Consider the following 144,179-nt stretch of genomic DNA (forward strand, 5'->3'; position numbering starts at 1 on the left):
AACAGTTCTAACGACTCCAGTTACAAACGAGTACAGAAAACAGTTCTAGTGACTCCAGTTACAAACGAGTACAGAAAACAGTTCTAGTGACTCCAGTTACAAACGAGTACAGAAAACAGTTCTAACGACTCCAGTAACAAACGAGTACAGAAAACAGTTCTAGTGACTCCAGTTACAAACGAGTACAGAAAACAGTTCTAACGACTCCAGTAACAAACGAGTACAGAAAACAGTTCTAGTGACTCCAGTTACAAACGAGTACAGAAAACAATTTTAGTGAACCCAGTTGCAAACGAGTACAGAAAACAGTTCTTATGACTCCAATTACAAACTATTACAGAAAATAGTTCAGTGACTCCAGTTACAAACGAGTACAGAAAACAGTTCTAGTGACTCTAGTTACAAACCAGTACAGAAAACAGTTCTAGTGAACCCAGTTACAAACGAGTACAGAAAACAGTTCTAGTGAAGCCAGTTACAAACGAGTACAGAAAACAGTTCTAGTGACTCCAGTTACAAACGAGTACAGAAAACAGTTTTAGTGAACCCAGTTACAAACGAGTACAGAAAACAGTTCTAATGACTCCAGTTACAAACGAGTACAGAAAACAGTTCTAATGACTCCAGTTACAAACGAGTACAGAAAACAGTTCTAGTGACTCCAGTTACAAACGAGTACAGAAAACAGTTCTAATGACTCCAGTTACAAACGAGTACAGAAAACAGTTCTAGTGACTCTAGTTACAAACGAGTACAGAAAACAGTTCTAATGACTCCAGTTACAAACGAGTACAGAAAACAGTTCTAGTGAACCCAGTTACAAACGAGTACAGAAAACAGTTCTAGTGAACCCAGTTACAAACGAGTACAGAAAATAGTTCTAATGACTCCAGTTACAAACGAGTACAGAAAACAGTTTTAGTGAACCCAGTTACAAACGATTACAGAAAACAGTTCTAGTGAACCCAGTTACAAACGAGTACAGAAAACAGTTCTAGTGACTCCAGTTACAAACGAGTACAGAAAACAGTTTTAGTGAACCCAGTTACAAACGAGTACAGAAAACAGTTTTAGTGAACCCAGTTACAAACGAGTACAGAAAACAGTTCTAGTGACTCCAGTTACAAACGAGTACAGAAAACAGTTCTAGTGAACCCAGTTACAAACGAGTACAGAAAACAGTTTTAGTGAACCCAGTTACAAACGAGTACAGAAAACAGTGCTACTCGTTTTAAAAATTCCTTTGACTATGCGGTAGAAGTTTTTTTTACAGATCACAAGGGAAATTATCATCAAATTTTCAGAATACAGGATAGGTACCTAACCATGTGTTGTGTATTGTCCAAATGATGACACTCCAGATGTCTTTAATGATTAACGTAACACAATAAAACTGGTTGGTAAGAATATGACCTGAGCAGACTGGAAAGTCCCCAAAGACTGTGACCTTGAAACCATGAACAATTAATATGATAATAATACAAAATACAATAATGAAATTCACAACATTATACAAAATTTATTATATCTGGTGGACGTTTGACTGGAAGTAAATGAAAACTCACATAAAATATACATGGTTTGGTTCGCATGGGAAATAACATAACTCGTGTTATATCTTTGTTCTCTTAAAACTTACAAACTTCAATTTGAAAAGGCTAATGTGGACTTTTATATGTAAGTCAGACCATTCATCGGCTGATTTAATTAAAAAGTAACGAGAGTGAATTCAATAATAATGAATATATTAACAAAACTACAAGAAACAATTACTTCAGCGCTATAGGGTAGACAATAGCAATGATTTAAAGAAAGTAGAACACAGGTACAGAAATTGACGAGGGTGAACTCCAAAATTAATGATAAGATGGAATAAAATCAGTTGGCCAACATTAAAAAAATGAGACAAAGCAGAGAAAGAGTTGATAGATAATTTTGACAGATTGAACAAAATGTATTACAATGATGTAAAGAAGAGATAGACAATAGGGAGAGGTCTAATAGATAAAAAGGCACGGGGCGTTATAACAAGAGCTTAAGGTTGAAAACTTGTCTAACATAGAAAATGATAAATGATGGAAAGGATGTAATTGACATCTAAGACATTAAACGAACATTTATGTCTTGATTTTAATTTGTAGAGTGCAATAAGACATTCGTATTGATGAATTACACTTACCAACTTTCTTCAGTCACAGTAATCTATTTATGAATAAACTTACCAATGATCCAAGCACCTCTATCTATGGGTTGTACAAAGGCGAAGAATGTCTATAATCTTTGGAAACGAACACGGGTAAAAGAAAATATCCAGGTCTCAATGTTTTTACGACAAAGTTATATTTTTTATTGCCTGCCTTAATTCATTTCTTATCAAATCTATTAACGGAATAATTCAGGACAAAAAAATGGAAAAAAATCGAACCATTTGTGATAATGAGATGACTAGCGATATATGTGGTGAACAAGGATGATGTGTGATGCTTCAGTGGTCAGGGTGTGATGCTTCAGTGGTCAGGGTGTGATGCTTCAGTGGTCAGGGTGAAGGGAAATTGACCAATTAAGTACGGGAGATATGGCAATGGCAAATTTAGTGGTATATAAAACATCAAAATACCACATTGTCAACATAATCATAATTTAAACTCAAAGTCCATAAACCTAAGGCAGAATATGAATAAAAGCAAGATTTATACGGAGACTCCTGAAAAAAGTACTAGAAGAATCAGATCAAGTGTTTCGGAAGAGTAAGCGTCTCCTCTTCATAGACGACACCTGCCATATAAACCTTGGTCAATCCAAGAAAGTAATGTCACGTTCTCAAATGAGAGCAATGTCTACAACACCCGAACTAACAGGCTAACTAATGAGCATCAAATACATCCAGCTTCATGTCACACAAAGAAATAGAATATTTCTCAATGAGATCACTATGGCGACCATAAAACTTCCCGATAATCTTCATCAACCTGCATCTTTGAACCCTTGTGTTACGAATTTGTCAGTCAGTTGACGACTGCTTGCACGAAAATCGTGATAATTAAAACAGGCCCTTGAATATCGAATCAACTGTGACATGTAAATACCATAGGTTGGAGATGCAGTGAAATTGCTATACAGAAATGGAAAATTCACAATAGGTTGATGGAAAGCTGTCTATGTAGGTTTCGTTGTAAGAAAATATCGAGATTAACAGCTGATTTAGAAGAGTTTGTCGTATCTTTGATTTCCAGTTCTGCTGGAGATATACAATGGTCGTAACCTATACCTACGTCCTAAAGATTTGGTAAAAAGTCCGAATGTTAAAAATATTTGGCGCAAGTTTGAAAGCGATGCAATGCAATCAAACCAAATAATATTTAAAAAGATATTTTTGTTAAACATACCCCGCCCCCACTGTATTTTCTCTATGACACCATAAATCCACACTTATCATACGTCATTTTACATTATTCCTGTATTTCATGCCATTGAATTACGTTTTAATACATCGCACGCTTTTGCGTGACTTTGGTGGCTGCTCTTTTCATAACGTTCCGTCTGTTCGCAAAGCGCAAAAACCACCTGCAACACAAAAAACATCAAACAGCGGCAAAAAGACGCCATTTAAATTGAAACTTTGGCTCTTTTTCTAGATTTCGCTGTGGCAGGACACGTAGTCTTGTGTTTAGCGTTTTGACTGTTTTCCTCTTTTCATGTTTGAGTTTTATCACTTATACGGATTTTTGTCGTTTCGCTTTGTCGAATGTCTCTTTTCAACAAATGAAGCATTGGTAATGTCACACATCATCCACCGTATATATCCAGCAATTGATTCGCAAAAATTTCGATCTTGTCATTATTATTCTAAAGATGCTATTAGATAGATAGATATCTTTTAACATGCTACGGAAATTTGGTATTATTTTCATACCCAATGTGATCAACATATTTTGTCGCTTTTGCTTGTGTTTTTGTTTATGTGTCATATACAAAAGCATCAAGAACATACCAACATGTCAACGTAATCATAAGCCAAACTAAATTCAATAAAACCAGGGCAATATAGGGAAAAGAGGACAAATTTTCACGGACATTCTACATAGAATTTGAAGACCTGCCCATTAAGTTAATATGCGTTATAATTACTATTATCAAAACATGGAAACTGATTACAATTTGTTGGGGGTATTCATTGTTCATACTTCGGCAATATTTCTACTTACAGAATTCCAGGTAGACATCTCAATGAAGACTGAGTTTTCATTGTCCATAAAAGTCACAGTTTTCGGTCCTGCATGCAGATAACAAAGTTTCTGTGGCGCAAAGTAGGTTACAAAGTTACATTCCGACCGGTAAAAACACTCCAGTTCACAAACGCTTTGATCAGTGTTGCGCAGTTGTGTATAACGCCCATAGTATGTAAACTTCTTAGGGTGTATGATTTTTCTCTCCTCGAAACAATAAGATCGCTGTGGAATGTTTTCGGTGATTCCATGCTCACAAGATAACACCATGAACATTAGCAATATGATGGCTGATTTCATTGTTACCAAGTTGACACTGCTACCAGCTGTGAAAATTTCATTCTGCTTTTCAAGTTTGTTATCTCAGCTTATTTTTCCTGAAAGTTTAATAATTCTGTTTTGTTTTTTTTACTGTCTACACAATTTCATTGGATCATAGAAATGTTTTGTTTTTCAGAATATCAACAAAGTTATCCATGCTGACGCCTATACTGTTTTATCAAGTCATCTGTGATTGCTAGATGTAGACGTGGTAAGTCGCCTCTACCCAATGACCATAAAGACTTCACGTAACACTTTGACAGTGTGACACAAAATCAATACATCTATGTATATATAACGATACATAACGTCACTCTACTATCTTCAGTCTTTTTTTTAATATAAGATAACGTACCCTACCAGTATTTCGTTATTTCCATTGTGTGCTTGTCAAACACTGTTACTTGTACAATGGTGTGAAGAATCTGCAAACAATACGTCATTGAATGAATAAGTGTGTAGAATTTGGTATTTTTCATATCAACGTTGATTCATGGCTTGTTGGTCTGATTTATAAAAAAACATATTATGGTCATGTTTCTGACGTGTTAACAGCTATGTTATATTTACAACTCGTTTCTCCCACCGTACAAATGAATTTACACATACGTCATTGACAATTGAGATCCTTGATAGTTGGTACAGTGAATGCACGTTCTCGATGTCACATAGTATTATCACATGTTCTTGCCTACACACCTAACCCGCGCAGTTTGCTCTACAATAGTTTGTCGTTTGCTATCCAATACTAACGCGCTGTTTGTAGTACAATATTTTATCGTCGTTTGCTCATCAGTGCTAACGCGCCGTTTGACCTACAATATTTTGTGGTCGTTTGCACACAATTACTAACGCGCTGTTTGTAGTACAATATTTTGTGGTCGTTGGCACACAATTACTAACGCGCTGTTTGTAGTACAATATTTTGTGGTAGTTGGCACACAATTACTAACGCGCAGTTTGTACTACAATATTTTGTGGTCGTTTGCTCAATAGTACTAACTCGCTTTTTAACCTACAATATTTTGTGGTCGTTGGCACACAATTACTAACGCGCTGTTTGTAGTACAATATTTTACCGTCGTTTGCTCACCAGTACTAACTCGCTGTTTCACCTACAATATTTTGTGGTCGTTTGCACACAATTACTAACGCTCTGTTTGTAATACAATGTTTTGTAGTCGTTTGCACACAATAACTAACGCGCTGTTTGTAGTACAATATTTTGTGGTCGTTGACATACAATTACTAACGCGCTGTTTGTAGTACAATATTTTGTGGTCGTTGACATACAATTACTAACGCGCTGTTTGTAGTACAATATTTTACCGTCGTTTGCTCACCAGTATTAACTCGCTGTTTCACCTACAATATTTTGTGGTCGTTTGCACACAATTACTAACGCTCTGTTTGTAATACAATGTTTTGTAGTCGTTTGCACACAATAACTAACGCGCTGTTTGTAGTACAATGTTTTGTGGTCGTTTGCGCAATAGTACTAACGCGCTGTTTGTAGTACAATATTTTGTCGTCGTTTGCTCAATAGTACTAACTCGTTGTTTGACCTACAATATTTTGTGGTCGTTCACACACAATTACTAACGCGCTGTTTGTAGTACACTATTTTGTCGTCGTTTGCTCATCAGTAATAACGCGCTGTTTGTAGTACAATATTTTGTCGTCGTTTGCACACCAGTACTAACGCGCTGTTTGTAGTACAATATTTTGTCGTCGTTTTCACACCAGTCCTAACACGCTGTTTGGCCTACAATATTTTGTCGTCGTTTGCTCACCAGTACTAACGCGCTGTTTGTAGTACAATGTTTTGTGGTCGTTTGCTCAATAGTACTAACGCGCTGTTTTACCTACAATATTTTGTCGTCGTTTGCTCACCAGTACTAACGCGCTGATTGGCCTACAATATCTTGTCGTCGTTTGCTCACCAGTACCAGCCCTTAATTAATATATATGTCTCACATGTCTTTAATAACATTTAGACGTTGTCACAGCCTTAATGAGACTTCAAATCATCATACAACATGCGTTTCATGTTATCAGCCTTACAGATCATGACGTTTACTCACTTTTCTTCCGTAAATGGTTGGTGTCATAATATTGAGTAAAAGTCTACTGGTATTACAGTATCGCTTAGGATATTACCATAATATTCGGAGTTCTTAAAACTGTAGGTTATATGTTGAATTATAAAGTAACACCTTTTAAGACAAAATAACGAAATCGATATTTGGTAATTTTATGAGACTGCGCCCTTTCTTCATGATAGCCGATATCAGTTTCTAAATAATAAATGTATACTTTATTTCATAATGATTCTGTTATTAATTATTAAATCTTCGACAAAAGCAGTTTTTCATCGCCGAACATTGACTGAAAACAAAGAGTAGGTCTTAATAAAGAGCAAGAACATGGTTGTAAAATACCGGGAAATGGAGGGGGAGCCGATTTATGGTAGCAGTTAAAACATAAGTACAAACAACGTTCAAGGGGCATTAACTCCAGCGTCGACGATGTACAAATGATACGTGGCACAGATGCATGATCTACATAGATACAAAATATTTTCAATAACCAAAATATATGTTCCACACCCCTCTCTGTCTCTGTCTCTGTCCCTCTCTCTCTCTTTGTCTCTCTCTCTGTCTCTCTATCTCTCTGTCTCCCTCTCTGTCTCTCTCCCTGTCTCTATGTATCTCTCTCTCTCTCCCTCCCCCACCCTCTCTCTGTCTCTCTGTCTCCCTCTCCCTCTCTCTCTCTCTCTCTCTCTCTCTCTCTCTCTCTGTTTCTCTCCCTGTCTCTATGTATCTCTCTCTCTCTCCCTCCCTCCTCCACCCTCTCTCTCTCTCTCTCTCTCTCTCTCTCTCTCTCTCTCTCTCTCTCTCTCTCTCTCTCTCTCTCTCTCTCTCTCTCTCTCTCTCAACTTGTTTATAATTGTTATCATAACATACTGCCACCCTATAAATATAATTGTGTGTATTACTATGTTTGAAAAGGGCTTTATATACATTATTAAACTTGTGCCCAATTCTATTGCCACTTATGTTCAATGAAATATGTTGAAATAAAATACGTAAGCTGTGAATTATGGACAATATAAGACGCGTAAAATGTAGATCGCTATTGTTTAGTAAATAAAAGGTTGAACTGTATCTGGATTTCTTTTTAAAATTATTGCTTTGGAGATCATGAACCCGTTTATAACTTATCATAATTTGTAACAAATTATGGTATTTCCGCATGTTTCCGAAATTGTTCATTTCTCATATTCATCAATGGCATTTTACTTCAGATCATGTCATAACGCCCAAATTGATAAAAAAAAGCACGTGGGTGCAGCACAGGTCAATTAATCGAGTGAATACTTCCCTTATATGGTTAAAATAGGTCACATAAACAAGTAGTTGTTATATTTAGTCTTTCCCTCTCGTGAGTTATTTTTCAAAAGTTACAACAAGCACGAGCTTCAATTTGTCGTATTTGTAGTAGACAGTATCTGAAATATTGCATCCACTTGTTAACTAAAATAACAAGGGCTCTTTCGTCGCACTTTACTTTCTGTTTACATCAAGATCATGAAGAATGTTATTTCTTTGTGTTGGTGTAAAATTAGGATGTTCCTCCCAGTAGCTTTTTGTCTAAATCCGTCAGTTATTACACTACCTCTACAAAAAAAATAACCACTGAACATATCCTTTTCCTTTCACAAAAGTCCAAAATGATTAAGGATTAAATTTGAATGTCCTTTATTGGTGACATTGGTATTGTTAACAGCACATTACACCAACTGTCTATCAATGTAAGATTTTGAATGCACATTTCTTCCTCTTGGAATACCATTATTTATTCATAAACCAATGAAGGAAATGTGCTTACTAATGTTCGAAAACTTGAGAGACCGCGATAATTCGGGTGCTGGTAAATAAAATGTTGTGGTTTGAGTGCTGAAATTTTTCTACTTGAATAAGAAATAGTTAAATGTATTTTTGTAGGGCCTAATCAATCGTTATATCAATGTGAATAGATTTTCATCAAATTATAATTTCGGAGACCTTTCTTGGTTTTTTATTTATAATCATTATAGCGGCATCGACAGTTAACAACTCTTCTTCGTGGTTGAGACTACTAAATAATTCTGTAATACTTTTTCTTTCACTACAGCTCGCGTTTTCTTGTCTGGAATCCCGTCAAATACTGGAGCCTGTCTTTACCTAGGTGTCCGTGGTTCGACCACCTGAATTTCCCCCATGTATTCCATCCAGACAAACACGAGAGACTGATATAAGCTTAAAGCCTGTTTAAAACAGATCAAGTTTATATGTAGTTTTAATTACTCGTATGAAAGTGTAAAGTAATTTTTTACAATGAAGAACATAACATAAAATAAAAAAATATGTATTTGTTGACATCGACAATAGATTTGAAAGTAGAGGTATATTGCGTGTAAATAACTACATCGCATTAAAGATAGACAAACAAATCCTTCTGTTTCTTGATGATGGAACTGTATCGTAAGAACCAGTTCTAATTCGGAATCATTTAAGAGCCAGACACTTATTTTGTACCGTTAAAATGTTATTTTACATTTACGTAAATCTTTATATCCTCTTCGGAGTTATTTACTGCAGGTGGGATGTAAGAGTATCTGCCACCGTTGGTCCTACTTTTGGGATTTAATCTTTTCTCTTCTATTTTTACGACTGTTTTTTTTCCTCTCCATTTTCACAATGTCAATGTTGTTTCATGCTTGACCGTTTGCCCTTGCGAGGAACGTTTAGGGATCTGACACTCGGCCGAGACATACCAAAGTCTTGGCAATAATTTAAAACCAAACACTTCTTAAAAATCAGTCTTTCAGCTATTTCGTTTAGCTTACACAACATCAAAGGAATATTGTTATCCTGACTTTGGAAGATTCTGACATGATGCTCTTGTAAATTTATCAGCTGTATGAAATTCACGAACTTTACTGAATTATGGGACAAGTGTTCCTCCCCAGGTGGATATTAACGTTTGATATCTGGACTTCCCCAGTCACTTCTTAGGCTTCAAAATTTAAGCCATTAGCATCACTGACGAGTTCTAGATGGACCAAAATGCAGTTTAATTCATTTTTGACCCTACTGTAACTAACTCTAAAGTTGTGTTTAAAAATGCTATTCACTTCTGTATCGGTTGTAGACACTGCTGGTAGAATTCTAGTCCTCGAGGTTTGCCTTAGCTGCTTACCACATTTTAATCCAATCGAATAGTGGCACGGCTCAGAGTATTTTCATGTTCTTGAATCTTGAATTATCAGAAATATGAATATTATGAAATTTATGGATAATGTGGTTAGTGCATATCGTCTTTATTGATATGGATTTTTCTTTCGATCAATTTGAACATGTCTCAAGTTACTTCAAAATTTCGACCTCTTACATCACTGATGAATCCTAGAAGGGCGAAACCTATATAGGATCGAATTTAATTCATCTTTATTGCTAAGGTATCTAACTATAAAGTTGTAATAGACGGTGTTAATTCACTTGTGTGTCTATTGTACAATTTTAGTATTCTATCAGATTAAAGATATATGAATTCATCATTAAAGATGATGCATTTGCAGAGTAATCACCGGACCTAATGGACCTTAATGTCAGAAATCCCACTTACGGCTATCCGAGAACCCCCTTGGTGATAAAAATCAAATGGCATTATTCGGTCAACGGTTTCTGAATGCTTAGTTTACTGGAAATGCTTATCGACAGAAAACCATATTTTTTCTAGCTGCATTGGGATGAGATTTATCGAATCTCTTGGTAAAAATGCAGTGTTGACATCAGAAAAAAAATTAATATATCATCCGAAATTAGATTCCAGTGAGTTTTTCATGTTTCGTTATACTGCAATGTGTCCACTTTTGTTATCCTAAACTTCCACACATCTGCGGTATGAGTCCGTACGTAGGCATTAGGCATAAGTCTGCAAATATCTGTATGATATGGTGCATACATAGACTGATATTTACGAACTTTCATATGTATGTGTGTCATTCTGTATGATGTGCGTTTAGAGGTTTCCATAATGAGTTACATTTGCGTTAAATTTTCCTAAAAAAATTCTGGAAGATCTCTTATTGTTTACTCTTCTTTAACGGAGAAAATTCGTTCCAACCGAATATGTAATTTTGTCAAATAAATATTGATATGTAAATGAAAAAAATACTAGTGTACGATCGCTAAGGAAATGAATGATGTCGTTTTCTATCATGGATACATTTGTTACATTTCTACAGAAAAAGAGAAATCATAAGATTGCGCTGGAAAGAACATCAATATCGATCAAGGGGTCCGTTATGAAGAAAGATTTATGTGAATATGCATATGAATAAAGTAATGACGCAAAGTGCATAGTCATCACAAACATCTTCTCTTTATAGTGTTAATTGTTACATATCATCAAAAGAAACACATTTTCGCTCTCTAGAACGAGATGAATATCAATAGGTTCCAACAGGAAACAGATTTTATTGGAATACTTTCCCACTGCCGGCGAGGAACTCTTTTCTTACTTAACAATTTTAACCAAAGTCACTACCAACGTTCCTCTTTGGTATAACAGACTTTCATGAGTATTTGAAGAAAAACAGAATTGATGTCAAAAAAAGAAAACTTATCAATATCCCCCAGTAGATATGAATGAAAACTCAATGCAGATTATAACGCATGATAAAATTTATTAAAATATAATTTGCACATACAGTAATATGCTATAAAGAATAACCGCAAACAAGTCTAGATACGTTTGTCTATGAAGATTAGAAGTCACTTGAGTGTACATGTTTGATTGATGCAGGAAGACAAATTGTCGTTACCTTTACAATAATATCGCTCTATAAGAATGTCTGATAGGCAACTACCGCAGTTTTCACCACAGCAACTGAATAACAACATTAAATAAGCAAATAAATGTTTTAACTCAACCACGTTATAAAAACACAGAGATGTTTATATATTCCAATATTTAATTTGACAAGGCTGATTCCTTCAAAATCAAACGAAATAACTGATCGCATCTTTTTAAAATCACAACCTTTCTAAAACAAAAATGCTTACATAATATCTTCATTTCTATAGTACTTTTTGATGTATGCTTTCGTTGCTTTCTATGATAGGAATGTCAGAATTGTATCATTGTCCGAACTGGATAATGGCACAACACAGGTTCGGCATATATTTTATACTAAATCACAACCGTCAATAAGAGCTCATAAAATATTCATATCAACGTATTTACAATGCATATATTTTTTTACCAAAAAAAATAATATATAAAAGGAATTCTTTACCTAATCTACGTCTATGTAATATGAATTTATCTAAAAAAACAAACTTGCTCACTTATGAAGGTGAAATGTAAAATACGATATATCAACACATAACAATGTATATATCTTATTATGAAAACACATAAAGTCATTTCCATTAATTCTGCCTTTCAGCGCTGGGCTGATCTCGTATCCTTGATGGAGGTGTTTGCTCCACCCAGACTCTTCACACTAGTGACCAATTGATTACAAAACCTGGCATGGTGCCATTTCAAAGCATTAAAAGCATTATATAAAACCCGTGTACACTATGGCGCAAATGGTGACGTGGGTTAAGCAAAGAGGTGGCCAACGCCACTAGGGTGAGTCGCTTCATTAAAGACAAGTCACGACTTCTACATGTCACGGACGCCTACATATCACTTGTGTTCTTCGTTTGCATGCCGTTTCCGCTTGTTTAGCTGAATTCGATGATAAGGGAGCTTTTGTCAGCCTGAAATACAATGATCATAGTACCCATTACAAACGGTACATTTAATAAGGCATTGTAACTATACACAATGTTCTCAAGAAACTTGTCCTATATCAGTCAGGAGAGTGATAATATGTACAACTGAATCAGAACACTTATCACGTAAAATAAATCAAATAATTCTGTGTAAAGTTGGGGAAACAAGACAAACGCAAATCAAGTCATTTTCTCATGATATTTAGCTCAGTGTCAAATGTAGGTTTTGAAAATTCAACTATTTATTCAAACGTTAGTAGATATAGGGTACGACTACTTCTAAATTACCTTATTTGCATCAATCAAACTAAAAGTTCCGCCTCCACTTTTCCATGATCCGAAGTTGGCAACCAGATCACCTTTCCCTTTGTTTGCATCTTTGGCGTAATTTGAACCAAAAATCTACAAAGAAAGAAAAACTCTACATCTGTATTCTAAAACAGCATTTCACACGGAAATTCCCTCACCGTCTACCAGTGATATATTGTTGTAGTTTTCGCACGCGATGAAATTTTGTATTTTGCGAGCCTTAATTAAACATTTGCACTAAAATGCGTAACTTTTACAAATATAAATCCAAAAAATAATATATTTCTTAACACTAGTAAGTCAACACAATTTTTTTTATAAATACTGCATAAAAGACTATTTCATTCATTGGCTGCATTAAAATTGAATATGTGTGTGTAGAATTCATTAAAACAAGCTCTGGTATATTACTATTTTTCAATATTTAGACTCCAAGAAACGTATGCCTTATTTGGAATACAGTATCACCTTAATTTTTCCACCTGGATGCATGACACAATCACTTGTGAATTCATAGGTGCAGCAAGGGTTCTTATCTTCTTGCATGGTTCGGCAGACTTTCCATCCGATCAAGTTTATGGGCTGAAAAAAGGTCAGAACAGCTTGATGACGATGGAGTAAACGATTCATGGCAACGCTACATAGTACACAGATTAATAAGTTGATCAAGAATCTTATTCAGGCATCAAGTGACTACAGAAACCACTCCTTAATATCATGATGAATACATCCCTCTAAAGTAATCATACTTGGCATGAATGTTTGATTAATGAATTTGCATAAACGACCGCTGTAAGGACAAAACACTTCAAGAAACTACCAACATGTGAACATAGTCACAATCCAAACAAAAATTTCAACAACCTTCGGCATACTATGAAAAAAAAAATTTACACGGAGATTCCTGAAAAAGTGCAATCGGAATAAGACCAAGTGTTCCAGAAACGAAAGCATGTTCTGCTTCAAAAACGACACCCGCCATGCAAATCTTGGCCAATCCAAGTGAGAAATATCACGTTCTCAAATGACCCAAAAGGCAAACCAATGAGCATCAAACACATCCAGTTTCATATCACATTAAGAAATGGAATATTAGCAAGTTGATGAAGGCTTGAAAATTGTTGACATATGAGGAGGCTATCACCATGATCAACTACGAACATTGAAAGGAACATTCAAAATGAAATGATGAGATATGCAAAATATATCTCCATATACCAATAATCTTACACGTTTCTTTTGACAAACTATAATAACAGGTGCATACATAATCAACTCATTGATATATATTTTGTATCGATTTTTATTTTAATGAAGGTATGATCGAATGGAGTAGATACTTATGTGTTCTGCCTGTTGACCGATTCCCGTTGATTTGAATGTGTTAACGATAAAATATTCTGTAATGAAAACAGTGTAAACAAATATTGGTTATTTAGCAATACCTAGAATAGCTTGTTCTCATCCTTACTGTTTGATCATTATATTTCTTGTATTTGTACTTTTTGAGGGATTACTACTACAAAATAATGTTAACCAAATGTTTTTTTTTTCTCTATGATGACCAAGACTTGAAAGGAATAATGTCTTCTGGCAGAGTCTCAAAATCAAAGGGTAATTTTAGAGTATTTGAATATCTAACAGTATGCCTTGTCGAAACGATTGCAATTTTATATACACACATGTGTAATTATCCCAGCAACTTAACGATGCCATGACTTTAAGGACTGACACACAAGAAAAATGCGTTCAAGTTATCATTATATAACCGGATAATGAAGTTAAGCTTTGCTAGGGCACCACATGTGTTAAATACCAAATGTAAAGAAAGGTACCAATAGTCTGACACAAAAAGTAGGAGAGTAGGGTTAATATGTTGACCCCAGATCCCCAGTAACACCTGCATGATTTAGTTTACCAACGACCCGAAAAGACACATTCCATCTGGGAATGCACTTTAGTAAAAATTAGTGATAATATTAATTGGTAACAACTGAGTTAGTACATGCATAATCTTTACTTGAATATGTTTATATGCCAATTTCGCAATCTGTTATATTTACACAAATATGTATTAATATTAATTATTAGAGAATGAAAATGTTTAGGAGTGATTTCTAAATAAATTTAACACCTTCATCAGATGAAACATAAGTTAAGAACCACAGATTTTATCAAAATAAGCTTATAAGGTTTAGTTATTATTAATTTGATATTATTTCTACTATTGGAAACACGGTTTTTCATCATTTCGTCATATTATTTGTCTGCCATCATGATATTGGCCTTTGTCATCACGACACGAGTAGGTGCTATTAAGATCTGTAAGATTGTCATCATGACACGAGTGAGTGTCATTCCGACCTGTGAGGTCATCACGACACGAGTAGGTGTCATTGAGATCTGTGAGATTGTCATCAGGATAAATTAAATTGTTTTTACAGTATATGTACCTACGATTTATATTAACAGTTTTCATGAAGGTACTAGGGAAAGCGTCTGGTTGTCATAGCGATAAGAACAATTGTGTATTCTTACCATAGCGACAAGTGCAATTGTGTGTGGTTGTCATCGCGAAAGATAAATCGTTGTGGTTGTCATTACGATAGGCATATCGCAATAGAAGCGATGTTGTCATTACTATCACAAGGTTTATAATGAAGTTACTTCTAAAGAGTTACTACGGTACAGATGGTGAAGTGTTAAAAAAAAGTCATGTTTTGAAATCGGGGATATCTTACCTTCAAAAGCTGAGCTGCATTTTTCTATAAGCAAATTATTAAGGTTTTAGTGCTTTATAATGACACATTAAGCTTTTGTAAGACCGCTTAGAGACATCGATGTAGTCATTGACGTCCATGTTGGATTGTTAATATAAAATTTCTCTATTCCCAGATTGCTTCAATGTGATTTTTTTATGGATATATGTTAAACTCATTTATAAAATTCACGGGTGGTTGTGGGAAAATGTTTTTGATTTGATATGTGCTTTCGGCCAAGTCATCCCACCACCAAATCCACTTGTTCTAGACCTATTTTGATAAACGCATGCGATATTATTGTGTTAGAGATATTCTGTGTATCTGTTGAGCATAGTGATTCCGTGTCCACTTACCGTTGTTTTCTTATCCTTTGTGGTATAGGCAAGTGTAACAAATGCGCCACCACCCTGTGCTTCGTCGATACATAGAGGTCCTGATGACTTCTTCCTGATTAAGACTTTTGCGTCGCCCATTTTGGTTTGACTTTGGCCTAATCAACAATACATACGAATATAGAAATACGATATTTTGTATTTAGATATTTTAATTCGCAACTCTATGTATTTACGACTTCAAAACATTTTGTTCATACTCGAGATGAGGGGGTTTCAATACGGTCTGCAGTCTGACAGAGTGTGACTTGACCAACTGATTACTCATCTATTATTTCAAAGGCGTGACCTTTCTATTTACTAAGAGCTGTTAACTTATTACAACACATTATAGGAAATATACAATAACTGTTTTCATTGTCCAAATTATTTAATACTCTAATAATGTTTCATGGCGTCAATCTCACATGCTTTTTATGGTCTTCCTGCACTTCTTTTTTTAACATTGAAATCGTTCCTTTGTTTCAGGTTCCGTATATTTCAACAACATGTATAAAATATTGCAATTAAATCAGATTGATTGAATATTGCAAAATAGAATTAATAAAAAGAAATGATAATTGCTTTCAGATTCTGAAACTGAGGTTAAAACCAGTTATATCTCTAGCATGTCTACCTAGGGAAATCCTTCCAATAGCCGTTATGTCTCCTGATGATATTAGTTACGGGGTTATTAGTTTTGTGTAACACAAAGTGTCAAACAGTTCCATGCACAACACCACAAACACAATGAACAGACTTTTTTCCTGATTATTTAGAGTAAGTTACACTTATATATCACTTACAAAAAGTACGATTTTCAAATTCATATATCACATAGATTGTGAAAATAATTAATATAAACTAAGTGATATTTTATTCACACTCTTCAAAGTTAGAACACTTTCATTTCCAGCTCACACTCTACATAGTTCTTACAGAAACTCGTTTAAGCCCTTCACAACATTTTCCCACATATATTGAACCTCAATATAACTAATCTGTCTCTCAGTTGCAGCCCTTGTTCCTCATTCTCTTCTTGATGTTTCTGTTTTATACCAGATATTAGTTTTATAACGATTGATATACAAGATATGATTAGTAATATGTTGTTATTATCATTTCAAATAGTTGAACCTTTAATTACTTTGCGACTGTCGGACTGCCTTTGTATTTGAAGGGTCTCTATGTAAAACTCTCGTGTTCATATTTTGTCAACGTTTTCATCAATTTAGAGTTTAAACTCTAATTTTTAACATATCCATATCTTCCTTTGCTTTTGAATTTCGTTTTGAAGTTTTTTTTAATGGAATTTGGATTTGTATAAACGTCTCTTTGTCACTTAGCCAGACTTAAATCCAAAATTTAAACTTGACAACTATATATATAGTCATTAATATATTCATATTCAAATAGCTTAAATGAAATTATAAACACAACAATGAAAACAAATCTGCAAGTACAGCAGCTGATATATACTCAGTTGTATAATTAGCTTCTATGGATATACTAACTGATTCAGAAGCTAATTTATGGGATAGTGGGCTAGTGTAAGACACCATTCAGGTCATAAAATCACACAGGGTAGGTTCCTTACTCTCAGTTTGGCTTCAGTTTAGACAGCAAAAATCCTTCCATTTCTAATATACATTTCCCATTTGACATAGTAGTTTAACCTGAAATCAAACATGTTTGTCTACCCGTTTTAGTCCCATCCTATATTCCCACGCCATCTATATGTTACAGAAATTCCGGTTTTATTGCCGTTTTATCTTGGTCAGATCTAGAGTAGGTCTCCCAGTTCCGCTGCGAACCTACCCAATGACATCTATATGTCCTCGGAGATTATTACTCTGGATATAAGTCCTCCCTGATCTATGGTACAAATCCTCGTATCTGTTACACATTTCCCTGATAGCTATCTACCCCTCCCCTTTTGAAATATCAATTCAATCGTTCCTGATTTATCATACTTTTGTAAAAAAAAAAAAAATGTAAAATTCATACATCAGTTCTTTCGGTTCCTCCTACAATATGTCCTCTCACTCCTCTCATGAAATCTGATAGTTTACAAAGCCTTACCCCGTTTTTTTTTCATTTCCCAGTTTATGGGTCCTTTATTCTCCACCTTCATCAGGATTTCCCGCGTCTAATTATTTTGCTAATGTTGGAATTAACTTTCATTTAACAATAAAATGTCTAGACTATATCATCATTATCATTGTTGTCATAAATAGATGTTCTCTATTGTTTACAATGATGTTTTGTTGTGTTGTATTGTCACAATGTTTCAGCTCTACGGCTATCACACATAATAATAACAACCACATCTATTAGTAGAAAATGTGCCTGTACCTAATACATTGTCGAAGTCGTTTGGTTAGTATCTCAATAAACTACGATGTCGACACATCTTACAGCGATGTGTCAGTGCAAGTGGTACTTCACCTGACATAGCCGTTGAATCATCTCCCACAACCATGCCGTCGCTATATCCTTCACTTCTAAATCCATCTCCACTTCTAAATCCTTCTCCACTTCTAAATCCACCTCCACCTCCACTTCTAAATCCACCGCTTGACGAACTTTGACTGTAGAAGCTTCCGCCTTTTTTTAGAACAGATTTTTTTTCATTTTTGTTCTCCATATTCTCTTTCTATAGTTTTAACATATCTTTTCATTACAAATACATCCACTTGAAAATGGCATGCGTTCTATTTTTCAGTCCCAGCTAGTAGTCATGCCTCAGCCGTAAGCAAAGGTTGCAATAGCCATACATTGCAAAGCATGTACCATGTACTTACCGTGATATGTTCAATGGTGACCTCCCTTTGCGTGTATAAAAGCTACGATTTCTCTCCAACTAGATCCATATTCGATTTGAATGAAATTTTCTTCGAATTATATTACCGGTAAAATCTAGACCGATCAATTAATTAAGATATCATTCTTGAATTATTTGATCTTGATATTCAAGCTTACGCGTGATGCCAAAACATCCCCGTGGCGACAACGTAGCAATCTTATTTATTTTTATTTTCAATATCAACGTATATACGCGAAGATTCAAACACTAAAGTGTCTGTGACGAAATCATTTCGATATCTTCTTATTCAACTTTGAAGTTGATAGACGTTGTAAGCAATGTCAAACTTCCACATTTCAATAGTTTATCAGCAGTGATCCAGTGTAGAACCGCTGAATTATCCACATGCCCGCTAAGGTCTTCTCTTTCGTCTATGGTATCCCACACCACATCATCCGTTAAGCATGGCTACCGCAAAGCTTTCAAGCCGCCAAACGTTTTGATAGGGTAAGTAAAGGCAACACTATTCCAAAGCACGATATCCAAGGCATTCTATAAAAGGTTATGTAGGTCTATTGTCTTCATCCACACATGCTTTAGAACTTAGTCTAAAGGACAGCATATTATCAACTAAATGTATGACTATCCATTTACACTGTAAAACTGATGTCTTCAGTTATTTAGATTGTGTGTGTTCCTTCTATAACATTGTTTAGGGTTGAGTGTAAAGCAATGTGTTGATGTGAAAATTACTATCTTAAACTAATTAATATGAAAATTCTAAATTAAGCATGTATTTTCCGTTATCATTAAGAGCCTAACTATAAGATTGAAAAGCTGAAGCCTACTTCATTCTACGTTTATAGCAGTTGAAAGTAGTCTCCGCAACGCGAATGAAGGCATTGCTCAAATAAGGGAAAGGTTTTGTATTTATATCCAGTCATAAAAATTATTTTTTAATTGCAAGGGAAATAAATGTACAAATTTATAAATCTTTGAAATTTCTGATAGTCATATTAAGATAAATATGTTGCTATTTCACATAGAAATTTTGAACGTGAGACGTGTGAAACGTAGACGGAACAATATAGAACAGATATTTATATGACAGATATGTGAACAGTATAACCTCGTTATTCCGATACAAAGCTCGCCACCTAGAGGTTGACATATTCTGGAAGTGATTCTATGTGACAGAATGGAGAGTATGCGGATTAACGAGGGTAAACTGTAATAAATGCATGCCCTATTCCCGTTCAATATGTTTTGGTTAGTATAGAGAGCATCTTGATCTCTGACAATGTTAGTGTTAATTAAATAGCTAAACTATCATAACACACGTGAACATATAAAGAGGTTTCCCAGATAGAAATAAATAAAGCCAAACGAAGTCATTAATAACTTTTTAGAAAAAATATGAAAAACGAAAACAAACGAAAATATGGAAATAGAAAATAGAAAATTAGAATTAAAGGAAACAATTCTTTTAAATACTGAAAGATATTTTGATATAGCTTCAACTCAATTCCGACTTAAGAATAAGAAAACAAAACTCAGCTGAGCAAAGAAGTGTGCATTAAAATTTTGAGTTTGGGCTGAGAAACCTTCAACAACACACACAAAACGATACACATACATACAGAAAATAGTAGGCGCACACGGCAAATTTGCCTTCACCTTGAACCTTGTACAATTTGAATTGTTTCTACTTATGCCTGTATTTCTTGAATTATTCAGGGCGCTTCTTTGTCAAAAATTTCAAAAGGAAACGTGAAATGAAAATTAATGATAACTAACGAGTTCTTTAACAGTCAATCGAATTTAAGTCGAAATATTAGTCAAACAAAAGTTTAATAGTTTAACAACCAAAATAATTCAAGAAATGAAGCCAATTATTTTCAACAAAATATGAATACTTCCAAAATGTTCGTACCATTTCAAACCGTCAACCTCTAAAACATGCACATTTTGGGAACATCGTATTTTGTTTACGGAAACAAATTGCAGCTGCTTGTTACCATCCGTTAGCGGAACAAATATACCATATATAATAATGCGCCTTGCGTGTTTCCACGATTTTATTTTCAAGGTATACTAATAAATGTATAAGCAACAAACAATGCCAAAAATGCAGTATATCAAGTATGCATAAATGTGTATTGCTCCTCTCTTCCCATTACTGATGGCCATTACAATTTTCATCAGTCCTTGTCAATAGTGTTGAGTATCCTAAAGGGTACACTAGCATGCTTGTGTAAATAATGGCACCAATGTTCCCACTATAGATGCAACTGTAAGCAATGTCTCTGGACGTATCATCAACAGTAAGTGAATAAAAGTCTACTAGTATCACATAGAAATGTGTGTCATAGGCAAGGAAAAAAGGCACAATAATGTAACACAGGCGAAATATGGAAATAGATCACTAGAGAAGATAATCGGACTACAATTTTCTGTATGCATTCACATGTAATATATATATATATGCTTATGTATACATGTTACTCTTGATGACGCCACAGGGAACTACGTTATAGTATATATGATTACTAACTGCTGCTATTTTGGACAAGATCGTTCAGTTTGTCAGCTCCTTTGCTCCGTGCGCCGGATACGTTGGTCATTAAGCTGTTCATGCTGCAAACAAACACATTCTACCGTCAATTTGTTAGCACAAACTTGGTACCACAATGAACAAAGCCTCGAACCAAGCTGTTTAAAGTTGTTTTGATCATGACACATTAAATTAATTTTAAATGATATCTTGTTAGAGGTCATTTCTCTTTAATACAATTGAAGATGAAAAAGCCGAAAACAGAAAAACAATTCTTAAGGTGCATGTTGACGAATTCCAAGTGAAAATGGAATGCCAATAATACACTGTAGCCAAGATAAAATACAACTTCACAACATCTAGGTCAGGCTATTAAAAATTCACAGGTGTGCATGTCCTGTTTTTCAAGCACATAATTCAAAGTTTGAAAAATACTTCTAAAATGGACAAAATCGCAAACGCAAACTCCAGGACATACAAACATGTATCAAATGTAGTTAAGGATGTCACAGCAAACCTAAAAAGTCTGTATAGCAGTTGGTTATTGCCTGATCACAAACTTAGTTGATTTCACAACATCTCACCCAGTACTAAACCCGATTCGGGGTTACTACTACGCTGACCGACACTGATTTCATTCGCCATGAACTGATTGGTGATACTTTGGGCGTAGATTTGACTGTCATTGCAAGTAGATACATTCATAGACATGTCATTTTTTGATAAATTGATAGAAATATTTCATGACAGGCTATACTATAAATGATGGAAAAGTATGCACATTGATTTTATTGCATTTGTTCGCCTAAAGTGTATCCCACTTTCTGTATATTCTATATTTTAAGAAAATCACATAGATATGTTGTCGCAGAATAAACAACCAAGCCTTACAATAGAATTCGCTGTAACATGTATCTGTATATAAGACGACTCACCAATGTCAGGTTGCAATTAGCATTACAAAATGGTGTTTTCAACCCAGCTGGCGAAATTGGCAAATGGGGAAGTACTTGTCCGTAATATGGATGCATGCATGGATAGCAATAACGCTATCTTACCGAGTGTAACTGACTTACTAATTCGCTAGCGTCAACGTGAGCTTCATCATGTTTTAAGTATCTAACATGTACATAGAGAGAATCTTTAAAACTTTCACTTAGAATAGTACACTTTCGAATCCTGCTTATAATATCACGTATTAGGACGAACACAATTTACCTGTCTTCCTCGCCTTCCAGCAGCCTCCTGTAAGTGCTGATTTCAGTCTCAAGGGTCAACTTGGCATCCTGTAAGTCTCTGAATTTCTCCATAAGAATGTGCAGTTCATCCTGAAGGCCGTGTACGTCCTTCATATGCTCAGCCTTTTCCATTTCCAGCCTATCCATTATTTCATCGAGTTCCTCACGCAGTTTATCTTTTTCAGCAAGTGCATTGTTCAACTTAAACGTAAAAAGATTATGTGTACACGTTAAAATGCGATAGTGAACTTCTGTATCAGTGTCCTCACGTCTTAAAACTCCCTTTGTTACAATAAAGAAAATAGATGACATTAATGATTGAAAACGCAGCATGTGCTCCACATCAAGTCGACGTGATCCAATCGCCCATACAGAACATGATATTTGATTGTTTCTGTTCGAAATTGCTGTTAAACTCTCCTTCGCACATAGTGCGAAACGAACTGAAAGGATGAAATTGCTTACCTTAGCAGTCAGTTCTGCGATCATAGGTCCTTGGTCGCTATGCTTGTTCTTCAGTCTCGTGATCTCCGATTCAAGCTTGGCCATGGATGCATTATCTCTCATGTTATTAGAGGCCAGTTGTTGAGCCTGAATATCAAGCAATGGGAATGGTTCTCAACGGATATCGATTTTTATATTTAATTAATCATATTATACTTTATCATATGTAATTTTGCCTTAACCTTATTTCACAAATAGTCTGTTTTACTAGGTGTGTTTGACAGTACTTTTGTTTCTCATCTAGACTGTTTTTTGTGTTTGACAGTAATTATGTTTCACATCTAGACTGTTTCTACTAGTAGTGTTTGACAGCGACTTTGTTTCACATCTAGGCTGTTTTTATCAATTAAATCATGCAGCAGTACAATTAGTTCTCTCGTGTTGCTTTTTCTATCTTAATAGCTTACAAACTGTATAATAAATCCGTACCTGCAGTTCATATCTAGCTTGGTAATCGGCCTTGATCTTGGCTAGCTCTCTTTCGTTGTCTTCTTGCAGTGACTTGATGCATGAGGTTATCTCCCCCTTCCACATGTTTTTGATGTCAAGCTGTCCGACATCGTTATTCATCAGTTTTTTCAACTCTTCGATCTCCTGCGAATGGATACCGCTTTTATTATATTGTGTTTAATTCTCCGCTTTTAGCAAAATTCCAATAATTATACTATCATAGTCGAAACGTTTGTAAAAACAGACTTTCTTTCATTGATCATTTAAAACACAATTAGTTTAATATCATATAGTTCAAGACGTTGTATGCTAAAGTGAACTTTATAATAAATCGTATCCATCTTAAGAAAAACTCACCTTTTCTAACAGTGAGATCATGAATTCATGCTCATCGATAGATAAGTTTCTGGCGCACTCTGCCTCAATGCGCAGCTTGCATTCATCCTCTAAGTTCTGCGTTAAAAAGAATGAAATATGATTAAGGTAATATTATGTGACGACAAAGATAGCTTCATCTGTTGTTCACCATCTCTCATCCAACTTATTAGACGATAGGAATACAATGTTTTATGAATAACAGTATTATTGGTGTATATACAGGAAGTCAGTCCTGATTACATACATTTCGTGCGTCTTCCAATTTCATCTTGTGATCATCAATATCCATCCTGAGTCGTTTAATTTCATCCTCAGCCGATTCAATCGCACGTCTCTGTCCCCCGTTCTCTCCTTCCAGTTCCCCAACCTGGTTATTCAAACGATCGATCTGCTTTCTCAGATTTTGAAGCTCAGATTCCAATGTCATGTTTCTGCAAGAAATAAATACGTGTGGAAATAATTTGTCATACAGTAAACATAAACACATTGTTGACGTATGTAATCTTTGATACTTTGGTTTCGCAAGGTCAGGACTGATAAACAGAAAGCATGACTTGACTTTGTAAAAATGTCTCCTTGTCCTGGCTAAAGACCGCTTCGAATATGTCAATACTGCGTACACATTCTTGACAATCGGTATAACATATTCATCAGAAATCCAACGCTAAAACGTCAAAGACGTCGATACATTGTTTGTTATTGTCTATAAATTGAAAGTATTTTCTTTCAAGAAACTCAATAACGTCATTTTTTGCCCAGGCCTACAATATCATCGCTTATGCCATTTTTAGACGTTGTCACGATGTCGTACAGCACGCGAACAGGAAACACAGAATGTTTGTTTGATCTGATGACAGTTTGAGGTTCGTATGTCGTAATTTTGACTTGTGACAGTTTACTGCTGTCTGGACCAGATTCCAGATAAATTCCCCAATCAAATAGGTAATCACAATCATTATAACCAATAGACAAAGTACCTTCGCCAGACCAAAATTCTAGATATTATTATATATATTATTTTAGATATAACAACACCTCATTGCTCAAACGTGATTGCGTCAGGTGAGGTGATGCACTCTCTACCCTTTCGAATCAATGTAGTTGGCATTTTCTTTTAAATCTCTTTAGCGCCTTTTTCTCATACGTACTGTCTGTAAAACGCATTTCTCTTAAGAGTCTTTTTGATAACCTTTTTATGTGCCTTTTCCGTAGTAGCTATTTTCCGAAAGGCCCTGTCTCAGTAGCCCTTGGTACCCCTTTCCTGATAGGTCCTGTGTTTGGTACCCCTTTCCTGATTGGTCCTGTATTTGGTACCCCTTTCCTGATAGGTCCTGTATTTGGTACCCCTTTCCTGATAGGTCCTGTATTTGGTACCTCTTTCCTGATTGGTCCTGTATTTGGTACCCCTTTCCTGATTGGTCCTGTATTTGTTATCTCTTTTCTGAAAACTCCTGTCTTTGGTATCTCTTTTCTGAAAACTCCTGTCTTTGATACCCTTTTCTGAAAACTCCTGTCTTTGGTATCTCTTTTCAGAAAGCTCGTGTCTGTGGTACCCTTTTTCTGGTAAGTAGGTGTCTGCAAGCGTGACCCAACAAGTCCAGCACATTAGTGGGGATCTCCGGTGCCCATTCGGTTTTGTGCCTATTGTTGATATCGGTATTACAAAAATCGGTCGTTCAATGCCGGTATGTGCACTGATCTGTTAGATAAATAGTTCATACACCAGCGTTGTTTACACTTTGTATATACCTATTATATATCATTTACTTTTCAATGCAAAGTGATTAAAATTTTAATAATCTCTATTTAAATAACGAACGGTCTTGTTTGAGTTAGCTTGACAATGAATGACATTGATACTACTGAACCACAGGTCCTTTTGAACAGCAATGGTATATATGTAACCCTGGTAAAATACTAGCCGCAATATACCACTTGGCTAGAGAGAAATTCTCTTTAGCTCGATTGGTTGAGCGGCAGGCTAGTAAGCTAGGAGTCCCTTGTTCGATTCCTAGTGGAGGCATTGAAATAAATAATGACCTCTGTTACATATATATATATATATATATATTGGAAAAAAACTTATTGCAAACACAACAGTTAAGCATAAGCACATTCGTTTCTAAATCTTCAGATGCTTAACAAACAGCAATGTTGACGTCATATATACTATGACGTCACTGTGTATTTTTCTCATAAGTAAATAATTATAGAGCGACATAAGATTTCGTATATGCAGCGTTTGTGTATTCAACAGTATAGAAAAAACATGTTATCTATTAAATCATTTTTCTTCAGTATACAGATCATTGAACCGTGTATATTGGTGAAATTTTGCAATTAATGTGTAATTCTCGTCTTAATATGCACGCTACACTATTCTCATCCCACAATAGAAAATGTCTCCTAGAAACTACTGGCGTCAACCCCAAGATTATGCAAGAATATCGAAGAATAGTGTACCAAACAGTAACAACAACTCCTCGCACAAGACAAAAGCATAACACAATTTAACACAATCTACAACTGTAATTACTGATAACTCCCTGACACCACCATAGAAAAAACACAATGTCCGACTGTAATTACTGATAACTCCCTGACACCACCATAGGAAAAACACAATGTCCTATTGTAATTACTGATAACTCTCTGACACCACCATAGAAAAACACAATGTCCTACTGTAATTACTGATAACTCCCTGACACCACCATAGAAAATCACAATGTCCTACTGTAATTACTGATTACTCCCTGACACCACCATAGAAAATCACAATGTCCTACTGTAATTACTGATTACTCCCTGACACCACCATAGAAAATCACAATGTCCTACTGTAATTACTGATAATTCTCTGACACCACCATAGAAAAACACAATGTCCGACTGTAATTACTGATAACTCTCTGACACCACCATAGAAAAAACACAATGTCCGACTGTAATTACTGATAACTCTCTGACACCACCATAGAAACACTCAATGTCCGACTGTAATTACTGATAACTCTCTGACACCACCATAGAAAATCACAATGTCCTACTGTAATTACTGATAACTCTCTGACACCACCATAAAAACACAATGTCCTACTGTTATTACTGACAACTTCTGACACCACCATAGAAAAACACAATGTCCTATTGTAATTACTGATTACTCCCTGACACCACCATAGAAACACTCAATGTCCGACTGTAATTACTGATTACTCCCTGACACCACCATAGAAAATCACAATGTCCTATTGTAATTACTGATTACTCCCTGACACCACCATAGAAACACTCAATGTCCGACTGTAATTACTGATTACTCCCTGACACCACCATAGAAAATCACAATGTCCTACTGTAATTACTGATTACTCCCTGACACCACCATAGAAAATCACAATGTCCTACTGTAATTACTGATAACTCTCTGACACCACCATAGAAAAACACAATGTCCGACTGTAATTACTGATAACTCTCTGACACCACCATAGAAAAAACACAATGTCCGACTGTAATTACTGATAACTCTCTGACACCACCATAGGAAAAACACAATGTCCGACTGTAATTACTGATAACTCTCTGACACCACCATAGAAAAAACACAATGTCCGACTGTAATTACTGATAACTCTCTGACACCACCATAGGAAAAACTCAATGTCCGACTGTAATTACTGATTACTCCCTGACACCACCATAGAAAAACACAATGTCCGACTGTAATTACTGATACCTCTCTGACACCACTATAGAAAAACACAATGTCCTATTGTAATTACTAATAACTCCCTGACACCACCATAGAAAAAGACAATGTCCTATTGTAATTACTGATACCTCTCTGACACCACCATAGAAAAACACAATGTCCGACTGTAATTACTGATAACTCTCTGACACCACTATAGAAAAACACAATGTCCTATTGTAATTACTAATAACTCCCTGACACCACCATAGAAAAAGACAATGTCCTATTGTAATCACTGATAACTCTCTGACACCACCATAGAAAAACACAATATCCTATTGTAATTACTGATAACTCCCTGACACCACCATAGAAAAACACAATGTCCGACTGTAATTACTGATAACTCTCTGACACCACCATAGAAAAAACACAATGTCCGACTGTAATTACTGATAACTCCCTGACTCCCTCATAGAAAAACACAATGTCCTATTGTAATTACTGATAACTCTCTGACACCACCATAGAAAAACACAATGTCCGACTGTAATTACTGATAACTCCCTGACACCACCATAGAAAATCACAATGTCCTACTGTAATTACTGATAGCTCTCTGACACCACCATAGAAAAAACACAATGTCCTATTGTAATTACTGATAACTCTCTGACACCACCATAGAAAAAACACAATGTCCGACTGTAATTACTGATAACTCTCTGACACCACCATAGAAAAAACACAATGTCCTATTGTAATTACTGATAACTCTCTGACACCACCATAGAAAAAACACAATGTCCGACTGTAATTACTGATAACTCCCTGACACCACCATAGAAAAACACACTGTCCTATTGTAATTACTGATAACTCTCTGACACCACCATAGAAAAACACAATGTCCGACTGTAATTACTGATACCTCTCTGACACCACCATAGAAAAAACACAATGTCCGACTGTAATTACTGATAACTCTCTGACACCACCATAAAAAAACAATGTCCTACTGTAATTACTGACAACTTCTGACACCACCATAGAAAAAACACAATGTCCTATTGTAATTACTGATAACTCTCTGACACCACCATAGAAAAAACACAATGTCCTACTGTAATTACTGATAACTCCCTGACTCCACCATAGAAAAAACACAATGTCCTATTGTAATTACTGATAACTCTCTGACACCACCATAGAAAATCACAATGTCCTACTGTAATTACTGATAACTCTCTGACACCACCATAGAAAAACACAATGTCCGACTGTAATTATTGATAAGTCCCTGACACCACCATAGAAAATCACAATGTCCGACTGTAATTACTGATACCTCTCTGACACCACCATAGAAAATCACAATGTCCGACTGTTATTACTGATAACTCTCTGACACCACCATAGAAAAACACAATGTCCGACTGTAATTACTGACAACTTCTGACACCACCATAGAAAAACACAATGTCCTACTGTAATTACTGACAACTTCTGACACCACCATAGAAAAACACAATGTCCTACTGTAATTACTGATAACTCTCTGACACCACCATAGAAAAACACAATGTCCTACTGTAATTACTGAAAACGCTTATTTCAGATAACATGTCTCGAAGATTAAAGTTATAATTTTTGTTATAACCTTTCTATATCATATAACATAGAGACAAAAACACGTATAAGCCTATTTCCTGTACTTTATATGATACTAATACTGTTGTAAGCAGACCGAACATAAGAACTGCTCACTTTCATAAATATGATGATTTCAACCTGTGTTTCTGAACTTTAATGCTTATCATTCAGGAGAAGTCATTCTAGAGGAGTTGAAAATATGTTCTAGGATATATGATAAATGATAAATTTTAGTCAGAACCATCCTAATGATCGAAGGTTTTTTATATAATTTAAATTATCAAAAATATTACAAAATAACCTAATTATCTAAATATCATGATGCATGACGGATAAGCGATATTCTGAACGCGATGTAAAGAACATTGGTCCTACATAAAACTACTTTTCTCAGTTCTATCAGTTTTATGACGTCTGTCCGAGGATCGATACTCAATGCTAGCGTGATGGCGCAGTGGAGCACAAGACTACATAATAGATGGCTGTGTCTGGGCGATGCGGCAAACGTATTACCGTAATAGTTATGACAAATCATTATCAAAAATACTACAAAATACAGTACTAATTGGAAATGACAGTTTCAAGGAACCGTATCAAGGTAGAAACTCATTTGTTTGACCCTTAAGGTGCTTTATGTTGTAAATCTCATAACTTTGTGAATATGGAAATGATTTTTATTAACTGGTCATGTGATGTATCTAATTCAACTTCGAATTTTCTTTTAAAAAAACATATAAGAAAATATTATAGCATCAATAAGAAAACTTGATCCAAATGTCTTTTGACAATATTTTGATAAAAGTGACCAGATTATTAAGACAAGAAGCAGAAGGCCGTGTCACAATTAATTCCAGTGCAAATGGTGAACCCATAATGATATGTGCATCTTTGTGGTTTAGTTGACAGGATGTTTAAATTATGATCATTGCTGCAGTCTGCAACTAATCATGCACCATGTATTATCTTTGCCATGGCAACCAGCTTCCCTCGAAACTGGGGGCGTGATGCTGCAGTTGCGTTCAGTCAATACTGAAACTATATGTACCAGTTATGACATTTAACAAAAATACCAGACTTCAACGAAAAAAGTTAATCGTTTCTTCATAAAGACTACTTTAACATACAACTGTATTATATGCTTATGTTGAGTCATACCAAACGGTTGGTGCCAGACTGTTTATGTTAATTAGTAACTATTGATCTGATCAAAGAAGACAATCGAGATGATTCTAACTTTTTTGTGTTTTTATCAGTGAAAGTAAAGGCAATATGCAAATTTTCGACCAGTTCGAAAATTGAATAATTGAGCGGGATTCTGAAAAAAGACTTACCTCTCCTTTTCCGTTTCCACTACATCCTCAAGAGTGGCTATTTTGGGGGCTAAAACGGCCTTTTCATTTTCTAAGTCGCCAATGACCTTTCTACACTCGTCTAACTCTTGTTGGTACAATTCCTTAATGGACGATCCGTCATAGATCTTCTTCTTACGTTCTTCCTCTAACTCGAATGCCAGTGCCTTATTCTGTGCCTCTAGGAACTTACTGTTTTCAATATGCTTTCCAAGCCTCTTGTTTAGTTCTTGTATTGCGGTTTTTTCCTTAGCCCTAGCGTCCATTACAATGTTAACGCCAGTAGTTGACATCTGTTTAGCGGCTCCAATATGGTAGCTTGCTGGTGGTACTCCCATCATACCCATGGATGATCGGAATCCTCCTCCCATGGAGGCACGGCCCGCGCCCAAACCTCCCCCAGAGATTCGGTTGATGACAGTGGTGTGGGTGCTCATGTTCGTTGGTCTCTTTTTCCTAATTTCGACCTTTTCGTCAGACATGTTGAATTCGACTGCTTATGGAACTAGTAAGAATATAAAACTTTCCAAAAGCAGCAATGTTTTCAGTCTCAGGAATCAGACGCAAATGAAGCAGTCCGTTTGGTCCTGTCTTAAGTCTTAGATGCCACTGTTCCTCCAACAAACTGGAAACAACCCTTGTCCCCAACACAGCTCGTTCCAACAGAACAGTTCCGCAATCCGACGCCTACTGTCGTTGCTGGCACGGTTCTCTGAACTATATAACAGCAGCAAAGCCAACCAGGTGAAGTATCGTCTGCTAGTACCAACAATATTGGTTTTCTTGTGAATAATTATATGTGTTCTGACTGACCTAACGGGACCCTTGTATTGGCAGATGCAATGAGAAAAAGCAGACAGGTGGAAAGCTGCAAACAGTGTATAACACTGATGTTACGAGTATACAGTATCAGACATTGTTTTCTGGCAGACGAATGGCCTTCTATGGCACCTTAGTTTACAGAATAATGACCTACTGTTTATTCAATATGACACTTTCTTATATGCAGTATGATAATTTGCTGTAGATTTGATATTACATATTTCAATGTTACGAGCACACATATACATAATAACATGTATATTGAAAACTTGGTATAACACCGCATGATTCACTAAACAGCATGTAAGTCTATTTAGTTACTGTAAAGTTGATATCACACATCAGTGTTACTAGTATACAGCACGGTGGCCTACTGTAAAGATGATGTCACACCTCAGTGTAACTAGTATACAGCACTGTGGCCTACTGTAGACCTGATGTCACACCTTAGTGTTACTAGAATACAGCACGGTGGCCTACTGTAAAAATGATGTCACACCTCAGTGTAACTAGTATACAGCACGGTGGCCTACTGTAAAGTTGATATCCCACCTCAGTGTTACTAGTTTAAAGCACGGTGACCTGCTGTAGACCTGATGTCACACCTCAGTGTTACTAGTATACAGCACGGTGGCCTACTGTAAACCTGATGTCACACCTCAGTGTTACTAGTATACAGCACGATGTCCTACTGTAGACCTGATGTCACACCTCTGCGTTACTAGTATACAGCACGATGTCCTACTCTAGACCTGATATCACACCTCAGTGTTACTAGTATACAGCACGGTTGCCTGCTGTAGACCTGATGTTACACATCAGTGTTACTAGTATACAGCACCGTGGCCTACTGTAGACCTGATGTCATACCTCTGTGTTACTAGTTTACAGCACGGTGGCCTACTGTAGACCTGATGTCACACCTCTGTGTTAGTAGTATACAGAACGATGGCATATGTTAACTTGATGTCACATATCCGAGTTACTAGTATACAGAACTGGCCTATTGTAGGCCCGGTGTCATACTTCAGTGTTACTAGAGTACAGCACGATGGCCTACTGTAGACCTGGTGTCACACCTCAGTGTTACTTGTATACAGCACGGTGGCCTGCTGTAAAGTTGATGTCACACCTCAATGTTACTAGTATACAGCAAGGTGGCCTATGTAGACTTGATATCACACCTCAGTGTTAGTAGTAAACAGCACGGTGGCCTATGTAAAGTTGATGTCTTGCGAAAAAAATAAACCGCCACGGGTAGGCGGGTATCGATCCACACCCGTCATATTTTCATAATTTAGGCAACTGAGTTTTTGCGACTCCTATCAAAGCTCAGTGCGTCAGGTGGTTCTCATATATGGATCGGATGGAATTGGCAATGTAAACTTTTTGGTGTCGTGGCTGTCATTATATATATATATATATATATATATATATATATATATGTTGTAAGGCATCGTAGCTTTCCTTCTCGATAAAAAAAAAAGATATTTATAATTTTCATTTTTCTGTCTAGAACCTATTCATGGGCGTACTTCTTGTACTTTCTACAAAATGCATTAGAACATATCTGTTTTGCAATGTTGCAACAAAAAACTACAAAAAACGCCAAGTTGTAAGACGTCACCAATTCGCTACCTGACCATTCAGTGATATATATTACGCGATGAAGTATCATTCGTTAGAGCACAATCAGGAAATATTAGAAAATAATTTTCTTTCAAGAAATAATTTGTTAAAATACACATATAATAATTGACATATCGTATTTGAAACTCCACTCCATCCCAACACCCTTGTGAAACTGTTAGATAAGTTACCGTCATTTTTTGATAAGTTTTTTCGTTTTTAGATCTTTCCACTCAAATGAATACACTTCCTCGTCATTTATCATCATCTAGTTAACTTCTACAGCCTGATAACTTGGATATGAAAGTTATGATGATAGAAACCACACAATGTCATTAATGTGAGACCGCCCAGGTCATGAGTGTAAACATAACCTAAAGGTTGAAATTCACTATACAAATTATATTATCTCTGCAAACCTGAAAACCAAGATTTCATTTGGACAAAATTACATATTCCGTGACATTTGAAACTTTTAAGCACACAGCTTGTTATTGTCGACTTTCCTTCGTGTTTGTCACAAGTTCATTCATGCATGTTAAGGTATATGTGATCGTATTTGTCGAGCAATCGTCTTTGAAGTAGTATTATATTACCTCAGTACGTATATCTCTCACACGAGTTCATTGTAATCTCTAGGTACTAGTAGCAGATCTAGTGGTGTCTGAAGGTCAGACGCCATGCCATGAAGGACACCTTGTTTGTCACCAAGTTTCGCTTCGTTGCACCCCGGAGGTAACTGCATCTACGCCATTGCAGTTGTCTTCTGGTAACAGACAGCCTTATTAACTTGAATATGTTTTTACAGGTTGTAAAAGTGTAGAGTATGTTTTCGGTGACAATGTCCGCTTGACTGCGCGTCACCAGTGGTAAACACAAAAGTATTTCCCCGGTCATGCATTTAGATAATTAATTTGTGACATCTGTTAATCAACAATTCTAAACCATTATAATCAACATTTGTACATGGAATAAAGAAAAGAATGATGTCATCTGTTTTAAAGGTTATATATAGTTGTATACTACCAGGTAGAACGAGAACTAATTCACCAGCTAGTACACCTGTGATCACCTTAATATTAACACTAATATTAACACTAATATTACCAGCCAATGCGATCCCATTCCCTTTACCATCGGCAGGTGGTATCAAGTCGTGACAATTTAAATTATCTATGAACAGCGAGTCCAAACAGATGCATGGACTGTTGAGAAAAGGAATGAATTCACCGTGGTTTCAAATTGAAGTCCTATTCATCTAATAAAACCATCTGTATTTTCTAATAATCAAACATTGAGTTTACAACATGATCTGGTCTAGTTCTGTTCCTCGTAATACATATCGTGTTATCTACCTATCTACCGATTATACATATCAGTGGTATTATTGACTGAAATTGGTATTCTTTGAAGTAATAGGCATTATGGAACAAACAGATATATTTATTTACCTTATTTGGTTGGTAACATTACATAAAGTCATCTTTAGCTGTATGTGTATGAATCTGAATAGATAACGATATTGTTATGTGTTTCTGGCAATCCATCGTCCTAAACTACATAGAAAAGTCTACTTTCACAATCCGATTATTTAGTGCGTTATTGTGTAGATAATACCTAGATATATCGTATCCCAGGTCTATATTAATGTAAGGCTCTGTCTATACATGGACTATATATAGTCCCGATCATTGATGTGCAGTGTACCGTGAAATCCTACTGTACCTACAATTTTAAAATCCTTTTGGGTGATAGTACGTCTCAAATCAAAGTCCTCTGGCTGAAATTCTATCCTCCACCCCTGGCTGTCAGATTTTAGAATTAAAAGCAATTATGTTTTTAGTACGTGCAATGCTGTCTGTGTATTTAATGCATTACTCTAGTTACACAGGTACGCGTGTATGAAAATCACTCATTCATTCATTCAGTATACCAATGAATGAAATTAATCTACTCAATATGTGTATGTGTTTAGGCGCCCATCGACAAAATGGGCGTGGTTTACACTTGTTATAATTCACTGAATAGATTCACGTGTTTTACGGTTGCTGGCTAGCTGTAGAGATCGTACAGTGACAAAGTATCTTACATTTCTATTACACATGTTCATACTAAAATTGTATCTTCGTCAATAAATAATTTCCACGTTGCATAATAAAGTAGATATTTTACACGAAGATTTTATGCAGAAGCTACGACATTAACGTGCGGTGGAAGCATCACCAAGACATTTGCATAAACGTAACTCAAACACTCCGTAAACACCTAACAGGCGGGGCTCCGTCATAAATACCGTTTATCGAGACATATCAAGCAAGGTTATGTGTAGTGTCGTATATTTTAAACACAAACTTTCCGAAGTCACAAATTATCCGTCAATTGGTCAATATCATATCGTCGTTTCAGTTTCTAGCTGCTCTGATATATGGAATCCAAAATAAATCAACAGATTTAATAATTGTTTTAAGTAATAGATACGCTAGCCTTGTTTCTCAAGGAAAAAAGGCTGTCCAAATGGCATTGTATAGCTCATAGTAAACATGTTATCTTTGTCAGAATAGCAACAGAGTACTTAACCTCTCCGACACTGTCGCGGAGCGTCAGAGCGTGACATCGTCAATCGGTTATAAATTAGTAATGTCAGCAGAAAAAAGCACAAACCTATCGTCAAAGTGCTTAAAATCAATCCACTGACAAGGAAATAGGGGTTCTGTGACAGTTGTTGAAATGCAAGTAACTACACGCATTTTCAAAGATAAATATCAGGGAAGGTAATAATAATAAATAACATATTAAAAAATCGAATTACAGATATTGAAGCATAAATGCTGTGTAAGAAATGAGAAAATGGTTCACATTACTTACGAGCTCTTGAGGTCTTGAACTTGATCGTCCAGGTTGGCATTTTTTGAGCAGTACTCGGCTTTCTCCTTATTTAGCTCTGCCAATTGTTCCTTGTACTGTTCTATCTCATCCAGACACTCTTTTTCAAGATCAGTGCGGTCCAAATTCTTTTTTCCTCTAAGCATTTCCAGTTCTTGGGCAAGAATCTTGTTCTGGGCAACGAGAAACTTCTCCTTCTCCACTTTTTTCGCTAGCTTCATGTTGCATTCTTGGAAAGCTTTCTTTTCCAAATCGTTTCTATCTTTGACTACCTGAATGTGTTCGCTTGTTTGTGAAGTTGCTGATCCTGGATTCACTCGTCCACCCATGGACATCCGGGCGTTCATCATCATACCTGGCATGCCCATGTTCATACTTCTACCACCCATGGACTTCCTTGAGACCCTATTGATGACGATCGGACCACTGCTACTCATCCTTAATTTTGCCTTTTCCGACATTTTGATGCAATATGCTGCTATCTAAACAGAAAAAGTATAAGTGATAAAGTTGTAAAAATCCGAGTAGCAAAGTTTAGAAAAACTGTCACAAGAAAATACTAAAGTTTTCCAATCCTGTCCTGCCGGTGACAGATACGAAATAGCGATCCACACCGTTCAGTAATCCCACCACACTGACGCATGTTTGTAGGAGTTCTCGGTATATAAATTCATTGGAGCGGTTCACGTAGGTAGAACGCCTGTTCGCCGCCACCCCATTGGCTGACGTAAAGTTTCACACACAAACTTGATTTGCAAACTGCCCGGACAAGAAAAGTTTGTGTTACGTACCCACGCTGGCTTTACCTAGTGTGTATGATAAAACGTTGCTATTTTTGTGCATTGCATTTTTGTGCTATAAATGTATTACACAGGTAAGCTGTTTTCTGCTATGGTCTTACTACAGCTCGTTTGTCCTTACATACTGTTAAAGGGACTAATATTATCAAAGATCTGTACACACATGTAGGTAGGACGAATGTTTAAATTCGATGCAACTACAGGCTGAACTGAAGATTTAACAATGGATATTTCGAGATGTGATTGCTGACTAATTTCATCTTTATCAAATCCATTAAAACATGGTTTATTTGTATTAAATAGTTATGTGTGCGATACTCCCTGATAGTTTATGTTCAAACTTTATAAGTTGTATCAGCTTTTCGTTTTCAAAACCTCGTATCGAGAGTGTATTAACGAATGAAAACGCCAATTCCTTTTCAAATCCAAAGAGCTCCCGGCTTCAACTTTCCTGGAATTGGTCGATACCTACATCCAACACGTAGAATAAGTGCCCATACTCAGCAGCATCACTCACTATTGCTAGAGCATATAAACCTCATCGATCTCTATATAACACCGTGGTAGTAGTCGTGTATAAAACAATTCTTCAGTATGGTTCTAACGGTACACTTCAGTATGATCCTCATATCACTTCAATATGGTCCTAACATCACTTCAATATGGTCCTAACAGTACAATTCAGTATGGTCCTAACATTACTTCAGTATGGTCCTAACAGTACAATTCAGTATGGTCCTAACATTAATTCAGTATGGTCCTAACATCACTTCAGTATGGTCCTAACATTACTTCAGTATGGTCCTAACACCACTTCAGTATGGTCCTAACATCACTTCAGTATGGTCCTAACACCACTTCAGTATGGTCCTAACATTAATTCACTATGGTCCTAACATCACTTTAGAATGGTCCTAACATTATTTCAGTATGGTCCTAACATTACTTCAGTATGGTCCTAACATTAATTCACTATGGTCCTAACATCACTTCAGTATGGTCCTAACATTACTTCAGTATGGTCCTCACATCACTTCAGTATGGTCCTAACACTACTTCAGTATGGTCCTATTATTAATTCAGTATGGTCCTATGTTGTTTACCTGTATATATGTGTACCTGTCTGCCTGTAGACATTTCACTATGCTGTTTACCTGTACATATGTGTACGTGTCTGTCTGTAGACATTTTACTGTGCTGTTTACCTGTATATATGTGTACCTGTCTGTAGACATATATGATTACCTGTCTGTCTGTAGACATTTTACTATGCTGTTTACCTGTTTATATGTGTACCTGTCTGTAGACATTTTACTATGCTGTTTACCTGTATATATGTGTACGTGTCTGTCTGTAGACATTTTACTATGTTGTTTACCTGTATCTATGTGTACCTGTCTGTAGACATATTTGATTACCTGTCTGTCTGTAGATATTTACTATGCTGTTTACCTGTATATATGTGTACGTGTCTGTCTGTAGACATTTCAATATGCTGTTTACCTGTATATATGTGTACGTGTCTTTCTGTAGACATTTCACTATGCTGTTTACCTGTACCTGTCTGTAGACATTTTACTATGTTGTTTACCTGTATATATGTGTACGTGTCTGTCTGTAGACATTTTACTATGCTGTTTACCTGTATCTATGTGTACCTGTCTGTCTGTAGATATTTTACTATGCTGTTTACCTGTATATATGTGTACGTGTCTGTTTACCTGTATATATGTGTACGTGTCTGTCTGTAGACATTTTACTATGCTGTTTACCTGTATATATGTGTACCTGTCTGTAGACATTTTACTATGTTGTTTACCTGTATATATGTGTACGTGTCTGTCTGTAGACATTTTACTATGTTGTTTACCTGTATATATGTGTACCTGTCTGTAGACATATTTGATTACCTGTCTGTCTGTAGATATTTACTATGCTGTTTACCTGTATATATGTGTACGTGTCTGTCTGTAGACATTTCACTATGCTGTTTACCTGTACATATGTGTACGTGTCTGTCTGTAGACATTTTACTATGCTGTTTACCTGTATATATGTGTACCTGTCTGTAGACATATTTGATTACCTGTCTGTCTGTAGATATTTACTATGCTGTTTACCTGTATATATGTGTACGTGTCTGTCTAGACATTTTACTATGTTGTTTACCTGTATATATGTGTACCTGTCTGTAGACATATTTGATTACCTGTCTGTCTGTAGATATTTACTATGCTGTTTACCTGTATATATGTGTACGTGTCTGTCTGTAGACATTTCACTATGCTGTTTACCTGTACCTGTCTGTAGACATTTTACTATGTTGTTTACCTGTATATATGTGTACGTGTCTGACTGTAGACATTTTACTATGCTGTTTACCTGTATATATGTGTACGTGTCGGACTGTAGACATTTTACTATGCTGTTTACCTGTATATATGTGTACCTGTCTGTAGACATTTTACTATGCTGTTTACCTGTTTATATGTGTACGTGTCTGTCTGAAGACATTTTACTATGTTGTTTACCTGTATATATGTGTACCTGTCTGTAGACATATTTGATTACCTGTCTGTCTGTAGATATTTACTATGCTGTTTACCTGTATATATGTGTACGTGTCTGTCCGTAGACATTTCACTATGCTGTTTACCTGTACATATGTGTACGTGTCTGTCTGTAGACATTTTACTATGCTGTTTACCTGTATATATGTGTACCTGTCTGTAGACATATTTGATTACCTGTCTGTCTGTAGATATTTACTATGCTGTTTACCTGTATATATGTGTACGTGTCTGTCTGTAGACATTTTACAATGTTGTTTACCTGTACATATGATTACCTGTCTGTCTGTAGACATTTTGCTATGCTCTTTACCTGTATATATGTGTACCTGTCTGTAGACATTTTACTATGCTGTTTACCTGTATATATGTGTACCTGTCTGTAGACATTTACTATGCTGTTTACCTGTATACATGTGTACCTGTTTGTCTGTAGACATTTCAATATGCTGTTTACCTGTATATATGTGTACGTGTCTGTCTGTAGACATTTTACTATGCTGTTTACCTGTATCTATGTGTACCTGTCTGTCTGTAGATATTTTACTATGCTGTTTACCTGTATATATGTGTACGTGTCTGTAGACATTTTACTATGCTGTTTACCTGTATATATGTGTACCTGTCTGTAGACATTTTACTATGTTGTTTACCTGTATATATGTGTACGTGTCTGACTGTAGACATTTTACTATGCTGTTTACCTGTATATATGTGTACGTGTCTGACTGTAGACATTTTACTATGCTGTTTACCTGTATATATGTGTACGTGTCTGTCTGCAGACATTTTACAATGTTGTTTACCTGTATATATGTGTACGTGTCTGTCTGTAGACATTTTACTATGCTGTTTACCTGTATCTATGTGTACCTGTCTGTCTGTAGACATTTTACAATGTTGTTTACCTGTATATATGTGTACGTGTCTGTCTGTAGACATTTTAGTTACTGTTAATGTAGTTGCCCTTTTTGCCTCTTTGTTGTTGTTATCATATATCCCTTTTCCTAGGCGTGAATTCCCAGGTGCATAAAATTAAAAAAGATACATTTAACTTGTAAATTGACGTACCGAAAAACAGACTACTTCTTAATAATGGCCTACCTTGATAACAATAGCCTAACTGGTTTTAACATCAAAAGACCACTGTAGTGAATACACATGCTGAACTTTTCTATCAAATATACTGAGACGTCGGATTGCGTATTGTTACCTGTCAATAGAGCGATCAGGGTCGTCACCAGATCTGTCTATACCCGGTAATTAAATCAAAGTGTATACCTGTCAAGGATCAAGTTGACCGTTAAATGTAAACAGTTGAAGCTTTGTCAGTACATCTGGTGTAGATAAGTCTTCTTCAAAGAAATTTTGACTGGACAGACGTTAAGACGACGCATGCTTCTCACACTCTCTTATATGGAGCATACCTTCATCCTAGTTCAATGAATACCCGCTTTGGTCCTCGATTAGAAAGCGTAACCAACATTTAATGTTAATTAAATCGATATATTTCCATCGTGATAATAAATGCCTACTACTACAATTGCTTACGACATGATATGCGACCTTTTGAACCCTTTTCACCAAACATTGTCCTATTAAGCAGTGTAAGCTATATTTAGAGTTTAACCGCTTAGTTCACTAGTCACGTGACTACACGACACGCTCATACTTAATTTTGGTACGGACCACAAGGCTACTGGCCAATAAGTGATGGTCTTTCTCGCTGTTTTCGATAAAGTTTCGTTCACCATGTTGAAAAAAGCTCCTTTACTTTATAACTTACATTAAACGAACATCACATCTCTGCAAATCTTTGTTTTTTTTTTCATTTCTGACAAATTTCTTGTGTAGTAATTAAAATTTTGCCACATGAAATTTATTCTTTTTAAAGAACATTTAGCTATGGATATTGTTACGCCACAAAATCTTCCTCTGAACCTAAAATGCAATGAAACTAGGGAAACGTGCGAAGGACAGTATAACACGAAGACCGCAAAAAAGTACCAGAACAAGACCAGGGGTTCCGGAAGGGAGATATCTTGGTCAAATCAATTAAACGCTGTCGCATTTCCAAAGGGATCAAGGATTACAACAGGCGATGCGTAAGACAATCTATCGAGAACCAAACATGTCTAATATTTCCCCACGAGATCATTAGTTTTCATTTGAGAACATGGCATTATTTTCTTGGGGTGACCAGGGTCTACATGGTGGGTGTCGATGAAGCAGAAGACGCTTACTCTTCCGGACAACCTTGACTTATTTTCCTTTAATAAACTGTTTCATGAGTCCTCGGGTAAATCTTTCTCTTGTTCAGGCTGTGTCCGAGTGTTGCTTATTCTAATCATATCATAAGACATATACAACATAGGCAAACGCCAGATCACACAGTTGACGAGATTTGGACCCACACAGATATGACCAGTGATTTTAGTGTCATTTCAAGGAAACGACAAATTAATAACGCATACGTTTTATGTTGTGTCTTTGTCCAATTGGAGTGGCCTTCACCTTTACAAATATCCTACAATCGTTCCATTGTTTGTGTTACTTCAGTCCTCTAAATATTGACGCTGACCATACCTAGCAATTGTTTGTTTGACATTCTTGTTATTTTTGGAAAGTCTGTCTTTGTAAACGAATGCATTGACTTGGCGATTTAGTAGTAGTGGTCGGCAAATAATATTTGAACAAGTTTATAATTCAGACCTTTAATTTGTCAAGTGTTTACTGATCAAATACAATGCAAAATCATAAAAGACTTACAACATTAAGGTGTCGGGTGGAAGTGATTGTTGTCAAACACACTGGTCATTCTACCATGCCCGAGTAGTATTCTGAAAAGGATTAATTATCACATTCATAAAAATTGACATTCATTGAAGATATTTTCATTTCATGAACACTTCGTAAAAGGCAATTAAAATGCAATATCATTGCTGGGACAGAAGGTCAAAATGATAAAGAAATGTTTTCCTTGTGTCGAGAACGTGCTATGGAACACTGAGAGCCTCTAAAACGTCGGGAATCTGAAGTCTTCATCGGGATTAAACTACGTGAATCTTTATAACCAAACAGTTTACTACTACGGAAGCGTATTCAAGCAACTTTAAAACTTTTTGATTTTATATTTTATGCACAAAATCTGTACATTTTTACACTTTAATCTGTAAATTTTACAAATCTATCAGTAAAATCTGCACATATATCTGTAAAATTTGCACATATATCTGTAAATTTTACACCTTAGTCTAAAAGAAATAAGCTTTTAACTGTAAAATGTATATATTGATTCTTGTCTAATTTTCCGGGCGGTATATATATAATAAACTTTATTTATTTTACAACAATTCCGAAGCAAGTTTTTTTCAACTTATATAAACCACTCTTGTTGGCTCAGATGGGAGCGCGCGAGGAGTCTTAGTGTGGTTAGTTGACAGGCAATAGACCGGGATTACTCAATAGGATAGTGTAAAATTTACAGATTAAAATGTTAATTTTATAGATTAAAGTTTACATTTTACAGATAAAAGTGTAATATTTACATATTAAAGTCCATTGTACTTGTGATCTATCAGGTTCGACATAAAATATGCATCCCAAACCGTGAGGTATAGACATATATTATAGTTGCTCAAACACGAACATGTTCCACGCGTCATCATTTATTTGTCCATATGTCAACACGTTGATTCTCTGTTATGACCATGTAAATCACATTAGTCTTCCTTTCTGTAAAGTAAAGATAGCGTGATGACTTAAACCCTGTCACGGTTCAATGGTTATTGTGTCGCATGTTAAATACTTAATTCAATGAAACGTAAATTGTATTTAAATCGAAGAGTATATCTTGTCGTAAATATGATTCGTTCATTTAATCCATTCAATTAACCAATCACTGTAAAATATTTAATTTTCACCAGGGGAATTGTTTTCATTGGCTGTGTGTGACCTGTTGAAATAAATAGGAGCCGATTTATGGAGCTACAGGTTTTTATGAAAATAAAAGCGACTAAATCGGGGTTTTTGTTTTTTGGAGTTTTTTTTTTTTTCGTTTTTTAACCCACGAAAAGGTCTGAGTTTACTTTAACAATTTCCTTTCATAAAAGAACAACAAACAGTAGATAAGTCGTAAATATTTTAAGATTTATTAATCACGCATTGATGACATAATACAATGAAGGTAAATGCTTAACAATTCACTTCCCATTATACTTAAATCTAACTCTATCAGTGAAATATACTCTTCATCATATAAAAAAATACTATGGGGAACTGGTAGAAAATTCCTCAACATATTCATAAACAACATTTTGAAACCTAATACGATAAGCATAGGGAAATGAAGCTATGGCACCAAACCCGTTTCATGAAAAATATACAATGTAATACGTTACATTAAAAAGATACAATGTAATACGTTACATAACAATATACAATGTAATACGTTACATAACAATATACAATGTAATACGTTACATTAAAAAGATACAATGTAATACGTTACATAACAATATACAATGTAATACGTTACATTAAAAAGATACAATGTGATACGTTACATTAAAAAGATACAATGTGATACGTTACATTAAAAAGATACAATGTAATACGTTACATAACAATATACAATGTAATACGTTACATTAAAAAGATACAATGTGATACGTTACATTAAAAAGATACAATGTGATACGTTACATTAAAAAGATACAATGTAATACGTTACATAACAATATACAATGTAATACGTTACATTAAAAAGATACAATGTAATACGTTACATAACAATATACAATGTAATACGTTACATTAAAAAGATACAATGTAATACGTTACATAACAATATACAATGTAATACGTTACATTAAAAAGATACAATGTGATACGTTACATTTAAAAAATACAATGTAATACGTTACATTAAAAAGATACAATGTAATACGTTACATTAAAAAGATACAATGTAACACGTTACATTAAAAAGATACAATGTAACACGTTACATTAAAAAGATACAATGTAATATGTTAAATTAAAAAGATACACTGTAACATGTTTTCGGTTAACTCGGATTAATACAACAAAAACTTTAAATGACTAAATAGCCTATATTATGACAAGCTAAACTATATATTAGGTTTTGACGATGCCGTTGAAATGCACCAGGCTGTATCCATTGTTTCAATCTATATTAATCATGTCCACATCGATTTCATTGAGGATATCAATATTGTGTGGTCGATGTTCGATCATGTTCGGCATTTCAATCAATCATTCCAGTCTCTTGTGACATTCTGCTGAAAAACTTCAAGATGATTCACTCACCATACAAATACTATAATTCAATTGCCACATTTCCGTTACATTGTACCTGTCAATCATTGCTAATACCCTTTTTATAGACAATCGTTAATGTTGATCCGTATATCACATGTGATTTCTCTGAATGAATACAGACATTGTTATTTTAGTGAAAGACGCCTTGTATTTCAAGTTACATGCTGCACATACCAGAAGTGTATCTACTTGTAGGTTTACTTCCGGTTCAGTGGTGTTATGATATTCGTGTAAAATGCATAAACATAATGTATGTTTATATCACATATATGGCTTGTGGTGCCATGCCATATTGTCATGTCAAATATATCGGAAGATACAAGTCAAGAACACTTTTGTGACGTCATAAATAAGTCATATCTTTTTGACGTCACGCGATTTTCTTGGTAGTGAAAAAGATACCAAGACGAATTAAGCCTGTTTTAGAAGGAAATTCATTTGAAAGCTTTCTCTGAATTTTTAACAAATATGATTATCATATGATGAATATAATTTTACACTCTTGTCCATGTACTTTGGAATTGCTTAATTGACAATTCCGATCAATGAACCCAAATTAATAAATTTCAAATTCGATACCCCCGCCCCTTGTAGCCAATTTGATTCCTAGATACTACGGGTTTTCTTACAGACGCTTAACTCGATGCAAACATAAAAAAAAATGACCCACATCAAAAGCTTACCACTAAGTCATATATTGCTACTTCCGTTTTTGTTTTGGGTTTCCTTTTCGGTTTTATCACTTAGGTGGTTTCAACATCTGAATTGCTCTTAATTTAAATAACACATTAATATATTAAAGGCGAATGATAATCGATGACGCATTACAATCAAAATAAATTAATTAGGTTCCGTTTCTTTATTAGCAAACCCGCTTCCTCATTTTATAGCATCAAATGTCAAGGTTGATTCCGGATGAAACAGCATATGAAACCAACAAGCGGTATCCATGACGGATGTCAACTTTTAACGAACAAAACTGCAAAGGAATGTTGATAAAGACTTGTTTATGGTCAGATCAATAATACATGAGAAATATTTTCTTTTTCTTTTTTTTTGTGACATGAAGTTCGTCTCGTTGGACGCTTGTTTAAATACTAATTGCGTTGCCACTAACCCTGTTTTGTATCGGACACCGTGACATTGCTCGGATTTAACCTAGATTGACATGGCCGATTCTGTAACATAAGACACAACCTTTTGTCGGATACTCTAATGTTGTCATAAAACGAATTCAAAAGACTGTATGCATACTATTTATAGATATTTTACCGACAAATATTTGCAACCATATACTTTGGAATTGGAACTCTCTCATGGCCCATCCGTTTGAAGGTTTTGGGAGATTTGAATAAGCATTTTGCAACAATACGTGTACAGACTCGAACAGTATATTGACACAACCAAGCTAGTTTTGAGTTTTATACTATCGAGTATACAAAAACAATCAGTTGTGTCCAGAATAAGGCGTTTCCCGTTTTGTGTGTTGTATATTTGAACAAAAGCCAAATGAAAATTGGTACTAAATAGTGACCGTACCTAGGGAGTGCTCTGAGGTATGGTTCTCCGCTACAATTAGTACACTGTGCCTTTGTGTGAAAGCATTGTGTATCAATACAGGTACATAATTACTCAATTGTCATAAGCGCTACTTTTTCGTATCCTACTGAGTGAAAAAAAAACATAAGCCGTGAATTGTTTACCACAGTTATCGTAAACCGGGTATCCGATTCCTGTTTTACTTGTGTAAATCCGCTTATATTGCCAGAATAGCCATTTCAAATAGATATAATTTTAAACTTTATGCACGTGAATTACGTACCAACATATAATCTTACATATATACCATATTTATCTCATGTCTCTGTCTATCATCACAGTAGACGTTTTTGTTACGAATACTGCCATATCACTATGATTACTTTGTGCTTGTTTCAGCTGCCTACCACTGAAGTAATATTATAGTACAAGCGTTAAGCGCCGTTTTGACCAATTCTTTAAAGACGAGTTATCAAATTTTGCACTTTTTCGGGAGAGCCTCACTACCATGCTATAACCATGCTTCAATATGGTTCAACATCTCATCGTCATGGAATGTTCTTCACCCTGAAACTTATGTAAGTTTATATGTATGTGCTACCAATGTATCACATCCTTTCAACGAACAAGATTTTAAACTCGATGTTCTTTTTTCAGTCGATCATTTAGAAATGTCTCGGAACTTTTTTGGGCCACATGTGAATTATTTTTTTTCTTTATCGCTGTTTTCAAAACCTATATTTGTTGAATGCATCCTGGTAGACAGTGGTTATAGGCTAAAATTGTTCAAGGTAAACGCTGGAATTCTGCAGATATACAAAAAAATGAGGTGTCTACAGTGTAAAATTTTAACATTAAAGGTAAGAACTTGTATCAAATATATGTACTTGGGCATGTGTTACAACAGGAACCTGTTTTCAAAACGATTTCAGTTCAGCTTACGTGTTTAAAGAGTTGACGATAAAATTTACCCTGTCTATGATATAATGTTACCGTATAGGGCCGTATTGGTGTGTGACTCACGCATGTTAAACCACCCGCTTTGTATGCGATATATATTTCATACCGACACCAGTGAATTTTTGGTCCTTTATCCACGCTTTTAATTTCACGTGCTCTCCTAGGTTTCATCCCTCGATTTTCATTACGTCTCCTAGGTTTCATCCCTCCATTTTCATTACGTCTCCTAGGTTTCATCCCTCCATTTTCATTACGTCTCCTAGGTTTCATCCCCCCATTTTCATTACATCTCCTAGATCCCATCCCCCCATTTTCATTACATCTCCTAGATCCCATCCCCCCATTTTCATAACATCTCCTAGGTTTCATCCCCCCATTTTCATTACATCTCCTAGGTTTCATCCCTCCATTTTCATTACATCTCCTAGGTTTCATCCCTCCATTTTCATTACATCTCCTAGATCCCATCCCTCCATTTTCATTACATCTCCTAGATCCCATCCCCCCATTTTCATAACATCTCCTAGGTTTCATCCCCCCATTTTCATTACATCTCCTAGGTTTCATCCCTCCATTTTCATTACATCTCCTAGATCCCATCCCTCCATTTTCATTACATCTCCTAGATCCCATCCCCCCATTTTCATAACATCTCCTAGGTTTCATCCCTCCATTTTCATTACATCTCCTAGGTTTCATCCCTCCATTTTCATTACATCTCCTAGATCCCATCCCTCCATTTTCATTACATCTCCTAGATCCCATCCCCCCATTTTCATAACATCTCCTAGGTTTCATCCCCCCATTTTCATTACATCTCCTAGGTTTCATCCCTCCATTTTCATTACATCTCCTAGATCCCATCCCTCCATTTTCATTACATCTCCTAGATCCCATCCCCCCATTTTCATAGCATCTCCTAGGTTTCATCCCCCCATTTTCATTACATCTCCTAGGTTTCATCCCTCCATTTTCATTACATCTCCTAGATCCCATCCCTCCATTTTCATTACATCTCCTAGATCCCATTTCACCAATTTGACTACATCTCCTTAGTCCCATGCCACATCTCCAAGGTCTCTAGCCACCAACTTCACTACATCTTCTAGGTTCTTTGCCACCAACTTCACAACATTCCCTAGGTCCCTAGCCACCAACTTCACTACATCTCCTAGGTCCCATGCCACCAACTTCACTACATCTCCCAGGTCCCATGCCACCAACTTCACTACGCCCCTAGGTCCCATGCCACCAACTTCACTACATCTCCTAGGTCCCATGCCACCAACTTCACTACGCCCCCTAGGTCCCATGCCACCAACTTCACTACATTCCCTAGGTCCCATGCCACCAACTTCACTACGTCCCCTAGGTCCCATGCCACCAACTTCACTACATTCCCTAGGTCCCATGCCACCAACTTCACTTCGTCCCCTAGGTCCCATGCCACCAACTTCACTACATTCCCTAGGTCCCATGCTACCAACTTCACTACGCCCCCTAGGTCCTATGCCACCAACTTCACTACATTCCCTAGGTCCCATGCCACCAACTTCACTACGTCCCCTAGGTCCCATGCCACCAACTTCACTACGCCCCCTAGGTCCTATGCCACCAACTTCACTACATTCCCTAGGTCCCATGCTACCAACTTCACTACGTCCCCTAGGTCCCATGCCACCAACTTCACTACATTCCCAAGGTCCCATGCCACCAACTTCACTACGCCCCCTAGGTCCTATGCCACCAACTTCACTACATTCCCTAGGTCCCTAGCCACCAACTTCACTACATCTCCTAGGTCCCATGCCACCAACTTCACTACATTCCCTAGGTCCCATGCCACCAACTTCACTACGCCCCCTAGGTCCTATGCCACCAACTTCACTACATTCCCTAGGTCCCATGCTACCAACTTCACTACGTCCCCTAGGTCCCATGCCACCAACTTCACTACATTCCCTAGGTCCCATGCCACCAACTTCACTACGCCCCCTAGGTCCCATGCCACCAACTTCACTACATTCCCTAGGTCCCTAGCCACCAACTTCACTACATCTCCTAGGTCCCATGCCACCAACTTCACTACATTCCCTAGGTCCCATGCCACCAACTTCACTACGCCCCCTAGGTCCTATGCCACCAACTTCACTACATTCCCTAGGTCCCATGCTACCAACTTCACTACGTCCCCTAGGTCCCATGCCACCAACTTCACTACATTCCCTAGGTCCCATGCCACCAACTTCACTACATTCCCTAATACATTCACAAAGACCCCAGGTACTAAGTTCCTTACAATGCTTAGGTCAGTATTTACAATTTCATTTCCCGAGGTCCCCAAATCATTGTAATTTTAAGGACTTCATTACCGGGTTTGCTTTCTCAAAACTACATAACTGTCTACATTAACCACACCTCCCAGGAATCTCCACAATTTTTCCCACTTTTCTTTTAAAAATTTTCGAGATAAAGTTGATTTGAAAGTCAAATGTTGAGTTACACACCCACGTAAATATGTCCTTAGTAATATGCGTATCTGTGCAAACATGGCTTTCCTACCAGCATTTCAGGCACGTACGATGTAAGACTCACGACGAAAATATTAATATGACTTTCTAGACAGTTCGTTATGCAGATTTTAAATATTACCTATACAGGTGCAGGTTGTAGAAGGCTAGAGCTTGGATGTACATACACGAAGAAAACTTGACTGACTATTGAACTTATACACGAACAAAATATCCTAAGTTTTCTCTCATCTTGAGTCATCAATCATCATTAGCCCTGAGTTCAGTCATGCGTGAACATCAGAAGGCTAGAGTTTATGTAGCTTGATATCAGATCTCATTTCATTACGATATTTATGTAAGGTCTCGATTTCGTTTTATATGGCGTGATGTCCAACTGCTGTTTTTCTCACTCCGTGTGCTTTTATTATAAATGTATTTGTACAATTGACTCTCGTCAAAATGGTACTTACTAAGTTCTTCAAGTGTGAACTACCACATTTACTATAAAAGATATATTGGTTATTTTAGAATAAATTATTCTCCATTAAGAAGATGCAATAAATCGATGTACCTCAAGCATATACGTGTTCAACAAAGGACCAGTGATTTCTAGTCCACGTTTTGTAGCGGTGGTGGTGTGAACAGTTTTGGATTTCTTGACAGTAATCTCTCTATTCGATGTTTGTCCCTATTTTTTTCAATATTTGTATGTTTTCGGATAGTTACGCTGTCGATTTATTGAGATAAAGCGATATTCACATGTAGAATGTAAGCGTTCCTTTCACCATGAACATATTCTTTGTGCGATGTGTCCTTGTCCTTTCCACTCTTTCCTAGATCTAAGGTCTTGACAAAGCATGGACTATCCAAACGTCGCCAGATATCAGAAGCATTAGTATAAAAAGCTGTTCTTAACCTCATATGACAGATTCTTTAAATCTCTGTCATTTAACAGGGGTAAATTTGGAGTAATTCCGACAGTTCAATCTGACGACATGCACAATAGTATCTTATCAAAATGACCCAGTACCTTCCTCAACAGCTTGTGTACGATTCTTGCACTAAGATGCCTTGAACTTTCTACATATACCTGTATCGTCCCAAGGAGAGTCAGTCAGGGTCCTTAGGAAAGCCATTTGTTGAGATAAAAATAAATGACACTTTCTACAAAAAAAAGACTGTCATTTGATTTCATATTCAGTGTCAAATACCGGTCATAATAATAAAATAATTTTATTTATTTTACAACAATTGCGAAACAACTTTTTCGAACTTATATTAATCACTCGTGTTGACCCGTATGGAAGCTGGAGGTAGGGAACAGGAGTACCCGAGGATCGAACCCCGGACCGTCAGGTGTAAGGCGAGTGCGTTACCACTGCGCCAACCGGCCACCCAATACCAGCAGTATCCCATATGTTGTAGTTCACAGATAAATCGGATTTGCTTTTTAGCGGTTTGAGGGTAAAACAAAATAATTTGCACTTTATTTACACCTTAAATATGTAAGTAGACCTTATCTCACTATAAGTATCCCCGATGTAGAATTTTAGGAACTGGGTTGTCAGTCTTGGCAGAATGTCCATACAAATGTCAGACATTTGCGTTCCCATGAACGCCTTTTTTTTCTATTGCTATTGTTTGCGGTAGTGTAAACATGCCGGGGTTTTGTTCCTCTGGTTAGACTCTAAGGGCGCCGTATCTCTATGGCTAGTTTCCAGGGTTTCTAAGAAATGTCTATCGCCGTGAAAATAGCCAATGCATTCAAAACTAGAACCCGACATTGTTTAGATATTTGAATTGTGCGAGGAAAAGATGACGTTATAAATACAGTATTGTAGAGACTTTACGTTTCACAAGCGTCGGCTTGCCCGTTATTTGGCCTGATACTAAAGCTTGCAATACAGCACACGTTTCGGTAGAACTTCTCATGGGAGTTGGTACGTCTAGCAATGCAGTGAAGAAATTATGTTTTTTTTTCGTGTCTGATACGTGTGTTTGCTTGAAATGCAGAAGATGTGAATTTATTGATTTCGATATAAAGATGTCTAGACACCATCTGATGGAAAATCAGGTGCTACTGGTAGACAACAGGGATTCTAAAACTTGTACAGTGGATGGTCTGAAATGTCGGTTTAATAAAATACGTTGTTGAGGGATGGGAGTGAGAACGGCGATGCTGCTTAATAAGTAATGTATGGTAGGATATGGTAGAGTGTAAGATATGTGAGGGTACTGAAGGTTCTGTGAGGAAGTCGTAGAATGTATGAGGGTGTTAAAGGGGATGTGAAGAGTGGTAGGATGGGTAAGGGTATTGAAGGGGATGTGATGAGTGGTAGGATGGGTGAAGGTATTGAAGGGGATGTGATGAGTGGTAGGATGGGTGGAGGTATTGAAGGGGATGTGATGAGTGGTAGGATGGGTGAGGGTATTGAAGGGGATGTGATGAGTGGTGGGATGGGTGAGGGTTTTGAAGGGGATGTGATGAGTGGTAGGATGGGTGAGGGTTTTGAAGGGGATGTGATGAGTGGTAGGGTGGGTGAGGGTATTGAAGGGGATATGATAAGTGGTAGGATGGGTGAACGTATTTAAGGGGATGTAATGAGTGGTAGGATGGGTGAGGGTATTGAAGGGGATGTGATGAGTGGTAGGATGGGTGAGGGTATTGAAGGGGATGTGATGAGTGGTAGGATGGGTGAGGGTATTGAAGGGGATGTGATGAGTGATGAGGTGGGTAGGTTTTGATTGGGAGGAGGTAGAGTGTGGAAGGGGTCCGAGTATTAGATATGATAGTTAAGGATATGGAAGGGGATCTGTGGATGTGGAAGAATATGTGAAGACACGCGTGTAGGTGGGATGACATGGCATGATGTCAGGGGTTGTTACGATGTGAGAGGGGAATGTCGAAATGGTCTTCAGAGGTTTGTGCGATGTGTCTATTAGATAGCAAAAAGATCATAAATTATTTTTCAACTATGCAACATAATTATTTGTGGGCCTATCAATACTACAAATGTATACACTGTACTTGTAACAGCACCTGTCTATTCTTGTTCAAACCAGTTTCGCGTTGTGAAAAACATTTTTAATGAAAAATAAAGAAACATTTGAGACGTCTGTTTTTGACAATGTTGCTGATTACGAGAGAAATTATAACTATAATCAACAGGCCCAAGATGTCTGCGGGTGATAAGTGCCATACTCCCTACAGGCTCCCTAATCTGCGGTTTTTGTGGACATTTAAACTCTTGACCACGTCTTGACACACTGTCTGTCTCGCGATTTGTTACCGATATACTACAATACTCATGTCAACATATCACATAATATTACCTTTGTTTGTGGGAAACAGTAGAATCACGCTCGACCACCAGGTGGAGCTCTTCAGTTTGAAGGGAAACACCTTTCATTGTATAAATTGAATAGGCATTTATCGTGGATATGATACTTAAGCACTAATGACAGACTAAAACATTGAATAATTCTCTATATTTTCGCCGAGCAGTTCTAACCATCAAATAAACACCGAACACTATGCAAGTATTCTGTGGAATGAACTAAATCAAATTAAACTGAAATTGGTATTGGAGAAAAGATTTTTCATAAAAATAGAAAGAAATTTAATCTTCCTTTAAACTCAAAACTTTAAAATCAACATACTTATGATACAGTGACGTAGGCCTATAAGCTGCTTCCGTAGCATTGGAAATGGGATATGCTTTCCCCAGACTAATCACCCTAACGCCATGCGACTCGTTAGAATATTGATATATAGAATATGATAGACTGTACAGAAACTAGAGAAGGATGTCGCAAAATATCTGTAGATGTAGGGAATAGTAATCGTGTTTGTCAAAACTCAAACAACATTCATTACAACGAAACCGGTGACGTTTCCAAAGAGGAATTTGAGCGACCATGAAAAAGGTTCAAGTTTTCCTATGTTTTGTGATTTGTCTAAATATTACGATTTCAATCCGTTGTTATCACTACAAAAGAATATTAATATCTATTATATATAAAAGATGGTTACAGGCTTAAAGAGATATACATTTGGACTAATAATCTGACGACAACCTGTAGGCCGATTTGACTGAAGTTAAACAAAGTTCACGCCGTTTTGTCGCAGGTTACCAGGTGCGCGACCACAAGGATATTATGTACTTTATGTACTTTTTAAAAGCATTGTTATGCTTATTCCAATGAAATCAGTGGCATTTACTAAACCAAGTAAACAGGTATAAACCCACACACGACCTTGAGGTAAATCTCCACTTAGGGCGGGGAGTGTTTAATCAGATCTTAGCACAGTCTTAGGATATACCAGATAAAACATGAATAGGTTTTTTTATACACGCGCATTCTCGTATATACTTGTAGGTTTGATTTGTTAATATCTTGAAATCTGATTTTTGTAAAGTGAGCTTCGCAACTACTTATCACACAGAAAACTTAAAGGTTTATACCTTAGCATGCTAATTGATTGGGGTCAGAAACGCACAAGTACTGATTAATAATTTGTAATTTGGCACAGACTATGTAATGTATCTCTGTAATGTAATGACTTTCTTACCCTAGAATATATCATGTGTAGACGCAATTGTTCGTTAAGTAAAATATATATACGATATTTTTGTAAAGGTTTATAAAGTCGAAATGATTTTTTACTCGGAGTAAATGTTGAAGCGAAATTACGAACGTTCAGTTTAAATGTATTGCCTCTCTCTCAGTATCGGCTTTCAAACAAAATCAATTTCATGTATGTAAACTGTTGTTTGAACTAATGAGAAACTGTTAGGTATATAGGTATGTAAGTATAAATCAGTGTGTTCTTGTGTAGTCAGTATAGAAATGCGCCATTAGCTCACTCATAAGCCATGTTACATCCAGAATTTACAGCCCTATTTAATCCAATGTAGAACATTATATATCTCCGGTAAAAGCCACATTCGCATAAGTGATCTACGCGTCACTGCTTTCTAAATAGATGCAGACATTATTTTCGTGTAAAATGGGTTTGGTATTCAAATGTGGATTTTTTTTTTTTGTTCAGCCAGTTTTCCATCATAACAACTCCGAATAAGGTAATAAGTGGAGTTGTGAATCGCTGGCGTCAGAGTCGGCAAAACGCTCTGAACCTAAGGAGGATCTCTCATTAGACTCTGCCAACAGAAAAGGGTACTTTAGATAAAAACCGTAGTTTTATACACTCAAATATGAAAATGCGTAAACCTTGCATTATGAAATCGCATATATATATTTATGATGTATTTAAGTTCTAACTAAAAACATCCCAAAGTGTTCCAAAAAGGTAATATATGTTTTTTTTTATTACTGGTAGGAGTGACAAAGTAACAAAGAAACAAACACCCTGTGCACATACGAAGATTAGAAACTTGAGAAAATCTGTTAAACAATCACACTAAGGAGCTCTAAACAGGAAAATCATGTTCGGTATGTGTATGTTCTCACAAACGAATTTTTCTTTGTGCATTATTTGCTTCACATAATAGCATTATGAATGTCGTGAATGATTTAAACAAGACCCGTGTGTCTTTATGCAATTAATCATTCAATGTCGTACACATATAAGGCCCATAAATAGAATTTGAAATTCTTGAACAGCAAATTAAATTTACAATAGTGTATTTTACGTTGTTATAGTGTCATGTTACATTGGTCATATAACTAGTTTCTCGTGTCGTCTCCAACGACGGTGTCATCGTGCATCGTAAGACACATGCAACAAGACTATAGTGTACCCCAATAATAAGTCACGTCTTGATGACGTCACATCATTTTCTTGGTAGGGAAAAACTAGTGTCTGCATCGAAATAAGTCTGTCTTGATGACGTCACATCATTGTTTTAGTAGTGAAAATGTATTGTCCGCATCGAAATGAGGCTGCTTGATGACGTCACATAATTGTCTCGGTAGTGAAAAGCTACCGTCCGCATCGAGAAAAGTTTCTCTTAAAAGGAAATTAATTTGAGAATTTTCACTTATTTGTTTTCAGAACTGCGTGTTAAATAGCACCTTACATTCGCGCCGATGTAGTATGGAATTTATCAAACGCCTCAAGGGATGTGACATCAAAATAACAGAAATTTGAGGTTTTTGTAGTAAAACCAATGTTTATGATATAATACTCACCACCATATAGACAATAGCGTATTCCCACCGGCAGCCCATAATTTACATAACAAAGAAAATAAATATCCCGTGAGAGGACCCTTAATGCTTGGTACGAACGCACCGCGCATGACCCAAAACCTCACTTCCGCACCCAAACAAATTGGATGAGAAGACAAGGGGAGGAGGGAGGGACCTCCAATATATGGTGGTGAGTATTATATCATAAACATTGGTTTTACTACAAAAACCTCAAGTTTATTTCAATAATACCTCACCACCATATAGACAATAGCGAATTTGTCTTACCGTAGAGGAGTCTTCGCAGACAATCACTAATCGTAGCAAAAAACAGCATTAAAAACCCATAAGGGTAAAGGATATTAACAATTAAAACTCTAAAAATCCTTCTGAGCCGCAAGGTAGCCTTCCTAAGAATTGACTGGGGGACATGAGACTGTCTGAGCAGTGACAAGAGGACCCAGAGAGTACAACCCATCTGCATGGGAGGAAAGCGACCGAAGATAAAAATCCGCAAAGGTGTTACGGCCTCGCCAGAAGGCTGACGCCATGATATCCTCGAATGAGGCACCATTGAAAAGGGCCCAAGATGCTGAAAGAGCTCTAACCTCATGTGCCCTCACTCTAACCCTGTCAGAAGTGTCAGCACTAGACCCCTCATAAGCAGTCCTGATGGTGTCACAAATCCACCTAGAAATAGTCTAAGCAGAGATATCAGTCTGCCTTGATTTAATGGGCAAGAACAGACGGGATCTAGACTCCCGCCGCCCCCCCTTGGTTTTATCGAGATAAAACCTCAAAGCCCTACAAGGACAGAGTAACGAATTCTGATTCTCAGCACCAGAGACCTCCTTTAAGGCAGGAATCTTGATAGGCTCTGGTGAAAAATTAGGAACCTGATTCTTTGCCAAAAAAGAAGGATCAGTAAGAAGGGTAACCGAGGAATAGTCCCGAGACCACCTGAGACAAGAAGAAGAAGAGGATAGAGCATGGATTTCACTTCTCCGTCTCCCAGAAGCCAACGCTATCAAAAAAACTGTCTTCCAAGAGAGAAACTTGGAAGGAGCAGAAGCCAAGGGCTCATAAGGAGGCTTAGTAAGAGAATCTAAGACCAAAGCCAAATCCCACTGTGGCATCAGCAGTCTAACCCGAGGCTTCTCCAAAGAGAAGGATCTGAGAAGATTGGACAAGGAGGAACAATTTCCGATATCTGAACGCCCTCGGTAGGAAAAAACATTGGCAATGGCAGAACGATAGCCACGTATAGTGCCTGGAGTTAATTTCTTAACCTTAAAAAGATAAAGGAAAAACTCAGCTATCGATTGAATAGAGGAACAGAGTGGATCAATCTTCCTGCTGTGACACCAATCACAGAAGGCTGACCATCTTGATTGGTAGACGGCAGATGAGGAAGATCGTATTGATCTGGTGATGCAATCTGTAACCTCTTCAGAAAAGCCTGCCTGGAGGAGGGAGACCGAGATAGCCTCCACGCGTGAAGGTGGAGGCGCTCTGGGTTCCGATGGAACTGTCTGGATTTGGGTTGACTGAGAAGATTCCATTTGGGAGGGATAGCCAATGGAAGGTCTATCAATAAGTCCAGCAGAGCAGGAAACCAGGGCTGTCTGGGCCACAGAGGTGCTATCAGAAGAACTGAGCAGTCGTGCTCCCTGACCTTCTGCAGCACTCTGCCCAACAGATTGAAGGGAGGAAAAGCATAGGCCAGAAGACCGTCCCAGCTTAGGGACAGAGCATCTACTGCCCATGCCATAGGATCTGGGACAGGCGACACAAACGTCTGAATTTGAAAATTCAGAGCTGTGGCAAACAGATCCACTAGGGGGGTCTCCCACACCATACAGATGGCTCTGAAAACTGACCTGTCCAAAGTCCATTCTGTGATAATTGGACTCCGAGACCTGGAGAGGGTGTCTGCTAACACATTGAGATGACCTGGAAGATGTCTCACTGTTAGGGAAAGCCCCATGGAACGACACAGGAGCAGGACCTGACAAGCGAGAGCACAAAGTTTGTGAGACCTTGTCCCTCCCTGATTCTCCAGATAAGCTACTACTGTGGCATTGTCTGTAGCCAGGCAGATGGACTGATCCTGAAGCAACAGACGCAGAGACTGAATAGCCAGCAGAACTGCCCTCATCTCCAGCACATTGATATGCTCCTGGAGTTGATCTCCCTGCCAGACACCCGAACGACAATGACCGTCGAGGTAGGCCCCCCAACCCGTCATAGATGCGTCCGTATACAGGGTAGCTGTAGGGGATGATCTCCGAAGAGAGACGCCCTTCAGGACATTGCTCTCCAATGCCCACCACATAGCCGACGCCTTCACGGAATTGTCCAAGGAAATGTGAACCTCCCACTGATGAGAGGCCGGTTTCCATTTGGACAGTAGGTACATCTGAAGAGGTCGAATATGGAGCCGACCCAGAGGGACAACATCCGAAAGGGAGTTGAGAAATCCGAGAAGCCTCAGAAACCACCTGACCTGAATAGAGTCCAAACTGTTGAGCAGAAGAACCAATTCCTTGGCTTTCTGGAACTTGGACGGAGGTGGAACAACGAGGCCGAGATCCGTAAGGAAACGGTTTCCCAGGAACACAAAGTCCTGTGAGGGGAAAACCTCGGATTTCTCTCGAGAAGGGATAAAGCCCAGGCGAAGAAGGGTAGTCAAGACTGACCTGGTGCTGCGACTCAAAGACTCTGGATCTAGATGCAGCATCAGGGAGTCGTCGAAATAAATATGGATATCTACTCCGCGACTGTGTAAATAGCCCACAACCACCTGAAGCAGCTTGGTAAAAACCAAGGGGGCTGTGGTAAGACCAAAGGGCATGGCCCTGAACTGGAACACTCTGCCCTGGGATGTAAATCTCAGGAATTTCCTGGCCGATTTCTTTATCGGAATGTGGAAATAAGCGTCCTTGAGGTCTATAGAGGTTGCCCACATGCCTGGTGCAACTGACGCCAGAATGCCTCGAGGAGTCTCCATTTTGAAATGTGGAGAGTCCACATACTTGTTGAAGGCACTGAGGTCTATGATTGGACGCCAGGCCCCGGATTTCTTCTTGACAAGAAACATACGGGAGTAAAAGCCTGGTGTCCAGAGAGACCTCGGGAGCTCCTCTATGGCACCCTTTGCCAACATGCAGTCGACCTCGTCTAGGAGGGCCTGAGCCTTTCCTGCATCGCCGGGAGGGGGAAAGAAAACAGGATCTGCCGATAGAGGGGGATCCTTCAGAAGGGGGATACCCAGACCCTCGGACACCACCGAAATTGCCCACTTGTCCTCGGTAAGCTGCTGCCAATCGGGCAGAAAATGAGAAAGGCGACCCCCAACGGGAAGATCTGGCCTTGGGAGCTCGAGACCTTCCCATGGATCGTCCATACGACAGGACAAGGGGCAGGGTGGAACCGAGGGACTGAAAGAGTCAGGAACTCTGCCCCTTCTTACCTGCATTCTGCTTGCCTCCCCTTCCTCCCTTGTGACCCCGACCACCCCGTCCCCGAGAAGAGTGCCCCCCTCGAGAAGTCGAGGTAACAGACGACTGAGCCTGAGGCTGAGCCGTCTTAGGGCCCTTCTTAGGCTTGCCTGGGCGCTGCACCCGTCCAGGCTTAGGCTTAGCCCTAAGTTTCTCCAACCGAGCTGAAGCTGACTTGTCATTGTTGACTCTGTCCATGACAGAGGAGAGAACCCCTCCAAACATTTCAGAGCCTGACAGGGGAGCAGTCATGAGATCCGATATAAAAGGCTCTCCAATAGTTAGTCTTGGCTTCAAGACTGAAGCACGACGAGCCAGAATGAAATCAGTCAAAACTGCCAGAATGAGCGCAGTCCCATCCATGTGGGCCCGGTTCATAGCCTTGCTGAGTTCAGCCAAGAGCTTAGTCTTGTCAGGTAGGCTCTCCTCCGAACGAGAAGAAGCTACAAACAAAGCAGGGGAAAAAGAATCTGCATAAGCCAGCACGTGAATGGCAAGGCGAAGCAGTCTTTCTATCCGACTATGCTCTTTGGGAGACAAATGAATCATGTCATTTGATCTTCCAGGCCAGCAGTGGTCCAAAAGAAGGTCCACCTTAGCTGGATTAGATTCTATTGAGGGGTCGTGAACTGCATATCGAGAAGGATTGAACCCCTCAATATCATTCACCCCCAAAAGCAAACCGGAAAGATCCTGCTTCCTATTAGCAGAACCTTTGGCTTGAAGAACCTTCTGAATCTGGGCCAATGCTGAGGAAACCATAGTACCCTCCGCCAATGACCTACCTGATGCCCTAACCTCAGGCTCTGAGGGAAGAAAGGCACTTAAAGTAGAAGTCCTCTCTGGAAGACCCGAAGCTGAGGGAGGAGGGCAAAACTCCACGCCGAGGAGTGACGCAACCTCCAAACGCAGGCTGCGGAAGGAATCCAGATTCCTTTCAGCCTGGGAGACTGCAAGGACTGACTCGGTGTCAGGAGAGTCCACCTCGGAGTCTGAAGACTCCTGACAGGAACCCTCAACTTGGACTGCTGGGAGCCAAGAGCGGGTCTCCGATTCAACATCAGACCCAGCATCCAGTGACAGAGTGTCCCCATCATCAGGTAAGGCCTGCTGACCCACAACCTCAGCCTCTGACTCCTCACAATCCATGTCCTCAGACTCATCATGATCAGACTGAGGGCACTGGCCTAAACTGGAGACAGACCTAGTCACAGACTGGTCCGGAGTCTCCAATCTTCTAACCTTAGAGGTAGAAGAAAGGCCAGCACTAAGATTAGCAAAGTTGACCTTACGCTTAGACCTATGGGAAAGCGAGGTCTTATGGGTGTCAGCCGAAATCTTTGAGGGACGGTTAAGCCTCTTAGATTTGTGTTGGCGAGAGCGAGAAGGGGGGGGACCCGACTCAACACCAGGCTGGTGACAGAAGGCTGAGGTACCCCAAGGTTGGCCTGGGTAACCAAAAGGGGTCTGACCATACCCAGAGTATGGAAATCCCAAAGGCTGGGAAGGGCCCCAGCATTGGCCATAGCCAGAATACTGGGGGGGGAGGCAACATACCGGAACCCACAGGACCGGGAAATGAACTGCTCCCTACTGGAGACATGCCTGTCAAGTATGGCCGATAATGGCCATCACTGTCAGGAGACTGCATATAACCACCAAACCTGGGTGCAGACTGAGGAAAGGGGTAAGGTGGGGGGTGCACAGGCGCTCCCAAGAACCCCACTGAGCCAGGAGCTCGAACTGGTGGAGGACCAGATCGAGGTAAGGAAGACTGAGGAACCGAAGGGTGCAATACCCTGGACCCAAACCCAGATAGTGGGTAGTCAACCCCAACACCAGGAAGTGAAACCGAGTCACTCCCTGCTCCCAGTGCAGCCTCTCCAGTAACACCGTCATAACTGGCAGTGCCAGCCGGCCAACTGTCAGTGGGTACACCGGCACCCCTCAATGGGGCCCGGGTCGCATGACTGGCCTGTTCGGTAGCCATTCCGCTAACGGAGATGGTACCCGGACACTCGCTCCCTTCGACCTCCACGGAAATTCCCGGGTGAGTGCCCTTCTGGAGCACGATAGGAAACCCTAAGGACCCTACCGTCCCAGAAATATGATCGTGAGTAGGCTCCTCTGTAGCCAAAGAGGACCTACCACTAGGAAGCAAAATTACTTCCCCCTCCGGGGGTAAAATGGCCTCACTGCCAGGTGGAAGGCTGACTACAGCTCCACTCTGTGCTTTTGGATGCTTACTGTCTGCCCCAGCCTTAATACCCTTTTTTCGGGTGACAGACTTATGGGATAGTACCTTGTCCCACAAGGTATGTGGCCAAGCCAAACACACGGAACAAGGTCTATCCCGGGAGCAGTCTCGACAGGAAAGACAGAGGTCATGGTCATCCCCATCGAGGATGACATGACCGCAATCTCCCTGACGAGTTTTAGAAGCACTCTGCCCCTTCTTACCTGTCATACTGCTCGGCGGGCAGCGACCAGCAACGCACGAGAAAAAAAATCGAGTGAAAAACACCGAATAGTTGACAGAAGTAAATGGTAACAAAACAAACAGTAGGAGACACCGAGAGGGCCTTCTACACAGCGGTATCGTAACGTAAAACAGTCCACGTGTGCGGTAACCAACCAACACAGAAAGGCCGAAAACGGCAAAAACAGGGACTGACAACACAAACCACGAAGAAAGACCTGTCAACAATAAATGTAAGAACCAAATACAGATACTGTACAACACAAATAACACGTGAAACACTAAGAAATGCCTGAAAACCGTAGAAGAAATGTCGCTCCTCAGTCGGTGATGGCTGCCATAAGCGGAAGTGAGGTTTTGGGTCATGCGCGGTGCGTTCGTACCAAGCATTAAGGGTCCTCTCACGGGATATTTATTTTCTTTGTTATGTAAATTATGGGCTGCCGGTGGGAATACGCTATTGTCTATATGGTGGTGAGGTATTATTGAAATAAACAAAGATGTTAACAGGCCAACTTAAAGTATTGTGAATCATTTATGCATTTAAAACATTACTCAGTATAAAAGTAATGAAATTTAAAGTTTCATTTAAAACCGTCGAAAAGAATGCAGGTAGTGAAATAACATTTGATTATTTCAAAGTCCAAATTAGCATGAAATTAGAAAATATTTTGATTTTTGTTGAAAAAGGAAAAGAAATTCCAAGAAAGTTCAAGCTATTTTCTATTAAAAATCAAAATGGATACTGATTTTTTAAAGTATTTAATAGTCTTTTAACATCAAATAGATATGACACAATGTGGGAGACTGTCAAACTATACAAATATATATTAAAGAGTAGCTTCTCTGTGAATTATTCTTAATGACTTGTTGAGTAATGGTTGGGTATCTGTATCAATTTTCGATGTATCATTTTAAGCTTTTGTAGCCTGTGTTGATGTTATACCTATGTATCACGGATTTGCATAGCGTCACGTTCAAATTCGAAAGTAAACAGACAGGCGAGTCTTATTTATCTCGATAGCGATGCAGCTTGTCTGTCTGGTTTTGGTAGGGTCAATCAGTGTTAAACATTTTAATACGCCATGGTATCATTTTATCAGCAAACCGTATTAATTTTTACAAATGATATCATTTGATAAGATCGTATCTTTTCGGGTCATTGTCATGAACAACTTGAATTCCTCAACACACAGATTGGTTATGACACCTGCCCATATGAAATCATCCGATACCCACCACAGCTAGTATGAAACGTAAACAACACGTAGCAGTCATACAATCTGTTTTATATGACAAACAACGTAATTAGTTGAGTTTAGCATCTGTAACAGATCAATTTTAGGGCACACTCTCAGAGCAGAAAGATGTCGGATTCATCGGAATTTTCTTAATTTATTTGTCAATCGTGATTTTTCATCAATAACATATTTGCTGGAATTTTACAAATAAGGTGAAATATTTTACTGCATATGTAGTAGGAACGCGATATAAATCAGTCTGCCTTTAAGTTCTATGCAAGGAGTAATTTAGAAAAACAACTACACACAGCATGCACGATGAGTGGTATATGCGCTATCATGCCATAAATTTAAAAGGATGGGATTTTTTTTTAATTTTTAATTTTTTTTTTTTTTTTTGTGGTATCTTCTTTAACAAAAGCATGACTGCACTGGTATGCCACTAAATCACTACACAGTTGGAGAATTTCCCTTGAGATAACGTCAGCATGACAGTTGCGACGGAAGTGTGTATTTTATTCAGTGTTGATAAAGCAAAATAGCAAAGACAACATTCATTTTTAAGAGTTTAGAAATAGATAATGTCTTAATGTCATTTAACAAATGAAAATGTTTGCATAATCAGAAAAAAATGGTGATTTAACCAGTGAAGCGAGGCGTAGTGAACAAAATTCACAACTGATTATAAAACTCATCATGTTTTTTTTTTCATCAAAATACTTTTACCACACCTTCTGTATGTGACGGTAAAGATTAGAAAGTATTTCACAAGTACTTAACCATTGATTGAAATGGTGTTATATACTTTCCACAGTCCGACTCTATTCCACAAATGAAGATTTGTTATCATACTGAGTTAATCAAATCTGCTTTCCCTTTGTTTGCAGGTTTAGATATATTCCGAAACCATCACAACTCAATAGAAAGTCAAAATGATCAAGAATGTTACCATGGTTACTCAAATATTTGGCTCGATACATTAATGATCGTGTGCACATATTCTCAAAATAGTGATAATTTGTGTCTGGAACCAATACATCGTCAACTTTGTTTGAAAACTACAGACAATAATTGCCTCTTCCGTCAGAGTACATCCGAGAACACGAAAATTAAGTGATCGGTCTTTATATGTTTCCCATCAAAGCTGAATGCACTAAAGGTTGTCATCAAATCTTAGATGAGTGATAAAAATTGAGTCAAATGCAGTAGATAAGTCTTGTAGCAGTAAAACGTTTGAAAAGATTCCACGGTCTGATTTATTTGGTGATCCCTATCAAGAATATGCTAATGATCACGTGATCAATATTCGATCATCACCATCACTCTTTGTGCATCCAGGATGTGTGTTTCTTTTACAAAACAATTCAAACTTATAATGCACCTTCATACCTGCTTCATTCAACCGTATGTCTAGTCATTACGGTGATGACAAGACAACTGTGTTCTTTGCAAATTGAAGGTATGTCTTGTTACAGAAATAGATTCTCCTTTCTGTCATCAACTGAACCAGCTTTTCGATGTAGCATCACTGATGAGTCCTAGAAGGACGAAACAGCTGTACGATGTAGCATCACTGACGAGTCCTAGAAGGACGAACCAGCTGTATGATGTAGTATCACTGACGAGTCCTAGAAGGACGAACCAGTTTTACGATGTAGCAACACTGACGAGTCCTAGAAGAACGAAACAGCTTGACGATGTAACATCACTGACGAGTCCTAGAAGGACGAACCAGTTTTACGATATAGTATCACTGACGAGTCCTAGAAGGACGAACCAGTTTTACGATGTAACATCACTGATGAGTCCTAGAAGGACGAACCAGTTTTATGATGTAGTATCACTGACGAGTTCTAGAAGAACGAAACAGCTTTACGATGTAGTATCACTGACAAGTCCTAGAAGGACGAACCAGTTTTACGATATAGTATCACTGACGAGTCCTAGAAGAACGAAACTGCTTTACGATATAGTTTGTTTTACTATTGGGCACTATCGTATTTTGAAAGTGCAGGAAATCTTAACCCCACAAAACTGTACTGTTTTGCTAGAGAATCCTTTATCCTGAACTAAACAAAATATTTGGACATCAGCGATTAAAGTTAAAGAGACAATGAGATTAATCATTGATAACAATGGGACTACGTGTTCAGGAATATTGGCAGGGACTATCAACAGTTCTGAATTCATCGTACACAGCCTTGCCCATGGTAATACACTGCAGTCTAGTGCCCAGCACCAAAAAATTAATCAAATACCCTCAACACTGGCATTGCTCAAAACAGAAAAAAGCAAGTATCCTTTAAGTATGCAACCAATATTGTTATATGGCATGGTGAGTTTAAAGTCAGGTGCCCAAAACAGGAATGATGGTGATATTACTTTAACTTAAATGTTACATATTGCTGATTTTTATATCCTTGTTAGTAACACAGGCACTCTATTCTCCTAGTAGACGTTGTTTACATTAAGCTGTATTCATTTGTTATACAATTCATCATTTAGACAAGACAAAGCTATATAATTTAGTTTACATCCACGCCACATGATCACAGACAGACATATCTGCATATCTTACGACACTAGACAATGTCACCGCGTTTACAGACTCTAGACAGAACGAGGGGCGTGGCTTGATATGCAAATTACTAATGTTATGATGCTTTATCTCCGAACAAGAAATGTGTTACGTTTTATTATGATATGGTATAAACCATAACTTGGATGGTGTGTTTACTGTGAGTAATTGTTATGGCGTTATTCTGAGCTGATTTCTTTAATGTAAATCCAAGTTACAATCAACAATTTATTTCTGATAAACATACACTCTAGACATTAAGTATGACCACACCTATTAATAATAATACAATTACAGCGCCCTTTCTGTTGTTGTTGTTATTATTGTTGTTGTTGTTTCTCTCACACAAACAAACCCACACCCACACTCACACCCACACAGCTGCAGGCACTGGATCATATAGTCAGATAGCAAGGTTGATGTAGTATTTAGACAGTGTTCCAGGTAAGGTTTAATGTACTAGACAAGACCTGGTATGATCAGCTATTTATGACGCTATTTTTAAATCATCTTTCTTCTCTAGATCATGCAGTGAGTATCGAGTTGGAAAATCATATTTCAAATGGAGACTAACTTCCGCCTCCTTGATCATCAACAGGACTGGAAACTTGTAATGGAATCTCCGACACCTAGATATAATGGAACACGTCCAGAATGAGTAAAACATACAGAAATCAATAGGACTTTTCAAATTTAGAATTAGGTACAGTAGGGCAGTAAGATATAAACCGCATCATGCAACTATTTCGTCTGTATAGAACTTGCCAGTGACGTTCAAGGACTAAACTTTGAAACCACTGAGGCGAACAAGGGAAAATAAAAATTGGTAGAAAGAAATGAGGAAATCTATATCGGGAGGTGCACAAGTCCAATAATTCAATAAAATTTCATGATTTTCTTATATTGTTTGAACTCTATGCACGTGTCTATGAATTAAAATGTGACATGCAGGTTATTGTTACGGCAACAAAGAAGAAACGCAAGTGTATAGTCACGTAGTTGTTCATCATAGCTAAAACGTGGACAGTTCGGTGATAAAGATAGTATAATACAGCGGTGCTATTAGAGGTGTCGTATGAATGGTTATAAAAATAACACAATACATTATAGTTAATACCGCCACACGATCAGGTGTTGTACATACTTCTGTGAAATGTGTATAGGACACCTGGAATGCACGATGACTGTTATATTGCACGGTGATTGGTTTTTTAAGTGCGTTTTATGTCCTTAATACCATGTAGGATGTGACAAGGCACTTTATCTGTATTGTGATAAATACAACACAATGATTTATTGATCTCAAACCAGAACTATTCACGAGATAGTGACATCATCAATTTGTGCGTACCTGTACATATCATTGCTCTTCCGGTAAGAGATTCAGGAAGGCCAACTACACGTAACGTTGTGTTTTTGTCTGCATGTCTGCACCCCTCTTAACTCAACCGAATTTTACCCAGTCAAGAAGGTCTAAAACCGTGGTCCCAAATGAGTTGCATCCCTTAAAGATTAACATGGTCATGTCAAGTCTAGCTTCTTAGATTCACAAGGTACAGAGCACGAAAATCACCCAAAGTTTCCACCAGACATAGCCTTCAAACATTAAACCATCCTAATGTGTTTCTAACACGACTATGCGAACAATTTCGACGATCTAAGATTAAATTAAAACAAATGGTCGTTTATATTTTATGATCAAAATCAAATCATATGAATCACGTGGTACCCTGTGTAATATCACTCGTCGATGAAGCAGACATGTTCCCTTCTCGAACAGTAGTCCCACAATCCCTGTTTATTTTCTAGGGTCAATCTTTCTTTGGTCTTAGCTTGGCACACTTTCATCGATATTGAGTTTGAATTGCACTCATATCATCATGTCGCTATTTTCTTCTTGATACTGATATCTCCATATTGAAGTGATAACATTGTTACAGAGATAGTCTAATGAACGACGGGTATCAATTTAAACCCAGAGGTAAGAACTATTATTTATCATGGTAATCTACAGGACCAACTTCGAAGTGGATGTTCTTATGGCAGAAACGATCATTTTCATCTCGTCGACAAAATTATCACTGAAGTCTTTTGTGTATCATGTGACCATTTTGGTACAATGTCACTTGTGCAACTTTCGACCTTGAAATACAGCCTTTAACAATGTCAGCCTGCTACAATACATCAACTTCGTTTTCATCTATCTTTCCGAATAGAAAGGTCATCTGGTAACTTGATTCTGTGCTTTTAAGTCTAAATGAACCGACAAGTGTTTTTAAAGTGACGGTGTAAAGTGAATATTTTCTGTCCTGTTTCCCTTCGCTTGCCATTACGTAACAATGTTTCGTGTGATGAAATGTGTATCCCCGGGCGTATTCCGTAATGGATTGAAGCTAAACCACAGTCTGTCTGACAAACTACGTCACTTTACATGTTTGCAGAGGTAGTGCATTTTTCAGAAGAACCATAGAGACAGAAAGTTCAAACCAGTCAGAGGATTTGATTAGCACGTGAATTTTAGGGCCAGCGCGTCAACAACATGCATAATGTATTTGTTGAATCAGTATATAATATTTTCATTGCCTAATATGGTAATTACACAATAACAGTGGCTCATATATTAATGATATTACACCTAGGCCGACAGGTATATATACCGTGACGTTGGTATAGAGAACGGCAGGTCATGACGAAATAATAGGGACCTGTGCTCATGTTTATCTTGTAGATCTCAAAGTTCTTCTAATATCACAATTTAAAAACATGTAACACATCACCTTCCGTAGCAGGTCACCTCTCGTTGCATCCTTATTAGGCATTCATATATGCACCAACGCAACTTCTTTTCATTTCTAAAATTTGCAATTATATAAACATTTAAAAAAAAATGATATTGGAGAAATTTTACGTGTCAAATTATTAAAATAATGTACTGTACATTCCGGTTAGTAATTGGAACACCAGACACGAGAGAATGAACACAGAGGCGTGGAAGACAAGTTTACCAACTTCTTTGCCTTGACCTGCATAAAGTACAAATGTATAAGCTTGTCCACTAATAATATAATATTTCTCATCGGCACGGTTTTGATTTTTTATTTTCACAGATATATTTCACAAAACAACCAAGAGAACTCTGAACGAGTTTTTAAGATATTTTACGTATCAGTGTGTCTAGATCGAGATATACGTGTATGTAGAGCTTTGAGAGGTCTCTGGTAGGAGTGACGATCTGGTTTATGTCAATTGCCAGTAATAATCAGTCACGCTTCAATGAACAACGCCAGTGAAATAGTCACAGTAATATAACGACATTAAGTGCACGCTTTGTCTACCGAACAATGTTTTATGAATTTGTGTCAACATCCCTCTGGCTATGTCATCAAACCGTTTTTGTAACCTCAGGCAGGAACATCCGGGGAATTTCTTAACTACGCTTTCACAGCTACCGTAGGATTGACAGTTCAATTTAATTACAACATAGTTATATTGACATTGTGAACATAGCTACCTGCACTGTAGTCAATCCGTTAAATTTATTTACACTGTAACCATAGCTACCTGCACTGTAGTCAATCCGTTAAATTTATTTACATTGTGAACATAGCTACCTGCACTGTAGTCAATCCGTTAAATTTATTTACACTGTAACCATAGCTACATGCACTGTAGTCAATCCGTTAAATTTATTTACACTGTAACCATAGCTACATGTACTGTCTTCCGACTTCAATAAAAAACAATTTGACATTAAAGCTTTCAGTCGTTAACACATCCTTATCACTGCTGATGTGTGTCCCTGTTATGATGATCTACCTGTTTCTGTCTGGAAATCGTCGAAACTATCAACTTTTATCTGTAAACATTTGTCAGATTGGTCATTACAACAATTCGTAGACAGATCTGATAGAAACAATCAAATTAGTTCCACTGCTCAGTGATGCCGTTAAATGAAAATATGCTAGTCCCTATGTTTAGTAGGAACGTCCCGCATTCCTCTATTGTATCAGGTAAACGTTTAACTTTGCCCATCTTACTAAACTCAATAAAAACGTATTACAGACCAGGACATTTGTGGCGAAAACGTTTGATATTGATCTCCTGTAGAAAGAAATTTGTCCTAGTCATTTCTTGATACAGCGAGAGGTTTTGCCCAATTCACGCATAATTTTGTTTTTTGTAAAATGTATCCGCTTACTGAAGGTTGGTAGCGGATGATACATTGTTTCGTTCACTGTTAGATCCTCACTCGAGGTGACAAAGGCGGGGACACATGTCAGAGTAATCAGCGAATTGTGTTCTCCAGAGAAGTTACGACATGGAATGTATTTATTTTGCGCAAACAGATGACACACGATCATGAAGATAAAACAGTGAGAGTATGACCTCTGACCCAGGGCGCTTTACTCACACTAAAGATACACGACTTGAGATACAAACCTGTCCTACTATTTTTTGTTTAAAAACAAAAACCCTACAATACTTCTTCAGGCTGTAAACATTAAAACAAACCGCTAGGTACATAGTTGGTGGCTGAATTTAATCAAATTATTGACTATCTATAATAATGATTTTTATTAATCTTTTCAAGATAAAAATCAATTATGTTTGAAAGTTCCTCAACAACACATAGTTCTAAGCGAAGAAAAAGAATCAACATTCGTCTCGAACGGGAATTTATGTAAGATCTGCCATTAATCACATATAACTGTATATCGTGCTGAAAATCATATATAACATGGTAGATCAAACGATTTTGTATCAAGTTATCGATGTATGCTCGGAGCAAGACGGAATGGGAAGGTAACGGTAAATTCTAATAACACATATACATTTACTAGGAACACTGGGATCCTGTTTTTACCATTTCGGCGTGCAGCATTTGTTATGTTGCTTTCCTTACAATATTGATGTTTTCTTTTAAAGTATTTTGCTACTATGACGAATTCCTATATATGATATTATTTCATTTGGGATTTTCATCTTTTCGATATTAAAAAAACAGGTGTATCGGAATATGTCATATACAGGTGTACCGGTATATGTGATATACAGATATACCGGAATATGTGATATACAGGTGTACCGGAATATGTTATGTACAGGTGTACCGGAATATGTGATATACAGGTGTACCGTTATACGTGATATACAGGTGTACCGGAATATGTGATATACAGGTGTACCGGAATATGTGATATACAGGTGTACCGTTATACGTGATATACAGGTGTACCGGAATATGTGATATACAGGTGTACCGGAATATGTAATATACAGGTGTACCGGAATATGTTATGTACAGGTGTACGGGAATGTGTTATATACAGGTGTACCGAAATATGTGATATACAGGTGTACCGACATATGCCATATACAGGTGTACCGACAGATGTGGTAGCCGATGTTAATATTTCAATTATTTCTAAAAATGATGTTATGATGTTGTTTCACTTCAACGAAATGCTCAGGATTGTAATATATCTTCCTCGAGTTAAAACAATATTAGGAATTCCGTCCATCACTTATTATATAAGTTGAAATAAATCATATTAGAGTACAAATATGAAGAACAAGGACAAAGTTCTTTACGACAAAACTTTAATCCATTTCCAATCACGTCTGAAGTAGGGTTTAATGTTTAACTGCAGACACTAGTAAACCATTTAAAACAACATTCCATAATAGATTTCGTTCACTCACTATATACTTAGTCTGGCTACTTAACATGCCGACGATGACCTTACATGCTCAACAGATATTATGTTGAAGGTATACTTGTTCCAGACAGATTCACTGATAAGTGTTCTATTATCGCCCACACAGCCACCCCTTTTATTTTATACAATTACATGCAGGTGATCGTCTTCTGAGCTAATGACCGAAGACAAATAATATTGCTTAGTACATGTATGTATATTTGTATCCCAATAAGATGTCATCCTTCTTTGGTGGGTTAGATGATGAAGTGTAGAAGCTGAGAGTACAAATAGCCTTTCTAGATATTGCTTGGCTTGTGGAGAGAATTTCCCTAGTTGTGCCGTTTGTCTGAGCTGTCTATTACATAACTCAATGTAGTGTTTAACTTCTTCACGCCGTCGCCTTTTGAATTCTCATAAATATTTCATTCGAGAATGAGCATGAAGTAAAAGAGTAAACTCACCAAGCAGAATATTGATATTCCCGTGAACTATGACACTGTACTCTAAGAAAGTTAAACACAAAATGAATACTTAAATGCCAACAGATTTTTAATTCAAAATCAAATTAGACAAAAATGGAGTAACATATGAACAAAAGGCAGAAAAAGTGCTAGGGTAATAAGTCTTCTGCTTCGTCGGTGGCATTGATACCTGTATACTATGTACATTGGTTTAATTAACCTAACCAACCAATTTGTGCCTTATAGATATTTTCCTTGTGCCTTATAGATTTCTTTAGAGTTGCAGTTAAGTTCAATTGTTTTCCAATTTGTCAGTTTTTTCTAATGCCACTAAAACTGACTATCGTTTCGTACTTCAAAAACAATCGGCTGTGGGTGGCGGCTTGCATAATGGTTGTTTTTTTTACGCCCACCTGTTGGCTAAATACTTGGGTTGCAAAAAGACACCGTCCATTTAAAACAACTACAGTGTAGGCGATCAGTGTAGTTTAGGAGTGTTTGCCCCATTGATGATAGAAACGAAGTCATACATTCCTAACTTAGCATTCTGTGTCTATTAGTAAAAGATCATCCGCTCCCCAATAAGTTCTAATCGGTCAATAACTCGAGTGAAAATTCCTTAACCAGTAAGTGATTTGTCTCAAATTGGTACAATCCTCTTGTCATGTCTCCGAAGAAGTTCTTGTCAGAAAAGGAGAGGAAGAAAGGAAAAGCGAAAAAATATATAATCATCTACAATCGTAGCCCAGAATGAATCTATCATGCCAGCTCTCCATAACCAATTCCAGTGCCTTTCTTGTTCGTAAAGCACTGAAATTGAGAGCACGGGACCCAAAGCTCGTGCACCACAAGATAGTTCTTTTTTAAACTTTTAAATACAGAAGAGTCATACATGGAATAAACTATTTTGATTTCGCTTGAGGGAGATGCTGCCTCTGTAATACGTATGAGATTTCCCACCTAATACAAAAAAACAGAAATGGTAGCGTTTATTTCAGGTAACGCATTGACTGCATGTACTTTGTACTGACAGGGAATGTTTGCGTCCATGAAATAGGCTTACTACTTTGGAAACACCAAGAAGGGTCATTAAAACAGAATATGATACTTGTTTATTTCCCAGAACTAATTACTGTTGTATAACGTAGATACATTCATCAAAATGATGATTGATGACATTTGAATAAGAATGCAAACATCTACAAAATGTTACACAGTGATATCAGCATCCATATTTCAATGATAAAGAACGCAAATTACATTTACGAACTACTTAATGTATAAAATCTTATCTTTTTTTTATGTTTGGTGACAGTGTCGAGTTCACACTGAACTTGCTGATTCAGCAACTGTTTCGAATAATAACTCCGCGTGTATTAGGTAGCTTCGGTAAGATTTAATGCCTCGTGTCGCCATGTAATTCTCTCTCTCTGCCGTCCTTGCAGCGGGGCGTCTATTAATGTTGAATGGCGAGCGAATCAATGGACTGATCTTCTTCAATTAAAAGTCACCGGAGAATTATTGAATAGGAAACAAAAAAAAATCTCCTCAGAAATGTTCCTAATGGATATTTTTATCACACCACGCAACCGATACGAACAAACGAAATGACACGAAGGAAATGCATTTCATGTGCATAGATTTTATACTGTTTGTAGTGTTTGTTTATTGTAACGTTTCTGTCAGGTTTAATTTCTCTCGCACGAGCTCAGTATGTACTCCGAGAATTTATAATTATTGTAACGTTGTCCTAAATGATAAAAATTCGTCTACATACCGCCCTCCCTTTAGCAAATTTAGCGTTTGTGCCTAGGCTAATTTCTTTTGGATTTCCACACTTTTTGACCTTGGATCTACTTCATATTTTGGAAAGTAAGACAGAGCTTGTACATGCATTGTTTGTTATCTATTTCACATCCATTGTATTAAATGCTACTAGATTAAAATTTCAGTGGGCCAGTAAGTTGTGTGTTGGATTTAAATGACTGTGATATTTTCAGCTTACAGTACTTCAGATAAACAATATCTTCTACAACACCATCCACTTGTTTTTGCCTTCTGGGACAAAAGATTTAGCCATGTAATGCCATACACAGGAAGTTCCCTGCTATTTCAAAGGCGCGTTCTTGTAAACGTCTTTGTTTTATCCGGAGAAAAAGGCACGCTTTGACGTTATCGATATGATCGTGGTTCACAATGTCAAAATTTGAAACTTTATATTTGTTTATGCAGTTCGCATGTGCTTTTAATGATAGTGTGATGTATACCGTTCATGACAAATTCCACTAATTGTACTATGAAAAAGAGTAGGAGAAAATTATCGTATTGCGTAATGTAAAGTGTTATCCATCGGACAAAAATTTGCAAACGATTAGCAATAAACTTCTACAGAATACCACTTGAGATCAATCTGGTGATATTAAACATGGATCAAATATTCTTATTGATTTTCGTCACAAATTAACATTCTTTTATTTGCCTCGATATTTATAGGCATATTAAATATTTATATATGCGGTGTAAAATTTGGTTTTATCAGATGAGGCATTTTTATCTCTACTGAAGATACTTCTTGTCAGCGTGATATAACGATACTTGGATACTAACAGATGGTTTGTTTGTGGTCGCAATGACAATTGATTTTCGTTGAAATATGCATATAAAGAGGTGTTGATCAACAGGTTGCATAGTTGTTTGCATCATATGCGATGACGCATGCGCAAAAACACCGTCACATGCATTCAAAAATTCGGCTTCCCGCCAAAATATATCACGATATTGCTGGCGATTAATGTGACATATTTCGTAATTCTGAATAGGCTTAGATATATCATATAACATTTGCAACACCCGTAACAAAATCTGGTGCTGAAAAACAACTTTTACTTCCTTTGCTGTCACTTCTGCCCGTCATCATGTGTTCGTGTTTACAAAACGAACTGCCTCGTTTTCAAAACTATTACGTAACATTATCAGCGCTAAATTTGAGAAGAGTTTCCCGAACCAAAGAGATGGTCAGACTATGAACACCAGGTCGTCATAGAAACGTAACCGGAAGTGTATTAAACACATATAATCAATACAAAATTAATGTATGACAGTGTTTTCATCTAAGCTTCAGATAAGGTCAAGATTGTATACAGTATACAAACAAGCTAAAAAAAGTTTATAGATATTCAATTTTTAATGGTAATAAAACTATTGAACAATATTGTGCTTCAGTCTAACATTCGAGACACATTTTGTGCCCAATAACCTTAAACAAAATGAAGAAACCGAATTATCTTGATTTCGTTATTCGTTAATGCAATCAAGTCTGCGTTCCATCCGACAGGCCCAAGTGAGAAAGATCATGGATCACCGTTAAAAGTGTCTAACTGTCGACATGTCTGGTTAAAGAACGGACCAGAGTGTTACCGAAAAGCAAATATGTACACTGTCTAATTAGGCACTGACAACCACGAAATCTTATTATGTGCTCAAAAAAATGCTAACGCAATTCGCTTTTCGTTGCAATCTCACACAAACAGGAACCGGATATAGGCCGTTGAGTGGAACGTGGGAAGTCGTTATCGATTGCGCAGTGTCTAGTCAACGTAATTGGCCAGGGAAAGAAAATTTTATTAACAGGTCAGTGTACAAAGTAATAAAGCGCCAGATTAGCACCGGGCAATGAGGAACTTGTAAATGTCACAGTATGGTAATATTTCAGTCAGATGTCTTTTATGTCCTTCCAATACTTGTGAAGCTGTTCTTATCTCGTGTATTATTTACAAATCCTACACAAGAAACGTGGTATCTGCTTCGACTTAATTTCTTTAGAATTCCAAATGCAATGCCGAAATCTAAGTATTCTTTTGTTTTCGCATGACCCATCGACTTGATAACGCGCTCGTGCGTGTCGTTCGTTATCGGGACATTTTTCAACATGGCTCCAAATCTGTAATCAAATGTTAACAAGAATTCATTTCAATATAAAAATATATATGACTTTGTATGAAATACGGAAAAAAATAGCATTGATAAGGAGGAAAAGGCATGGCGGTCTTGCCATACCAGAAGAGAAAACCGTCTATATGACTAGGATCTGCAGAGTGTCCCTGTAGAACTATCAAAATTCTGACTCCTCGAATAGGTTTGATTCCAGATTTACACAATGGGAAGGGAATCTAGTTAGGGAATGCAGCCGTGCATTTCTTTATAGAACTTAAGGACTGGAAGCCAGGCTAAACTGTATGTACTAAGATTGATGTGGAAGCAGTTTTCCGGAAAAAAGCACAAAATAGCAAAAACCATGTTATGTGATGTTTTTATTTATTTATTTATTCTTGAACAATTCTTTATCAACATGATGAAGGATCGGTTACCGTAGGTTCCTAGCCTAACTTTTTACCTCCGTCGTTAGGAATCAAAGAATTTCAAAAACTAGCCAAACACATGTTCCGGCCGACGTCGTTTAAATAATTCTGTGCTTTACTTACAAAGCAAATAGTATGTGCTTTCAAAGAACACCCGTTTATATGAGTCACAAAGCAGACAAGAGGTTATGGTACAATGGGGTGCCTTTGTGACATTGTCTGTCTGTTTAATTGCAGTACTTTGCACATCGTGTATCATAGTCGTGCTAAATATATTGAGCAAGGTCAATGACAACAAGACATTCGAGACTCTACCTAATACAACGTAGTAAATCAACAAGACCAAATCAAATTCACTCACGTCTGATAAAGGAAGCGATTAATGAACGCCATAGAAGACACTCTTTCATAAATCTCTCCATGACATGTACTTGGAGGCACGCAAAAATTACAGAAATCTGCATAAGTAAAAATGCAACCATGTAACTTTCGAGTAAACTATTATAATTATTAGGGATTGAATTGTAGATCAACTTGAAAAAGCAACGTTATCATTGAAAAACGTTCAATTCCTAGAAACACACGAAGATTAAAACTGGAGGCCTTAGATAAACATAGACCAATAGGCACAAAATACAAGTAGCTGGATCTTAAAGGGCATTCTAGAAAGTGCCATACGAAGGCTAATAAATACAATACTGGGATATGGGATACAGGTGAAGATACTGGATAGGATAATGGATGTTACAAGGGAAGTAGTAGGCAACGGTTAAACATTGTAAACACAAGATGTTGCTCGAGGGGTTCCTCAAGGGAATATACCAGGACTCTACTCGTCTCGGTATATGTAACGATCTACCTGATTCGCAGAGGATTGGAAAAACCGATAGGTTACCAAATTGTAGTGAAGATGACATGTCACTGCAACAGGATATTGAAAAGGACTGCAACTGGACAGAAATGTGGCCTCAACATCGACGAATGTAAACACCAAAGACATCGGGCACAAGAAAAATGACTCCCAATACGCTACCATAGGTCAAGATGTAGAACACCTGGTAACACAGGTAACACGTGAAAGAGATCTATGTTTTATTATTGATATAAAGAAATTCAATGAACAAATAAACAAAGCTATTTCTAAGGCAAACTTGAATGTAAGGTTAATATCTAAAACAGGAAATTGTGTCAACACAGACATGCCTCTATTACTAAGTGTGCCCATTTCTTGAAACATTAGGAAAGACTGCATTGTCGCATCAATGCAAGACCTTTTCTACCCAACACCAATAAAAATTAGGAATACAAACACTCAAACATAGGAGGCAAATGGCTGACATGATTGAAGTCTGCAAAATACCAGGGAAGTACTACGGCCAAGTCTTCAGAAATGAAACAGTAACCAATCAAACCTCCCTAAATTGTTACAGATTTAATTTAAATAAATAGCACTGGACTTACTATCCAAACACGTTATTATCCAGATTTTGTCAATATTATATAATTTAATCTATTGTACTACCTAGCTGACGGAATGAAGAGTACCAAGATACGACAGCTGGAACTACGACGCTTACTAGGATGGCGTCACAGACCATGAACTTTGAACCAAACAGGATTCAAAATTATAAACAAGGGTGGAAGAACACTTGAAATTGTTTTACCGTTGGCTGTAGCCTTTTTAAAGGTGTGTCATTATCAATACGTCCGATACGGAAAATAGTTTAGTGTCGCCCGTGGCAGACCATAAAGTAGACAAAACCGGTACAATAGAACGAGGAAAACGTGCCACCATTTATACAGACTACGTCAATATGTCTATAAAACTTGCTCCAATAGACCTTGTAAGATTTCCCACAGATTGAGACTCTGATTCACCTAACATGTAATAATACAACGTAAATAGGCAATTTTCTTGCTGTAATTACCTGAATAACGCCCTCTCCAATCTTTGTGAACATGGTCCCATTGCTTTCATGGAACCCGCTACTTCTGACAAAATAGGTGATAAAAGGTGAAAATGGTAACAACCAGTGTGAACTGAAGGCTGTTAAAGCAGTTTATCGACTGCTTTAAATGCTTATAATAGGACTTTGTATTATTACTGAGGCTTTGTTCAAAGGTGATGTCATTTCGTTATGAAACTTAAAACATGGGTCTGCTGAGAGAAGCTAGAGATTTTAGATGGGGATGCCTGGCCATATTTCCTTCCTTACAATATGTGTATCCTGAGAGTAGATATTACCAAGACAGTTACGTTTAGAATTCCAATTATTGAAAATTGCAGCTGTAGTGCAATGTTAAGCCTGTCTTGGAAATCAGTAGAGTTGTAATAATAGACTTGTTGACTTACATGTTGCTATACATATACCTAAGTTTGAAACAATATCAGTGACACAAACCATTTCACAACCGTTTCTTTCCCGAAAATGAAAGTCGGATATTTTGTTTAAGTCAGTAGCTGTGGAGGTTGGGGAAAAAACTGATAAAGACAAATTTTACCAGATAATCGTTTCCATTGCTGATCCTGAAATTCAGTCTCACCGATGACAATAGTTTTAAAATCGGAAGAATCCCCCCTCGTTTTTAATACATTTGGATTGATTTGGAGTCCCATGACACAACTGGGCAATTTATATTATCTTCGAAACAACTTCTCCGGTGAAATGTTCATTGCGTAATTGATGTGAATGACCTGCTCTTTCGCGATGGAGCGACATTATACATCGTTTTATGAACAAATTGGGCATATCGGTTTGATATCCTGCGTCCCACGGGCTTCGTGTACTATACAGGGCACATCCATGGCCACTACAGACATAGATAATTCAGCGCTGATAAAACGCCATCTTGAATACGGAGTCAACACGCATGTCAGAGCGTCACGTCCTGTTGTTGTGTAGAAGATTAGTTTAGTTTTTATCACATGGTTGCTGATTATGCCTGTCGCGTATCGCAGCATGACCAACCTTATCATTGGGTGACAAACACGTATTTAACTATGAACGAAAAGTATTAATTTGAATTAATGTTATGAATATATCTGTATATCAAATTCTTTTTACTTTCGTTTTGAAAAGTGGCATCATTAACGGATATCATTTGGAAGATACATTTAACGAAAAATCACAATTAACAGTCAAAATCTTGACACGCATTGCATATCTAATACGTATATATGTATTGAAGTGTATCAGCTACTCAACAAGCTGTATGATAAGCGTAATGACTTCAATATACAAAATTGTGAATTTTCCATTTTTAGATAGCAACATTCATGCATCTCCAGAGTATGGTGTTTGAATGTCGCAATTGATTCGATATACAAGGGTTTGTTCCCATTATCACGGTTTTCATGCAAGAAGTTGTCAAGTTACGGACAAAGTCGTATCACAGGGTTTCAAAAGATGCAGGTTGATGGAAATTATGGGGAAGTTTAACGATCGTTATAGTGATATAATTAAGACTTTTTTTCTTAGTGCGACAGGAAGCTGGATCTGTTTGATGCTCGTTAGTTTGCCTATTGGTTCCCTTGTTGTATACATTGTTCTCACTTTGACAACTTGACATTAATTACTCTGATTGACCATGGTTTAAATTGCAGATGTCTTTCAAAAAAGCACAAGCTTTCTCTTCAGAACACCTAGTCTTATTCTCCTTGAGCTTTCCAGGAGTCTCAGTGTATTTTTTTCTTTTGCCCTAGTTTTATTGAAATTGGTTATGGTTATATTGACATGTTGATATTTTCTTGTTTTACGTAGACAGTCTAGGTGTATATGTTTAGGTAATACATTGTCTGGGACATGTTACTTTAAAACGCTTTCACGACAGTGATGGCGAAGATCGAACGTGATGTGCCTTCGAAATGGCATTGTTATTGTACTTTAAGGTAAATAACACGGACAGACAATGTAACAAGACGCCGTCTGAAATCCTAGAACGACTCTCGTTTTTCCACCTCTTGTTAAAGTGCAATAATAATATGCACTCCAATCCCTCTGTCCAGAAACTGAAAGGGCAAAAATATGAAGAATGGAAAATAATTTTGTTGTTGTCTCGGCAGTGAATACAAACCGTGTCAGGGTAAGATTTGGTTTCTGCAGCATGACCTTAACATCAGACAACACAATATATCCTTAGTTTTTACATGATCTTACATCCTTCACATTTTACAAGATAACCTGTGTTTTACCTTTTTAATTTGCTCTTCGTAGCGGATCTGTCTTCATGCAATCTTGTCACGTTTTATGCATTGTGTTTCGAAGTTGTCATGTGTCAACTTTCTGCTCATTACATTGTTCGTACAGATAATATGATCCAAAAGTTAAACTCATTGACTAATTCTAATTTAGCGTAAAGCTCTCGTTTGTATATAATGTATGTTTAGCATACAATACGGAAGGTGTCCGTCTGAAATATTCACGGTACGAGAGATGTTTAGCTCAATATCAGTAATGATAGGTTTTTCTCAATGCAAATGATAAGATTTGTTTTGTGCGTAAGCCGATGATGATAGAGAATGTGTTTTCATTTTAAGGGCATTTATTGTTATTTTTCGGTTCCATGTGAATTACCTTGGTGTAGCTACAAATATAGAGTCACTTCAATGTAGATAAACTTCAATCCTGGCACAATTAACCAATATTTTCATTAAATATTTGAAAAGCAAATCACAGATCGTTAAACAGCGGTGAGTTTGATTAAAATTAAGCCATAACATAGCAAAACCACACGAAAATGTGCAGTACCAAGAGCAAATGATTAAATATATGTAGATTTGATTTTACCGTCGGCAATACCTTTCTTTGAACATTACATCAATATGTTACATGTCTCTTCACTTCCAATGAAACCAAGTTTTCATATTAAGGGAAGCAAACATCAGGTATTTACCTGTAGAACTCTTTTACAGTAGCTTAATGGCCAGGCATCAATATCGATAAATACAAACATTAGGTTTGGTAAAATATAATCATCTGCAGACTTTGCAACAAAAAGGTTATGCAGTTATATACAACAGCGTTGAAGGTAAACGTCTTATTTAAGGCAAGGTAGCGTTGTAAACCAAATGCTGCGTCATGTAATCATGCGTCTTTAATTGTTAGTTCTGAACCGCCGCTTTTATAAAATATTTTGATATCATTTGTACATACAAGTTACTAGACAGTGGTATAAACCTGACAGAAGTGTCAAATAATCTATATTTGAATCTGGACATCTTCTGGAAGACCTACCTCATCATATCATTACAGAGATGTAAAAGGAATCAGCGAGCTGTGACCACAAAGTTGATCAGCTTTTCAATCGCCTCAATTTGTGACAAGATCATGCGATAGTCTCTGTAACTATCAACTGTCATTAGTTACAAAAGGAATGAGAATTTGGGGTTAAAGGTTAACCTCTAACGAACTTTTCTGGAAAACAAAACCTGATTTTAACAGATAAATATATCTGTATATTTCTGAGCGTCTTCTTAGTAAGGAAATCATAAACAACAGTTCTGTACACGCATTAATACAGATCTTTAGAGATATTCTTCTTCCGACTGCGACAAACGTGTTTTATCTTTCAAAAGGAAATGGGTAAGTTATGTTGTCACTACTGCCATGTTTTACCTGTGTATTCGTTTCCTTTTTCACTCTCAGGGATTTTTTTTCACGCGATTAAGGATGTAGGTCTCAGCGACCGGATTTACACGAGGTTTCATAATCTGTTCGTAAAAGAAATCATTACTGGACCAAAACACCAATTGATACATTTACCTGCTCTGGCGAAACATCAAACTCTACTTTATTACTGCCAGTTCTAGCAACACTTACTATTTCAACTTTCACAGGCCAGAGAATATCAATGCCATACGTGCGAATTCTCCCGTAACTACAAGTGTAATCAAAGTGGTCACATTCATTATGTTTTTATGCTCACCTCCATTATCGAACTACAGCTACTTTTCTTCAACGATACAATTTACGCATGCTAACTTGAATGTTTCACTGATTAAGACTGTCATAGTGTTGAGCAGGTAAAAATCGACTGATTATTTTGATTAATAAGCTGATGCAAAATGATTATTCCTACTATTTGATTACTTTTGATATATTTATTATCCTTTGGGTAACATTTATGACTGAAACAAACCTTCATTCCAAACGTTTTGATCAGCTGTCAAGTGCCCTTGATTGAACAAACAAAAATTGATTTGGGTATATCGCTGGTCTCAATTGATCCCTGCACTTTGCTTTGTCGACATATCCTCATGTCTAACTTCAACTGATTTATGAACCGTTTTATTCCAAATATAGAAAACATTGTAATAACTTCATCTGATATTTTAAAGATTTTAATTTTCTAATTTGAGTTTAATCTAAAACCAACAACTGTTAGTAAGACACTTGGATTCTGGGCAGAGTTATTGCAGACTAGGCCGATGTTTATATGGGGTCCATATATCTCCAATACGCTAGCAACAGTTATTACAGCAAATCTATTGACGACAACTTGCTCAGGTCGTCAGAATGACATAGCTTATCGGCCGCTCTTACAAGAATCCGGATGTATATAGCGATGTATTTGAAACCCTAGCTAATGTAGCGTGTTAGACTGTGGAGGAAATCCAATAACACCGGCTTATAGTACTGGTCATAGCTTTCATTGCAGCACATCAAGGTGATTGCTTAGACTGCTTCATTTAGCCGAGGCGCCTAACGTGGGATGTCTTCTAATACAAAACCAGAGTGCTTAATGCCAATCCAATAGTATTCTGAGTAGAGCATTATCAGTTTTAATTTTTTTATAACAGCAAGTGTTTATTTTTTTGTCTTCTAAGGGTCTCATAGACTGATTCTGTTTAAATTATTCAATAACGAAAAAAAAACAGACTGTCCCTTGTTTTTTCTGCATATTAGCTTTTTTTCCCTTTTTATCTATACGGAGACATGCTCTGTTAGTGTTAGAAACTTCCCGGTTAACATTTTTCGCCGTAAATAAGTTCTATAGTTGGATCCCGCCCGTCTAGAGCCTAACGTTGACTCATACATCCGACTGTCGTTTACGAGTGCGACACTTACCTCGCTCAAGTAACTGCATGTACGGCAAAATGGCGTAAAGGAATCATATCCATTAAATCTGTATATGGAAACATAACGCGAGACTTACACCCGCAGTTGTTGAGTTAGGGCGTGGATGTTCAACGGTTACCTAACTCTCAGTTTGTGCATTCTTTGTATCATTTTAGTCAGAAAGTTTATGAGATCATCAATGATATTTTCATACTAATATCTATTTGTTTCTTTTTGTAAAAGATCATATTCTTCCAGCCTCTAACATTTTGTCTTTCTATTCTCTGAATTGGACAATATATATATATATGTACACCGTAAAAATATATATCTAGGTCGTTTGTATGTTTGAGCATAAGGTAGTCTTGTTTAAAAGACCATTAATGCACATTGTTGTTCCAAAACATTAGCGACGATAAAAAAAGGACAATTTTCAACAATATAAACTTACATCATTTTTATCAATGATACGATATCCCTTTTTTACACTTATTGAAATATAAAACCTCATTTCTGCTCTGCTGATATGTTTATCACCAAATGAATAAAATACCTGTGTCAGTATTGAAGGAGTGTACGTGTATATTTTGGTATTACGGGAATTCCTTTAAAATTTAATCAATACACGATAAAACAAACTGTACGCTTGGAAATTTAACTGATATAAGAAGAAATATTAGCTGGTTGATAACATTTTGACGCATTCGAGTACAACATTAAAGTTCCTGACGTAGAGTTTTAAGATTGAATAAATAAAATTTCATTTGCTTCAGTTTAATTAGCCCTGTTTGCATGTAGTACGCCTCCAAACCATTATATGACAGGTGTATGGTACCATTTATTACATTTTTGTTTAATATCTGGCGACTGTCATGAAATGATCAGATAATGTCAAAAAGACGCTATTTCAATAGTTAACATGCTTTTTGTTTTAATAAATGGTTAACCTATAGTAACAGCCTTATTTTAGGGTTACAGTGTGGCATTCACAGCTATATGAAGGCCGTTAACCAATAGTAACAGCCTTATTTTAGGGTTACAGTGTGGCATTCACAGCTATATGAAGGCCGTTAACCAATAGTAACAGCCTTATTTAAGGGTTGCGGAGTGGCATCCACAGCTCTATGAAGGCCGTTAAACAATAGTAATGGCCTTATTTTAGGGTTGCAGTGTGACATTCATAGCTATATGAAGGCCGTTAACCAATAGTAACAGCCTTATTTAAGGGTTGCAGTGTGGCATTCACAGCTATATGAAGGCCGTTGACCAATAGTAGCGACCTTATATTAGGGTTGCAGTGTGGCATTTACAGATATATGAAGGACGTTAACCAATAGTAACGACCTTATATCAGGGTTGCAGTGTGGCATTCACAGATATATGAAGGCCGTTAACCAATAGTAACAGCCTTATTTAAGGGTTGCAGTGTGGCATTCACAGCTATATGAAGGCCGTTGATCAATAGTAACGACCTTATATCAGGGTTGCAGTGTGGCATTCACAGATATATGAAGGCCGTTAACCAATAGTAACAGCCTTATTTAAGGGTTGCAGTGTAGCATTCACAGCTATATGAAGGCCGTTAACTAATAGTAACAGGCTTATATAAGGGTAACAGTGTAGCATTACCGGCTATATGCAGATTGTTAACCAACAGTAACAGCCTTATTTTAGGGTTGCAGTGTGGCATTCACAGCTAAATGAAGGCCATTTACCAATATTAATGGCCTTATTTTAGGGTTGCAGTGTAGTATTCACAGCTATATGAAGGTCGTTAACTAATTGCAACAGCCTTGTTTTAGGGTTGCAGTGTAGCATGCCCGGCTATATGCAGATTGTTAACCAATAGTAACAGCCTTATTTTAGGGTTGCAGTGGGGCATTCACAGCTATATGAAGGCCATTAACCAATATTAACGGCCTTATGTTAGGGTTGCAGTGTGGCATTCACAGCTATATGAAGGCCGTCAACCAAAAGGAACGGCTTTCTTTTAGGATTGCATTGCGGCAGTCACAGCTATATGAATGCTAGTTGTAAGCATTGGTTTCGCTCCCTTGTTTGTTAAAGCTAGACGATGTTCCTCACTATGAACAGTCCAGTTTTCGTGGCAATGGCCGATTGGCCTAGTTTTCCGTGTTATAGCCTTATGACAAATGCGTTCTGTTCGACCTGTCAATGATGATATCAACATTCAACCAGTGTGAGTAGATATCTCAATTTATCATCTGTCAGTTATAGGTTTGCTGATGCTGTATTCAGTCATGCGTGATTTACGACTATAAAGAGATCGATAATGTATAAAGCAAGTATGATCTACAGTCATATATAGATCGATAATCTATACATCCGCTGTGATCTACAGTCATATATAGATCGATAATTAATACATCTACTGTGATCTACAGTCATGGATAGATCAATAGCTTTTTTCAGATTTTCATTTCATTCACTGGATTTATACAGCACTCTCCTCGTTCTTGTATTTTCTGATAAAGTTTATTTAGTAATCATTTGACGGCGTTGGATTAAAAGTCAGACGAATTTCCGATTATCTCTCCCTTCTTTCCTAACATCTTAACAGTCACATGTGTTAGATTCACTCTTTGTACTGCTTGAATTATTATAGAATTGCCGCCGTCATCATAAATACCTTTCTTGCCTTCCTGTGACACCAAAGTGGGAAAGAGAGAGAATATGTAGAGTAAGATAGGCTGGAATTCTAACAACAGATTTGTATTGTATCTATCCTACATCAATACCGTTGCAAGATGTAGTTTCTTGAAGCGCGTCTTAGAATCAGGCTGTTGTTGGTTTTCAGTTCGTTTACCAGATCAATAGGGTTGAACTTGGTAGTGTGAATTCTCCAGCAACCATTTAATCAAGATTTAAAGGTGCTGAGTCTAGTTGATGAGACAACTGCCTCAGACAAAGTGTTGGATGGCTTGTTAACTTGATACCAGGTTACGGCTGTGTCGAGTTTTGGTTTTCACATAAGAAAACCAACGCCAGTCTACTAGTTTATACAAATACATATGGCCACTTAAATGTTGTACATAAACTGGACAGTCTAGCATTTGTACAGACACATGATAGTCTACTGCTTGTACAGACACGTGACAGTCCATCACTTGTACAGACACGTGACAGTCCATCACTTGTACAGACACGTGACAGTTCACCACTTGTACAGACACATGACAGCATCAAGACTGTATAGAAGCAAGACAGAGATACGGCAGTCTAATTGTTATACAGACACACAGCAGTCTAATTGTTATACAGACACACAGCAGTCTAATTGTTATACAGACACACAGCAGTCTAATTGTTATACAGACACACGACAGTCTAATTGTTATACAGACACACTGCAGTCTAGTTGTTATACAGACACACGGCAGTCTAATTGTTATACAGACACACTGCAGTCTAGTTGTTATACAGACATACGACAGTCTAATTGTTATACAGACACACGGCAATCTAATTGTTATACAGACACAGCAGTCTAATTGTTATACAGACACACGACAGTCTAATTGTTATACAGACACACAGCAGTCTAATCGTTATACAGACACACGACAGTCTAATTGTTATACAGACACACGAAAGTCTAATCGTTATACAGACACACAGCAGCCTAATTGTTATACAGACACACGACAGTCAAATAATTGTTATACACAGACACAGCAGTCTAATTGTTATACAGACACACAGCAGTCTAATTGTTATACAGACACACGACAGTCTAATTGTTATACAGACACACGCCAGTCTAATCGTTATACAGACACACAGCAGTCTAATCGTTATACAGACACACAGCAGCCTAATTGTTATACAGACACACGACAGTCAAATAATTGTTATACACAGACACACAGCAGTCTAATTGTTATACAGACACACAGCAGTCTAATTGTTATACAGACACACGACAGTCTAATCGTTATACACAGACACGTCAGTCTAATTGTTATACAGACACACTGCAGTCTAGTTGTTATACAGACACACGGCAGTCTAATTGTTATACAGACACACTGCAGTCTAGTTGTTATACAGACACACGACAGTCTAATTGTTATACAGACACACGGCAATCTAATTGTTATACAGACACAGCAGTCTAATTGTTATACAGACACACGACAGTCTAATTGTTATACAGACACACAGCAGTCTAATCGTTATACAGACACACGACAGTCTAATTGTTATACAGACACACGAAAGTCTAATCGTTATACAGACACACAGCAGCCTAATTGTTATACAGACACACGACAGTCAAATAATTGTTATACACAGACACAGCAGTCTAATTGTTATACAGACACACGCCAGTCTAATCGTTATACAGACACACGACAGTCTAATTGTCATACAGACACACGACAGTCTAATTGTCATACAGACACACGACAGTCTTATTGTTATACAGACATACGGCTGTCTAATTGTTCTACAGACACAAAGCAGTCTAATTGTTATATAGACACACGACAGTCTAATTGTTATATAGACACACGACAGTCTAATTGTTATACAGACACACTGCAGTCTAATTGTTATACAGACACACGACAGTCTAATTGTTATACAGACACACGACAGTCTAATTGTTATACAGACACACGACAGTCTAATCGTTATACAGACACACAGCAGCCTAATTGTTATACAGACACACGACAGTCAAATAATTGTTATACACAGACACAGCAGTCTAATTGTTATACAGACACACAGCAGTCTAATTGTTATACAGACACACGCCAGTCTAATCGTTATACAGACACACGACAGTCTAATTGTCATACAGACACACGACAGTCTAATTGTTATACAAACACATGACAGTCTAATTGTTATACAGACACACGGCTGTCTAATTGTTATACAGACACACAATTTTTTTTCTGAATTGTGCAAATTTTTATTAGAAAACCTGTTCGCTAAGTACTGACTTTTGCTACTATGGTAGGAGTGACATTGTGTATGGTGCAGATACCTTAGATAATTATGCAATATGTGCCCTACACAAACAATGAATTCTTTGAAAAACCACCAAATATCAACCTATCCTACATTTTACGGTATAACCTGTCATCTTATGCAATATTCAAATCATTCAGTTTATCCCATCTTATTGGGGGCGTGCAAGCGGAACATTTGAGTTGTGATGAATTGCTTGTTTCAATCAAGAATTTTCCATTTTCCATATAAGTTTGGTGTTTTTCTGAAGCAAACTTTGTGGAAAATGCTTACTCTGCCTCTTTGGCTTTTTCTTCCCTTGAATCGTCCTTACTTGGTTGGAATATTGAAATTCATATTTTGTTGGTATCGGATACCTGTAAATTTCATTTTATTTTTTAGTGGTCCCTAACCTCGATGTTAAGTTTTCAATCTGACATGATATCGCCCGAGTACGTATTTTATCCACCATTAGTAGAAACCCGGATCATGATCTCTTGACATGCAAGCCGTGTAATGAATCTTTGAGTACACGTTAAAATCAATCAAAAACGAACTTACATGTTACTGTGGAGAAACACTTAGTTTGAGTGACACAATATTCAATGTGGAGAAGTTTAACAACAGTTAGTGGGAATGGCTGATCTCGAGGTACAGAAAAAATGTTGTTCAATAGTTAGGAGGGGAACGTGACACTGACCTTGTGATTAAAGTTATGGGTGAACACTGACCCTGGGGTGGAGAAGTAGCACAGTAGTTAGTGGTGAACACTGACATCGGGGTGGAGAAGTAGTACAGTAGTTAGTGGTGAACACTGACACCGGGGTGGAGAAGTAGTACAGTAGTTAGTGGCGAACACTGACACCGGGGTGGAGAAGTAGTACAGTAGTTAGTGGTGAACACTGACACCGGGGTGGAGAAGTAGTACAGTAGTTAGTGGCGAACACTGACACCGGGGTGGAGAAGTAGTACAGTAGTTAGTGATGAACACTGACACCGGGGTGGAGAAGTAGTACAGTACTTAGTGGTGAACACGGACACCGGGGTGGAGAAGTAGTACAGTAGTTAGTGGTGAACACTGACCCCGGGGTGGAGAAGTAGTACAGTAGTTAGTGGTGAACACTGACCCCGGGGTGGAGAAGTAGTACAGTAGTTAGTGGTGAACACTGACCCCGGGGTGGAGAAGTAGTACAGTAGTTAGTGGTGAACACTGACTCCGGGGTGGAGAAGTAGTAGAGTTAGTGGTGAACACTGACCCCGGGGTGGAGAAGTAGTACAGTAGTTAGTAGTGAACACTGACCCCGGGGTGGAGAAGTAGTACAGTAGTTAGTGGTGAACACTGACCCCGGGGTGGAGAAGTAGTACAGTAGTTAGTGGTGAACACTGACACCGGGGTGCTTTTTACGTAAAGGGTTGGGGGTATATTTTCATGTAGGGTGTTAGTTTGTGATATAAAAATCAATAATATTATATTAACATCGATTTTCCATGTGACTCGTTTTAACCAGCTAATCATTGTCATATCGACATAAATTCAATAACACAGGTAGGGTCCGCCATTAATTACACGTGAAATATGCTGTAATAATATTCTTTCCTCCAACAATACGTAAAATCGTTGAAAAAGAAACATGGCTATTTTTGTTTAATGAGTGTCTACACGTCTACCATAGTCCACGACATGTTTTGTTGGTTTATTGACTTGGGGTTGTATACAATTTCTTTTATAACTTATGAAAACAAACTTACGACACGGAAGAAAACTCGTATTCACACCTAAAACCGATATAAAAATCAGTGCTGTGTAAATTTAATCTTTTGTTAATATTTTTACACTCATTTATGTCACCAATCGAGTGTATTTGAAAGTCAGAGACCAGCGACTCAACACAGTCCTTTAAACCAGACCGATAGGAATCATCTGTGTAGTAAATCGAATTTACGTGAAAAGTTATGTAAATTTCACAGGTAGCCCGCAGGTAAATTCACGAGTTAGCCCACAGGTATACGGTACGGTACATGAAGTTTTAAAGTACTTTCGTATCACCTGTTTGACTGTCGATGTTGAACCAGCGTTTTTGATGATATCAGCGGATTTGTAACTTACTGTCGCTGGTGACGCGTTCGGTTTAGATCAGAGACCTGACAAATCCGTCTCTGTAGAGAAAACTGGTCAATTTTACGAAATGATCCAAATGCAAAACTCCTTTAAATAAATCATTTGAGTAATAATTCAAGACCAAGGGCGTATGGCATGTGTCTGTCATGCATGGTCATCGCCAAACATATATATGAATATTTATTGACACATTGAGTATATATTATGATTTAATGTATCTTAATGTTAAAAACGTGCAACAAAGCTTATCTCCATGTAAGGAGAAGTACTTATTTTATTTCCTAAGATCACACCTCAATCTCTCCAAATAGATATCACTGCCATGAAATGCACGAGCATAAACATGCACATGTGCAACGACATACTTTGTGAGACATCCATGACCGTAAAATTTAACCAGCCTAATTTTATTCCTACCTGAGGCCAACATATCGGGCCATATATATCTTAAACCCATAAACAGGTGATGTATAAAGATTTATAGTAACGCTGCTGGTTGGGTGTGGCGTGCTGTAGCACCCATAATCAACTCGTTCGGAAACATATGTATAAAATATTACAGGTAGGCGGGTATTTGTTCGGTCACATTCCTTTAAGATATATCCATACACTAGGAGTATTGCGTGGGCAGGTGAAAAAAACCTGTCAGAGACTATGACATGTGGTTCAGTTGACATCCTGTTTAAAACAATATAAAATGGGACCATATATGTCGATAAGGTTCGGAACGCCTAGTTAGTTAGTCTTGCATTTTACACCTGTGTGACCCATGTGTGCATGTCCTACAGGGAAATGTTTCGTATCTACGTTCATTTGTCTGTCTATCAATCATCGAGAGAAATCAATGAGATATACAGAATGTATAAATGAATGTCCCTGACTTCGTCCTTGGTCAATTACAAGTCGATTCAGTTTTCTACGAAACTAACGATTCGCACTTTTGCTTGCTTCCTCCAACTGTGTTCATAACCAACCAAGCGACAGCAGTGAAAATATTCATTTCTAATAAATTGCAAACGTGATATAAATACAAGTTGTCAAATAGTATATAAAGAGACTGGTTAATATCACATTTCAATACATACAACAGAACCAAATAATTGATAGAACTACAATTGTTTCGTCCTTCTAGGACTCGTCAGTGATTCTACATCATACAGCTGTTTCATCCTTCTAGGACTCGTCAGTGATGCTACAACATACAACTGTTTCGTCCTTCTAGGACTCGTCAGTGATGCTACAAAATACAACTGTTTCGTCCTTCTAGGACTCGTCAGTGATGCTACATAATACAACTGTTTCGTCCTTCTAGGACTCGTCAGTGATGCTACAACATACAACTGTTTCGTCCTTCTAGGACTCGTCAGTGATGCTACATAATACAACTGTTTCGTCCTTCTAGGACTCGTCAATGATGCTAAGGGCCTAAATTATGAAACCAAGGAGGCGACTAAGGAGAACCAATTTTGACGAAAGAAATGACAACATCTAGATAGGGAGGCGCACTTCTGCAATAAACCAATACGTTTCATAATATTTACATATCTGATAATTTAAAAAGAAATCTATGTACATGTGTACGAAGTAAGACGTGGCATGCATATTAATGCGCAGCTTGTCGACTAATGGTCCACCGTCAGTGGCTTTCACAATCTGGAAGATTGTACATAAGACATACAAATGAAAAACACGTTTCAATACTTTAGAATCGGATAGAGTGAAGCCAAATAATGGAAACATTTTGTAAGGTTTTCAGTTAAACGACAATGCAACTAGATAAACTGACCATCAACACGTGTTATTTAAGAATATTGTTTATGACGTCACTAACGTCTCTTTGTCCTAATATGACTGGTTTGTCAGTACAGTGACAAAACGGCTGGCTTACTTTCTGAAATTTGTGAGAGCTCATTGACGTACTAATTAGATTAAATAAACCGTGCTGTCACACAGACGTCTTGTATCGGTGTGACGTCACGCTAACGTGCGATAGCGATATTATGACGTCACGCTAACAAGCGATAGCGAAATTGTGACGTCATGCTAACATGTTTTATCAGTAATGTGATGTCAAATTGAGGTGACGTCTCATTAAGGTGATGTCACATTGACTAATATAATTACTCATAAACACTGACTTAAACCAGACAGCTTGAGTGGGTGTTTCTGAAATACATTAAAATACGTTGGATCTGAATAAGATAACGGTCGTTAAGTTTTGATGGATCAACCTGGGAGGTTTGAAACATGAATACGCTTGGGAGAAGTATATCCTTTTAACTCATTAAATACACTGACTTGTATCTGTTGATGACTTTTGTATGAATGGGCAGACACAACGGAAAAGTTCATACTACGTTTTCTGGCGGTTTTTGCTTTGCATATTAAGGAAGGGAGGTAACTTGATAAGAGGTGTTCCAGAAGTTATCATGCAAGTGGCGCTGCCATTATCAGAATGCATCTGCAACATGTATTTTGGCTGTATCCGGCATATCATATGCAACCAAGGTGTGTAGATTTTTTGAAGACTGATATCTGCTTAAATTAAGCAAACTCGTGGAACAGGTTACCTTAAAACATGCGATCTCATCATTATGAACTCCCACACAAGAGGCGTGACACATGCCGATATCGACAAGGAAATTTCTTCAACCCTGGATTAAAGTGAGATTTTTTTCCTGACTGTGTACGCGCAAAACTACGTACTTCGTCAAGAATCCATATAAACATGACCCTTTCTGATCCGACATATTAAGGTGTGAACCAGCACCGACCCGATTTTACTTGGTAATACAACCTTTCGCAACAAACCCCACGATAGCTCGTCACAACATCTCCCATACTACTCAGTCTGTAAAACCAAACAATGTCACAATGTCTATACCACCACTACGACCTGTCACAACGTCCATACCACCACCACGACCTGTCACAACGTCCATACCACCACCACGACCTGTCACAACGTCCATACAACCACCAAGACCTGTCACAACGTCCATACAACCACCAAGACCAGTCACAACGTCCATACAACCACCACGACCTGTCACAACGTCCATACCACCACCACGACCTGTCACAACGTCCATACCACCACCACGACCTGTCACAACGTCCTTACCACCACCACGACCTGTCACAACGTCCATACAACCACCACGACCTGTCACAACGTCCATACAACCACCACGACATGTCACAACGTCCATACCACCACCACGACCTGTCACAACGTCCATACCTTCACCACGACCTTTCTCAACGTCCATACCACCACAACGACCTGTCATAATGTCTACATTAACACCCCGACCTGTCACAATGTCTACGTTAACACCCCGACCTGTCACAATGTCTACATTAACACCCCGACCTGTCACAATGTCTACATTAACACACCGACCTGTCATAATGTCTACATTAACACCCCGACCTGTCACAATGTCTACATTGACACACCGACCTGTCATAACGTCTACATTAACACCCCGAGCTGCTACAATGTCTACATTAACACCCCGACCTGTCACAACGTCTACATTAACACCCCGACATGTCACAATGTCAACATTAACACCCCGACCTGGCATAATGTCTACATTAACACCCCGACCTGTCATAATGTCTACATTAACACCCCGACCTGTCACAATGTCTACATTAACACCCCGACCTGTCACAATGTCTACATGAACACTTCGACCTGTCACAATGTCTACATTAACACCCCGACCTGTCATAATGTCTACATTAACACCTCGACCTGTCACAATGTCTACATTAACACCCCGACCTGTCACAATGTCTACATGAACACCCCGACCTGTCACAATGTCTACATTAACACCCCGACCTGTCACAATGTCTACATTAACACAATGTCTACATTAACGACCTGTCACAATGTCTACATTAACACCTCGACCTGTCACAATGTCTACATTAACACCCCGACCTGTCACAATGTCTACATTAACACCCCGACCTGTCATAATGTCTACATTAACACCCCGACCTGTCACAATGTCTACATTAACACCCCGACCTGTCACAATGTCTACTCGACCTGTCACAATGTCTACATTACCACCCCGACCTGTCATAATGTCTACATTAACATCTCGACCTGTCACAATGTCTACATTAACACCCCGACCTGTCACAATGTCTACATTAACACCCCGACCTGTCACAATGTCTACATTAACACGCCGACCTGTCATAATGTCTACATGAACACCCCGACCTGTCACAATGTCTACATTAACACCCCGACCTGTCACAATGTCTACATTAACACCCCGACCTACATTAACACCCCGACCTGTCACAATGTCTACATTAACACATTAACACCCCGACCTGTCTACAATGTCTAACACCCCGACCTGTCACAATGTCTACATTAACACCCGACCTGTCACAATGACCTGTCACAATGTCTACATGAACACCCCGACCTGTCACAATGTCTACATTAACACCCCGACCTGTCACAGTGTCTACATTAACACACCGACCTGTCACAATGTCTACATTAACACCCCGACCTGTCACAATGTCTACATTAACACGCCGACCTGTCACAATGTCTACATTAACACCCCGACCTGTCACAATGTCTACATTAACACGCCGACCTGTCATAATGTCTACATGAATACCCCGACCTGTCACAATGTCTACATGAACACCCCGACCTGTCATAATGTCTACATTAACACCCCGACCTGTCACAATGTCTACATTAACACCCCGACCTGTCACAATGTCTACATTAACACCCCGACCTGTCATAATGTCTACATTAACACCTCGACCTGTCACAATGTCTACATTAACACCCCGACCTGTCATAATGTCTACATTAATACCCCGACCTGTCATAATATCTACATTAATACCCCGACCTGTCACAATGTCTACATTAACACCCCGACCTGTCACAATGTCTACATTAACACCCCGACCTGTCACAACGTCTACATTAACACCCCGACCTGTCACAATGTCTACATTAACACCCCGACCTGTCACAATGTCTACATTAACACGCCGACCTGTCATAATGTCCCCCGACCTCACATGAAGACCCCGACCTGTCACAATGTCATTACATCGACCTGTCACACTTCGACCTGTCACAATGTCTACATGAACACGCCGACCTGTCATAATGTCTACATTAACACCTCGACCTGTCATAATGTCTACATTAACACCCCGACCTGTCATAATGTCTACATTAACACCCCGACCTGTCACAATGTCTACATTAACACTTCGACCTGTCACAATGTCTACATGAACACGCCGACCTGTCACAATGTCTACATGAACACGCCGACCTGTCACAATGTCTACATTAACACCCCGACCTGTCACAATGTCTACTTTAACACCCCGACCTGCCCCAGTATTATGGGGATATAAGGTAAGAGAATTCATCCTTATAGGGGTAAGAGGTGACAAGATTGAAATAATCAGAGTGATGTTTCAGCCTTATAGGGGTAAGAGGTGACAAGATTGAAATAATCAGAGTGATGTTTCAGCCTTATAGAGATGAAAGGTGGCAAGATCGAAAGGATCAAAAGAACCGTCATCCTTATAGGGGTAAAACGAAGTAATATAGTTTACATTTCATTCTACTCAATGCAGACAAAATCCGCATATGAGTTTGTTGACGGCAGTGCAGCCTCGTTCCTGATAACCCTGGCGGGATATTTGTGTAGTCGGGTGTAGTCGGTATTGTGCAGGAACTGTCATACCACGACACCTTCACGTTTACGTCTAACCTCCTGGGATTACAGAAAAAAGGTCATGCTTAGGCTGTGTAGCTTATTTGTTCGGAGCAGAGAGAAAGCTTCACAATTCCAATACTGCAAGGTGTATACAGACTGATTTCACACACAGGACACGAAAAACCGGTTATATTAACTGCGGTCCAGCTACAAACAAATTGTAAATTTAATTATTAAAGAAGCGATCATATACATAAACACATTAAAAGTATTTTATAAAGGGGTTATAAAGACGATTTTTATCAATGTCTTCAATGTCATTATTATGAGTCAATGGTTGTTATCAATTAATGTTAATACATGCCAAACACGTAATATGTACAGGCAGTGGCTGATTATCAACATTAAGTGTTTTACATGATGCATATTTAGGAATTTTTCATTTCATTACAATATACCGGGGTTCAATTTTATTTGAATTTCATAAACATCGCTACTAATATTTAATAAAGGTCTATGTAGAAGTATAATATTGGTGTGTATTTATTGTTTAACATAGACGTGTGCTGACTTTAAAATATATTAATATTGAGCTACGTCTTGAAAATTTGACACATTTAGTGTTCAGATTTTCTTAGGGATTTGTGAAGAGGTATACTGACGTTTTGAAGACATTTGATATACAGATGTTTTGATATAATCTTAATACACTAACGTTTTCTGGATTTTTTATAAAGAGATAAGTTGGTTTTATGAGGCACACTAACGTTTTGTAAATGTTCTACGTGAATATGAAAGTGTGATGATTTTGATAAATGCTTTAGATGTTTATTGGATGTTTTATGTTCAATGAGGGATTCAACAATATCCCGTTTGGTTTTTGCCTTCTTCATTAGATTTCAACGACAAAGTCTCTTAACAGCGCTGACAAATCTTTTAAGGATGAAACAGCTGTATGATGTAGCATCACCGACGAGTCTCATAAGGACGAAACAGCTGTATGATGTAGCATCACCGACGAGTCTCATAAGGACGAAACAGCTGTATGATGTAGCATCACCGACGAGTCTCATAAGGACGAAACAGCTGTATGATGTAGCATCACCGACGAGTCTCATAAGGACGAAACAGCTGTATGATGTAGCATCACTGACGAGTCCTAGAAGGGCGAAACAGCTGTATGATGAAGCATCACTGACTAGTCCTAGAAGGGCGAAACAGCTGTATGATGAAGCATCACTGACTAGTCCTAGAAGGGCGAAACAGCTGTATGATGTAGCATCACTGACTAGTCCTAGAAGGACGAAACAGCTGAAGAGTCCTAGATGGACAAAAGATATGTAAGATGTAGCATTACTGACGAGTCCTAGAAGGACGAAACATCTGTATGATGTAGTTTAATTCATAGTTTTTACTTATTCATTACTAAAGTATTGAAGGGTTGTAGTCACTTGTCTGTCTTTTTAAAGAACCTGCCACCAGTGTCATCTCTCATCCATTTTGATAATTGTTACTACCTTTTACGGATGTGACACGCTGTAATAGCCGGCAGAGTTAAAATTTCCAGGCCTGTATTACAAACTTCGGTCAATTCCGATGATCTCTTTTTAAGATTACTTGTTTTCTATCTGTTAAGAATCCTTTATCGATCAAGTACGCTACCCGTAATTGCACATTCGGAACCATTCTTTAGCTCTGCTACATTTTCTTGTCATTGTAAATGGATTTTAACCTTTATAATTTTATTTAATTTTTGTAAACTCATAATCAGATATACTTTAATATTCGGCGAAGTAGGAATGAGAAAAGTACTTATACATCTGACAAAAAAGAAAAACACATTTATCGGCAAATTTTAGAATCTCTGAGGAAATATGCACTTGACATGTGACATTACAAGATCATAAAGACTAGATTACGTGGGAGGAGAACCAGTCAATTTGATTTTCAATGAAACGTTTATTGAAACAGCTACCTTTTAATCTATGCAAACAAATTGAACTTCACTTTAGGCCAATTACGTGAAACCGAATGTGGTAATATGGAATTTGTGATGCAAATTATTTCTGTACGTATATTTGTGTTGATAAATGACCATATCAAACAAGTTTGGTCGCAATTTCGTATGAAAAATTATCTCGTGAATCGTGCTTGATTGAAATGCAAATATATGTACTTGACTTCCTGTTGGCATATAAATGCACGAGATCAAATAGAATTTTTTCAACTACGTGAAAAAATATCATTTTTGGTTTAACTTTGTACTTAATTTTCATTTTTTTTTAAAATCCTGTTAATATTCAGTCTCAATGTATAAAATTGTACTAAATGTACTAAATTAAACACTGTGATAGGACAGCGGTTTAGATACATTGTTAAACACTGTGATAGGACAGTGGTTTAGGGACATTATTAAACACTGTGATAGGACAGTGTGATAGGACAGTGGTTTAGGGACATTGTTAAACACTGTGGTAGGACAGTGTGGTAGGACAGTGGTTTAGGGACATTGTTAAACACTGTGGTAGGACAGCGGTTTAGATACATTGTTAAACACTGTGATAGGCCAGTGTGATAGGACAGTGTGGTAGGACAGTGGTTTAGGTACATTGTTAAACACTGTGATAGGACAGTGTGGTAGGACAGTGGTTTAGGTACATTATTAAACGCTGTGATAGGACAGTGGTTTAGGGACATTGTTAAACACTGTGGTAGGACAGTGGTTTAGGTACATTGTTAAACACTGTGATAGGACAGCGGTTTAGGTACATTATTAAACGCTGTGATAGGACAGTGGTTTAGGTACATTGTTAAACACTGTGATAGGACAGTGTGGTAGGACAGTGGTTTAGGTACATTGTTAAACACTGTGATAGGACAGTGGTTTAGGTACATTGTTAAACACTGTGATAGGACAGCGGTTTAGGTACATTATTAAACACTATGATAGGACAGTGGTTTAGGTACATTGTTAAACACTGTGATAGGACAGTGGCGTAGGTACATTTTTAAACACTATGATAGGACAGTGGTTTAGGTACATTATTAAACACTGTGATAGGACAGTGTGATAGGACAGTGGTTTAGGTACATTGTTAAACACTGTGATAGGACAGTGGTTTAGGTACATTATTAAACACTGTGATAGGACAGTGGTTTAGGTACATTATTAAACACTGTGATAGGACAGTGTGATAGGACAGTGGTTTAGGTACATTGTTAAACACTGTGATAGGACAGTGTGATAGGACAGTGGTTTAGGTACATTATTAAACACTGTGGTAGGACAGTGGTTTAGGTACATTGTTAAACACTGTGATAGGACAGTGTGATAGGACAGTGGTTTAGGTACATTGTTAAACACTGTGATAGGACAGTGTGATAGGACAGTGGTTTAGGTACATTATTAAACACTATGATAGGACAGTGGTTTAGGTACATTATTAAACACTATGATAGGACAGTGGTTTAGGTACATTATTAAACACTGTGATAGGACAGTGGTTTAGGTACATTATTAAACACTGTGATAGGACAGTGGTTTAGGTACATTACATTATTAAACACTGTGGTAGGACACATTGTGAAACAGTGTGATAGGACAGTGTGATAGGACAGTGGTTTAGGTACATTGTTAAACACTGTGATAGGACAGTGTGATAGGACAGTGGTTTAGGTACATTGTTAAACACTGTGATAGGACAGTGTGATAGGACAGTGGTTTAGGTACATTGTTAAACACTGTGATAGGACAGTGTGATGGGACAGTGGTTTAGGTACATTGTGAAACACTGTGATAGGACAGTGTGATGGGACAGTGGTTAAGGTATATTGTTAAACACTGTGATAGGACAGTGTGATAGGACAGTGGTTTAGGTACATTGTTAAACACTGTGATAGGACAGTGTGATAGGACAGTGTGGTAGGACAGTGGTTTAGGTACATTGTTAAACACTGTGATAGGACAGCGGTTTAGGTACATTGTTAAACACTGTGATAGGACAGTGTGGTAGGACAGTGGTTTAGGTACATTATTAAACACTGTGATAGGACAGTGGTTTAGGTACATTGTGTGATAGGACAGTGGTTTAGGGACATTGTTAAACACTGTGGTAGGACAGTGGTTTAGGTACATTGTTAAACACTGTGATAGGACAGTGTGGTAGGACAGTGGTTTAGGTACATTGTTAAACACTGTGATAGGACAGTGGTTTAGGTACATTATTAAACACTGTGATAGGACAGTGTGATAGGACAGTGGTTTAGGTACATTGTTAAACACTGTGATAGGACAGTGTGATAGGACAGTGGTTTAGGTACATTGTTAAACACTGTGATAGGACAGTGTGATAGGACAGTGGTAGGGTTTAGGTACAGTGGTTTTGTTAAACACTGTGATAGGACAGTGTGATAGGACAGTGGTTTAGGTACATTGTTAAACACTGTGATAGGACAGTGTGGTAGGACAGTGGTTAAGGTACATTGTTAAACACTGTGATAGGACAGTGTGGTAGGACAGTGGTTTAGGTACATTGTTAAACACTGTGATAGGCCAGTGTGATAGGACAGTGTGGTAGGACAGTGGTTTAGGTACATTGTTAAACACTGTGATAGGACAGTGTGATAGGACAGTGGTTAAGGTACATTATTAAACACTGTGGTAGGACAGTGTGATAGGACAGTGGTTTAGGTACATTGTTAAACACTGTGGTAGGACAGTGGTTTAGGTTCATTATTAAATGCATTATCACATTTGCCTTGTAGTTTATTAATTGTGTCTTGGCATCGTTTAAATGGCCTCACAAGCAGACGGTCAGAATGCTACATATCATTCTGGCTGGTATAAACTCGAAAACCGGTACCACAGACATTAATGTAGGACAGACCTCCCAGGAACCAATAGAAATTAGTGTCCTACTTACTTATGTGACCTATATTTTTTATATAACACTTATTTTTGTGATCGATTTTATGGTAAAAAGGTGGAAGAATGACTTAGATAACATATCGTAATGTTACAGAGAAAGGACATTACAATAACTATACATATCGTAGTACATTGTAGATTTAATAAGCTCCTCAATGTCAGTTCGGACATGGTGACCATTGACTTAATAGTCTGTCTTTTACAGCTATATCTTATATATATATATCCAAGCGACAGTTAACATAGAATCGAAATCCCTCGCGTAAAACGACACGTGACAGTGGTACCCTGTTCTGGTAGCCTCGGTATTACGATTTACATATAGAGTTGAACTCCATCATTGCCGCGGTGAACACCAACTTGGTACAAAAAGTGTACATTATGTAAGCTGTAAGTTCTGTGTTTATTATCATAAGGTATGACTGTGGTATATATTATCGATTATTTGGTCAGTACGACGGCAGTGAGTTAGTCAAATTTGAACGGTTACCTCCTCTTATGGAGTGTGAACCATTTCAGACCGCTCTAAGTACATCGTTACGACATTCCCGGGAGGATGGTCAGCTTTCCCTGACGAAACTCCATTCCGTTTCTTGTGACTTTAAACAGGAACATTATCTCGGAGGGACGTCGCGGCGAGAATTTTTTTTTCGTATGATCGATTAGGAATGACTAACCCGCCCACACTCTGAAATAGATATTCAGGGCGGTGTTCGCCTGACTTCTAGGCTTGTATTCAAATTTGGAAAAGAGATAACAAAGAATGGGTTGGTGCTCCTCCAGATCTGCTCGAGGTTACCTGGGACACTACACCATGATAGGGAGAGATAATTATGAATGGGCCAGTGTTCCTCCAGAACTGCTCGAGGTTAACTGGGACACTACACCATAATAGGGGGAGATAATTATGAATGGGCCAGTGTTCCTCCAGAACTGCTCGAGGTTAACTGGGACACTACACCATAATAGGGGAGATAATTATGAATGGGCCAGTGTTCCTCCAGAACTGCTCGAGGTTAACTGGGACACTACACCATGATAGGGAGAGATAATTATGAATGGGCCAGTGTTCCTCCAGAACTGCTCGAGGTTAACTGGGACACTACACCATACACCAATAGGGAGAGATAATTATGAATGGGCCAGTGTTCCTGCAGAACTGCTCGAGGTTAACTGGGACACTACACCATGATAGGGAGAGATAATTATGAATGGGCCAGTGTTCCTCCAGAACTGCTCGAGGTTAACTGGGACACTACACCATAATAGGGGGAGATAATTAGGAATGGGCCAGTGTTCCTGCAGAACTGCTCGAGGTTAACTGGGACACTACACCATGATAGGGAGAGATAATTATGAATGGTCCAGTGTTCCTCCAGGACTGCTCGAGGTTAACTGGGACACTACACCATGATAGGGAGAGATAACTAAGTATGGGTAAGTGTTCCTCCAGAACTGCTCGAGGTTAACTGGGACACTCCATGTCATGTGACGGAGAGATCATGTCCCGGTCGATAGAGGATTAAAAGATAAAAAAAAATCGAACCCGTAATGATGGTTTATTGACCGAGCACAACTTTTCTATTGTGGGAACAGTAAAAATGTAACTGCCAGCTTCGGTCCCAATACACTACCATCATTAACAGATTGATGGAAATAAATTGATAGGGGAGAGGGGGAGGGGCGGGCAAAGTAATATTGCACTGCACCGTTAGGTGTCACAAAGTTTCAGTGTCGACAAAATAATCACTACAACCTTTCCTATCTATATCAAGATAAGTTTGTTTATCTTAATCCATTTAGTCCTAAATTAGCGTCCCCATCAATTTCTGTTATGCTCGCAGCTTTCCACAATCAGAAATATTCTAATTGAGCGAAACATATTTCACTGGCAAATAATTTCCAGTTTAAAATATTTCACGTTTAGTTGATTTTTGTTTTTATTGTATAATTATCTGCTCTACAACCAAGATAATAATGATTTATTCCATATACAAATGGCGTAACATTTCTTAAAAGCACGATTGTCTCAAAACGATGTAAAATTATGCAGATTCTCCTACAGCTTGTTTTTCAGTAAATAAAATTTTTGGAGATAAAAGTCAATTGTCAGTGTGTATCCTGTCACAATCACGCTGACAGGCTATAAAAATGTAGTTATGTCTGTATATCCCAGAACACTCGTATACACAGCTAAGAATATTGACCTTTTTAACAATGTAATGTTGCTAGTCGGTGATGGGTATCGATTACGATAGGGTTTTTACTTCTGTATCAGGTTACGCTAAATCCTCACCAGTTAAACATAACAGGTCGATATCGAGATATGTATCTTCTCTACTGTTCATCCTTATTGATTTTCATCCCATCAATTTGGCATGACTTCTTCTCACGAAGTGGAACCAAAATTGACAAAAAAAATCATCATTTGTTCTGACAATAGGGGATGAGCAAGCTCCAGCGCATTGACTAGATATATGTTCAGTGAGGACACAGCGTTCTGGGTGATATACCTTTATACTGGCTTTTATACAAACAAATAAAAAAATTACCAAAACGTAGTAGAAATCGATAAATGATTAATAACAAAAACAGTCAAACATGGGAGACAATGAAAATACAAAAATTCTGTTAACAAACACCCTGTATCATCCACAAACCGTAAACATCCTGTATCATCCACAAACCGTAAACATTCTGTATCATCCACAAACCGTAAACATTCTGTATCATCTACAAACCGTAAACATTCTGTATCATCCACAAACCGTAAACACCCTGTATCATCCACAAACCGTAAACATTCTGTATCATCCACAAACCGTAAACATCCTGTATCATCCACAAACCGTAAACACCCTGTATCATCCACAAACACCCTGTATCATCCACAAACCATAAACACCCTGTATCATCCACAAACCGTAAACACCCTGTATCATCCACAAACCGTAAACATCCTGTATCATCCACAAACCGTAAACACCCTGTATCATCCACAAACCGTAAACACCCTGTATCATCCACAAACCGTAAACATCCTGTATCATCCACAAACCGTAAACATCCTGTATCATCCACAAACCGTAAACATTCTGTATCATCCACAAACCGTAAACACCCTGTATCATCCACAAACCGTAAACACCCTGTATCATCCACAAACCGTAAACATCCTGTATCATCCACAAACCATAAACACCCTGTATCATCCACAAACCATAAACACCCTGTATCATCCACAAACCGTAAACACCCTGTATCAATCCACAAACCGTAAACACCCTGTATCATCCACAAACCGTAAACATTCTGTATCATCCACAAACCGTAAACACCCTGTATCATCCACAAACCGTAAACACCCTGTATCAATCCACAAACCGTAAACACCCTGTATCAATCCACACACCGTAAACATCCTGTATCAATCCACAAACCGTAAACATCCTGTATCATCCACAAACCGTAAACACCCTGTATCATCCACAAACCGTAAACACCCTGTATCATCCACAAACCGTAAACACCCTGTATCATCCACAAACCGTAAACACCCTGTATCATCCACAAACCATAAACACCCTGTATCATCCACAAACCGTAAACATTCTGTATCATCCACAAACCGTAAACACCTCGTAATTTCCACCAACCATACATACCAACCATATAATTACGTCTGTATATTCGATTATGTGTAGTCTTAAGAAAATGTACACAATGGTTTTCTTTTTTTTTAATTCATCAACAGGCGATAGATTATGTGCACACGGTAATGTATTCTGGCAAGCCATATTTACGAATTGAGATAATCAATTGTGTTTAGTTGTGTATGATTGACTATGGTTAGTAAATGACATTAACAATTTATTTTATAAGACTCGAAAACGGCCTACATCACCCGTAAAGTAATGGCTTCGATTTAATTTACCCTCCACATGATCAGAGCTATATAATGAATTAGAATTAATGAGAAGCCTTGCAGTGACAGTAGAGAACCACCAGGATACCATCAATTCATCATACTTCTCGCCTTCATTTTCTTAAACGATCGATTGGATTACGTCCTAGGAATAGATGTACATCTCTAATCTCACAGCCAATATCAGGTCAGTTTGAGTACAAGTGTTCGTTGAGTCTTAGCTGTCGTTGAAAGATTGCTATTAAGAGGTTTCTATGGTGACGTTGAAAGGCATATAGTTATGACACAAGGGGCGCGTTCGATCTTGTCCAATACTTAAAACAAGACTTGTATTACCTGTTACATTCACCGTTTATATTCTTTACATGGCTGTTCTCGTTGACACTGGAATCTTACTGATAAGCATTTAGCCACCTATAATGCTATTTCGCACACGTTACCGTGGTAAGTTTAATCTTTGTCTTTTTAATAATCAATATTCGGATCATAATGTCGTTAATCGTATAAACGAAAGCTATAACGCCTCGTCCGACCACAACGATACCGGTACAGAGAGGCCGACGTTAACACCTCGTCTGACCACAACGATACCGGTACAGAGAGGCCGACGTTAACACCTCGTCCGACCACAACGATACCGGTACAGAGAGGCCGACGTCAACACCTCGTCCGACCTCAACGATACCGGTACAGAGAGGCCGACGTCAACACCTCGTCCGACCACAACGATACCGGTACAGAGAGGCCGACGTTAACACCTCGTCCGACCACAACGATACCGGTACAGAGAGACGGACGTTAACACCTCGTCCGACCTCAACGATACCGGTACATAGAGGCGGACGTTAGCACCTCGTCCGACCTCAACGATACCGGTACAGAGAGGCGGACGTTAACACCTCGTCCGACCATAACGATACCGGTACAGAGAGGCCGACGTTAACACCTCGTCCGACCTCAACGATACCGGTACAGAGAGGCGGACGTTAACACCTCGTCCGACCTCAACGATACCGGTACAGAGAGGCGGACGTTAACACCTCGTCCGACCTCAACGATACCGGTACAGATAGGCCGACGTTAACACTTGAAAAAAGCTGAGTCAGCAGATCAATGCTATTTCTATGCTACTTCAGACTTTGTAAGAAAATCGATAGGTATACGCTTTCAATAACGATACGAGTACATATAATTTTACCATACATGTTTACGTTCGTGATATAATGGAATATTGAGTCACACTATCTTTTGATTATGCCACCTATTCGATAAAGAGCAAGCTCCACTCTCAGCAAACCGAGGATGCAACAAAGTCAGTCTTGTTATTATATAGTAATTATTCTTTCCGACAAAGATCTGTTGCTACATCCGACATATCAACGTTTACCAACCCTGGCATGTGAACCTTGAACCTGTCAACACCATATCGGCATGACCTTCCAACCTCGATCCAATTTACCCTGGCACATTCACCTATCCCCTATCCTTTCACACCAGGATGACCTATCACCTTTGACCTATCGACCTTCACCCTATCAACCCTGACCCTGTCGACACTGAATAATCAACTAGAATCCTAACAACCATAGCGTAGCTGACCCGTTGACGTTGATCCTATCAATACTTTGAACAATTAACACTGATTATCAGCTCTAACCTACGAATCTTGACTTCAAACCCTGATCTCATTTATTCGAAACAAGTCACAGCTATCAACCCACGGTTATAAACACTATCAACCGTTTACTATCAACCCTGATCTATAAACATCGATCCTGACAACCCTGAACTATCCATTGTGAACTTCTTGTGTCAACCCTGATATATAAATACTGATCCTGAAACACTGAACAAAATTTCTTTATCAACCTTGACCTTTCAACATTTTCTCTGACTCTACTAACCTTGAACTATCGACCTTTGCCCTGAGTCGTACTCTTCAGTATGGCTATGATTACAAACATATCACATGATATTGGTCTTACACAATGCCGACCCATACAGGGTTCGCTAGAATTTGGAGTTTTTACAAAGAAAGGAGTCGACAACCGACCGCGACTGGTAGAAAGACAGATCCCTGCGGATTAAAGACTAATACATAATTTCATTGACGATACGGTGTGCTTAATGCCCCCTGTGGAATCATGGGGTTCCCTTTGCTTGTCATTTTTGTTACGTAGGTCGGAGAGGGCGCAATGATCGACTGCGTGGCAGTGTATAATGTCAGGATACATCGCCGTATCATCCATGAACCTGTCATTATTACCAACTTTAGTGGCGGAGATGTAAATATCCCCTCTTCCAAAACCTCTCTCAATATCAGAATATAATATACAAAACATATATGATGTTAGACGATCTAGCAACAATGATAGATGTACCGTATGTACACATTGTTAAGTGAATTTTATATGCATAGTCCCTTAAGTTACATCTTTTATCAATTTGTTTGTTTGTTTTTTAATTGACTCTCGGACTTCCTACAAAGAAATTAACGTTCCATGTTTTTGTCACCAGTAGAGTAAACGATTCAACAGGTGTGCCCGGAAAACAAACCCCACCGGTTGTAAACCAAAACCCTTTTCTAGCTGATTAGACAATGTCCATTAAACAACCTGAAACCCGTCGTCAAATGACTAGACAGCAACCACAAAACAAAATAAAAGCATGTTTGTCCTTAGTCTAGACAGTACCAAAAAAACGATTCCACACCCAATGACTCTATGGTATTCATGTCTAAACCTTGTTTGGCCGCAGACAAGACAGTACAAGACAGTACTCCAGTCCTAAGCTTGTTTGGCCACAGATTAGACAGTACAAGACAGTACTCCAGCCCTAAGCTTGTTTGGCCACAGATTAGACAGTACAAGACAGTACTCCAGTCCTAAGCTTGTTTGGCCACAGATTAGACAGTACAAGATAGTACTCCAGCCCTAAGCTTGTTTGGCCACAGATTAGACAGTACAAGATAGTACTCCAGCCCTAAGCTTGTTTGGCCATAGCTTAGACAGTACAAGACAGTACTCCAGCCCTAAGCTTGTTTGGCCACAGATTAGACAGTACAAGACAGTACTCCAGCCCAAAGCTTGTTTGGCCACAGATTAGACAGTACAAGACAGTACTCCAGCCCTAAGCTTGTTTGGCCACAGATTAGACAGTACAAGACAGTACTCCAGCCCAATGCTTGTTTGGCCGCAGACAAGACAGTACAGGATAGTACTCCAGCCCAAAGCTTGTTCTCTACACGAATAACTAAATGAGGCATGATATTGAACTATATTCAGTAACCTTTATGTCTTGTTAAGCGCCGAGATCGACTAAGATTCTTGGTGACATGATGATGTCATCTAACATACATGTATAAGAGATGGTTTTATCGGGGAACAGTTTTCGTTTGCTGTAGACCTTATCCAGACTTTCATCCTTCAGTGTCCTTACAATAAACTATGTGCTTCTAATCTTACTGTTCCTATTTAATAACGGCGGTCTGGCTGACATTAACGTGTCTATATATCTTGATATACGTGTTTACATACAGTACAGTTGTATATCAAGTGATTGTCACGGTGAAGATACCTTCACGGCGGTGATTGGTGGCAGGACAGCCCGGACGGGTTTTCAATAACACCGAACATGTTGACATGACTGTGGCAATAAATTACTCACTCAGTTAGTCCTTACGCATCAATGGTCAGTCTGAACACTCAATACACTGACAGGCCCTGCCAAGGTCGAATATCTTTTGTCCGGTATCAATTTAGATCGACTCCGGACAGAGTTAGCCTACCACACATCAACAATTTATGACAAGTACGGCAGCCTGTAACAACCCTAAACAAATGTCCATCTAACTCGTCTCCTCTTGTTCTGTTGGCGCTTTGTCACAGTTAAAGACGAGTTAGCTATGCTAGGCAGTGCCAAAACCTAAACAGCTTTCAATTTGAATGCAAAAAAGTATATGTCCTAATTTTAAACATAAATTACACTCTCTGGAAGTTTTAAAAGATGTTATCGTCATAACTGCATCTAATTATTGGGTTTTTTTTTTTATGTAACTCTTCATCCCTAATGTGTGCATCACATGTTTCATACATATATCCATCACGCAACTTTTATAATAACTTATTTTTTTAACGTTTTCTAAAATGTATCTTTCTGTGATATATATATTTGTCTGTGTTGTTACGATTTTACTGATTGTAAATATTGTACATTTTTTATGTCGACCACTTGTAAGACGACTATTGAAAACTAAAAATAAATAAATGAAGTATTTTATTATCATGTTTTGTTAGTATCTGCCCTTAACAATAAACTTCTTATAAATGTTAATTATAATGTTACTTATAGCAGACAGTCCAAGTTCGAATCGGTTATGGTATTTTCAGTTTTAAAATAAAACTACTGCAAATTTCGGTTGTTGAAACTTGCAATGAACTTTCAAGATAAATACGAATTAGCCAAAATAGAAACGTTGCAGTGTCATCGTTTGGAAGTTTGTCTTTTCAAATCGCTCTTATAAAATGTATTCATTTCTTTAATGATTGCTCGGGCTTCTAGTAGATTTCAAGATTGCTGTTGTAAGGACGGGTCCCGTTTCAAGTCTTCCTTGATTCAAGGCTTGCTCGGGGCATGAAGAGCGGGCTTTGCTATTTCCAGATTCCCTTTAATCAGTTCCCCATTTCAAAATATTTTTTTTCTGTTAGCGGCCAATTTTACTGGCTTCAAGATTACAAGGATACATTATCACAGACAAAGAATTAAGTTTCCATACGATGTCCACACCTGTTGACAATAACCGATGGAACAGCCATTGACACGAGATGAACTCAAGTGTTGTGTAATCAGAGGGAGGTAATACTACTCGTCAAGGCTCTACCAGGTGTCAGATGAAATTAAACCCCTGTAACTGATTTCACCGAATACCTCGCACACGGAATAAGAAAAATAGTTGAATCGTTGAAAAGAACAATTCTCGCGAATGGGATGCATTTCACAACAATGCGCATTACTTAATCTGATCATCTCTCTCCTAATTTTGCTTAATATCGTTGATTGGAATTTTGTTCTGTATGTACAATTCTCTATAGTTATTTTCTTGCTCCAAGCTCCCTTGCTTAATTCTAATAAGAAATTAAAACTTTAACTAGCAGGTTGTGTTGTTCACTGTGCCCATGAGCAGCATAAAAGGCGATCACGCGCCGCAGCACGAGCACAACACAACGGTTAAAAAAATATCAAAACACAGCAAAGGTTCACCGAACTTTGACACCAAATGTAGAGAGATAACTCATACGGTTTTCACTAACATGTAATTAATTATTTTTTAAAAATGTTTTCTGTTTATACCTAGGTTGAAAAATTTCCCACCTACAGCAAGATGTACGTACGAAAGATAACATATTATGCTGATACAACCGGGAATTTATTCATGCGGGTTATTTGCTGTGTGACACCGGTATATATCAAAATGTATATTATCAGAAGACGTCAATAAAAACAGGATTTATCGGTATACTAGAACTGTCACATCAAAGTTACTGATCAACAGAAATACAAGGCGTGTGTCTGTGCCGCTATAAGACCAGTTACCTATGTTTGTAGACTACTCAACGATAATCAACTCAATGCTTTATATTACTCTGACCTTGGGGACGACTTTCAATGACAGTGTAGAGTGTGCAGAATTGCGGGAATATCTACATGATAATAAAACCTTTAGTCAGATGTCAGTTAAGTGATACACGATCTGATCTCAATTGTAAATGTTAAAATTCAAAATGTTAAGGAAACATTTTATAATGCTCATTTTTGGCAAACTGAATCATCATCGTTAATATTCCGATCACATACACACACGTTTTCTAATTTTGATAGAATGTCAAGGTTTAGTGTTCTAACAATAAAAGAAACTATGAAGATGACGCTCCGACTATAAATGAGGAACACTCGAGAAAATCACGGTAACTACTGCCCATAGATGTAAACGTAATTTGTAACAATGCTGTAAGCTCCCCCGATTCCTATCCTGATTCTCTTTCCAAAACTGTAGGTTGAATCTTTTCCAAATGTCGAGGGATTAATACTGTTGACCTCCAAATTTGCACACGACTTCCCTTTTCTGATTTGGCTCCGATTTTCTGTCTCCTGATTGACCGTTTCACCTATGACTTTTGTTCTAATCACTGCATAAAACAATAGGACTAAAATGGCTGCCAATTGGGGGCTTCAGATTGGTCGAAATTAAGATACTGTCCGATTGTACTTTTTGATATGTTGGTTAAATATGACATCTACTTTATTTGCATAATTCTGTTTTAAAGGGATATGTACACAATCAGTGCTTACTCCCTCCACACTGGTCATTTGTCTGATGAAGGTGACCATTTAGACATGGAATCGTCACACTTTAAATATCTACTGGTTTTATTGTAAAAACCTGTAGAAAATCTTCCGAGATAAATACAGAGAAAACATTATGCAACATTAGACAAAACACATTGTTATAGCGAGAACATAACATAAATATGACGATAGATGGTTTTGTCCTGTAAAGATCTACATGTCGTGGAGCTGTCATGTTTCAGGATTCTGTCGTCCTGTAGAGATCTACATGTCGTGGAGCTGTCATGTTTGGGGATGGTTTCGTCCTGTAGATATCTGCATGTTGTGGAGCTGTCATGTTTCGGGATGGTTTCGTCCTGTAGAGATCTGCATGTTGTGGAGCTGTCATGTTTCAGGATGGTTTCGTCCTGTAGAGATCTACATGTCATAGATCTGTCATGTTTCGGGATGGTTTCGTCCTGTAGAGATCTACATGTCATAGATCTGTCATGTTTCGGGATGGTTTCGTCCTGTAGAGATCTGCATGTCGTGGATCTGTCATGTTTCAGGATGGTGTCGTCCTATAAAGATTGCCATGTCATGTATCTGGTGGTATTTTTCTTATTGTCACGTGTCGAGAAGAATTTGTCTAGACATCGTGCATCTGGTAGGATCCATTCACTTTTGATATGTCGTTTGTTGAGTTGGATTAATCCTGTTCAGACCTGCATGTCTTGTATCAAGCAGGACTCGTCCTGTTGTTATATGTCGTTTGCCCTGTCAAGTCCTTTCGTTTAATGGTAAGGACTCGTCCTATAGAGAGCAATCTGACTCAACCTGCAGACGTCTGTCGTATAATGAGCACGTCCCGTCCTTTTCAAATATGACGTATGTCGCGTTAAACTAACCCTATTGAGATCTTTCGTGTGTAGGAAAGGACATGTTTTGTTGCAGGTTTTCAACACATCTTAACACTTTCTCCAGAAGTATAACGAAGATGTCATCTCGGACAGATCAATTACAGTAGTATGTTCAAGAGGCCATGTTTGAAGATTAGTGTGTCCCTTTACAAATATTGTGAATGGGTGAAGTAACAGCTAGCCGTCAAAGCCAAGGTATAAATACAATCTACAAACTTACCCCAAGTCAGCTTCCAACAAAACCAATTACGTCTGCTAGTTACGTGGATTCAAAGACTCCACTGTCCAATGTGGTAGAAATAGATTGTTGTATAATCTAATTAGGAATTCACGATGTTTGGTTAGAGGACAAATGTGATGTGTGATGTGATTGTCTGAGGTTATGTGAGCGTGTTTTACTGTCCATATAGGTCTCAGAGTCCAGGGTTATGTGTTCTTGGTGCACGTGGGTTTTCGAGTCCTGGGTTATGCGTTCTTGGATATACGTGGATACCCGAGTCCTGGCTTATGTGTTCTTGGTGTACGTGGGTACCCGAGTCCTGGGTTATGTGTTCTTGGATATACGTGGGTACCCGAGTCCTGGGTTATGTGTTCTTGGTGCACGTGGGTACCCGAGTCCTAGGTTATGTGTTCTTGGTGTACGTGGGTACTCGAGTCCTGGGTTATGTGTTCTTGGTGTACGTGTGTACCCGAGTCCTGTTTTATGTGTTCTTGGTGTACGTGGGTACCTGAGTCCTGGGTTATGTGTTCTTGGATATACGTGGGTACCCGAGTCCTGGGTTATGCGTTCTTGGTGTACGTGGGTACTCGAGTCCTGGGTTATGGGTACTGGGTACTCAAGCCTGTTTTTGTTGTGTTGGGATGAAGGGATGGGGTTGTTTTCCAGTACCAGCCTCTCGAAATCTGAAAGTAAAATTTATTTTTAGAACATATATATAGGCCATTAGATTACGTAAAATGAACGAGATTAAAGAAAAAAATAAATGAAAAAATACTTGGTTTTTCGTCATATCTTACTTATGTTCTATCTGTTTGCATGTGCCCACAGTCTCTCTAGCCCGAGCTCTCGCGTTCCTATTGTTGTATAGATCAAACATGTGGCGATATCGTCCTATACCAAATATGTTCACAAGTAATATTTTAGGTCATTGTCCGTGAGGGAAAACACTTACAACTACGTGACAATTGTCGATAATTCTACATTATCTTACGTGATCTAGTTGTGAATATGTCTACCATTTCAGCAAAATAGGTTCTGGATTAAGTTAAATTTGACGATGGTTTAAGCTTACATGTGAAACTGGCCGTCAGCTGATTGTCAGCTGTAGACTGGACTAAACGATGTCCAGCTGGTGTGGGACACGCTTGAGTAGATTTACAACCGTGGGAAGTCCTTGGAATATTAAACCTAATGCCTTTTTACATGAATTTGTCAACTTCACATCACTAACATGTTTATTACTATAAGTTTATATACTACAACTATGTGTTACTCATGGCTATGTGGGTGGCACCACACGAATCATCACCCGTATCTTGTTTACAGTAAAACTTCACTCTATTCTTTCAAATAACATAATCAGATACGGAACGATAAACAAATAATGTAATCCTGTATGAAAAAAAATCTTCACTTCATTTTTTTTTTTTTTTTTTTTTTGTTACCATCTCATGGTGTAAAAGATACCGACGCCATTTTGTAACATCACGTTTGTTTGGTCAATGTGTGTGTGTAAGAGATATAAAAGAAAACATTTTATTTTATCTGTCCAAATCAGTGCAACTAGTTATTAAAATACATCTATCACATTTAAGGTATTGATCATTCACTTCGTTTGTGTGTGGGTGTTTTAGTTAATTAACATAAAATCTAATTAACGCCAAAGCTTGAATAAATATACATTAATAATGTTGAAAATTGCGTCGTTTTATGGTCTTCATTTGCTGTACATTCAGTATGACGTGTTTAAAGAAATTCTCTATGATATGAAAAAAAAAATCTGCTCTTATTTCCCATCCTAGACATCATAGTTTGCGAGCCTTTGTGAGTAACCGTACAGCGAAGTTAGGGATTTTACGTCCATGCACTAAATCAAACCACAGCAATCGGACCTGCTTACACTCACTGAATGATTCATGGAGTGGTTTAAGCACCCGGGGTAGAATGACTTGTCGTCTGGGGTCTGATAGTGTACAGGAGGACGGCAAAATATGTGTGACTAACGCTCGTACAGTCATTTCACTGTTCTAACTCTAACGTTACAAACAAAATGATAAATGAGTTTTGACCGACAATCTACTGCAAGTAGACTCGATATGTACCTTTGGTCGGTATCTAATGGAAAATTAACGAGAGTTTGAGATTCAATAAACTTTTTTCAAACCAGTCGTATAAGTATTACTTTGTTATATTTATGACCGACTTGGTGTAACAAAGTAAAAGACACTGGAAATGTTTGTATGATATTGGAGTTACTCACTGCTTGATAAACATTAAGTCATTTTGGTTTCCCGGTATAACGATTGGGTCGAGTTGTTTTCGTACTGTACATTTCGAAAGTTTGTGTTAAAGTATCAAAGTAATTAGTGACAGCGAGAATGTCGAATATCACAGAGGAAATGTAGAGTATGACAGTGGGGATGTTGAGTATCACAGTGGGAATGTAGAGTGTCACAGTGGGGATGTAGAGTGTCACAGTGGGGATGTAGAGTGTCACAGTGGGAATGTAGAGTGTCACAGTGGGGATGTAGAGTGTCACAGTGGGAATGTAGAGTGTCACAGTGGGGATGTAGAGTGTCACAGTGGGGATGTAGAGTGTCACAGTGGGGATGAAGAGTTTCACAGTGGGGATGAAAAGTATCACAGTGGGGATGTAGAGTGTCACAGTGGGGATGTAGAGTGTCACAGTGGGGATGTAGAGTGTCACAGTGGGGATGTAGAGTGTCACAGTGGGAATGTAGAGTGTCACAGTGGGGATGTAGAGTGTCACAGTGGGGATGTAGAGTGTCACAGTGGGGATGTATAGTATCACAGTGGGGATGTAGAGTGTCACAGTGGGGATGTAGAGTGTCACAGTGGGGATGTAGAGTGTCACAGGGGGAGTGTCACAGTGGGGATGTAGAGTGTCACAGTGGGGTAGAGTGTAGAGTGTCACAGTGGGGATGTAGAGTGTCACAGTGGGGATGTAGAGTGTCACAGTGGGGATGTAGAGTGTCACAGTGGGGATGTAGAGTGTCACAGTGGGGATGTAGAGTGTCACAGTGGGAATGTAGAGTGTCACAGTGGGGATGTAGAGTGTCACAGTGGGGATGTATAGTGTCACAGTGGGGATGTAGAGTGTCACAGTGGGGATGTAGAGTGTCACAGTGGGGATGTAGAGTGTCACAGTGGGGATGTAGAGTTGTTACATAAACACGGCGATAAAAATGTTGAAACAGAAAAGAACATTTTATTCACAGTAAATATGCAGTTCAGGAAGGTTCAGTGAATCTGTCCTCTGATCTTTTATCTTCTATACAAGTCATGTAAATTTTATGTTCATGACTTGTAAATTTTATGTTCCTGTCTTTTAATTTTGATGTTGCTGGCTCAGAACTCGACATCGACTTTGAACACTGTGAGAAGTTGGGATTATAATACTGCATTTTTTTAAAACTTATCTTTTTAAAACATCGCTAATGTAGCACTCCGATTCCAATTACCAAACATATACTCCAAATGATTTTTATTTCGATGCTTTACATATCATATCCTTAAAAACAGAAAAAAGAGAAATCATTTAAAATTAACAATCTCCACAGAAATCGGAAAAAAAAAATCTCTGTGTACAATTGATAGTGAGCACAAAACATTAAAGACTCTGAGAGCACTGATTTCATAGACATAAGATAGTATCGATATTTCTATGTTGAAATTTGATTGTCTAAGATTGTCTGATATGTTCTTTTGGGGTAGAGATGGTAATTCTCTAATGAATATGCTGTAGTAAACGTTTTAACAGTCGAGGTCGTGCTGTTTAATAAAGGCGAATTCTTAAAATCGTATAACAGCACGGCGGCCATAAAAGGCAAAGGATTTACATATTTATCACTTTGTGTATCGGTTCGTTCCTCATTTTTCATTCTTGCATGTCATGCAGGTTTGAAAGAAAGAAAAAAAAACTGTTTTGATATCTCAATGTCGCAGTCTACAATCATATTGCAACGGATTCCATGTCTCTGTACTTACTAAAACGGCCATAAAACATCCTAATGATATTTTAAACACACTTTATGGAATTGTCGGGGTTATAAATGATATCCCTGAACAGTGCCTGAGGTGATTGACGTATCTATGTGTATAATGCCCTATTGTGGTTTATGCAGAACAGCATAGTATAATTTTATCACATAGTCAGCTTTCTGTACGGCTTGAATGCCTTCCCTCTTTTATTACGTACAGAAACCAGAAATAAACGGTAGATTTGTTGACCATACGATACCAATACTAGACCAGTGTACGATCAGACAACAATACTAGACCAGTGTAGGGTACGATCAGACAACACTAGACCTGTGTACGATCCTACAACAACACTAGACCAGTGTACGATCAGACAACAATACTAGACCAGTGTACGATCCTACAACAATACTAGACCAGTGTACGATCAGACAACAACACTAGACCAGTGCACGATCAGACACCAATACTAGACCAGTGTACGATCAGACACCAATACTAGACCAGTGTACGATCCTACAACAATACTAGACCAGTGTACGATCAGACAACACTAGACCAGTGTACGATCCTACAACAACACTAGACCAGTGTACGATCCTACAACAACACTAGACCAGTGTACGATCAGACACCAATACTAGACTAGTGTACGATCAGACACCAATACTAGACCAGTGTACGATCAGACACCAATACTAGACCAGTGTACGATCCTACAACAATACTAGACCAGTGTACGATCAGACAACACTAGACCAGTGTACGATCAGACACCAATACTAGACCAGTGTACGATCCTACAACAATACTAGACCAGTGTACGATCAGACAACAGTAGACCAGTGTACGATCCTACAACAACACTAGACCAGTGTACGATCCTACAACAATACTAGACCAGTGTACGATCAGACAACAATACTAGACCAGTGTACGATCAGACACCAATACTAGACCAGTGTACGATCAGACAACAATACTAGACCAGTGTACGATCAGACACCAATACTAGACCAGTGTACGATCCTACAACAATACTAGACCAGTGTACGATCAGACAACAATACTAGACCTGTGTACGATCCTACAACAATACCAGACTAGTGTACGATCCTACAACAACACTAGACCAGTGTGCGATCAGACAACAATACTAGACCAGTGTACGATCCTACAACAATACTAGACCAGTGTGCGATCAGACAACAATACTAGACCTGTGTCCGATCCTACAACAATACTAGACCAGTGTACGATCCTACAACAACACTAGACTAGTGTACAATCCTACAACAACACTAGATCAGTGTGCGATCAGACAACAATACTAGACCAGTGTGCGATCCTACAACAACACTAGACCAGTGTGCGATCAGACAACAATACTAGACCTGTGTACGATCAGACACCAATACTAGACTAGTGTACGATCCTACAACAATACTAGACCAGTGTACGATCCTACAACAATACTAGACCTGTGTACGATCCTACAACAATACTAGACCAGTGTACGATCAGACAATACTAGACCAGTGTACGATCAGACAACAACACTAGACCAGTGTACGATCCTACAACAATACTAGACCAGTGTACGATCAGACAATAATACTAGACCAGTGTACGATCAGACAACACTAGACCAGTGTACGATCCTACAACAATACTAGACCAGTGTACGATCAGACAACACTAGACCAGTGTACGATCAGACAATACTAGACCAGTGTACGATCAGACAACACTAGACCAGTGTACGATCCTACAACAATACTAGACCAGTGTACGATCAGACAACAACACTAGACCAGTGTACGATCAGACAATACTAGACCAGTGTACGATCAGACAACAATACTAGACCAGTGTACGATCAGACAACAATACTAGACCAGTGTACGATCAGACAACAATACTAGACCAGTGTACGATCCTACAACAATACTAGACCAGTGTACGATCCTACAACAACACTAGACCAGTGTACGATCAGACAACAATACTAGACCAGTGTACGATCAGACAACAACACTAGACCAGTGTACGATCCTACAACAATACTAGACCAGTGTACGATCAGACAATACTAGACCAGTGTACGATCCTACAACAATACTAGACCAGTGTACGATCAGACAATACTAGACCAGTGTACGATCAGACAACAATACTAGACCAGTGTACGATCCTACAACAATACTAGACCAGTGTACGATCCTACAACAATACTAGACCAGTGTACGATCAGACAATACTAGACCAGTGTACGATCCTACAACAATACTAGACCAGTGTACGATCAGACAACAGTACTAGACCAGTGTACGATCCTACAACAATACTAGACCAGTGTACGATCCTACAACAATACTAGACCAGGGTACGATCAGACAATACTAGACCAGTGTACGATCCTACAACAATACTAGACCAGTGTACGATCAGACAATACTAGACCAGTGTACGATCAGACAATACTAGACCAGTGTACGATCCTACAACAATACTAGACCAGTGTACGATCAGACAACAGTACTAGACCAGTGTACGATCCTACAACAATACTAGACCAGTGTACGATCAGACAACAATACTAGACCAGTTTATGATCCTACAACACTAGACCATTTATTTTGATTTTTTTCCACTTTAACATCTGACAGTTTGTTGGATGCCTGTCCGATACTATCCAACTTTTTTCTAGTCTTAATTCCATTTAAAACTTAGAACAAAAGGACAGAACAAAACTTACAATAAAAATGAAATTTTAAAACATTATACATCAAATGTACCTCTGTCTTTGTCAGAAACAAATTATTCTCTACTATACAACAACATGGACTGACAGAGTTTAATACAATCGTAGTGATGGGTTATTACAGGAAAAACTGAATCCTTGTGTTCTGGTAAAGCTCACAAAATTCTCCTGTTAAACACGCATATTCACTCTTTTCAAGGATTTTTTTACCAAACTATTCAAAGATCAGAATCAAGCCAGCTGGCGCCAATTTTCTATAAAATGTGGTTTCAAAACCGTTCGTCTGACCGAAATGCAAATACCTCGAATTAAATGAAAGTGACATCGTTCAAATATTCAAAACAGGAAACAGCATGACTTTTAAATCTAGAGAGACAAAATGTCACGGTGATTACTATTACCTTTTTCTGAAATCATATTTACATGTAAAACGAAGGCGTTACGACATGGATGGTGATTTAATGCAGACAAGCACGGAAAAATTTAAGAAAAATCAAGGCAGCCGGAAAGGTTCGCGACGGTCACGCGATGTAAATATCATTATGTAACTGCTCGGGCAAGTTGGTAATACAGAAACGTCACTGACACTAAGCTTTAAACTATCTCTAACATCACTCGTTACTTGAAATGAAGAATAAATATTTGTGAAATGGGCCTTCAAGGTTTGTACTTTTACGGCATTTTTTACTAAAAACATCTTTGTTGGTTTTTTAAGGGGAAAAAAGGGGAATAGAAATATTAGTTCGAACTTTTTAAACATTTTGTTAAGTAAAATAAAAAATGTGACAGGTTCAGTTTCATGATGCTATATAACTAAATACCAACTAGATTATGTAGTAAACAGTACTACACACACTGTTTGATATATATAAATATACTGTTTCTACTACATGGCAAATCTGACGTAACACAGTTTTATCTACATTGTGTTTCACGTTTTCACATTCCATTTACAAACCCACGGCCCTACGTTAGGAATCGTATCTTGATCATTATCAAAGGGTACATTTACCCCTGGAAATCATTTTTGAAATCCTTGCCTCTGGAAATCTTTATTGAAACAGTTGTCCATGGAAATCTCTCTAGAATCTCTAGGCGCCGGAAATTTATTTTTATTGAATCTCTTGTCCCTGGAAATCTGTGATGAATATCATGACGCTGGATATCGCTGTTGAATGCCTTGTTCGAGGAAATCTTTATTGCATAATTTGCCTCTGGAATTCTCTATTAAATCGCTTGACTATGGAAACCTCGCTTGAACCTCTCTAATGCTGGTATTTGTCTACTGAAGCTATTGCCCCTAGAAATCTCTGTAGATTAAATCACACAATGATATGTTATTGAATCTGTAAATTTTGGAATATGTTGTCAAATGAATTTTACATGAAACAGAACCGGGACACTGCATGATACTACACGATCTGTCATATTGCGTTTTACAATAATGGAAGCCGACACAGTTCGGAGTCGGCGTTCTGGAGTCACACTTTGTATAAATTGCGTAGGCCTATATATATTTAGGAGGACCTAGCTCCAGTGTGCACGATAGATTTTTATCTTAGCTCAAAAAGCTGATATTATCGAAAATAACATTAATTATATTTCCGCTCACATGATTAAGATTGTAAGTTCTGCATTTCGTCACTTATTTTCAAGAAATAGGTTTGTAACCTCAATTTATATTTTTGTTCACGTTACGAAACCAGTCGTTAAAGATAGTTCAGGTTCAGAAAAGTGAAACTAAAAGGAGATGTACATTTTACGATCCAGGATCTAAATAAGTATCTCACATAGATGAGAGCTGCTAATCTTTTTATGTCTTGCACACTTCCGGTTCCGGTACATCAGGCTATGTCGGACAATATTTCCCTGACAAGGCCCCTTAAACTAGACAACGACTGTACACTTCTATTCATATTAAGTATCTTATCATAATTCAACATGGACAAGATTAATCGCATGGAAACCTTGATCTGATGAATTGTGATATAAAACATCGTTATTTACTGGTAGTAAATCAAACGAAAATTCTATTTATAGAACTCTAATGCTGTATCTAAATGTATGTCATGTTTATACAGCTGTATCGCTGTATCAAATTGTGTGACACATTTATACACTCTTTTGCTGTATTCGAATGTGTGACATATTTATACAGCTGTGTCGCTGTATCAAAATGTGTGCCACATTTATACACTCTATTGCTGTATTCGAATGTGTGACATATTTATATACCTGCACGATTGTATCTAAATCACTTGATGCACAGCCTACCTTTAAACAGTGACATACATCACTGCAAAATCAGCATTAACAAATTAATGCACGTGCTATGATAATGGTCACATACGTTTCCTTTAATATCCAAATTGCATTAAGATTATCGTTTCGCTTTTATAATGTTAACCAACTGATATCTGAAAATGTCATGTTCGTGAAACGCGTCAGAAATGATGAAAATCTCCGATAGCGAGGTCATCAGACCGAGTCTTTTGTTGAACATCATGAATTTATATCAAATATGCATCGCAGTCATTTTACTGTCAATCATTATTCTATTGTCGTCCCACTTATATCTGAGAAAAGGTGCATAACTAGATAACGCTACTGAAGATACTAGACACGTAAGCCACGGAGGATTACAAAATGCTGGACATAATTGAGAACTATTTGATAGGAGTGAATTTTACATGAGAGATCTATATGTAATAAAATTTATTTATTTTACAACAATTGCGAAGTTTTTCCAACTTATATTAATCACTCCTGTTGCCCCGGATGGGAAGCGCGCAATGGGTCTTACTGGGGAAAAACCCACGTGGTCGGGCAGTTGATGCCATACCTTTTCACATCATTTCCATGAATCGAACCCCGGACGGATAGGTGAAAGGCGAGTGTTGGGTATAGAACAGGCAAATTCAAGTTAAACAAAAACTTGTACCATCAGTCCAGTAATGATATATGGATTTTGATATCATCACTAGTGATTATCTATATTTCTTCATGAGAGTTATTCTGTCATACTCATGAAATATATATATATATATATCGAACGGAAAATCTTTAAATATACTCTTTATACGACGTCATGGAGGATTCCTACATACATGACGTCACGGAGGATTACAAGATATACGACGCAACGGAGGTTTACTAGATAGATGTTGTCACGGCGGATTACTAGATGAGCATTATTGCGTATCAAAATATCAAGAGAGAGAGAGAAAGAAAGGGAGGGAGAGAAAGAGAAAGACAGAAGGAGAGAAAGAGAGAGAAGAGAGAGAGAGTAGGAGAGAGAGAAAGAGGGAAATGTTAACTTTCATTTCAATGCGCCTCTGGCTGGTGAAATGAATATATTTTATAATGTATTTAATTCACCCTTGTGGAAGAGATTTAAAGGCGTTAATTGACAGAGAAAAGAGGTTAATGGAGAGAAAGCGTTAATTGGCAGTCAAAAGAGATTTGTTGAGATAAAGCAACGTTAATTGCCAGTCAAAAAAGATTAATGGGTAGAAAGCGACATTAATTGGCAGTCAAAAGAAGATTGTTGAGGGAAAGCGACGTTAAATGACAGGAAATGTACTGTTATATGCAATCAAATGACGTTAATTTGCAATGTCGACATGTGTTTAGCAAGTACTTGAATTCAACATTTTTTAAAAAATTGTAATTTGAGATAAGAGTTTCTTTGTCAATGATCTCCCTTCACGACACCCTCTATACTAGCTGTCTGTGGAGTCTATAGGGCTATACATAAAACATGTCTATGTTATCGCGTTAAACCTGTAGTAACACACTCTTCCTCTCCGGCTTTGAGAAAGGACGTTACATTTGGAATCAAAGAGATTTCTGATGAGATTGTATTGTCTGATCAGTGATATAACCAGTCAAAACATTATACATTATAGATCGTTTGAACCCACAAAAACAACAATATCTTGATCACATCACACTGACAGCTATAATGCCGAAAAGCATTTGTCGTTTGAAGTGAATGCCTGCCATGTGTCACGTGATCTATTACAACTTGGCCAGTTACAGGTAAACAACACGTATGTTAAATGCCTGACTGAGATCGCAGATAGGAAATAGGGACCGCGATACATATCATAAATACTTATGACAAAGCTATCGACATAATCTTGACAACAGTTTTTAAAGACTGTCAATATTTATCGTGAAACAGGCATGTTACTTTGACATGTTCAATGCCTCCGTTTTCTGTTTATTCAACCGGCCAACACCTACAAAATTGATTCTTCGCCTAATGCCTAATAATGTAACAAATTAGACACCAGTATTTTGATAATCACATCTATATCACGGTTGCTGGGATATCCGCATGTCTCGCTTTCAATGACTCAATTACTCACGGATCACTTCAATGTCAATTACCTACATGTACTTAACATGCACGTGTCGTCTAACAACCAACTATCGTTTGTCATATCACATCAAATTAGCACGATTCGTCTCATTACTAATTACCACGTGTCATCAAAATGAGATAAGTTGATACCGGAGTGTTTCTCAGTCTACACCACACGGAAGTGAGTTGATACTGGGGTGTTTCTCAGTCTACATCACACGGGGGTGAGTTGATACCGGGGTGTTTCTCAGTCTACATCACACGGGGGTGAGTTGATACCGGGATGTTTCTCAGTCTACATCACACAGAGGTGAGTTAATACCGGGGTGTCTCTCAGTCTACATCACACGGGGGTGAGTTGATACCGGGATGTTTGTCAGTCTACATCACACGGGGGTGAGTTGATACCGGGATGTTTCTCAGTCTACACCACACGGGGGTGAGTTGATACCGGGGTGTCTCTCAGTCTACATCACACAGAGGTGAGTTAATACCGGGGTGTTTCTCAGTCTACATCACACGGGGGTGAGTTGATACCGGGGTGTTTCTCAGTCTACACCACACGGAAGTGAGTTGATACCGGGGTGTTTCTCAGTCTACACCACACGGAAGTGAGTTGATACCGGGGTGTTTCTCAGTCTACATCACACGGGGGTGAGTTGATACTGGGGTGTTTCTCGGTCTACATCACACGGAAGTGAGTTGATACTGGGGTGTTTCTCAGTCTACATCACACGGAAGTGAGTTGATACTGGGGTGTTTCTCAGTCTACATCACACGGAAGTGAGTTGATACTGGGGTGTTTCTCAGTCTACACCACACGGAAGTGAGTTGATACTGGGGTGTTTCTCAGTCTACATCACACGGAAGTGAGTTGATACTGGGGTGTTTCTCAGTCTACATCACACGGAAGTGACGGGGTGTTTGAGTCTACATCACAGGGGGTGAGTTGATACCGGGGTGTTTCTCAGTCTACATCACACGGAAGTGAGTTGATAGTCTACATCACACGGGTGAGTTGATACGGGGTGTTTCTCAGTCTACATCACACGGGGGTGAGGGAATAACGGGGGGTCTATTAGTCTACATCACACGGAAGTGAGTTGATACCGGGGTGTTTCTCAGTCTACACCACACGGAAGTGAGTTGATACTGGGGTGTTTCTCAGTCTACATCACACGGAAGTGAGTTGATACCGGGATGTTTGTCAGTCTACATCACACGGGGGTGAGTTAATACCGGGGTGTTTCTCAGTCTACATCACACGGGGGTGAGTTGATACCGGGGTGTTTCTCAGTCTACATCACACAGAAGTGAGTTGATACCGGGGTGTTTCTCAGTCTACATCACACGGGGGTGAGTTGATACCGGGGTGTTTCTCAGTCTACATCACACGGAAGTGAGTTGATACTGGGGTGTTTCTCAGTCTACATCACACGGGGGTGAGTTGATACCGGGGTGTTTCTCAGTCTACATCACACAGAAGTGAGTTGATACTGGGGTGTTTCTCAGTCTACATCACACGGAAGTGAGTTGATACCGGGGTGTTTCTCAGTCTACATCACACGGGGGTGAGTTGATACCGGGGTGTTTCTCAGTCTACATCACACGGAAGTGAGTTGATACCGGGGTGTTTCTCAGTCCACATCACTCAGAAGTGAGTTAATACCGGGGTGTTTCTCAGTCTACATCACACAGAGGTGAGTTAATACCGGGGTGTTTCTCAGTCTACATCACACGGGGGTGAGTTAATACCGGGGTGTCTATTAGTCTACATCACACAGAAGTGAGTTAATACCGGGGTGTTTCTCAGTCTACATCACACGGGGGTGAGTTGATACCGAGGTGTCTTTCAGTCTACATCACACAGAAGTGAGTTGATACCGGGGTGTTTCTCAGTCTACATCACTCAGAAGTGAGTTAATACCGGGGTGTTTCTCAGTCTACATCACACAGAAGTGAGTTGATACCGGGGTGTTTCTCAGTCTACATCACACGGGGGTGAGTTGATACTGGGGTGTTTCTCAGTCTACATCACACGGGGGTGAGTTGATACCGGGGTGTTTCTCAGTCTACATCACACGGGGGTATCGGATTATCGACATATTGTATCCATTGCCTGGAAATGAAAATGCAGCAAATTTCCGATTTTAAATGAGGGTATTCTTTCTAACTGACGTTGTAACGACTGAACTATTCGGTATAATTTGAATCAACTTATGGAAATGTTACGATGATTATATACAAATACATTCTATTTCTAGGTATTATGGGAGTCGTAACTTTGAAAACCTCCTCGTTCTAATGTGATCAACTTGAAACAGGCGGCATTAAAATGCACGGGTGTGGGTATTTTACATAAAGTGCGTTACATGAAGCATGCAGTTCGACCACAATGCCAGGAATTTCTATCTAACCTAAACAGATAATCGGTAAGTCTGCTTGGAGATACAACAGCTAATTGCGTTTTGAGTTGTTCCCAAACTACAGGACGCGAAGAACCTAGCATTAAGGCTGTCTTATGTCACCGTATTATGGCATGAAATGAATGGCACAGATTTGGTACCAAGGGTGTTTAAGGTGTTGACTTAAAACGGCGTGGTTACCTGCGGGATATTACTTCCATTGTAAACTATTATTATGTGCCGGTCACCATAAATATTTAACCGTCCGTGTAATTATTGTGGTCAGTTGGCCGGAGGCTGTCCGTAAATCGGCTCAGAACACTGTTTTATGTGTACAGGGGTGGCAATCACTGTGATTTTTATCGATAATTCTTTGCACTAAGGAAGCCCGTACTTCAGGATATACACACTTATCATAGATAAATATCAATGCTTCTCTCAGCTGGCTGGATGGCTTGACCCCTTGACCCCGAATAATAAATCACTCTAGCTTTCTAATTACACGTGGATCAAAGGTGTAAGGGATAAAACGATAGGTAATATCTACCTGACAGATAATAGATCGTATGCAATGAGACATGATATCCGTGAGACATTACGCCACCGTATCATGTACTTCCGAAGGTTTCAGTGCTGTGAAACATTTTATACTGTATAAAGCCCAATCGAGAGATATGGTCATAGAGAACTACTGAACTGAAGTCGGTTTTGTAGTGCTAGCATACTGAAAGTATGCTACCGAAGGCCTCCGGCAGACACCGCGCTTTGTCACATTATACCGACTACTGGGTAACCCGTTACAACTCTGTGCGGGACAATTGTGAATTCGCCGGTAAATGTCAGTCAACAAACACTCAACTAAGGACGAAAATGCCAGCATCAAAGACGATATCAGGAAGGACTGTTGTTTCGAAAGAAAAGAAAATATCCCAAATTTTGTCGCCTCTTATGACCTTGCAATATGTACGATATTATTTTACTCTATCTGTAGAGCAGCCCTCAGTTGTCTTTCATTTATCCAGTCAATTGGAACTTAAAATAGATAGAATGATAGACCTCATCGAATTGTGAAGAGTTGTATGTTTCAGCAGACACTATAGGGTAAAAATACACAAACGTTTTTAACACGCTTACTTAGTGAAAACTTGCATTTAGACAATGGTCAATGAGAATGACCAAAAATCCAATGAAAGAAATAAACACGTGACAATTAGCAACAGGACAAATGTCGTTATCGCAAAACTTTTTATTCTGCATTTTTCTCTCTTTACGATTTCCGTATAATATCTATTGTTATAACAACACTTTATCAATTTTAACAGATTTCTTTGTGGCCGCCGATTAAGTTTTTTAGGCCCAAGAAGCAACTTCGTGAGCTTTGGTGTAAGCTTTGACATGCCCCAAAACTTCGGAGAAATACATTGTGATGGTCAATTTTCGTGTTGCATTCGTGTGGTCATCTTGTCAAATCGTGTCATCTTCATGTTAACTTCTTGAGGTCGTTGGTGCTATCGGACATTTTTGCCTCACGAAGACATTACGGAAGAAACAAGAAGCAAGCAGACTGTTTTAGGAAAGTAAAAAGAACGACGTGAAGCCGTGAAAATACTGGCGTGTAGCCATTGTGTTACAGTACGACGTTAACGATATTTAAATGGTTATTTTGGGATCTTGGCATGAAATGAAACATTGCTAGGAATTTTGAATCCAGAAGAAAAGCATGAAAGTATATAGATTTTCTTTATTGAGACTGTAGGTTGATTTTTTTTTTTTTTTTTGACGCCTTCGTGAACCTATTTCGAAGCATCTTACTTTCAATGCAACGTCTTGGTATCGTGTTGCTTACGAGTGTCCTTTGGGCAAACTTCTTAATAAAATTTCACATCTTTGTATAATCTTTGTGTGTGGTTCTAACGACATCGAGTGACGTTGTAGGCACCGTACTTGTTTCGGTTGTTAATTGGCTGTTGAATAAATTCGGAGCTAACTTAACGCGGAATTCAAGCATCATGACGATTCGGGAATGACAGCGATAATGCTTAATTCGACGTGTTGTTTTAAGTTATTATAATATATATATATATCACAAACAGACTGTTACGATTCCATGACTTCAATCAATGGATAGGAAGTTTTGATTTTAATTATCAATTAACAAACAGACACATCGAGATATTTACCAGGTCTGGAATGACCAATAAACCAAAAAGATACTGTATATCATTCTATGTGCAATGTAAGTCCACACACACACACTGACACTAGATTTGCGCTTTTTTGTTTCACACTAGACCAACACCTGCCTATTGATTATCAATATCATTAATTGAGCTTTTTTTTAATTTTAGACTCTTGGTTATGTAGGAAACAAGGGGAGATAAATTAGTGTAAAAACTTTTAAAAATCACACACTTCAGAGCTGGTAGCCAGTCTAGTCCCGTAAGACTAAATACTATTGTCGAATTCTCGACCACTTGAGCAGGCTTAAATTTAAATTTCTGATAAAATGCTGTGTCAAGGTTTTGTCAACAATAGCGAATGGGTATACAATGTTGGATATTGTTCGGTGTTTCACTGTCATTGGCTATGGCGCGGTGATCTCACTTGTTACATCATGAATGGCCGGTTGACCGTTTGAAAAACCAGAAAGATAGGTAGAATTTGATCTGATAACGTCAGATGTGCATTGATGCGCGAACAGGTCAAAGGTCGAGGTTTTATTACTGATACTGGACATTGTATGATATAACTGGTACTGTAAACAACTCTCCGTGTTTGGCTGTGTGATGTATGTATGGTCTATATATAGTGTGTGATGTATGTATGGTCTATATATAGTGTGTGATGTAGGTATGGTCTATATACAGCGTGTGATGTAGGTATGGTCTATATACAGTGTGTGATGTAGGTATGGTCTATATATAGTGTGTGATGTAGGTATGGTCTATATACAGTGTGTGATGTAGGTATGGTCTATATATAGTGTGTGATGTAGGTATGGTCTATATATAGCGTGTGATGTAGGTATGGTCTATATATAGTGTGTGATGTAGGTATGGTCTATATACAGTGTGTGATGTAGGTATGGTCTATATATAGTGTGTGATGTATGTATGGTCTATATACAGTGTGTGATGTAGGTATGGTCTATATATAGTGTGTGATGTTGGTATGATCTATATACAGTGTATGATGTAGGTATGGTCTATATATAGTGTGTGATGTAGGTATGGTCTATATATAGTGTGTGATGTAGGTATGGTCTATATATAGTATGTGATGTAGGTATGGTCTATATACAGTGTGTGATGTAGGTATGGTCTATATATAGTGTGTGATGTTGGTATGGTCTATATATAGTGTGTGATGTATGTATGGTCTATATACAGTGTGTGATGTAGGTATGGTCTATATATAGTGTGTGATGTATGTATGGTCTATATACAGTGTGTGATGTAGGTATGGTCTATATATAGTGTGTGATGTATGTATGGTCTATACATAGTGTGTGATGTTGGTATGGTCTATATATAGTGTGTGATGTAGGTATGGTCTATATATAGTGTGTGATGTAGGTATGGTCTACATAGTCTGTGATGTAGGTATGGTCTATATATAGTGTGTGATGTAGATATGGTCTCTATATAGTGTGTGATGTAGGTATGGTCTATATATAGTGTGTGATGTAGGTATGGTCTATATATAGTGTGTGATGTAGGTATGGTCTATATATAGTGTGTGATGTAGGTATGGTATATATATAGTGTGTGATGTAGGTATGGACTATATATATAATTTGTGATGTAGGCATGGTCTATACATAGTTGATGATGAAGGTGGGATCGATATAAAAATCCTTACATTTCTTGCCATTTAACTGTGATTGAAGGAGTTTGTATGTGAGAGGGAGTGAGATTAACAAGTTACCGAATCGGCAGAATGATTGTTATAGCCCATTTTTGTCTCTACTATCACCACTTGTTGACATGGTGTGTGTTTTCATGCTAGTTTTTATTTTCCGTAGCGATTTTTTATGGTCTGCGAGCTGTTTACGGCTAATCTGTGTGTGGGCTATCGTGCAATCGTGACGTCATAAGTTTACTGTATAATTTGCTCCTGGTATTCACGTGAGCTGATCGAGACAGTTTCTACCTTGCGGGGTAACATACATCGTTAAATAGATGAAAATCAATCTGATTGGTGTGAATTTCCCATCTAATATTGATATTAAGTGATTGTCATCACCAGCAGGCCAAATCAGACGTAACCCGTCAAAGGGCATGCGTGCAGCAGGCTGAAACGATCAGTAGCCGGTTTGATCCAAAATTACGTCAGTCAGAAGTTTAAATTTTAAAAACATTTGTTTACGGACATAAGAAGTTCTCATTATGCTAAGTAATGCTGCCATCAGTTTACAATAGTACCGTAATCTACCATAAGCCCTTGATTTCAGGCCGAGATACTTATGTAAAATCTGCCCTGATAAGAACAAACACGTATGCTCAAGGGCAGTTGTATAGAGAGAACAATGTGACATGACTATCAAGTTAAACGCAAACAATATTATATCTCTGTACACGAGCGATCCCTTCTGTCGAAGTCAGTGGTCCATTTCTCTCCAGGGCGTTAGACAGTATCAGCGACCTCTACTTCCCCCAGGACGTCCTCCACCTGAATCCGCAACCACTTCTTTCGAACTGTCAGTATAGCGACACCTACTTCCTTTAGGGCATCAGTCGATATCAGCGACACCTACTTCCTTCAGGGCATCAGTTGATATCAGCGACCTCTACATCCTCCGGGACGTCCTGTGGTATGATGGGAGATAAAACTTTTGCGGAATAAATGTTATTATCCGAATCTAAAGTAATAAATACGTGTTCGTGTACAGTTGATATTTTAATGTCACGTGACCGGTGACAATGCCTGTGGATAAAACTAATATGATTCTGATCAAATATTTATGTCAAATACTTTTAAAACAAACGCTCGCTGTTCAAAATGCAATTTCACTCTAACGTGCTTATTGTTCCGAACTTGGACCTTTTCACGTGTTTGCAATCGTAGGATTGGCTTTTCCGCCCGCATGTTGTCCCTAATTTGGTTTTTATCTTGCAAACTATCGTGGAACCGACAACCCCTTCACAATTATGTCCTTTTCGCCGTTGATGTAACCGATATCTTACAACCGCTAATTCATTATGTATTAAAACTTAAGATAGGTAATGGTGTGTGTGAATTTTGACTAGAAACTTTAAACAACTGAATACTGTACTACCGGCCGTTTAAACTAAATCAGGGATTATTATGTAGTTAAATTTCCATCCAAATACACATACAAGTTAATACTGGCACCGGAGACTACTTATCTAGGTGTCACTGCTTCAGATCAGCTGGTGATGTCTTCATACGTTGTGGACGGACAACTGAGGCGGCAAGAGGTGATTGAAAATTGTCTTACGCGGTCCATATTTTGATTGGCTTTGGAATGCTTAAGGAGTAATGAAGTATCTCCTAGTATCGGGACTTTATTGAAAATATCACTCAAGGGTATCTCAGACCAGAGTCTATCACCTTGAGTCTTTTTTAATATTCGCGGACAATGGAAAATTCATGACAAGGTTTACTCTATAAGTCATACACGTGGGGGACATGTTGGTAAATGGTAATGACTGTCGACCGGAGAAATCTGGTGCTAGACTATTGTCACCTCTGTGAAAGCGAAAGAGTTGAACGTTTAGGACACCGCACAAATAGCAACGGTATGCAGTCGAGAACAACATCACAGAAATCAAGGATGAAAACTCATCGGCCAGCGTGACGTTGTTAAAGTTATAATTCCTAGTACTTGTCTGGTTTAGATACTACATTAGCAGTGTCTGTTATGTTGTATGCCTTACGTGCTAAACACGTCGACAACGAAGCCTACTGAGAAGACAGGGACATGTCAGAATAACTACTCATATATTACGATCCTATTAAGTAATTGGTACTGCTAAGTACAGGTTGGACAAGGACAACCGGTCACATACACGTCAATCATTGCTGTATTCAATCATTGTTACCTTCAATCAATGCTACCTTCAATCCTAGCTACCTTCATTCATTGCTACCTTCATTCATGGCTTCCTTCAATCATTTCTACCTTCAATCAATGCTACCGTCAGTCCTAGCTACCGTCAATCCTTGTTACCTTCAATCCTAGCTACCTTCATTCATTGCTACCTTCAATCATTGCTACCTTCATTCATTGCTACCTTCAATCCTAGCTACCGTCAGTCCTAGCTACCGTCAATCCTTGTTACCTTCAATCCTAGCTACCTTCATTCATTGCTACCTTCAATCATTGCTACCTTCAATCATTTCTACCTTCAATCCTAGCTACCGTCAGTCCTAGCTACCGTCAGTCCTAGCTACCGTCAATCCTTGTTACCTTCAATCCTAGCTACCTTCATTCATTGCTACCTTCAATCATTGCTACCTTCATTCATTGCTACCGTCAATCCTAGCTACCTTCAATCCTAGCCACATTCAATCATTGCTACCTTCAAATATTCTTCAATCATTGTTACCTTCAAATATTCTTCAATCATTGTTACCTTCAAATATTCTTCAATCATTGCTACCTTCAAATATTCTTTAATCACTGCTACCTTCATTCATTGCTACCGTAAATCATTGCTACCTTAATTCATTGCTACTTTCATTCATTGCTTCCTTCAATCATTGCGCGATCATCCACAAACGGAGGGATTTCAGATTTCGTTAGTAACTGTATGTAATGGTGTTGTATAAGCAGAGTAAATATGTACCTGAATGTACTGAGAGTATAAACGCCCACTCTGACACTTTTAATACCAAACTATAACCTGTACTTTTATCATTCCACTTTATCAAAATCAGCAGACCATGAAAGTCTGTATTAGTGTAATAATCCAGCAGACGTCGGCGATTGGTTGTATCGTTTTCAGAGAGTAGCGTGGGGAGACTTCTGATGGCATTACAGGTAGTGAATCACGATTTATGAAAACTTCACAGAGATCAAACATAGACATTTTAAATGTTGGTGAAAATTATCCATCATAAAAATTCAATTGAGTATTTCATGAGTTAGGTAGATCCGTATTAAGATTTACGTTGTTTACAAAGGCGTTGACGGCTTTACTATTACTTGTAGTTTATCTCGACACGGGCTGCTTGTTCCAATAAACACTTTTTCAAGGTCGACTGAAACTTGTCCATTATTGAACGGTTCAGTCAGACCTGTGTCATCGCTGAAACGAGACGGGGAAAAACAAATCGGATACATTTGCCAAAGATTCCATTGAAGCAATCTCTCCAGCTTCACTCAACAAATAACATTACTGAGTCATTGAACAAATTTGAAGTTTTAGAGTCATAGAATGTTATTGAAAACTACTTCCCGAAAGAAGTGTGCACTTTTTTGCCTACAGGACAAGATGATATATTCACGACAACCAATACTTAATTCTAACAAATGATAGACTGTTAATTCAATAAGTTGAAAACATCCTGTCAGTGTTACGTTAAGCAATCTTTTGATCGAACACAAGAGCAAAATATACTCAAACTAGCCTTTCATTAGTTGACATTTAGTAATACAGGTAGGATCGGACTTAAAACGCCCAATCATTTAATGGGCTTCGGCTGCAACTTTTTCATCGGTACAAACGTCAACACAAAAGTTGCAAAACACCTGATAAGGAAAGTATCAGAAAATGCCATTGATCGAGCGCTGGATACAGGAGGTTCAGGAGATTAGCATAAGAGATGGGCTTCCTAGATCATTGCTTTTAATTCCAGTGTATATCGTGAAGGAAAGAGATTGACAAATCAGCTGCAGTTCGCTAAGTAACACAATAAGGCGTGATTGAAATCACACGAATATCAGGTAGTGTAGATCAACAAGGGCCCTCTCTCTCTCTCTCCCACATTACAGTAATTCTACTTTGTCATTAATAGCATCTCAATAACACGTCATTCCACATAATGATTTTAAATTGTCATTGACCAGTTTACGACTGTTGTTAACAGCTACAGTGTGGTCTGTCATGTCAATAGCGATTGAACGCACTAAAAAAGGAAGTGTTGCAGAGAACCAACTAACCCTATTAAGTTGTCTTAAGGCTTGACTTCTGACCTTTGACCTTTGGCTTCTGTTCTGATTTAGACCTCTCATCATCACAATAATTTTAACCTCTGCGTCCATGTTGCTAACCACTGACTCTATTGCCACACAGTATTTTGGGGGATGTTATCGTTTGTAACTGCATATACAATGCATTTTTAGTATTATCTTTGTAAAAGGAAGTTTGTATTCGGTGGTTATCATTTTCTCAAGGAATAATTTTTGTTACGTACTACAATTATTTACTTTCTAGAGAAAGGTGTTTTTGGCAATGGATATGAGTACTGACTTTCTCGAGAAAGGTGTTGTGGTAGTTATTGTAAATACTGGCTTCCCCGAGAAATAACTTTTTTGTACATGTTATAATTATTGATTCTCTAGAGGAAAATGTTTTTGTCAGTTACTGCTAATATTGCCTTTCTCGAGAAAGATTTTTTGTGTACTTGCAGCAATTATTGATTTTCTAAAGGAAGATCTTTTTGGCAATTACTGTGAATACTGACTTTCTAAAAGGTGTTTTGGATGCTGCAGTATATGTTTCCTTTACCGAGGAAAGTGTTTTTGGCAATTACTGTGAATTCTGACTTTCTGGGGAAAGGTGTTGTAGTAGTTATTGCAAATATTGGCTTCCCCAAGGAATAACTTTTTTGAACTTGTTATAATCATTGATTTTCTAAAGGAAGATCTTTTTGCTAATTACTGTAAATACTGATTTTTTAGAGGAATGCATTTTGGTACATATTGCCTGCCTCGGTGAAGGTGTTTTGGTAGTTTCTGTATATATTGCCTGTCTCGGTGAAGGTGTTTTGGTAGTTTCTGTATATATTGCCTGTCTCTAGGAAGGTGTTTTGGTAGTTTCTGTATATATTGCCTGTCTCGGTGAAGGTGTTTTGGTAGTTTCTGTATATATTGCCTGTCTCCAGGAAGGTGTTTTGGTAGTTTCTGTATATATTGCCTGTCTCGGTGAAGGTGTTTTTGGTAGTTTCTGTATATATTGCCTGTCTCGGTGAAGGTGTTTTTGGTAGTTTCTGTATATACTGCCTGTCTCGGTGAAGGTGTTTTTGGTAGTGTCTGTATATATTGCCTGTCTCGGTGAAGGTGTTTTGGTAGTTTCTGTATATATTGCCTGTCTCGGTGAAGGTGTTTTGGTAGTTTCTGTATATATTGCCTGTCTCGGTGAAGGTGTTTTGGTAGTTTCTGTATATATTGCCTGTCTCGGTGAAGGTGTTTTGGTAGTTTCTGTATATATTGCCTGTCTCGGTGAAGGTGTTTTTGGTAGTTTCTGTATATATTGCCTGTCTCGGTGAAGGTGTTTTGGTAGTTTCTGTATATATTGCCTGTCTCGGTGAAGGTGTTTTTGGTAGTTTCTGTATATATTACCTGTCTCGGTGAAGGTGTTTTTGGTAGTTTCTGTATATATTGCCTGTCTCGGTGAAGCTGTTTTTGGTTGTACTGGAATATTTTTTTAAACTTATTTCGATATTTGCTCTGTGGAAATCAGCATATTTATCATAATTAAGAAATTTCTTACGCACTTATCGATGTTTCAGTACATGGTTGTTTTTTTTATATTAATAAGGTATGTAACGGTTGGATGATAACTTACGCCTGCCTATTTATACTTCCTTCAGTAAGTTATAGGTGAAAGTCTCCGCGATGGGAAATGCAGATTAATCAGTTCACTCTAAAACAACGATTTAATTAAATCATCAAAATTTTAATATGAAATTTGCTAATTACCACGTGAGCTAATGAGGACAATCCACGACTTCAACGCGTGATGTGAAACAAATAATCAACATTATTTTAAAACCGAAATGTTTTTCCCAAAAGTCGATTGGAATGCCCTAAATTTATGACAAATGGCTGTGACTCGACTGAGCCATTAGTTTCTATAGCTGCCGTCGATCTCTATTGCACTGATGAAGTTAGACTCTCGCTGCAGTCAGTGCTTTTAAGTTCTGGCTGATTCAGCAGAATAGAAAATCGATCAACTTGTGTCTAACGAGACTATACACAATTCGTGGCGCAAAATATACCGTAGACAACCAGAAATTCTACGAAAATGCTATTTTATTTCATTAGAAGTCTCGCCTCTGGATACAAATGTGTAATAACTAACCTTAGATCTACCATGGTGATGTGTAAGTGTTAAGGAACATAATAAACTTTATAACATTGGGTAGGTTTCAAAATGTATTGAAGAATTTCACGTCTTTGGACTTTGACGAGCTATCCTTGGATGTTTGTCATACGCCTGCTTACAAAATGAAATTCCTTACTTAACGTTACCTGTTTGATCGTGAACAATCCATGTATTGTCATGTCCTAACCTCCATTGATATTCAAACGTTATGTAATGTTTAACTATATACGTAACTATCATATTTATAGAGGACTGAATAATATTAACAGCCCCGAGCCCTTTATCACTTTGTAATGAAATACGCTTAATGACCGAAGTGTGGCTTCAATGTCTGACTAAGTTTTATCTGGGAGCACGCGAGGTTTATTGATCATCTGGCACATTCTACAGGTGAATTAATCAGTCTTCATGTTAGCTCTGCCATCATTGTTTACAACATGCATATCCAGAGAAAATTATAACAGAATTTTTTTTAACATGCGCATTCTTTTAAATGTCAATATTCCCACGACGTGTTGAGGATATGAAACATAATTGTCGGAAACTTGTAGTCATCGACAAATACATAAATATCATAATGGGACAAAATTGTGTTCTCGCTCAAATCTTAAATAATTTCTGCTATGATTCACACTAATTTGAAAATCTAACTTTCAACATATTTGATACTTTGCTTGATGTGAGTCTGATGTAAACTGTTCTCGCTAGCAGTTGATAGTTGTCACAAGTCACATAGCTATAGGGAAAAGGGCGTTGCTAGCAGTTGTTAGTTGTCACTAGTCTCTTAGCTATAGGAAAATGGCGTTGCTAGCAGTTGATAGTTGTCACAAGTCACATAGCTATAGGGAAAAAGGCGTTGCTAGCAGTTGATAGTTGTCACAAGTCACATAGCTATAAGGAAAAAGGCGTTGCTAGCAGTTGATAGTTGTCACTAGTCACATACCTATAGGGAAAAAGGCGTTGCTAGCAGTTGATAGTTGTCACAAGTCACATAGATATAGGAGAAAGGGCAAAGCTAGTTGATACCACAAATCAAACAGCTATAACCTGCAATTCGATATAAGCAATAAAATAGGGAGAGTCCTATCAAGATAACAAGAACATATTTGACAGAAAACAGAATCGATAATATTGACGGGTTCCCACTAAAGTGGTGTTTTACAACGAGACAGATCAGTTATCGCTTGCTCGTGACACGCTTCTTGCATTTCAGTAGGAATAAATCGCCGAGATTTAATGGCGAGATATTCCCCCTAAGGGTATGCTTGAATGTGTTAGTGAACTCAATCCACATTCGCATCAAATATGGATCGTTTACACTATCATACCATTCTTCAAAACGTTTGAAAGCGTTTAACACGTTGGGTGATGGGATTCGGAGCAATCCCCTCCATGATTTGATGTTGATACTCACTTCTCATGACTGTCATGGTTTTCTGGCCTGACGAACGTCCCTCGAGTGGCCTCGTGTTTCACGGGGCGTCAAAGCATTTACTGGTTAGAAAATGCTACTATCTGATGATGATGATGATAGCGTGGTAAACATGTTTTACAAGACATGTCAAATTTGAGGTGAAGCCTGTAGTTCTAGCGTGGTGCTACCATGGATTTTTAGAGCGCTTTAGAAATAAAACAATGACATCAGCAGAATGAACCGGTAAACATGCAGTTAAACACGCGCTACTGATACAATACCTAATACAAACAATCCGTGCCAAGGGACGGGAGACTCTAAATGACTCGTTCTCTAGGTTGGTCGTGATATGAGGTATTTTTATAGACAAAATTATCTTCCCAATGATATCCTCCTAACTCATCCCTATACGAATGAAGAATGCTATTAATCACATCAAGGACAAATGAATTCGAACTTCTCTCGGTGTACAATATACCCTTCCCTTACAAGGACAAATGAATTCGAACTTCTCTCGGTGTACAATATACCCCTCTCTTACAAGGACAAATGAATTCGAACTTCTCTCGGTGTACAATATACCCCTCCCTTACAAGGACAAATGAATTCGAACTTCTCTCGGTGTACAATATACCCCTCCCTTACAAGGACAAATGAATTCGAACTTCTCTCGGTGTACAATATACCCTTCCCTTACAAGGACAAATGAATTCGAACTTCTCTCGGTGTAAAATATGTTCTTTTACATGGTGAATGTGAAAATTCTTGGTGTAAAATTTGTCCCTCTATTAGAAGGACTATACTACTTCCTTAGAAGAACAAGTGAAGGCGACATGTCGAGTACGTGTCATCTTGGTATAGACATTAATACATCTACCAATATTACGACTTTCACTTTGAATATTGCAACGGTGCTTTATGACAGATCGATATCGGATTTTTCTCAGCGGTAATTCTGAAATTAGGCAATGCTCTTTCGCTCTCTCCAGTTCATTTATACATGCACCAACAAATACCGTATTTATACAGAATCTTCATTCAAACCTAAAAACGACGAAACGAGTGTTACATACGAACGTAAAGGTGAAAAAGGAGATATTGGAAAATAAAACCAGATGTTCACACCCGTCATGTCAATCTTGGTTAGTAATGTCAGGTTCACAAATAAGGACAAGGTTATATCGAAACAACAACGGACCCACCAATAGGAACATCAATGCGTCCAACTTCATATTGCAAAAGGAAATTGAATATTCTCAATGAGATCATTTGAATGACTATAAAACTTCCACCGCAATCTTCAATAACCAATCTTTATCAGTTGTCGTGTTCTTACATTGCAATCTGAATATTAAGAACGAATTCTTGAATATTCTATTAACTGCGATATGGAACACCATTGGCCGAGAAAAGAGGAATTTTACAACTTAAAATTGGTAAATTAAAAATAGAAATTATCACGCTTGTTATAACAAGTATTTCTTTGCAGTACATGAATTATACATTGTGTAGAAAATGATTTGTTCTGCCAACAGATAACTTTTAACACTGTTACTCAAAGCTCAAAGAAATAAAAGAAAAAAAAATAGGAAAAAAAAAACGAAACGATAAGCTTAAAAGCCGAGTTGGGTTGAGTTGATTAGGCCTGGTTCTCTGTACACGCAGAATTGAAATCATCTGAAGTTTCTAATGAACAGAAAATGAAGATATTTCATGAAAACTTTGGGAATAGAGTCGAACAAATAAATTGCATGCCTTGATTGGTTTGAAGAATATTTGTCTCTTTTGAAAACAATGTTTAAATCCCAGTGGCTTCACGTGCGGGGATTTGGGTTCCTATCTGTATGTAACATCTCGTATTACGTAATACTGTCGTCGGGCTGGCTATGACAGATGATGAGTCAGTCTTACAGATTTAGCAGCCGTGACAGCATACCGTTTCTCACCTAATAAATTCCGTTTCTGATACACTTTTTCGCGTTTTTGCTGTTGCTCCGGCAGTGTTCACTCTTCTTCCTCGAATGTGTTCTCTAAAGACCCCTTTCTGTTTTTATCACCTGCTGACCACATTCTCATATCTCTAAATATCGCGTCTGCCTTCAGATGACGCGTCATCCACTTTTGAATCCGTTTGTCTGTCCGTTCATCCTTTTCCGCTGTCAGTGACCTCCGCGATCTACCGTTCTCGTTTCTTTGTCGCACTCGTTCAAATGTCCTGTTTTTTGTTAATTTTTTCTGCCTGCCCACGTTCAGTGTTGGGTTTTTACTGTGATGTCTGCCTTTCGATCGAGTGTGACCTGTTTGCCCTTGACTATTTTGTAATGTATATCTACTTTTGAATGGTGCTGCGAACTCAGCACGGGTGAAATACGGTTCTGAAGTCTTTGAACTTTTTGATCAGAGGAAGCTGGAAAGAACTACACGTAAACTATCGATTGTACTTGGCGTTATTCTGTGATCATGGCAGAATTAACACGGTCTATCCTCTTTCATCCATTATCAATAGTTTCACGTTCATCCAAGAAAAAATGTGAATAAAATCTATCCATGGCGTGATTTTCTCTGATGTGAGTGTAGCTCGCTGTTATAAACGTAAGTCTGGTCTATATGTTATTGAATAAATAATGCTTACTCCTAGTGGTACCATAACTGTGTAAGCCATGACAACAACTGACAGATGTCTAACGGGTTACATCGAACAGGTGTACTTCAAAACATGGCCTGACATACAGGTGTATGTTATAACAATGTCTAGCGGGTTACATTGAACAGGTGTACTTCAAAACATGGCCTGACATACAGGTGTATGTTATAACAATGTCTGACATACAGGTGTATGTTATAACAATGTCTGACATACAGGTCAAAACATGGCCAGGTGTGTGTACAGGTGTGTGTTATAACACTGTCTAATGGGTTACATTGAACAGGTGTACTTCAAAACATGGCCTGACATACAGGTGTATGTTATAACAATGTCTGACATACAGGTGTATGTTATAACAATGTCTAACGGGTTACATCGAACAGGTGTACTTCAAAACATGGCCTGACATACAGGTGTATGTTATAACAATGTCTGACATACAGGTGTATGTTATAACAATGTCTGACGGGTTACATCGAACAGGTGTACTTCAAAACATGGCCTGACATACAGGTGTGTGTTTGTTATAACACTGTCTATGTTATAACCGGGTTACATCGAACAGGTGTACTTCAAAACATGGCCTGACATACAGGTGTATGTTATAACAATGTCTGACATACAGGTGTATGTTATAACAATGTCTAACGGGTTACATCGAACAGGTGTACTTCAAAACATGGCCTGACATACAGGTGTGTGTTATAACACTGTCTAACGGGTTACATCGAACAGGTGTACTTCAAAACATGGCCTGACATACAGGTGTATGTCTGACATACAGGTGTAAGTTATAACAATGTCTGACATACAGGTGTATGTTATAACAATGTCTAACGGGTTACATCGAACAGCTGTACTTCAAAACATGGCATGACATACAGGTGTACATCGAACAAGTGTACTTGCATAGAAAGAGGCCGAAAGATTCTGAAGCCATCTCTGATTTTGAAACAGCAGCTTTTTGCTGTGTTAACATCGTTAGTAACAATTCGACACAGTTTAATCTGCGCTATTGGTGCGCCTGGACATGTTAAATTCTGGTTCTGCAAATTCTTCTGAACGTCAACCAATACAGCCACTAGCTACCTTGTCTTCTTTCTATCTATTATTCATGTTCTGCAGTGCGTTTGTGTTTGCGACAATAGAATGTTTCGGAACTATTTCAACTGTTCGCAAAACATCTACAAAATACCAACATAAATTCTTATTTTGCATCATTCCATTCTGTCGCTGCTGCGAATCCTGATGAGTTATTATTGAGGTTTATTACAATAACTAAGGTTTGCTTATGACAAATCATTATCATAAATGTCAGGTTGTTAACGTTGTGGTGTAATTTTAACATTTCGCTCCCGAATGCTTAGGCGAGGCGAACACAACAAGCAATAATATGATGTGCAACGTATTTGTTGCTACATGCTTGCAGCGTAATCTTATATGTATCCCGAGGTTTTTTCAAACGAACTAAATATACAAGTAAATTCTCACTATAAAGCAGCCATTTATGTCTCTATAAACCAGCCCATTCTCTCTATAAATCAGCCAATTCTCTCTATAAACCAGCCAATTCTCTCTATAAATCAGCCATTTCTATCTCTATAAACAAGCCAATTTTCTTTATAAAACAGTCATTTCTCTCTTAATAAACCAGCCAGTTCCTTCTATAAAGCAGCACGTTCTCTCTCTGTTAACCAGCATATTCCCACTATATGCAGCCATTTCTGTCTCTATAAACCAGTCAGTTCTCTCTATAAACCAGCCAGTTATCTCTATAAACCAGCCAGTTCTCTCTATAAACCAGCCAGTTATCTCTATAAACCAGCCATTTCTGTCTCTATAAACCAGCCAGTTCTCTCTATAAACCAGCCAGTTATCTCTATAAACCAGCCAGTTCTCTCTGTAAACCAGCCAATTCTCCCTATAAAACAGCCAATTCTCTCTATAAAACAGCCTATTCTCTTTATAAAACAGCCAATTCTCTTTATAAAATAGCCTATTCTCTGTTAGCCAGCGATTCCCACTATAAAGCAGCCATGTTTGTCATTATAAACACAACTAATGTTACATGTGATATGTGATTACTAACTTGAAATCTGATAAGAGGTGATCATGATGTCCTGGACACAAGTCACCTTCCAATATTACCATTAGATAACGGTATTGTGTTTCGGTCCTTGGAGTAGACTTTTAAACGTCCATGTCTCTAAGGCAGTAGTCGTTGTGGTTTCTTGTTGGTCAGTGAATTTGAACTGGCCACCGTTGGAGACATGGATCTTGATAGACGTTATCTATAAATGTGTTGTCAGAATTATTGGTATATTGGAAATGAGAGACGACGATGTTTCGAAGAACTTCTTCAGGATCGAGACAGTTGCCATGCTGTCACAACTTAAGAGCTCTTGACGTGGCCTTTTCCATAAAGATTCCACGACAAGTAAAACAAGGATGTTTAGCAAATAACTTGAACCACTGCAACCAATCTTATCACCTTGTTCCACAATGCGACCCAGGCTGCAGTATGGAACAAAGATCTTCTTTTTCATTCAGTTACTTTTAGACAAGACACCAATCGGTGGCCATTCTGTGTAGACATCTTTTGGAAGCTATTCAATTGTTTCGTTGTGCTGAGACACGATAATAAATTTGCCCAAATTTTCTTCTGTGTTCATGTCAACTCTTGTTTTTTCCTTGACATATTCATCTCTTCACGTTGCTGTCTGGTTATTCGGTAAATTTCACATCTGTCATCTGAATCTTGTATGATCAGTCTCAAGCTAGCTCACTTTTTAAACATTTACGAATGCAAAAAGTGCTTAAATCTATTGGTCTTCTCGAAACATTTCCGTCTTGTTGGCATTAGAAAGAGTGCAAGCCTAACGTGATGAAACGACATGTTGACATATTTGAAGAGGTCAAGAAAGGGTCACAGAAATACTGGACTATTCATAACAATACAGAGGATACAACCGACATAAAATTCACTCAGGAGAAAGAATGCAAACACACTCTGTCTCTCCTCAATTTGTATGGAAACTTAACGGTACAATCAAAGTATTGGTCTCAACAGCAGATCATTGACTCCACGTCAGCTTTCGGAATCCCCTTCACCAGAAATGAACTTTCTCAAAAGGTGTGAATGTCAAAGGTCACAATAACAAAATATATATCCATGAAAACACCCTAGTTGGGAAAATGAAAGTGTAAGACATAGAGAAGACCTGTCGAGATCAAGGTCTTGAATGCTCAAGTTTTCATCCCCTTCATGAAATCAGAAACCATTCACAGAAGATACCGCCACCAAAACTTACGAAATCCCACAAGACGCTTCATTACATCCTAGTTTATCTTAAGTCTTAAAACCCTAAAGAGAACGTCATGATACACGTGTACAAGATCGGATGCAGGAACTATGATGCATCATTTCAGAGAGACTGGGGAGAGAGTTTGGCCCGATTCCGGGAACACCAGAAAGACATTGCAATTCAAGTTGGTAGACAATTCAACTGATCGGAGCGGCATCAATGAGAATCACAGATCAACGAGCACAAACAGACCATATCGCACAGCAAATTTATCATTAAGTTCCAAAGTAGCAGATCGGTAAAACAATATCTTTAAGTGACAGGTCAAGGCACTAATTTGGATATACCGCAGCGGGTAGTTATTCAACAGGTGTGAAGGACGCATACATTAACGCACATCTGTATGTACGACCAGGTCTTATTTGAACAAAGCGCACTTTAATTCACATTAATGGAATATAATATCGTTACAATAATTCATCTGATTTATCACCGATTCGTTCTGTTTTCACCTGCATTATCTTATCGCAATCTCGTCATACTACTTTCAACTTTAGTCGAAAAGTCCTGTGATTTTATCACTATCTATTGCCCTGTATACCCCTGTGTATATATGCTTCACACTTGTCATTTGTCTGATGAAGGTAACAGAGAAATCATCAATATGTCATATATCTACGAGCTCACGGATACACAAGTTCTTTTCATTAATCTCCTTTTTCTTATGCAAGTTACAAATCCCTCACTGCACATTCTCTGGTGGTCAGTGAATTC

The 144,179-nt window shown here is 38.1% G+C and overlaps 3 protein-coding genes across 4 annotated transcripts; 1 reads left to right on the plus strand and 2 right to left on the minus strand.

Annotated features, from left to right (window-relative positions):
* Window positions 1-11,260: 11,260 nt before the first annotated feature.
* LOC132562621 (retrograde protein of 51 kDa-like) lies at window positions 11,261-36,403 on the minus strand. 2 transcript variants are annotated; one of them, XM_060227371.1, is made up of 12 exons: window positions 35,770-36,403; window positions 23,996-24,182; window positions 23,731-23,826; window positions 23,353-23,517; window positions 22,885-23,010; window positions 22,400-22,620; window positions 21,182-21,264; window positions 18,270-18,428; window positions 15,804-15,940; window positions 13,157-13,270; window positions 12,668-12,781; window positions 11,261-12,364 (listed from the first exon to the last, which is right to left on the minus strand). In XM_060227371.1, exons 1-12 carry the CDS (start codon window positions 36,246-36,248, stop codon window positions 12,329-12,331), a joined length of 1,917 nt encoding a protein of 638 aa, XP_060083354.1. In that variant the 5' UTR covers window positions 36,249-36,403; the 3' UTR covers window positions 11,261-12,328. The 2 variants fall into 2 exon arrangements, with proteins under 2 accessions (XP_060083354.1, XP_060083355.1); XM_060227372.1 differs by lacking the exon at window positions 35,770-36,403 and adding an exon at window positions 30,436-30,997.
* A 10,155-nt stretch (window positions 36,404-46,558) lies between these two features.
* On the plus strand, window positions 46,559-48,775 carry LOC132562606 (bile salt-activated lipase-like). The gene is made up of 3 exons (XM_060227357.1): window positions 46,559-46,617; window positions 47,989-48,039; window positions 48,142-48,775. Exons 1-3 carry the CDS (start codon window positions 46,559-46,561, stop codon window positions 48,773-48,775), a joined length of 744 nt encoding a protein of 247 aa, XP_060083340.1.
* A 260-nt stretch (window positions 48,776-49,035) lies between these two features.
* LOC132562607 (uncharacterized) lies at window positions 49,036-59,071 on the minus strand. Its single transcript, XM_060227358.1, has 3 exons — window positions 57,038-59,071; window positions 56,461-56,954; window positions 49,036-49,258 (listed from the first exon to the last, which is right to left on the minus strand). The coding sequence occupies exons 1-3, from the start codon at window positions 59,069-59,071 to the stop codon at window positions 49,036-49,038; spliced, it is 2,751 nt and encodes a 916-aa protein (XP_060083341.1).
* Between the last annotated feature and the right edge of the window lie 85,108 nt (window positions 59,072-144,179).

Source organism: Ylistrum balloti, unplaced genomic scaffold (assembly GCF_031769215.1).
Source record: "Ylistrum balloti isolate Yb309-2 unplaced genomic scaffold, AGI_CSIRO_Ybal_v1 Utg371464, whole genome shotgun sequence".
Classification (NCBI taxonomy): domain Eukaryota; kingdom Metazoa; phylum Mollusca; class Bivalvia; order Pectinida; family Pectinidae; genus Ylistrum; species Ylistrum balloti.

Coding starts and splice junctions, on each gene's coding strand:
- LOC132562621 (XM_060227372.1), bottom strand. CDS start 30,935: ATGTCTGACGAAAAGGTCGAAATTAGGAAAAAGAGACCAACGAACATG. Junction 24,183..30,435: donor GTGGAAACGGAAAAGGAGAG/GTAAGTCTTTTT, acceptor TATTTCTTGCAG/AAACATGACATTGGAATCTG. Junction 22,621..22,884: donor TCGCAGAACTGACTGCTAAG/GTAAGCAATTTC, acceptor TTTACGTTTAAG/TTGAACAATGCACTTGCTGA.
- LOC132562606 (XM_060227357.1), top strand. CDS start 46,559: ATGCTTCAATATGGTTCAACATCTCATCGTCATGGAATGTTCTTCACC. Junction 46,618..47,988: donor TTCTTCACCCTGAAACTTAT/GTAAGTTTATAT, acceptor TACATCTCCTAG/ATCCCATCCCTCCATTTTCA. Junction 48,040..48,141: donor AGATCCCATTTCACCAATTT/GACTACATCTCC, acceptor AACATTCCCTAG/GTCCCTAGCCACCAACTTCA.
- LOC132562607 (XM_060227358.1), bottom strand. CDS start 59,071: ATGGACGATCCATGGGAAGGTCTCGAGCTCCCAAGGCCAGATCTTCCC. Junction 56,955..57,037: donor ATCAAGATGGTCAGCCTTCT/GTGATTGGTGTC, acceptor TATCTTTTTAAG/GTTAAGAAATTAACTCCAGG. Junction 49,259..56,460: donor TGTCCTTGTAGGGCTTTGAG/GTTTTATCTCGA, acceptor TGAATGTATTAG/GGAATGTAGTGAAGTTGGTG.